Raw genomic sequence first — 124,985 nt, forward strand, 5'->3', positions numbered from 1 at the left:
ACGGTACCAGAAAGAACTAGTCGACATCTCACCATTTCAGGAGGGAGCATATGAGCAAGAACCAATGGTGCTGAGGGAAGTTCAAGCTGCACTGAAAGCATCAGTGAGAACTTGATGAATACCAATGGAAATGTTTCAACAGGCTGATGAAGCACTGAGTGCACTCACTCATCTATGCCAGGGCATTTGGAAGACAGCTTCTTAGCCAGCTGCCTGGAAGAGATCCATATTCTTACCCACTCCGAAGAAAGGTGACCAAACAGAATGCTCAATCAAAGTATATAACAATATCGATATCACATGCAGGTAATGTTTTGCTGAAGACTATCCAACAACGGTTGCAACAGTACATTGACAAGGAGCTGCCAGAGGTTCAGGCTGGATTCAGAAGAGGCCGTGCAACAAGTAATATTATTCCTGATGTCAGATGGGTTTTGGCTCAAAGCAGAGAATACCAGATAGATGCTTATTTGTGTTTTATCGGCTATGTCAAGACATTCAATTTTGTTGATCATAACAAACTATGGATAGACTTCAGACAAATGGGAATTCCAGAGCACTTAATTGTGCTCATCCGAAACTTGTAGGTGGATCAAAAGGCGGTTGTGTGAGCAGAACAAGGTTTGAAATCAGGGAAGACGGGCATCAAGGCTCTTGCTATACTTATTGAATTTGTATTCTGAGCAACAAATCCGAGAAGCTGGAGTAAATGGTGAAGAATATGACAAGGTTTGGAGGAAGGCTTGTTAACTACCTATGATATGCAGATGACACAACCTTGTGTGCTGAAAGTGAGGAGGCCTTGAAGCACTTGCTGATGAAGATCAAGGATTCAGGCTTCAGTATGAATTGCAACTCAATGCAAAGAAGACCAAAATCCTCACAATTGGACCAATGTGATGACATCATGATAAATGGAGAAAAGACTGAAGTTGTCAAGGATCCAAGGATGTTACTTTGAGGCCTAAGGTGTGTCTGACCCAAGTCATGACATTTTCAATCATCTCATATGCATGTGAAAGTTGGACATTACATAAGGAAGACTCAATGCTTTTGAATTCTGGTGCTGGCAAAGAATATTGAGAGTACTATGAACTGCCCAAAGAACCAACAAAGCTGTCTTGCAATAAGTATGGTCAGCATGCTCCTTACAAGCGAGGATGGTGAGACTTCGTTTCACATACTTTAGATATATTATCAGGAGAGACTAGTCCCTGGAGAAGGACATCGTGCTTGGTAAATTAGAAGGGCAGCGAAAGAAAGGTCTTCAAGAGATAGATGACACAGTAGCTGCAACTATGGGCTTATGCATAGGAACAATTGGGAGGATGGCACAGGACCAGTGTTTCATTCTGTTGTACATTGAGTCCCTATGGGTTGGTACTGACTCAATGGAAAACAACAACAATAACAACAACATTCCATTCGGAGCCCTGGTGTAGTGGCTCATTGGGCTACTAACTTTAAGGACAGCAGTTCAAAGCTAACAGCCGCTCCACAGGAGAAAGATGAGGCTTTCTACTCCTGTAAGGAGTTCTAATCTCAGAAACCCACAGAGTCAGTTCTATCCTGTCCAATAGGGTTGCTATGAGTTAGAATTAACTCCATGGCAGTAAGTTTGTCTTGGGTTATAGTTTCATTATGACCCAATAACATTGACAATGATAACTGGAACTCTATGAGGAATGTAGTAAGCCTAACATGCTTGATGGATTCCATTTATCCTTTTATTTATTCATTCATCCATCCAGCACTCAGACTAGGAATGAAGAGGGAGAAAGAGGATCTGGGAAAAGCAGAAAATCAAACTTGTAAGAAGGTAAAAATTAACCTAGACTTAAAATAAATTGCCATTCATTAGACTAAGAGCACCAACACAGATCAAACCATCTGCAGTTAATCGGAAACCTTCTGATTTCTCCCATGTACAGCTGCGGCATGTAAATGCCATCAGGGGTTTCTAATTTGAATGACGATTACTTTCTTATCACTGAGAATCTTCATTCTCTAAAACTCTAGACTGTCAGAATCTTTACTGTTTGAAATTTTATTTGTGAAAACGAAATACGGTAATCTACGCTTGTCTGGAGAATTTAAGTCACGCAGAAAAAGCAGCCCTGATTTCCAGCCCAGGTCCAGAGCGACTGGAGGGGAATTTGGACTACGACTATTCTATGTCTATCACAATGTTATTGATTTCAAGAAAACAGGATTTGGGCCTGTCTTACAGTTCAGATCTTATGTTTACACACAGACCTGCTCTGCTTTGAGCTTATCCAAACACTGCTTCATTTAAATGTCACCTGAGTGCTACCTTGGCTCTGAATCCTTAATAACTCCCATCTTGTTCAGTGAGGATCCCCTCCCCCTCTGATGTGTGGTTTCCCTCAATACAATGGGTCAATTAACCTAACTCTGTCAGACTACAAGTTAGTCCCTGGTGACTTCAGGCTTATTGGTCTAGGACAGTGGTTCTCAACCTTCCTCATGCGGCCACCCTTTAATAGTTCCTCATGTTGTGGTGACCTTCCCCACCATAAAATTATTTTCGTTGCTACTTCATAACTATAATTTTGCTACTGCTATGAATTGGGCGACCCACAGGTTGAGAACCACTGGTCTAGGCTATCTCTTGCATTCAAACCAACAAATAAACAAACAACCCCCAAACTCAAACTCAGTGCCGTCATCTGATGCTGACTCATAGTGACCCTGTAGGACAGAGTAGAACTCACCTTGCGAGTGTTCAAGACTGAAACTCCTTATGGGAGTAGGTAGCTCTTCCTCTTGTGGAGTGGCCAGTGGGTGGTTCTGAACTGTCTACCTTGCAGTTAGCAGTCCAATGTGTAACCACTACACTACCAGGACTCCTTCCTCTTGCACTAGAGATGGTTAAAAGAGATCCAGAGAGGATTTCACTGGACTGAGAGCTCAGAGTGAGTTCCCACTTGAGTCTGCCAGGTCCCCTCCAGTACTTCCCTCACCAGTGGAGCCAGAGAGGCACTGAGCTTTCTGCCTCTGCCAGCAGGGCTTCCTGGAGAAAGAGAACTGTACACATTTCCCTTTGAAGGATAAAAAAAAACCGTAAACCAAACTCACTGCGACTCACTGACTTTACAGGACAGGGTTGAACTGCCCACTGGGAGAATAACTGAAGCTGGGGTGAGAGATAATGGAGATTATGGAGGCAGTCAAATATCACAGCCCATCTCCTGACAGACAGCAGGTGGAATCTAACACTGACCTCTTTCCTTCCCCCACCCCCCCCCAGCGCAATTTTGATTCCCGCCATTACCCCCTCCCCACAATATGGTACGTTCCAGGAGAGACCTGTGACCACGCCTGACTGTCCTCTTTTCAGCCTGTGGTCCTCGCTTGGACAAGCGGCATCTAAGCTTCAGTAACATTACTTAGATTTGTGGAGACCAGACCCAAAGACTCCTGCAGACCCGCTCGGAGAAACGGGTCTATCCGGGCTCTCAGCCACCTGTGGGATCGCTCCATCCTTTGCTCCGTGAGTTTAAAGGCGTCCTTACTCAGTACGGAAGAGACCCTCCTTCAACATGGCGTGCCCCATAGAGAAGTGCTACTTGGGCGCGGCCATGTTCCCCGCCTTCCATTTAAACCCCCCAAAGCACCTACTCCATAACTGCTCCCTGAATACTCTTGGTTGACAGCAGTTTCGAAGAGGACTATGCACATGCGCACACCCTCCCATCTCCTGCCCCCATGCAAATTCCTCAAACCCGTGAAGGGGCGGTGCTAGAGGCGGCCACCGGAAGCGGCTGTGGCTCCCAGCAGCGGTTTAATAGTTATTGTCAGGAGAATTTCCAGGGCCCAGTGCCGGAGGGATGTTGAGGTGATGGGGGGCCGGGCTGGGTGAGTGTTGGGGTATTTTGTGTGGTCAGTGATAAAATCGTCTTTCTAAATTTAGTTGGGCAATTAGCTCATTAATTTTCAGGCTTTTTCTTTTAATATAAACGTTAAGGTCTTAAAGTTCGCTCTAAGACGTACAAGGTTTGCTGCATTATGTTCTAAGTGTTTTCTAAGAGTTAATACTTTTTCTTATTTATAAGTACGTTTACAATTTCCAGAAGTTAATAGTTTTAATGGATTGCTAATCTCAGTTTTCTCTGGTCAGAGGTGTCTACCTGCAGCTGTTTGATGAAATTGAAGACTTATGGCCTAGTTTGTGGTGATTTTTAAAATAAAGGTTCTAGATGTAAATTGAAAGTAATATTTAATTATTTAGTTGTTAATTGTGTTGTACAAAATGTGTACTTTTTCTTTTTGTCTGCCTCTTCTATTATTGCTACAGAATATGTGCATTCTTCACTGTGATTGCAATTTGTCAGTATTTCTTTGCTACTGACCATGGTCTATGTTGCTACTTTTTGTGGAATATTTAGATCGAGAATCATTTCTGTTGATGTCCAGTTGATGTTCATTTTCATTGTTCAATTGCTCACGAACCATTTGTTGAAAACACTATCTTTCCACTGAATTGTTCGCACCTTTATAAAAAATGAGTTGGCTGTATTCTGTGGGCTATTTCTGATTTTGTATTTTCTTTTGTTGTACCAATACTACACTATCTTAATTACTGTAGTTGTATAATCAGCCTTGAAATTAGAGTGAGTCTTCCTACTTTATTATCTTTCAAAATTTAGCTCTTCGTGGTCCTTTATTTTCTATATAAATTTTAGAATACTTTGATCTTTATCTATGAAACATATTGTTGGGGTTTTGCTTGAATTTACATTAAACCTATATATCAATTTAGTAAGATTGACTGTCTTTCTATGTTAAATTTCCCTTCCCATTAACACTGTACGGTTCTCCATATATTTATATCTTCTTTGGCTTTTGTATTTTTGGCATATAAGTTCTCTACATGTTTTGTTACGCATATACATGACTGTGCTTTTTTGGAAGTGGTTGTAAGTAATGCTCTTTAACATTTTGGTTTCTGCATGTTTGTTACATATATACGGGAATAGAACTGTTGTCAGTTGATCTTGTATCCGGTGATTTGGCTGAGCTACTTATTAGTTCTATAGCTTTTGAAAACAGATTCTTTGGGTTTTCTATGCCAGCAATCATGTCATTTCTATTTTTCCTTTCTTATCTCTATAACTTTTATTTTCCTTCCTTTTCTCTTATTATGGTGGGTCACAGTGTGATATTGAGCCAGCCTTGCATTACGGGAGTAAACCCCACCTTGTTGTGGTGTTTAATTCTTTATATTACTGGGTTTGGTTACCTAGTACTTTTTTGAGGATTTTTATAGCTAAACTCATGAGAGACAATGGTCTGTAGTTCTTCTTCTTCTTCTTTTTTTTTTTTTGGTACTGTCTTTCTCTGCTCTTAGTGTTAGTATAATGTTGGTATCATAGAATCAGTTGGGGATTGCATTCTTCTCTCTAATATTTTTCTGGAAAAATATTTTGTAGAATTAGTGCTAATTATTCTTTGATGTTGATAGAATTTTCCAGTCAAACTATCTGGCTCTGGAAATTTCCTTTTAGAATCTTTTAAATTATGGCTTCAATTTCCAATATCATTAATGGTTATAATGTACTACTGTTGAGTTGATTTCAATTCATAGTGATTTTGGTGGCATACTGGTTATAGATTGAGCTGCTAACCACTCCCTCTATGAGAAAGGCCAACACTCCTTCCATGAGAAAGATGAAACTGTCTTCTTTTACAAAGATTGAAAATCTTGGAAACCTGAAGGGCAGTTCTACTCTGTTCTATAATGTCACTATTAGTTAATAGTTATACCCCAAACCAAACCCACTGATATCAAGTTGTTGCTGACTCATAGCAACCCTATAGGACAGGGTAGAATGGTCACTGTGTGTTTCCAAAATTGTAACTGTTGACAAGAGTAGAAAACCCCATCTTTCTCCCATGGAGCAACTGATGGTTTTGAACTGCTGATCTTGTGGATTGCAACACAAGGCATAACTACTATGCCACCAGGATTCCTTTGGTTAATAGTTATAGGCCTGTTCGAATGACTCTCATAGAGTTGTGGTAGTCTGTGTGTGGAGGGGGTGGTAGCTGAGGAATTGGACTGTTTTATCTAAGTTGCATTTATGTGCATGAAGTTGTATTTAGTAATCACAATATTAAACCTATATATTAAATATCACAATATTTATATTATATTAAATATCATAATATATATTAAATATCACAATAATCACAATATTAAACCTATATGGTTGCAGAATCTGTAGTTTTATGTCATTTAATTCCCGATATTGGTATGTTTCCCTTTATTTTTTTTGTCAATCTTGCTAGAATTTTACCAATTTCTTTTCAAAGGACCAGTTTGAGGTTTCATTGATTGTTTTCAATTTCATTGAATTCTGCTATTAATCTGTTACTTCCTTCCTTCTGCTTAATTTGGGTTTCTTTTTGCCTCCCTAGTTTCTTAAAGTGGGAGCTTATTGATTAAAATATCTTCTTTTCTACTGTAGGCTTTTAAAAATCATTTTATTGGGGGCTCTTACAGCTCTTATCACAATCCATACATATACCCATTGTGTCACACACATCTGTACATTTGTTGCCATCATCATTCTCCAAACATTTTCTTTCTACTTGAGCCCTTGGTATCAGCTCCTCATTTTCCCCCCTCTCCCCCCACCCTCCCTCCCTCTTAAACCCTTGATAATTTATAAATTATTTTTTCATGTCTTACATCGACTGCTGTCACCCTTAACCCACTTTTCTGTTGTCTGTCCCCCTTACATTTCACTTTCAACATTACTTTAGCTATATCCCATAAGTTTTGATATTTGATATTTTCATTTAATTCAATGTATTTCTCCTCTTTCTTTCTTACTGTTTTTTTTAAAGAATTAAGACACAAGTTTATTAAAGCATAGAGTCACTTCAAAAGAGAAGAAGCGGATCCCCCCCCCCCACAAGGTGAGGTGAGGACGTTGTCTAGGGGATCACTTCTAGTTTCACTTGGCACCTTCAAAAGGGAGGGGGTTTCTGCCCTCCAGATAGATGGTCAAGCAATTCTCTGAGTAGTTCCTCGGTTCCTCCTTGGGTCGCACACATTATTGCTTTCGGTTTTATCTGGACTGCTGCTTTGAATCAACATGTTTCAGAATTCTCTTTGAGTATAATCCTGTGCCAGAATATTACTGCAGACTGCCTTTAAAGTTAGGGTGTTTACCAAGCCAGTTCACATAGAGTCTTTTGCTCATCCCTTTAGCAGACAGGGCAGAAGTCCCTGTTCTGTCTAATGATGGGGCTCATTAGGGAAGTCAATAGTCAAGTCAGGATCAGGAAGTAGTAAGTCATTGGTCTCCTCAGCCATCAATCATGTCTCTTTCCATATCCAGAAAGGTAGCCTAGAAGGTGGGGTGGAAGGGGGGAACCGATTACAAGGACCTACATATAACCTCCTCCCTGGGGGACGGACAACAGAAAAGTGGGTGAAGGGAGACATTGGACAGTGTAAGACATGACAAAATAATAATTTATAAATTATCAAAGGTTCATGAGGGAGGGGGGAGTGAGGCGGAAAAAATGAGGAGCTGATGCCAGGGGCTTAAGTGGAGAGCAAATGTTTTGAGAATGATGAGGGCAATGAATGTACAAATGTGCTTTACACAATTGATGTATGTCTGGATTGTGATAAGAGTTGTATGAGCCCCTAATAAAATGATTTGAAAAAGAAAAAGAAAGGTAGCCTGCTTGTTGCTCAGTTCCACAGTTCCGTGGTCTTTGACTAGATGAGGAGAAGGTACCCCATAATCTTGGTGCTGCACCTCTGAGTGTCTGGAACAAAGTCTCTGATGCATCTGGTCTTGGTAGCACTACTACTTCAGACAGAGATCTTGAACATGCTCTTCCGAGGTCCTAGGGGTTTCTCTCTCTACCACTGCTTCAAAGAATGACTCATCCTCAGAGCCCAGAGGTAGTGGGCTCCTCTTTCTTTGTTGTGGTGAAACATACATGCTGAAATACCCACCTACACAACAGATTCTATATTCCCAATTTAGTGATATGAACCACACTTCTCATGGTATACTACCATCTTTGCCATTTCTCTCCAGAATATTCCACTGCTATTCCATTCATCACCCCCTATTCCTACTTGTCTTTTTTAATAAAAAAATCATTGGTCTCTTTATAATTGTTTCTTTTAAAAAATAATTGTTATCTCTAAATAAAAAAAGGCTTAACGAAAACTAAAAAAAATAATTGTTATTTTAACAGTTTTACCAACATACAATTCACACATATGTTTTCTTAAATTTTTTTAAATTTTTTTTATTTTAACAATTTATTGGGGCTGATACAATTCTTTTCACAGTTCATACATATACATACATCAATTGTATAAAGCACATCTGTATAGTCTTTGCCCTAAACATTTTTTTCTCTTTCCTTCTTTTACATTTTATTAGGGACTCAAACAACTCTTACCACAATCCATACATATACATACATCAATTGTATAAAGCACATCCATACATTCCCTGCCCCAATCATTCTCAAGGCATTTGCTGTCCTCTTAAGCCCCTTGCATCAGGTCCTCTTTTTTCCCCCCTCCCTCCTCATTCCCCCCTCCCTCATATGCCCTTGATAATTTATACCTCGTTATTTTGTCATATCTTGCCCTATCCGGAGTCTCCCTTCCCCCCTTCTCTGCTGTCCCTCTCCCAGGGAAGAGGTCACATGTGGATCCTTGTAATCAGTTCCCCCTTTCCAACCCACTCACCCTCCACTCTCCCAGCATCGTCCCTCACACCCTTGGTCCTGAAGGTATCATCCACCCTGGATTCCCTGTACCTCCAACCCTCATATGTACCAGTGTACAGCCTCTGTCCTATCCAGCCCTGCAAGGTAGAATTCAGATCATGGTAATTGGGGGGAGGAAGCATCCAGGATCTGGGGGAAAGCTGTGTTCTTCATCGATACTACCTCACACCCTAATTAACCCATCTCCTCTCCTAAACCCCTCTATGAGGGGATCTCCATTGGCCGACACTTGGGCCTTGGGTCTCCACTCTGCACTTCCCCCTTCATTTAATATGATATATATATATATATACATATATACACATACATATATACATATACACATATATACACATACATACACACACTTATATCTTTTTTTTTTTTTGCATGATGCCTTATACCTGGTCCCTTGGGCACCTCGTGATCGCACTGGCCGGTGTGCTTCTTCCATGTGGGCTTATTTGCTTCTGAGCTAGATGGCCGCTTGTTCACCTTCAAGCCTTTAAGACCCCAGACACTATCTCTTTTGATAGCCGGGCACCATCAGCTTTCTTCACCACATTTGCTTATGCACCCATTTGTCTTCAGCGATCCTATCATGGAGGTGTGCAGTCAATGATATGATTTTTTGTTCTTTGATGCCTGGTAACTGATCCCTTTGGGACCACTCGATCACACAGGCTGGTGTGTTCTTCCATGTGGACTTTGTTGCTTCTGAGCTAGATGGCCGCTTGTTTAACTTCAAGCCTTTAAGACCCCAGTCACTATCTCTTTTGATAGCCGGGCACCATCAGCTTTCTTCACCTCATTTACTTGTTCACCCACTTTGGCTCCAGCCGTTCACACATATGTTTTAATAGTTCAGTTACACTCATAAAAGTTGTACAACCCCTCACAGAAGGGTCACAAGGAAGGGACAAGTCAGCTAGGGTGCAGAATAGCACTGACAAAACACACAACATTCCTCTAGTTCTTGAATCCTTCTTACCCCTACCCCCCACTGTCTTACAAATCTGGCTAGACCAGAACATGTACACCAGTCCAGATAAGAGCTCTCGACACACAGAATTCAGGACAGATAACCCCCTCAGGACCAATAATGAGAGTAGCAATACCATGATGGTATGCGGAAGGTGGGGGAAGAAGGGGGAGAATGGGGGAACTGATCACAATGATAGACATCACCACCCCAGGGGGATGAACAACAGAAATGTGTGTGAAGGGAGACAGACAGTGTATCATATGAAACTAAAATAATTTATAAATTATTAAGGGTTCACGAGGGTAGGAGGGTGGAGGAGGGAGGGGGAAAAGAGGAGCTGATACCAAGGGCTCAAGTAGAAAGAAAATGTTTTGAAAATGATGATGGCAACATATGTACAGATGTGCTCAACACAATGGATATATATATGAATTGTGATAAGAGCTGTAAGAGCCCCCAATTAAATGAGTTATTAAAAAAAGTTGTACATTGATGCAAAGGGCTTAAGTGGAGAGCAAATGCTTTGAAAATGATGAGGGCAATGAATGTACAGATGTGAGGTATACAATTGATGTATGTGTGAACTGTGATAAGAGTTGTATGAGCCCCTAATAAAATGTAAAAAAGAATGTTGTACAACCATTACCACACTCAATTCCAGGACATTTCTTCTTTCTTGTACTTGTTGTTGGCACCCCATTTCCTGCCAGCTTCCCCTGCCATTGTCCCTTTGCCTCTAACTATATAATTGCTTCTTTCATATAAGTAAGATCCTACATATTTATGCTTTTATGATTCATTTATTGCACTCTAAATAACATTTTCAAGGTTCATCAACATATGAATAAGCAAAATGTGGTACATGCATATAATAGAATATTACATCTGAGCTTCATTCCTTTTTGTGACTGTAATATTCTACCACATCTGTATACCACATTTTGCTTATTAATCTGTCTGCTGAAGAACAGTGAGTTTGGTTTTACATTTTGGTTCTTGTGAAAGGAGCTGCAATGAAGATTGGTATACAGGTTTCTGTTTCTGTTCTTGCCTTTACTCCTTTGGGGTCTGTACCTAGGATTGGGAACTGCTGGGTCATATGGTACTTCTATCTTCAACTTCCTGAGATGCTACCAAACCATTTTCCACAGTAACTGTGCAATTTTCTATTCCCATCAGCAATGGACTGAGGGTTAGTTTGCTATACTTTTTCTATTCCCCTTGAGACTTCTTTGACTCACAGATTATTTAGTAATGTGTTGTTTAATTTCCAAACTCTTGGTTTTTATTGATTCTATTATTGATTTTTTTAATTCGATCCCATTATAGCCAGAGAATAATTTCAACTTGCTAAGTTTTTATGACCCCAGTTATAGTTTATCTTGATGAGTGTTTTATAGATTCTTGAAAAAAACCGTATTCTATTAGTGTTTGGCTGGAATAGGGTGGGTCTTTTCAAAAGAGAATTTCTGTTCTGTTGTTATTACTCCAACTCATGGGGATACCCTGTGTGCAAAGTAAAACTGCTCCATAGAGTTGCTGAAGCGCCTCTGGGTGAACTTGGACACCGACCTTGTAGCTCTTCGTTGAGTGGTAACCGTCTGTACTGCCTTGGGACACTGTTCTGTTAGACTACACCTTTCCCAGGGGCAGTAGACAATCCTGTTTTTTTTTTAACTTTTTAAAAAGAGTGGCTTGGGTTAAATTTTACACAGAAAACTAGTTTTCCATTGAACGGAGTATGCACATTTCGTTTTGTGACACTGGTTCCAGTCCCTATAATATAACAGCACTTTCCCCATTTCTTCCCTATGTTCCCCATTTTCTTTTGTCCTTCTTTCCTGCCCTCTCCTGTCTTCTGAGCTTTGTTTTAAGGCAAAATCTGCCCGTTTCGTCTCATAAGGTTGACTGTTCTGAGGAGAACATCCTTCCCTGCTGTTACTGTTTATAGGTCTACTGTTGGGCTGAAAGTGTCTAAAGATCACAGTTTTAGGGTTCTCCCAGTCTTTATCAGACCGGAAAGTCTGGCATTTGAAAAAAATGAATTTTCTCTTTTGTTCTGCATTTCCCCCTCCCATTCTGCCCAGTACCTTCCATTGAGATAATTACAGCTGTGGTTCCTGTGGTCCATTAACCCGTTGAAGTAATCATTTCCTTGAATGTTTGATGATTCTTTTCACTCTTCTTTGCTCCAGGCTAGTAGAGACCAAGAGTTGTATCTTAGATAATTACTCACAACCTTTTAAGACCCCAGTCACTACTCACCAAAGTAGGATATAGAACACTATCTTCATGGACTCAGTTATACCAATTCATCTAGATGGACCCCTGAATGGTCTCCCTAAAGCCTAACGCACAATGACTCATTCCCACAAGGTGTTTGGTAATGGCTAAGAAGTTTTCAGAGCTTTGCCCCATATATTCTCTACTATATCCTTGGATATATATAAAGTACATACAGATACACATGTAGAAATATTGTTTGCCATATATAAGTTTATGGAAAATTGAATTAAAAGATACAGAAACATTTACATAAACTTTTGGAAGCCCTCCCCCTTTTTTTCTTTTCTTTTTTTACATTTTATTAGGGGCTCATACAACTCTTATCACAATCCACACAGCACATCCCTACATTCTTTGCCCTAATCACTCTCAAAGTATTTGCTCTCCACTTAAGCCCTCTGCATCAGGTCCTCTTTTTTTCCCCTCCCTCCCCGCTTCACCCTCCCTCGTGAGCCCTTGATAATGCACAGATTGTTATTTTGTCATATCTTGCCCTATTCGGAGTCTCCCTTCCCCCACTCTTCTCTGCTGTCCATCTCCCAGGAAGGAGGTCACATGTGGATCCTTGTAATCAGTTCCCCCTTTCCAACCCACTCACCCTCCACTCTCCCAGCATCGCCCCTCACACCCCTGGTCCTTAAGGTATCGTCCACCCTGGATTCCCTGTGCCTCCAGCTCCCGTATGCACCAGTGTACAACCTCTGCCCTATCCAGCCCTGCAAGGTAGAATTCGGATCATGGTAGTTGGGGGGAGGAAGCATCCAGGATCTGGGGGAAAGCTGTGTTCTTCATCAGTACTACCTCGCACCTTGACTGACCCATCTTCTCTCCTAAACCCTTCTATGAGGGAATCTCCAGTAGTTGACACTTGGGCCTCGGGTCTCCACTCTGCACTTCCCCCTTCATTCACTATGGTATATATATATATATATATACACAGTATATATTCTTTTTTTTTATGCATGATGCCTTATACCTGGTCCCTTTGGCACCTCGTGATCGCACCGGCTGGTGTGCTTCTTCCATGTGGGCTTTTTTGCTTCTGAGCTAGATGGCCGCTTGTTCGCCTTCAAGCCTTTGAGACCCCAGACACTATCTCTTTCGATAGCCGGGCACCATCAGCTTTCTTCGCCATATTTGCTTATGCACTCATTTGTCTTTGGCGATCGTATCATGGAGGTGTGCAGCCAATGATATGATTTTTTTTTCTTTGATGCCTGATAACTGATCCCTTTGGGACCACGTGATCACACAGGTTGGTGTGTTCTTCCATGTGGGCTTTGTTGCTTCTGAGCTAGATGGCCGCTTGTTTCTCTTCAAGCCTTTAAGACCCCAGTCACTATCTCTTTTGATAGCCAGGCACCATCAGCTTTCTTCACCACATTTACTTGTTCACTCACTTTGGCTTCAGCAGTTGTGTCGGGAGAGTAAGCATCATAGAGTGCAAATTTAATAAAAGAAATTATTCATGCATTGAGGGAGTGCTTGCTTAGAGGCCCAAGGTCCTTCCGCCACCTTAATACTAAACCTATAAATATACACACATAGATCTATTTCCCCATCCTCATTTATATATTTGCATGTACATGTCTTGTTCTAGACCTCCATAAATGCCCCTTGACTCCCAGGTCCTTCCTCCATCTCCCTTGACTTTCCTCCTGCCCCTCTACCATGCTCCATCCCCACCTGGGAAGCCCCCCTTTTATTCACATGACTAGACTCCTATTCACCTTGCCATATTTTGTATGTCTACCTATGTATCTACTCAGAGACTATTGTGTGTTATTACTGTTAGCACAGGGCTCTCTGTATGTAGTAGTATTAAGCTTTGTTGCCTTTTACTCCTGTGCAATTCCTAGTGTCTTTCTTTTCCTTGGTTCTGCTGTACCAAACTCCCCCTTACTGTCTGTCACCTTGCCCTTTACCTAAGTTAATATGTATCTATTTTCTATTTAGTGATTTTCCTTTCCTGCCTCTTCCAGCCCTATTAGTCATTGAAGACTCGTTCTTTCTGTGTATGAACCTTTCTTAATGTTTAATAATACTATTGGCTTTATATATTATTTGCTCTTTTGTGATTGACTTAATTCACTCTGGAGTATCTTTCAGATTCATCCGTGGTAAGAGACGTTTCTCGAATTTGTCATTTTCTTTAATGCTGAATGGCACTCCACTGTGTGTATATGCTATAGTCACTTTATTCGTCCATTTAATGATTTTTTTGGTGGTTGTGTAGGTGCTGTTGAGTTGGTTACAACTTAGAGTGATCCTACAGACAACAGAACGAAAACCTTCCCGGTCCTGTGCCATCCTCACAATGGTCCTTATGTTTGAACCCATTGTTCCAGCCACGGTGTCCATGTGTCCATCCTTCTTACTGAGGCCATTCTCCTTTTCGTCGCTCTCTACTTTGCCAAGCACCATGTCCTTCTCCAGGGACTGCTATCTCCTAAGACCATGTCCAAAGTACATGGGACAAAGTCTCGCCATCTTTGCCTCTGCTGATCAGCAAGGCTGCTTCATCTTTTTGCTATTGTGAATGCTGTGGCAATGAACATGGATTTGCATATAGCTGTACACGGCACAGGTCTTATTGCGGTACGGTACGCGAGGGCTTGTTTTTGGTAGGTACCATCCGCTTGGCTCCAGCTAGTAGTAACCCTATGAACAACACAGTGAAGCACGGCTGGACCCTGCATCAGGCTCACCATTGTATTGTTATGTGTGAGCCAATTGTTGCAGTCCCTGTCAAATGCCTCATTGAGGCTCTCTCCACTTTACCAAGCGTGATTCCCTTTTCCCGGAATTGGTCTCTCCTGTTAGCATGTTCAAAATGTGTAAGACGAGGTCTCGCTACCTTCCCTTCTAAGAAGCATTCTAACTGTGCACCTTCTAAAACAGGTATGTTTGTTCTTTTAGTAGTCTGTGGTATATTTGTTATCCTTTGCCAATACCATAATTCAAATGACTCAATTCTTCTCCAGGCTTCCTCATTCATCGTCCAGATTTCATACGCATCTGAGGGGATTGAAAGTACCATGGGTTGGGTCAGGAGCCTCTTAGTCCTCCAAGTAACAGCTTTGCTCTTTAACACTTTACAGAGACGTTGTACAGCAGATTTGCCCAATGCAATACACCGTGTGATTTCTTGACAGCTGCTTTGGTGGATGTTGATTGTGAATCCGTGCAAAAAGAAATCCTGGACAATGTCAATGTTGTCTCCATTTATCAAGATGTCTTTTGGTCCAGATATGAGGGGTTTTGTTTTCAGTGAGTTGAAATCTACACTGAAAGCTTTGATCTTCATCAGTAGATGCTTCAAGTCCTCTCTGCTTTCCATAAGGAAGATTATGTCATCTGTACGCCACAGATTGTTAAGGAGTCGTCCTCCAAGCCTGGTGCTGTGTTCTTGATACAGTCCGGCTTCTCAGATGGGTCACTCAGCATACCTATTGAATAAGTATGGTGAAAGGATGCACAGCCCCGACACACAGACCGTTTAACCGTGCACTATCCTCTTGTTCTATGCATAGGTTCCACGTGAGTTTAATGATATGTTCTGGGATTCTCCTTCTTGGTATAAATTGAATTTGTCTGTTGTTGCTGTGTGATGCTATTTTTTGGTAATTGTATCTTGGTTTGTTTGGCCTTTTTGGTTTGCTCTTGCTTTGATCTGATCTGTTTGGGTGGGCAGCCAGCTGGGTGGATGCACTACTCCGGTTCCTAGCTTGGAAGCACTGGGATGGTCATCACCTGGGTTCAGGTGGGAGTATGGGCACCGCTCTTTGGTTGTGTAAAGCAATTGACAGCTGACTGAGCCACGGTGGCCTGTCATCAACCCAGTGGAGGAGGAGTCTATACTGGGTGTGGCTGGGAAATGATGCAGTCCCTGCCTCGTGCTAGCTCTGCCAACAAAAGGAGAGAGAAAAAAGAAAAAAAATGGGAGAGGAAAATAGAACAAAAGGAAGAAAGAGAAAACTAGAAAAACAGTGTGGCAGCAGGTGCAAGTGTACCTGCTGGTCACAGAGGAGGCAGGAGCACTCGGCTGTGCATAGCGGCCCGCAGAGGCAGTGGCAGTAGGTTTATTTTGAGCTTTGGTGGTATAGTTAGTCGGTTGTTTGGCTGCTAACCTTTCTTATAGTTGAGGAGGCTAGAAGTTCAAATTCAGGGTGCCAGCTCTAGGGAAAATCTTTCTCTCTATGTTAGCTCTGGCGGGAAGATCCTTGTCTCCTTTCAGTATCTGAGGGCTGTCTCCCCATGGAGATCTTCATGTGTCATCTTGGCATCAATCTTTGCTGGGCATAGGATGGTCTCGGTGCAGGGACCCAGGTTCCAAAGGTTATGCTCCACTCTGGATACTTTTTTGGTGTTACTTTGGTCCCTTTCTATTTTCTGCTTGTATGTTTAATCTTTAATATCATCAAGGAGATTGACTCAAAATACAACCTGATCCTGTAGATTGTATCCTGCCTCATTAACATTAGAGAGGTTAGGATTTGCAACGCATAGGATAATTATATCAGATCATAATATTGAGGTTACTTATATAATGCTGACAATCATAGCCTAGACAAATTGAAACATACTGATTTTTTTTGGCAAGGGGTGCACAGTTCAGTCTGTAGCAGCAAGATTAATCTTATTTCGAGCTGTACAGCTTTACTTATTGTGGAAATTTCACCTAAATTGAATCGTACCATATGTGGTCTTTCATGATTTTTTCAAAGGTTTATTTATGCTATGACATATTAGTACATTTTTGTTGAATAATATTCTTTTATATGGATATGCCAAAATTGTTCACCCATTCAACAGTTGATAAACTTTTAGGTTGTGTTAGATTTGGGCTCTTATGAATAATGCTGCTGCGAGTGTGTAAAATTTTGCAGTTACTGGGTGCTTTGATTTCTCTTAGGTACGTACAGAGGAGCGGAATTGTTGGGTTGTATATGTTACCTCTCTTCTTAATATTTTGAGAAACTGCCAAACTTTTTCACAGTGTCTGCATCTCTTACAATTCCACTAACAATGCAGAAGAGCTCCAGTTTCTTCACATCTGACCAATACTTGCTATTGTTTTTATTATTTTAGCTATTATAATTGACATGAGGTGATCTCTTACTGTGGCTTTGGTATACACTTCCATAATGATCCATGGTATTGAGCATCTTTTTTTTTACTATTTGTGCATCATCTTTGGATAAATATTTATTCAAATCTTCTGGCCATTTTAAAGGTTGAGTTATTTATCTTTTTCTTGGGTTATAAGAATCTAGTTACAAATGACTTGTGAGACATATATTTTACAAATACGGTATATTCTTTGTGTCTTTTCACTTCCTTGCTGGTGTCCTTTGCAGCATAAACTTTTAAATTTTGTTGAATCTCAGTATATACTTTGTTCTTTTGTTGCTTCTGCCATTATTATCACGTCTAAGAGAGCCCTTACTAACTGAAACTCACCAAGACATATCCTGTTTCCTTCCAGCAGCTTGATCATTTTAGCTCTTCCATTTAACCTGTGATTCACTTTGAGTTTATTGTTGCGTATGGTGTGAAGTAGGGATCCAAATTCATTCTTTTACATGCTAATATCCAGAGTCCCTGGGTAGGGAAATGGTTAAGGCATTCATTTCCTAACCAAAAAGGTTAGTGCTCCCAGAAGCATCTTAGGAGAAAGCCTGCTGATCTATCCCTAGAAAAGCAACCAGAAAACCATGGTGTTCTACTTTGACATTCATGAAATCGCCATGAATTGGAATAAACTCACTGGCAACTGGTTTTATCAGGTTGTCCTAGCACTGCTAGCTGAAAAAAACCTTCTTTCCATTATTTAATTATCTTAGCAATTTTGTTTTATTTCATTTTTTGTTTGAGACGAACTTGCTTGTCACTAAAGATTCCAATCCATTTCAGTCTTATTTTTCTCATTTTATTTATTTATACATCATTTTATTGGGGCCTCATATAACTCATCACAATCCATATATCATCCATTATGTCAAGCACATTTGTACATTCATTGCCCTCATCATTCTCAAAACATTTGCTTTCTACTTGAGCCCTTGGCATCAGCTACTAATTTTTGCCCTTCCCTCCCCCACCCTCCCTCCCTCACAAACCTTTGATAATTTATAAATTATTATTATTTTTCTATGTCTTACACTGTCCAATGTCTCCCTTCACTTACTTTTCTGTTGTCCGTCCCCCAGGGAGAGACTTATATGTAAATCATTGTAATTGGCTTCCCCTTTCTCCCCCACCTTCCCATTGCCCTCCTGGTGTCAGTACTCTCATTGGTCCTGAGGGGGTTATCTGTCCTGGATTCCCTGCATTATTTTATTTATTTTTTAGACACTCAGACCAATGTTTACATTTGAGGGATAAGGAATCTGGAGGGATTTTTGTTTTGTTTATAAGAAACATACTATATATATTTACACAGTCCATCTCAAGAAATGAAATCAACAACATCCTCCATATATGATTTCCTTTCTCTCCCTGCCCATCCTCCCTCCGTAATAGCCTATCACTTCCCTCTCTCTATTCCCGCCCCCTGGCCTCCTTGTAATCAAAGACTAGTCTTTTCCTTTATAAACCACGTTTCTTTTTCTTTCTTTATAATAGTGGTGTTAAATGTTTATTTTTATAAGATTGACTAAGGTTGGTAAGCATAATGTTCTCTAGGCTTGCCCATTTCTTACAGCGTTTAAGAAAGTTATTTTTTTTTATCGATTCCTAATATTCCATAGTTTGAATGTACCAGAGCTTATCCATTTCTCTATCATTGGAGTTTTAGGTTGCTTCTATGCTTTTGTTATTATGGAAATTGCTGCAATAAACATGGGTATGCATATGTCTGTTCATGTTGTAGTCTATTTCTTTAGGGTATATACCTAGTAGAAAAAATACTGGATCATTGGATACTTGTATTTCCTTTTGTTTAAGGAAGCGCCATACTGAATTCCCTAGTGGGTGGATAATTCTACAGTCCCAACAGCAACGTACAAGCATTTCAATCTATCTGTCTGCATCTTCTCCAGCACTTATTATTTTGTTTGACTGAATTTTGCTAAAATTGTTGATGTAAGGTAATATTTCATTGTTGTTTTAATTTGGGTCTTTCTTGTTGCTAATGAACTCAAAATTTTCTTCATATGGTTGTGGCCTCTTGGATATTGTATTTGGTAAATTATCTATTCATATCTTGTGCCCTCTTTTGGATTGAGTTAATCATATTTTTCTTGTTAAGATGTAGTTTTCTATAGGTTTTAGAGATTAGCCTTTATCTAATATATTATTATAGACTCCCCCCCACCTATCTTGGTTCCTTTAATGAATATAAGTTGACCATAAATGCAAGGGTTTACTTGGGGAGTGTAATTTCTATTCCTTTGATCTATGTCTGTGATTATACCAGTGACATACCATTTTAATTATTGTAGCTTTGTAGTAAAGTTTGAAATTGGGTCATCTAAATTCTCCTTCTCTTTCTCCTTGTTCAAAATTCTTTTGGCTCTTTTGGGTCCATTGCATTTCCATATGAATTTTCAGATCAGCTTCCCAAGTTTTGAAAGAAAAGAAAGGCGTGGAATTTTGAGTGATATTGCACTGAATCTTTAGATAAACCTTGGGAAATATTGTCATCTTAACAGTGTTAATTCTTTTGGTGCATGAATATGGGATATCTTTCTATTCTTTCAGATCTTTAATTTGTTTTACAATATTTTGGAGTTTACATGATATATGTCTGGTGCTTTTGTGTTATATTTATTTTTAAGTATTTTATTCTAATTTACATATATATGAGATTACCCTGGCTATAAACTCCTATAAAATGTTGAATACATGTGGCGAGTATGGGCGTTTCCTCATTCCAGATTTGAGAGGGAAATCATTCTTTCTCTAAACAGTATGTTATTAGCTGTGGGTTTTTCATAGATGTCCTTTATTGAGTTAAAGAATTCCCATTCTCTTCCTAGTTTGTTAATGTTTTTAAACCTGAAAAGGCATTCCATTTTGAAAAATACTGTTTCTTAATCTATTGAAATAATTCCATTTTTTCCTTTTGTTCTATTAATAAGATGAATGACATTGACTTTTTTCACTTAAAAATCATTTTATTAGAAGCTCATGCAAACTCTTATCACAATCCATACATACATCAACTGTGTCAAGCACATTTGTACATTCATTGCCCTCATCCTTCTCAAAACATTTGCTCTCCACCTAAGCCCCCGGCATCAGCTCCTCATTTTCCCCCCTCCCTCCTCACTCCTCCCTCCCTCATCAACCCTTGATAATTTACAAATTATTATTTTGTCATCCACTTTCTGTTGTCCACCCCCCAGGGAGGAGGTTATATGTAGATCCTTGTAATTGGTTCCCCCTTTCCACCCCACCCTCCCAGTATTGCCACTCTCACCACTGGTCCTGAAGGGATCATCCGCCAACATTGATTTGCTTTTAAATGTTAAGTCAACTGTATGAGTTTCCTCGGGCTGTAGTGACAGTACTGCACATTGGCAAGGAGCCCTGGTGGCGTTGTGGTTACGCATTAGGCTGCCATCTGCAAGGTTATCAGTTTGAAATGACCAGCTGCTCCCCAAGAGGACAGGGCTTTCTACTGTAAACAGTGACAGTCTTGGAAACTCACTGGGACAGTTCTAGCCTATCCTATAGGGTCGTTATGAGTCGGCATCAACTCGACGACCGTGTTCGGTTGTGTTTGAAGCAGCCAATTTATTCTCTCATGGTTCTGGAGGCTGGAAGTCTGAAATAAAGGTGTTATGGCAGAATCTGCTGTTCTCCCTCTGAAAGCTGTTGGGGAGAATCATTCTGTGCCTCTGGAACTGGAAGAACTGGGTCTCTGCCTGCTGCCAAACTCCTTTGACACAGACTTGTAAAATGCATTTATTGATCTTCAATAGTTTTATTGATTTGAAATTCACTTGTCGTATCCATCCATAGTTAAGTTGCTTTTTAAAAGGAATCGTATATACATCATCACAATCCATTCTAGTGCACCCTCCCTCTCCCTGTATAAATCATTTGCTCAATTCTCCTCAACCTTCTCCTCCTTCCCCCATATCATATTACATCAGTCATTGTCGCTATACATCCATCCTTTCTATGCTCCATAAACTGGGAAACACAAGAGAAACAACAAAAACAAAACAGGGAATAAAAGAAGAAAGAAAAGACCACTAGCAATATTAATTAAAATAAGCCGGAGAGAAATGTTCTGTCTTGGAACAAGCAAGAAATAATTAAACAAAGTGCAAATCCAGGATGGGTCAAGGAGGAGGTCAGCGCATCAGGTATCCTATTAGACCATCGTTCCATCAGCCATAATTTCTGTCGGATGGCACTGTTGTTCGAGTCTGTCACCTGTGGCTAAAGAGGATCTGCAAGAGGCTTGAGCTGAATAGCTACTGTGTCCCATAGCCTTCTACAAACTGGGTGTTCGCATTTCCCTTCATACTGTTTGGATTTTGTTATTTGACAGAGGTGTTTAGCAAGGAGAAAGACAGTTTTATTGGGAGAATGATTATGCAAGGAGATAAGAGGAACTGTTTTCTCTAACTGCCTCTTCGAACAGAGAAGGGAATGGATTTTTCTATGACTGTAAAGGGAGGTTGTCTGGGAAAGGAACATTGAAACCCAACTCCAAGCTCACTGCCCTTGAGTTGATGCTGACTCACAGTGACACCCCATCAGGGCACTCAAAGGAACATTAAGAGTGTTGAACTTGGGGGTTTGGCCAGCAGATCTCCTGTCTTCTCCCCATGCTGCTTTCTGCTTTGGAGGTCCAGGTGGTGCTGCTATCAGTGACAGCACAATGAAATGACTTATCTTACTTCCCCTTGCAACTTAAAAGAGCGAGTTTTGGTCATTATTCTTTAACAAACATTCCATTTCTCTTACCTGAAATCACAAGCTAGTCACTCATGTCCATTTTTATTGCTAAAAATTCTAGGACAGCATACTAAAATTATGAAATCAAGTAAGTATAAATTTGTAAGAATTCTTACCCCTTAACTCACTCTTCACCAGTTCCATCTATTCCAGTTTCTGGTGGCCCCCATGTGTTTCTTTATACGGTCTTCATCCCATGTGTGTATCTTGTCCATGTCTCTGTATTAAAATTTATCACTCCCTTCCCTTATAAAGAGACACTAACCATTGGATTTAGGACACACCCTATTCTAGTATCTTAAGCAGTAGGCCCCCAAGTGTATAGTCACTATGCGTTTGAATATATGTGCAAAAAATGGGGCCACCTTTACAGGTACCAAGGGTTAGGACTTGTTTTGAGTGTAGAAATAGCATGGCGGCCACAATTGACCTCCTTTGGCTGCCAAGGCGGATTGCCACAGACAGAGGTCAGACAAGTATCCACCATCCATCCCTTTTTATCCTATTTTGACACTAGTTGTCCTTTCTACTGCCCACTACTGTGGCTAGCTTCAATATTTCACTGCAACGGCTACATAGAACTCACAAATGATACAATTATGTGGTTGATTAGGGAAAATAACAGATTATAGTTCAGGTGAAATATGCTCAGGATACAGTTGTTCAGTCAGGACAGTGTCTTCGTGTGTGGGTACCAGCCTCCACCATAGAACAGGTCCAAGGTGGGGTTTGATCAAGAAGAAGTACAGAGAGCCCAATGAAGGTTGAACATGATAGTGGGACAGGTGGAAAGTAAAAGGAAATAGAGGAAAGAACCAGGAGGCAAAAGGTATTTATAGAGGTATAAACATAGGCATGTACACATGTAAATATATTAACATATAATGATAGGGATATAGGTATATGTACATATATTTATAGGTTAAGTATTAAGGTAGCAGATGGACGTTGGGCTTCTACTCAAGTCCTTCCTCAAGGCAAGAACGCTTTGTTCTAATAACCAGGCATTCTGTGACACTCACCTTCCTGCCAGGATCGCTGAAGACAAAGTGGATGCATAAGCAAATGTGCTGAAGAAAGCTGATGGTGCCCAGCTATCAAAATATAGTGTCTGGGGTCTTAAATGACAAGTGGCCATCTAGCAGGAAAGCAACAAAGCCCACATGGAAGAAGCACACCAGCCTGTGTGATCATGAGGTATCCACGGATCAAGTACCAGGCACGAGAAGACCCAAACAAACAACCATTTCGATGAAAATGTGGGGAATCTGGAATGGAGACCCAAAGGCCATCTGTAGACAATTGGACATCCTTTCACAGAGGGTCACAAGGAAGGGAAAAGCCAGCCAGGGTGCAGTACAGCACTAACAAAACACACAACAGTCCTCTAGTTCTTTAATGGTTCCCCACCCCCCATCACCCTGCCCATCATGACTCCATTCTATCTTACAAATCTGGCTAGACTGGAGAATGTACACACTGGTACAGATAAGAGCTCTCAACACAAGGAATCCAGCTCAGATAAACCCCTCAGGAACAATAAAGGGAGTAGCAATACCATGAGGATAGGGGGAAGGTGGGGATGTGTGGAAGCTGAGAAAGCGGGAACCCATCGCAATGATAGATGTATCACACCTCCCCAAGTGGGATGAACCACAGAAACATGGGGGATCTAATGGACACTTTAAGATATGAAAAATAAGATAATTTATCAAGGGTTCATGAGAGTGGGGGAGGGAGGGAAAAAAGAGGAACTGATACCAAGGGCTCAAGTAGAAAGAAAATGTTTTGAAAATGATGATTGCAACATATGTACAAATGTGCTTGATACAATTGATGTATGGATTGTTATAAGAGCTGTAAGACCCCCCCAATAAAATGACTTAGGAAAACCTATAGGCCAATTTACTCTTTCTTATAGCATCTCAGTGAGTTGGAATTGACTTGATGGCAGTCTGCTTATTTAATATAAATGAGACCATAAAAGATTTTTTGGTATGACTGATTCAGTAGATTTTATGAACTATGTTTTCAGTATATATACTGCTCAGTATATTTTCAAGTTTCATCCATGTTGTCGCATGCATCAGGCCTTCTTTCCTTTTTGTGGCTGAGTAGTACTCCATTGTGTATATACACCACATGGTATCGATCCATTCATCTATGAATGAACATTTTGAACTGCTGGCCTTGGCTTTAGTAGCCAATGGCTTAACCCACTGCCCCACCAGGGCTCCTTCCCATGAATGAACATTTTAGTGTTTCCCACATTTTGGTTATCATGAAAGAGGTTGCAATGGTCATTGGTGTATAGGTTTCTGTTTGTGTCCTGCTTTCCCTTCTTCTGAGTAGACAAGTATACTTAGGATTGGGGCTGTGTTTTCAGATGGCAGTTCTGTAGTAAATATTTTGAGGAAACAATTTTCCACAGTGACTATACCGCTGTGTATTCTCACCAGGAATGGACAAGGATGTCAGTTTCCCCATAATTATCAACACTTCCTTTTTTTGAGTTCTTTGCTGTTTCTATATTTTTAAATCATTTTATTGAGGGCTCATACAACTCTTATCACAATCCATACATATATCCATTGTGTCAAGCATATTTGTACATTTGTTGTCATCATCATTCTCAAAACATTTTCTTTACACTTGAGCCCTTGGTATCAGCTCCTCATCACCCCCCTCTCGCTGCTGCCCCCTCCCTCATGAACCCTTGATAATTTATAAATTATTTTGTCATATCTTACACTGTCTGACATCTCCCTTCACCCACCCACTTTTCTGTTGTCCATCCCCCAGGGAGGGGGGTTATATGTAGATCCTTGTAATCAGTTCCCCTTTTCCACCCCACCCTCCCCGTAGTATTGCCAATCCCAGTATTGGCCCTAAAGGGGTCATCTGTCCTGGATTCCCTGTGGTTTCAGTTCCTATCTGTACATCCTCTGGTCTAGTCATATTTGTAAGGTAGAATGGGGACCATGATAGTGGGTGGGGGGTTGGAAGAAAGCATTTAGGAGCTACAGGAAAGTTGTATGTTTCATCATTGCTACAATGCACTCTGACTGGCTCATCTCTTCCCCGGGATCCTTCTGTAAAGGGATGTCCAGTTGCCTACAGATGGGCTTTGGGTCCCCAATCTGCACTCCCCCTCATTCATAATGATTTGGTTTTTTGTTCTTTTAATCCTGATACCTGATCCCTTCGACACCTCATGATCACACAGGCTGGTGTGCTTCTTACATGTGGGCTTTGTTGCTTCTGAGCTAGATGGCCGCTTGTTTACCTTCAAGGCTTTAAGACCCCAGACACTATGTCTTTTGATAGCTGGGCACCATCAGCTTTCTTCACCACATGTGCTTATGCACCCATTTGTCTTCAGTGATCATATTGGAGAGTTGAGCATACAATGATATGATTTTTTGTTCTTTGATGCCTGATAACTGATCCCTTTGGCACCTTGTGATCACACAGGCTTCACCAACACTTCCTTTCTGGGTTTTTTTTTGGGGCGGGGTTTGATTTTTAGTCATTGCTTTTCTAGAAGAGGTTTCTTTGCATTTCCTGAATAGCTAATCTTGAGGGTTTTTTTTTCAGGTACTTGTTGGCCTTTTATATATCATTTTAGTGAAATGTCTGTGTAAGTTCCTTGACCTTTTGTTTATTTTTTGTTGTCAATCTTTTAATAACTAGAGAAAGGCTTTCCTGAATTCTGTCTACTTTACTGTATCTAGTTCAGTGCACTGTACATTGGTGACCCCAGAAAATGTTTGTTTATAGAGCAAGTTTTGAATATCTCTGACATTGTCTTTCCAGGTTTTTTTGGCATCTTTGTGGTGGCCCTAGAAAAGATCCCCTTGTGAAGGCTACAACTCCAGTTGAGTCCACAGACCCCCACAGGCCTTTGGGCTTCTGAGAAGAGTGGCATTGCCAGCCAAAGAGGTCCCGCGTGAACATGCCAGTGAACAGACATTCGACCAGGAGCTCGCTGGCCCAGTCTGCAGGGGGACACGGCGACTCCTGTGAGGTGAGGAGCCCAGGTGCAGGGATTCATGCAGCACTTCAAAGCCTGGATGAAAGATAGCATCTCATTGTTTTAATTTGTACTAGTTGGTGTACCAGGCACGATCATTTTGCCCCCACATTTTTATTGATCTCTGTTGCTTGACTTATTTATCTGTTATTTCTTAGCTTATATTCTCGAGGAGTTTTTAAATCTTAAAGTTAATAACCCTTTATCATTCTTATGCGCTTATGAATTTTTTGCCACATTGTAATTTATAAATAGATTTGTTTTATCTATGAGTGATAAGAGGTGGCAAATAGATCTCCAGGTCTTGCTACCAAAACAACAACAAAGACATTTTTCTGCAATTTTCTCTACCCCTACCTACCTCCACCCTCATCCGGGAATTCAACTCCTCTTAGTGTTCTTCCCTTTAATGACTATGATTGTTAGTCCTGTATTCTCGGGATTTAAGCACATAAACTTGGTGCCACCTAGGGCCAAGATTTTCTGATGTTAGACCTACTTGAGTAAAACTTTGCGGTCTTGGAAGCCCACAGGGGCAGTTCTACCCTGTCCTATAGGGTCACTATGAGTCAGCATCCACTCAGTGGTGCTGAGTTTTGTTTTGAGAATCTCTTAATAACTTTTACTCTTTTAAACAATATTGCCCCATTTTGAGCATACCTACCTGACTCTGCTCTGGAAGATGGAAATCTAGCTGTTGTATATAACTTCCCAGGGAAGAGGGAGATCCTAGATTGTATTGTAGAGCATTGGGAATCCACTTTCACAGTTCCAGGGATTCTTTACTTGGCGAGCTGGCCCCCGAAATTTTCCAGGGCTTTCCAACCACCTCTGATGGCCTTTGAGAGAAGCAGTCTGACTTTAAAACCAAGAGGATATCATCTTTATAATGTGTATTTTTGACAGCTTAAGATAGAATCACGTATGCTGAAATGTGACACACTCATTGGTATTCAACAATAACATAGTCTCATTGTCCCAGGGGGAGTCTTGCAAGTGTATCTCGGAGGCCTTGTCACATGAGTGTGATTAATGTCAAGAACCGGGAAGGGTCTGAGGTTTTGACCCCACGCTTTTCATGTATGGTGAGAGGAGACATGAGACTCTTGGGTCCATAATGAAAGACTTTATTACATACAAGAAAAGCAGTAGCCAAAGTCAGTTTGATTGCATATTAGGAAATATTAAAAAATATCCCCCACCCCCGTTTTTTTTTCTGTAATCCAAGTGGGTTTTTATAAAGGACAGGGGAAGTTTCAGGTTTAACAGTCTTAAAAGGGGATATGCTATTTCAAGGGAGCATGTCAAGCCAAGCCATGCGGAAGCCGCGCTGGGTTCACAATTGACCACGGGCAGCCTCGTGGCAAACAGCGCACCACACTTGCGCAACTGAGGTCAGAGAGACCGCTGCCCAGCACGAGCTGGTCCTGGGACAGGGCAAAATGAGGGTAAGTGAGAAGAGACAGAGGCTGTGGGCCCCGAAGAAGCACATGTGCGTCCCAAGCAGGCCTGGAGGAGGCGCTGAGGGGGCCTGCCCAGGTGGCGCGCGTGTGCCTCCTACCTCCACCTGCCTCTGACCAGGTGCAGGGTAAAAGAGAACAACTTTCCTACAGCCAGGTTATTTAAAGCCTCTGGCTGGGGAGACATGGTTGATGGTACTGATTGACCTCCCATTGACTGAATCAAGCCCACCTGGGTGTAGTTTTGGACACCCGGGTGTACCAGCTACCTGGCGTGGGGCCTGAATTGGAGCATGCCCAGTTCGGGAATCTTCATGGGTGTTTAATGGTCGCCTGATTTTCTTCCCAACCTCCTCTTTGGGGCCTCTGCAGGTATGGAAGAGACAATCTCCATCCCTGTCTCTAGCTACCTAACATTTCTCCACTGACGAGTATGGTCCCAATCTTTGGTGGCTGCTTCCTCCTGGCAAAGGGGACACAATGTTTGGGGGTCTATCTCCATCCTACTCTGTTGGAAGGGGTGGTCCACTTAGGGGCCCACGGTGGGTGAGGTTGGAGAGGCAAGGACAGAGTGGACAGCACCAACTAAGAGGAAATGTCTTGGCCCACCTCCCAACATCCATAAACAATCAGGCTTCCAGACCAGGAACAGCAAGCCAGGTAGCAGGTATAGACGTGCCAGCAGATCACTCTTCTCTTGAGTGTCCCCCTAGGGTAGAGTGCTGCCAGTGGCCAGTTTGATTATGATGATAGCACGGCCCTCGGGGAGGCCCTAAAACCCCTTTGCAACTTGGAAAATCCTCTCTACAAATGTAAAATAGGAAGAAAACAGTTTCATTATGGAAAATGCATTAAACTGTAGTACAAAGCCCAGAAAATTTGCTAATAAGATTGCACAGACCAGAAGATATCTCACCTGAAGGTAAACAAGTGGCCATCTAGTTCAGAAGCAACAAAGCCCACATGGAAGAAGCCTGTGTGATCACGAGGTGTCAAAGGGATCAGGCATCAAAGAGCAAAAAATCAAATCATTGTGAATGAGGGGGAGTGCAGATTGGGGACCCAAAGCCCATCTGTAGGCAACTGGACATCTCCTTACAGAAGGGTCGCAGGGAGGTGATGAGCCAGTCAGGGTGCAGTGTAGCAACGATGAAACATACAACTTTCCTCCAGTTCCTAACTGCTTCCTTCCCCCCTGCCCCACCCACTATCATGATCCCAATTCTACCTTATAAATCTGACTAGATCAGAGGATGTACACTGGTACAGATAGGAACTGGAAACACAGGGAATCCAGGACAGATGATACTAGTGCTGAGAGTGGTGATACCAGGAGGGTGGAGGGGTGGGGTGGAAAGGGGGAACCAATTACAGAGATCTACATATGACCTCCCTGGGGGAATTATATGAAAGTGGGTGAAGGGAGATGTCGGACAGTGAAAGATGTGACAAAATAATAATTTATAAATTATCAAGGATTCAAGAGGGAGGGGGAACAAGGAAGGAGGGAATAAAAATGAGGAGCTGATGCCAAGGGCTTAACTGGAGAGCAAGTGTTTTGAGAATGATGAGGGCAATGAATGTACAAATGTGCTTTACACAATGGATGAATGTATGGATTGTGATAAGAGCTGTATGAGCCCCAATAAAATGATTTAAAAAAAGAGAAGAAGACAATATCTCACCCTTTGGGTATGGCCAAGCAGATGCAATCTATTACATACCTATTCTCAAGATAAATGACAACTTGACAGCACTGTTTGCTCTGCATTCCTACGTAGTCCATCTAAAAGTCACTTGTTTACTGCAGTGACCATCTGTGCCAGTCACCTTTGTATTGCTTTTGTTGTTAGCTGCCATGGAATTGGCCCAGACTCATGGTGAACTCAAGCACAATGGAAGGAAGCATTGGACCTTTGGGATCCAGTGGGCTTTCAATGGAAGAAGAAGAAAGGAAAAACAGTAGGCCTCTCTTCCTAGTTGTCATAGGGCTGGAAGCTCCGCTGAAAGCTGTCCAGCATCATAGCAGTGCAAAGGCCTCTGGTGACAAGGGGCTGGTGTTTACTCTGGAGGAGTAGTCCCTGGTGGGAAACCCAGCTGGGTTTCTCACAAGGAAGGTGAGGATGATGTCATTGAGCCATCATGGCCCCATTAATTATCCCATGGCAAAAGACAGCTTCTCACACCTCTGTGAGAAGCAGGTAGTTATAGCATGGAACTAGAGGCCTGGGTTAAACCCTTAGAGAGAGGTGCTATCTTCCTTAATGTTTACATTTTTGCAAGCCCCTCGAGCCTTAAAAAATGTCTCTGAGTTGTTCTCCTGGAAAAGGCTTTATTTAGCTTTTTAAAGTATTTTTATATTTATCAAGGGAAAGAGGAAGGTTTCACAAATAAGTTTCGCAAGAAACTGACCTAAGAAAAGTGAAGGGGAGACACTTCTCTTTCCCTTTCAGTAACAGTGAAATTTTTCCCCTCTCTTTTCATCCTTACAAGTTCCCCCTTTTTTAGAACGGCACTATAATTTTTCTAATGAACTCAGTTGCTATTTCTATCTTTCTCAGAACAGGTTCCAACTTTTTAAATATCTAGCAAGTCTCATAGCTAAGTACAAAGTTCAGTAATTCTCTGAATTCCAGTTGAGTGGGTTTAAAAATTCAGTACGCCATGACTCAACTGTTCGCCAAATGACAGTTCTGCCTCATTAGGACAATCAACCATGCGAGATCAAAAGGGTAGCATTTTCCCAGAAATAAAGTTCAAAGGCAGGAAGGAATAGGAAAGAAGGACAAAGGGGACTAGTAAACTCATGGAGGGAGTGGGAAGAGTGCTGTTACATTGTGGAGATTATAGTCAGGGTCATGAATCAAAATGTGTATGAATTGCTGAATGGGAAAGCCAATTTGCTTTCACCCAAATCGCAATTTAGAAAGAGAAGAGAAAAGGTCACTGAAAATGTCAACCCTCTCCAAAGCAATCTACAAACTTAATGCAATTCTGATTCAGATTCCAGCATCAATTTAAAGAGGTGGAAAAACTAATCACCAACTTTAAATGCAAAATAAAGAGATAAGCAAAGCACTACTAAAGAAGAACCAAGCAGGAGCCCTCTTATTTCCGCATCTCAAAACCTATGACACAGCCTGGTAGTGAGACAGCCTGCTACAGTGGCTGGCACAGAGACCAATGGGACAGAATTGAGAACCTAGTTGTGAATTCATCCACTTACAGACAGTTGATCTTTGGCAAAGAGCCAAAGCACGTCAAACAAGGAAGAGATGGTCTCTTTGACAAAGAATGCTGGCAAAATTGGTTATCCCTATGAAGAAAAAAAAAAAACCCAGTTCAATAGGAACTTTAAATGTGTCTTATCAATCAAAACACAAACAAACAAGCAGAACCACACTGCCCAGGCTCGTGATTCAGGCGCCCCAGCCATTGACCAGCAGCTCAGCTCCATCCCCGTGGGCTGAGACCATGTTTGACCGGACACGGCTGCCACATGTGACCCTCCATGTGCTCTGCGTGTAGCTGCATGACTCTCAGAGTGACCTTGTCTGTTTACTTTAACCTTTTGGTCGCCAATTCCTTTGTGGGAAAGATTTACATAGCCACTATGTACAAAGCCATTGGGACCTTTTTATTTGGGGCAGCTGTTAGTCCGTCCCTGAGTGGTATTGCCAAGTATTCGGTAGGCAGACTGCGGCCTCACTTTTTGGGTATTTGTGACCCAGATTGGTCAAAAATCAACTGCAGCGATGCTTACATTGAAAGCTACGTGTGTGGAGGGAAGCCAGTAAAAGTCAGAGAAGGCCGATTGTCTTTCTACTCAGGCCCCTCTTCACTCTCCATGTTCCACCTGAGTTCTTGGCACTGTATCTTCAAGCCAGGAAATCAGCAGTGAGCCCGGCCACTTGCTTTGACTAGCAGGTTGTAAGCAAGCCTCAACGTGGCTTTTCAAATGTAAACCTGAAAAATGCCCCAGTAAAAGAGTGATCAGGGGTTTCCTTCTGGTCACAACCAGCAAGATGTGTAGGGGCACAAGAAACCATGGAAGAGTATCTTCCAACACTTGAGTGCCCCAAACCCAAACCAAACCCACTGTCATGAAGTTGTTTCTGATTCACAGGCTTTCTAAGACTTTAGATCTTTACAAGAGCAAAAAGCTGCATCTTTCTCCCTTAGAGTGACTGGTGAGTGTGAACTACCGACCTAGTGGTTAGCAGTAAAATGCTCAACCCACAGTGCTACCTGGGTTCTTGAATGCCAGTGGGATAAAAAGAAGACATCATTCAATGTCTAATATAGCATCTGGAGTACCATATGTTTATGTGATGAACTGAGTTATAGTAAAAACTGTTTGGAATGGCAGCGACTGAAGTCCATTGGTAATATCACCCACTGTAAGCTTCCAGCTTCTGTTAGTCTTTCACTGGCCATTCAGAGTTATGATATTGAGATACTAAAATTCTTAATACATTTGCTTATGTTCGATGTCTCAGGAGGAGAGATATATGCTGGTCTGTGGCTACGCGCGAGAAAGAATTCACGCTGGAGCCTGGTTTGTGATCCAAGGGAGTTTTATGAGTGTTTGAAGTTTCAGGTTTACACAGGCACTCACAGGGCTCCTCCTGAACGGGCAGGCAGCCTGGAAACTGCTCATGAAGTCATGTGGTCAACTCCCGGCTCCTGCCTTTTCAATTATTCCACAGGGAGGCATGGTGGACGACCCTTGGTCGACCCCATTGGCTGAATTGAATTCACCTGGCCTAGGTGGGCCAATCCAGGTGCAGCACCCCTCATGCATACCTGGGGGGACACCTGCACCTCTGAGCTTGTGCAGTGTGCCACTCCTTTGTTTCTGTAGCTCGGCCCTCTGGGCATGCGTAATGGACGCTCCAGCACCTATGCTAGACTGCCTAACACGTTCTTTTAGCCTTTTATCTGGGCTGTGATTTCTTTTCGTCTTCCTGGGATTCTATGTTGTTTCTGGTGGACCACCTGGAAGAGGACAGGGAAGTAAGTTGAGAATGATTTGGATGCCCTTCAGCTTCTGTCTCTACATGTGGCAGTCCTTGGGAAGGGGAAATCCCTTGGGACTTTATGAGCATTGTATTAGAGCTTAAATTCTGAGCACTAAATTTGCAGGAGGCTGTGGATAGCAGAGCAGTCCTAGTGGTGGTGTGCCTACGAATTAGCTGCAATCTGCAAGGTTCGCAGTTTGAACGATCAGGCTCTCTGCAAGGAATAGATGGGGCTTTCTACTCCCTTACACAGTTACAGTCTTGGAAACTCACAGGGGCAAGTCCACTCTGTCCTCTAGGGTCGCTGTGAGTCGGCATGGGCTCTATAGCATTAGGCTTGAGTTTGGGTTTCTTCTAGGGTTCATAGTGAAAGCTCAGTCTCTGCAGAGTCAAACTCCACTGAATTCTTTCCAACTTTAACCAGGAATGGGAACAGTCTGCCCACAGGCAAAAATGTATTGAAAGTGGATTAGTACTACTCCCCTAAGTAGCCCAGAGATGGCTAGCCTCCCTTTGGGAGTTTGCCTGGGAGTGTCCTCCATGGGGCCTGGAGTCCTGGGGTTACTTAGGCGTGAGTCATACCCTGACTGCCTTGGTCAGAGGGTCCTGAGCCTGTCTTGTAAGCTCTTCTTTCTGGCATAATATCTGTCTCAATCATGGTCCCATTCCCGTGTTTTGTAGTCCCACCTGCACCTGTGATGGATTAATCTTTTGCTAATCATGGTCTGTGGCAGTTTCTGTTGTCGCCGCCCCCCCACCTCCTATTTAAGCCATGGATGCTCTGTAAACACTAGGATGCTATTATGACCTCAGGCTAATGGTCTACTTTGTGCAGCTGACCTTTGTCCAACTTAAGATTTAATAAATGTTCTTCTTAAATGATATTTGAGATTTCGGTTCTCTTTTGTTCCCTAAAGCAAGTATTGTAGTCTTTTGGTAGGAATCCAAAGTCCTTCCTGGGGAGACCTCTGGAAGGTCTAGGAACTGGCATCAGAGAAGGGAGCGTTTCACCCTACATTGCCATGGACACTTAGGAGACTCTATACAGTGAGTACTCCCGGATGTATGAACCCAGAAACTTTATTAAGTCTTTATTTATTTATTTATTTTTATGAAGTCTTAATAAGTCTTGCTGTGTGTCTTCTCGTCTGCGATGTGTTAAATGTTTGCTCATTTTCTCTCTGTCCTGTTTGGAAACACTTTTGACTGTTGCCATTGTCGTTTGCTTTAGTTTTCCAATTTTCCATTGCCCAGGTTGTTTGTGACTCAGAGAATCTGGAAAATAGTGTCCTGTCTCGGTGTTTAAGAGGGGTGATTCCTATTGATATAGATGAGACTTCTGGGTCATCTTGTCTTGTGCCCGTTGGTGAGGGGGATACTGCTAATGTACTGCTCCACGGCCCTTGTTGCCAGTTGAAGTTTTGTGCGTGTTTGCGGTGCAGTTACCCATAGCGGATCTCTTTTGAATACATGTTCCTGGGTAAGATGGAATGCCTCTGTGAAGATCAGGCCTAGAACTCTACTAATGTAGTAGAGTGGCATTCTATTATCAAAAATCCTTTTAAAAAAACCCCAAAAAACCCCATAGGCACCCTTAAAGAACATTCTCAGTAGTTTTCAATTGGCTTAACCTAACTAAAACAGTTTGGACTTATGTAGCTACTTTTGGGTATTTGTGTGGCTGAGTGTGCTGTTTTGAAATGTTGTGCAGTTGTTAATCTTAGTATTCATAAGGGGGAACACAGGCCGCGAGTGACATTATAGCCTGTTAATTTCTGAGGCTCGGTGGTGACCTTTACCCCAAATGGTTTTAAGAGCCTGCCTCTGAAAGCTGCATGTGGATCAGCTACAAGGATAAACAAAGGACCATTTTGAGAATCTCTCTTCTAATGTTAGGGCACATCCTATTCAAACGTTGTCTTTCCTCCTCCATTAATTATGTTCAGCACAATTTTAACTGCATGTGACGTTAATGGAATTGTTCAATAATTTCTGCATTCGGTGTGGTCGCCTCTCTTCAGAATGGGCACTAATATGGGTTTCTTCTTTCAATTATGCCAAATTTCTTGGCGTAAACAAGCATGTGCTTTCAGCACTTCCTCTACTTGTTGAAACATCTCAGTGGCTATAATGTCATTCCTGAAGCCTCCTTTTCCTCCAGTGCCTTCAGTGCAGCATGGATTTTTCCTTTAATAGCTTCCATTCTTGACCCTATCCTACCTTCTGGAATTCTTGAACACCGACCAATTATTTTGGATGCAGTGACTTTCTGTAGTCCTTCCACATTCTTTAGATGCTTCCTATACCATTCAATCTTTTACTAGTTGAATTTTTCAGTATTGCACCTCGGGACTTGAAATTGACATTGACCTTCAGGTTTTTCAGCTTGAACACTGCCAACTAAGCATGTCCTTCCTTTTTGGTTTGTTTTTTTCTAACTCCAGGTAATTGCACATTTCATGATAAGACTTTATTTTGTCTTTTGAATAGTCTATTCAGTTGTTTTATTCCATCATTTCTTCCATTCACTTAACTTTTTTGTGTTTGACAGCAAGCATATGAATGTCTTCTGGCATTCATTTTGGCCTTTTCTCTCCTGTCTATTTTGACCCTTTTCTTCCTTCGTGTATGATATCCTGGATAACATGCCACAGTTTATCGGATCTTTGGTCATTAGTGTCCAGTGTGTTAAATAGGTTCTTGAGATGGATTCTGAGATCAGTTGAGACCTATTCAAAGTTGCGCTTGAGCTCTCATTGACTTTTAAAAATTTTCCTCAGCTTCAACTTCAATTTGCATATACTCTGTCATCTGCCTTTGGACTCATTCTAATTGATGATATTGAACTTCTCCATAGTCTCTTTCCAGAGATGGAGTCAATTTGATTCCTATGTCTTCCATCTGTTGAGGTCCACATTTATCATTTCATTTATGTTCTTGAAAAAGGGGTATTTGCCGATCGCTGAAGACAAACGTGTGAATAAGCAAATGTGGTGAAGAAAGCTAATGGTGCCCAGCTATCTATCAAAAGGTATAGTGTCTGTGGTCTTAAAGGCTTGAAGATAAACAAGCGGCCATCTAGCTGAGAAGCATCAAAGCCCACATGGAAGAAGCACACCAGCTTGGCTGACCACGAGGTGTAGAAGGGACCAGTTATCAGACATCAGAGAACTAAAATATCATATCAGTGGGTGCCCACCTTCCTGATATAATCAATGAAGATAAACGTGTGCATAAGCAAAGGTGGTGAAGAAACCTGATGGTTCCTGGCTATCAAAAGATGTCTGGGGTCTTGGAGGCTTGAAGATAAGCAAGTGGCCATCGACTTCAGAAGCAAACAAAGCCCACATGGAAGAAACACACCAGCCTGTGTGACCACGAGCTGTCAAAGGGACCAGGTATCAAGTATCAAGGAACAAAAAAATCATATCATTGTAAATCTGTGAGTGCAGAGTGGAGACTCAAAGCCCATCGGCAGCCAACAGGACACCCCCTTACTGAAGGGTTGTGGAAGGAGATGAGCCAGTTAAGGTGCAGGGTAACAACAATGAAACACATAACTTTCCTCTAGTTCTTAAAGACTTCTCCCCACCCCCACTATCATGATCCCAATTCTACCTTACACATCTGACTAGACCAGAGGATATACATTGTACAGATAACAACAGGAAACACAGGGAATCCAGGGTAGATGACTCCTCCAGGACCAGTGGTGAGAGTGGCGATTCCTGGAGGTTGGAGGGAATGTGAGGTAGAAAGGGGGAACTGATTACAAGAATCTATGTATAGCCACCTCCCTGGGGGATAGACAGCAGAGGAGAGGGCTGGGGGAGAGGTCGACCCATATAACATATGACAAAATAATAATAATTTATGAATTATGAAGGGTTCATGAGGCAGGGGGAGTGGGGAGGGAGGGAAAAACGAGCAGCTGATATTAAGGGCTCAAGTGGATGGCAAATGTTTTGAGAATGATGATGGCAACAAATGTACATATGCGCTTGACACAATGGATGTACGTATGGATAGTGATAAGAATTGTATGAGCTCCCAATAAAATGATACGAAAAAGGGGTATTTGCAATAAGCAAGTCTTTAGTCTTGCAAAATTCTATCATGTCATCTCCAACATCATATCTACTACTAAGGCCATATTTTCCAACTACTGATCTTTCTTCTTTGTTTGCAATTTTCACATTCTGGTCACCAGTCATTATCAGTGCATTGTGATCGCATGTTTAAGCAATTTCAGATTGCAGAAGTTGGTAAAAATCTTCATTTTCTTCATCTTTGACATTAATAATTAGTGCATACATTTGAATCATATTCCTGTTAGCTGATCTTTCACTCATTCACTCATTTATGTCCTCACTGCCATCTAGTCAGTTCTGACCCATGAAAGTCCACAGGGCAGGGTAGACCTGCCCTGGGCATTTCAGGGACCGTAACTCTATGGGAGTAGAAAGTCTTCCCTTTCTCCTGCAGAGCACCTAGCTGGGGGCTTCAAATTGATGACCTTGCAGTCAGCAGCCCAACAAATAACCCACTATGTGTCTGGAGCTGCTTCTTACAGGTGTGTGGATATTACGGCATTGTAGATGCAATTCCTTTCATTGTTCTTTGTGTTACTTTTCTAATCCTGTTTTATCAAATTCCCACAACCATAGTAGGTAAAATGACACACACTTATTATCTCTATAGTTTTTTCTTTTAGAAGTTCTAAAAGGGTCTCATTAGGTTAAAATAAAGACATTGGCAGGGCTGAATTCCTTTCTAGGACTAGGGAAGAATTAATTTATTTGCCCTTTCTAGCTCCTGGGCCTACCCGTAGTCATTGGATCATAGTCTCGTTCTCTATCTTTAAAGCTAGCCACAGCAGGTGGAGTTCTCAGATTCCATCACTTCCTCTTCTGCCTAATTCTTATACGCTTAGAGACCCTTGTGATTACACTGGCTGCCATCCAAATTTCCCAGTATACTCTTCCTGTTTAAAATGAACCAATTAGGAACACCTGCAACATTAATTCCTCTTTGCCATGTAACAATAAATTTTGCAGGTTCTAGAGCTTAGGCTAGGAGCCCCGGTGGCATGGTGGTTACACATTGGGCTGCTAACCACAAGGTTAGCAGTTCAAAACAAACCAGCTGCTCCTCCAGAGAAAGATGAGGCTTTTTACTCCTGTAAAGAGTTACAATCTTGAAAATTGCCAGGGGCAGTTCTATCCTGTCCTATAGAGTGGCTAGGAGTCAGAATCCGCTCAGTGGCGGGGGGTTTGCTTTGCTTCTGGAGAGATTATAAGCCGTCATTTTGTCTTATCAGAGTCTGCGGGGTCCTTATCCTTACTTTTCTTTTTCTTTATAGGCCAATGCTTTGTTATTGCTGTTTTAAATCGTTTTCTTGGGGCTCTTATAACATTCCAGACGTCAATTGTGTCAAGCATATTTGTACATATGTTGCCATCATCATTTCCAAAACATTTAGTTTCCATTTGAGCCCTTGGTATCAGCTCCATTTTTTAATCCTTCCATCCCCCCTCCCATCCTTGTAACCCCTTGATAAATTATAAATTATTATTGTTTTCATATCTTACACCAATCACTGTCTCCCTTCGCCCACGTTTCTGTGGTAATTTTTTTTCATTTGAAAGTCATTTATTTTCCATTTTTATTTTTTAACCTTTCTTTTCCAGAAAACCTTATCTCTATGAACAACTCATCCTAGTTATCAAAACTTGCAAAAATTGTAAAGAGTCTGGGATTTTTACCCTTCTTGGAAACTAACAAGTTGGCTTCCGGCAGTTTTATGGATTCTGGCAGAAGACATAAGACTCCAGGGTCAGGGAGAAATAACTTTATATCTCATGGCAATAATAGTAGCCAGACTGTTGCCATTTGCACCAAATCTATAAGCCTTGGTTTCTACAGGGTGATTGATTTACTTTGAATAATATTTTATTCATTTAAAAAATCTCTTATAGCAATCCATACACCCATGTGTCAAGCACATTTGTACATTTGTTGCCATAATCCATTTCAAAACATTTTCTTTCTACTTGAGCCCTTGGTATCAGCTCCTCTTTTCCCCCTTCCTACCCTCATGAATGCTTGACAAATTATAAATTATTGTTATTTTCATATCTTGCACCATCCACTGTCTCCTTTCACTCATGTTTTTGTTGTTCATCACCCTGGGTGGGAGGGGTTATATGTTGATCATTGCGATCAGTTCCCCCTTTCTCCACCCACCTTCCCCCTACCCTCCTGGTATCACTACTCCCATTATTGTTCCTGAGGGATTTATCTGTCTTGGATTCTGTGTGTCAAGAGCTCTTATCTGTACCAGTGTACATGCTCTGGTCTAGCCGAGTTTGTAAGGTAGGATTGGGGGTCATGATAGTGGGGGAAGGAAGCATTAAAGATCTAGAGGAATGTAGTGTGTTTATCAGTGCTGTATTGAACCCTGGCTGGCTCGCCCCTTCCTTGTGACCCTTCTGTGAGGGGATGTTAATTGCCTACAGATGGGATTTGAGTCTCCACTCTGCCCCTCCCCCCCAGACCCCTCGCTTGCATCAATGTGATTGTTTGTTCTGGGTCTTCTGATGATACCTGATCCCGTTGACCCCTCATGATCTCACAGGATGGTGTGCTTCTTCCATGTGGGCTTTGTTGCTTCTGAGCTAGAGGCCAGATGATACTTGTACGTTCCATGGGTTCCATTGCCAAAGAAGACCTCAAGCTCATGAACCATTACTCTTCCATATTGGGAACTAGGCCTTTCCGACTATCCCCCTTTCCATTGTCAGCTCCCTTCTAGAATATGCGTGCTGTGGTCGCCCTTCAGTATTCTCAGATAGTTGTTTTTTGTAAGAGGCTTGGTATGGTAGAAACACTTTAGTCAAACTGGAACTCAAGGTAATTTATGTATATGGTATAAAATATGGGTCAAGGTTTGTTTTTTAACCCCCTTTACTGATATCCATTTGTTTCAGTACAATTTGTTGAAGACTTTCTTTCTACCATTGAATTGCATTGCCACTGTTGTGAAGAAAATCAGTTAACCAGGTATCTGTCCATTTATTTCTGGATTCTCTGTTCTGTTCCATTGATATAGCTGTCCGTTCTTACACTAGTACTACACAGTCCAAATTGCTGTACCTTTCTAGTAAGTATAGGCATTGTTGTTATTGTTGTTAAGTACTGTCGAGATAGTTCCAACTCATAGTGACTCCATGTACGACAAAATAAAACACTTGCCCCGTCCCTTGCCATCCTCACAATCATTGCTATCTTTAAGCCCATTGCTGCAGCCACTGGGTCAACCCATCTGGTTGAAGATCTTCCTTCCTCTTTTATTGACCTTCTGCTTTACCAAGTATGATGTCCTCCAGAGACTGGGTCCTCCGGATGTCCAAAGTATGTGAGATGAAGCTTCTATGGAACATTCTGGTCGTCTGTTTTCCAGGACAGATTTGCTCATCCTGGCAGTCCATTTTATATTCAATACTCTTCACCAATACCATAGTTCAAGGGCATCAGTTCTTCTTCCATTTCCCATATTCATTGTCTAGCTTTTGCATGCATATGAGACAATTGAAAAACCCATGGCTTAGATCAGGTAAAATTTAGTCTTCAAAGAGACATATTCTTTTACTTAAAAAAACATTTTTATAGGGTGAACAAACAATCTGGAGGAGAAAACAACAGGACCAATGGTTCCGGAGGAACATGGGAGAAGGGGAGGTGGGAGAAAGGAAGTGATGTTAACAAACCCAGGGACAAGGGAAAAACAAATGATCCAAAATCAGTGGCAAGGAGGGTGTAAGAGGCCTGGTAGGGCTTGATCAAGGGTAATGTAACCTACAGGAATTACTGAAACCCAAATGAAGGCTGAGCATGATAGTGGGACAAGAGGAAAGTCAAAGGAAATAGAGGAAAGAACTTAGAGGCAAAGGGCATTTATAGAAGTCTAAATGCAGGCATGTACATATGCAAATATATTTATGTATGATGATGGAAAAATAGATCCATGTGCATATATTATAGGTTTAGTATTAAGATAGCAAGTAGACATTGGGCCTCCACTCAAGTACTCCCACAATGCAAGAATACTTTGTTCCATTAAATTGGCATTCCATGATGCTCATCTTCTTGACCACAATCACTGAAGACAAATGGATGCATAAGCAAATGTGGTGAAGAAAGCTGATGGTACCCGGTCATCAAAAGATACAGCATCTGGAATCTTAAAGGCTTGAAGGTAAACAAACGACCATCTAGCTCAGAAGCAATGAAGCCCACATGGAGGAAGCACACTAGCTTGTGTGATCACATGGTGTCAAAGGGATCAGGTATCAGGCATCAAAGAGCAAAAGATCATATGATTGAGAATGAGGGGCAGTGTGAAGTGGGGACCCAAAGCCCATCTGTGGACAACTGGACACCCCCTTACAGAAGGGTCGTGGTTAGAAGAGCCAACCAGGGTACAGTGTAGCAACAATGAAACATACAACTTTCCTCTAGTACTTAAATGCTTCCTCCCCATCACTATCATGATCCCAATTCTACCTTACAAACCTGGCTAGACCAGAGGATGTACACTGGTACAGATAGGAACTGGAAACACAGGGAATCCAGGACAGATGATCCCTTCAGGACCAGTGGTGAGAGTGGCGATACCAGGAGGGTAGAGGGAAGGTTGGGTAGAAAGGGAGAACCGATTACAAGGATCTGCATATAACCCCCTCCCTGGGTGACAGACAACAGAAAAGTGGGTAAAGGAAGATGTTGGACAGTGTAAAACATGACAAAATAATAATAATTTATAAATTATCAAGCATTTATGAGGAAGTGGGGAATGGGGAGGGAGGGGAAAATGAGGAGCTGATACCAGGGGCTCAAGTAGAAAGCAAATGTTTTGAGAATGATGATGGCAACAAATGTACAAATGTGCTTGACACAATGGATGGATGTATGGCTTGTGCTAAGAGTTGTACAAGCCCCAATAAAATGATTTAAAAATATATTTTTTATTGTGAGTTGGGTGGAGGTTAACAGAGCGGATCGCCAGTTTCACATGAAAAGATTAGTACATATTCTGTTTCCTCTCACTCATTGCAATTCCCTCAATATAACATCACCCATCCCACATACGCCCTGTGGTTTCTGCTTTCATTCTCCCTTCTTTTCGAATTCATCTGAACTCCATCCTTGGGTACATGCTGCCTGTTTGATCCCAAATGGCCAACTATTCGAAGGATGTGCACCTCCCTCGTATTACTGTTCCTCTGATAGACCTATCTAATGTTTGGCTGAAAATCAAGCCATGGGAGTGAGTTGAGTTCCAGACCTGAAGGGTGACCAAGGGGGGAAAAATAAAGGGTGACCAAGGGTTGTAGTTTTGAGGGTTCCATTGTCTTCATCTGACCAGCAAGCCCGGTCTCTTTTATGATTTTGAGTTTTGTTCCACATCTTGATCCCACTTCATTAAGGACCCTCTAATAGGATGCCTTTCTGAGCAGTTGGTAGCCAAGTACTCTCTGGTCAAAAGTTGTGGAGACTGCTGTTCATGTGGTCCAGTAGTTCATTGGACTAATATATTTTTTAGCATTAATAAAAAGAATTTTGTTTGTCTCATAGGTCAGGGAGCTAGCAGTCTCCATTCAAGGTGCTGTCACTGAAGAAGTTCTCTTTCTTCCACTCTTATTCCTCAGGTCCTAGGTGACCATGTGCCTGACGTCCATCCTCCTATCTCTGAGATTACTGTCTTATGTGTTCCTTTTATTTCTCAAAAACTCTTGGCTTAAACCATACTCTTTCCCCAAATCTTGTTCATCTACTTTCAGTGATGACATCAGTGAAGGTGCCTTCGTCTGAGTCTAGTTTCAGAGTTTGTGTGGCTGCGCAGACCAATTTTTTTATCCATGTCTCCTTGATTTTCATCCCTTTTCTTTCCTCTGGACAGGGAGAGACCAAGAGTTTCACCTTAAAGGGCCATGTACAACTTTTCAAACACCCCTTAGAACTCACCAGAGTAGGATGCAGAACATTGTCTTTGTGGACTATGTTATGCCAGTTGGCCTTGGTGTTCCCTAAGTCAGTGGGCATCGTTGGGATTTAACACTTTGAAGAAGATCTTTTTGCAGTGTTATTTGCCCAGTGCAATAGATCATTATGTTTCTTGACTATAGCTTCTTTGGGCATTGATTGTCGATCCAAGAAAAATAAATTCCTGACAACTTCAATATTTTCTCCATTTATCAGGATGCTTCTTACTGATCCAGCTACTGAAAACCTGCATTGGCCTTTATCAGTAAGGGTTTCAAGTTGAACTCTTGTTACCTACTTATTGTAGATTGTTAATAATGAGTCTCCTTCTAATCCCAATGTCCCATTCTTCTTCATGTAGTTTAACTTTTTGGAATTATTTGATCAGCATACAGATTGCATAAAAATGATAAAAGGATACAACCCTGACAAACACCTTTCCTGATTTTAAACCATGCTATGTTCCCTAGGACTGGTCCAATAACTGCCTCTTGGCATATGTACTAGTTCCTCATAAGTACAATGAATTGTTCTGGATTTCCTATTCTTAACATAGGTTATTATGATCCACATAGTCAAATGCCTTTGCATCGTCAATGAAACACAACATATTGAGTGCGGAGTGGAGACCCAAAGCCCATCTGTAGGCAACTGGACATCCCCTTACCAAAGGGTTGCGGGGGTAGGAGACGAGCCAGTCAGGGTGCAGTATAGCACCTATGAAACATACAACTTTCCTCTAGTTCTTTAATGTTCCCCTCCCACACACCATTATCATGCTCTCAATTCTACTTTACAAATGTGGCTAGACCAGAGTATGTACAGGGGTACAGAGAAGAGCTGGAAACACAGAGTATCCAGGACAGATAAACCCCTCAGGACCAATAATGAGAGTAGCCATTCCAGGAGGGGAAGGGGAAGATGGAGGAGAAAGGGGGAACCAATCACAATGATCGACATATAACCCCCTCCCAGGGAGACAGACAACAGAAAAGTGGGTGAAAGGAGACATCAGACAGCGTGAGACATGAAAAAAAAAGATAAATTATCAAGGGTTCGTGAAGGAGGCAGGAGTAGGGAAGGGAGTGGAAAAAATGAGGATCTGATACCAAGGACTAAAGTAGAAAGAAAATGTTTTGAGAATGATGATGGCAGCAAATGTACAAATGTGCTCGACACGATGAATGGAATGGATGGATATATGGATCGTGATAAGAGTTGTACAAGCCCCCAATAAAATGATTAAAACACACACACACACACGCGCGCGCGCGCGCGTTTTTGGTATTCTCTGCCCTCGGCCAAGACCCGTCTGACGTCAGCAATGACATTCCTCATTCCATGTCCTCTTCTGAGTCCAGCTTGAATTTCTGGCAGCTCCCTAGTGATGTATTCCTGTAACCATTTAAAAGTGATTGTTCACATCAGAAATGTGGATAAAGGGAGACAGCAGTTGGTATAAGATATGAAAATAATCATTTCTAATTTATCAAGTGTTCACGAGGGTGGGAGGGTGGGGGAAGGAGGGAACAAAGGAGCTGATACCGAGGGTTCAAACAGAAAGAAAGTGTTTAGAAAAATGATGATGGCAACATATGTACAAATGTGCTTGATATAATTGATGTATGGACTGTTGATAAGAGTTGTAAGAGTCCCCAATACAATAATTTAAAAAATTAATAAAGAAATAAAAATTATCTTGTGCAAAAATAGTAGAGGAAGCCCCTTGTGGTTTTAAAATAGCCAATCCAGCAAATATATCTTAATTATCTAGTGCTGCTGTAACAGAAATACTGCAGGCAGGTGGCTTTAAAGAACAAACCTTTATTTTCTGAGACTCCTGAAGGCTGAACGTTCAAATCAGGCTCAGTTGCTTCGATTCCTTTTTTTCAGTGGCCTCGAGCATTCCTTAGTTACTTAATGATCCTTATGTGGCACCTGCTGTCCGCAGTTGATGGGCACACTGTGACGCATCTGTTCTTATTATAATCCAGAAGTGATTCAAGTTTAGGGCACACCCTGCAGTACTATGGCTTCGTCAGCACAGCAAAGAAAGCCCGATTTTCAACTGGGGTTGTAGCCACAGGGGTCCAGCTTATATTTTCGGGAAGCACAATTCAATATTTATCCATGTTTATTACTACATTTTCAAAACTTTAGAAAACCGATTACAAGGATCTACATGTGACCTCCTCCCTGGGGGACGGACAACAGAAAAGTGGGTGAAGGGAGACATCGGACAGGGCAAGATATGACAAAATAATAGTTTATAAATTATCAAGGGTTCATGATGGAAGGGGGAGCGGGGATGGAGGGGAAAAATGAGGAGCTGATGTCAGGGGTTTAAGTGGAGAGCAAATGTTTTGAGAATGATGAGGGCAATTAATGTACAAATGTGCTTGACACAATTGATGTATGTATGGGTTGTGTTAAGAGTTGCATGATCCCCTAATAAGATGATTAGATAAATAAAAAAAAGAAAAAATTAATTTTCTCATAGAAATGAACAGCAAAATAGGATCAAGGTCAAATCCTATTTAATTTTTAAAGGGTGATGGTTATAACAAATAGTAGAAATGTTCAATGAGGCATATGTTTCTAATACAATGTTATGTTGAACTTGGTATTTAATACACTTTATGGCTTATTATGGTGAAACATCGTTAAAAAAACAACTTCTTGTTTTTCTTCTAAAGGATCCCTGGTGGTGTAGTTGGTTATGCACTGGGCTGCTACCACAAGGTTAGTGATTTCAACCCACTAGCTGCCACCCAGGAAAAAGACGAGGCTGTCTATTCTTATACAGATTTATAGTCTCAGAAACCCAAAGGAGCAGCTGTACTCTGTTCTATAGGGTTGCCATAAGTCGGGATCAATGCGATGGTAGTGAGTGGTATTTATATTCTCCCTATTCTCAGTGCTGATCATGTTGCCCTGAGCAGGATGATATTGTTACAGGCACCGGTGTCATTTGAAGATGTGACCGTGGAATTCAGCAGGGAGGAGTGGCAGCACTTGGGCTCTGCTCAGAGATGCCTGTACCGAGATGTGATGCTAGAGAACTACAGCCACCTGCTGTCAGTGGGTAAGGACCGCCGTTTCATGACTGAGGCTTTCCCATTCTCAGCTGCTGAGTGCTGCAGGGAATTTGAAGTGTGTATGATGTTGGCTCCTTGATTTGTCTAAGATGCTTCAGTCCATTTTTAACTCTGTGATTGTTCTATTTCCAGTGAAATGTGGTTACTTTTCTGAAGAGCACATGGAAAATATTCAGCTGTACTGTAATAAATGGACATGGTGGAGGCCATATCTGACTGCCTCTGGCTTCCTTATTGCCATGATGCAAGGGTCAGACAAGCTTCACCTTCCATCCCTCTTTACCCTGTCCTGGTGCCAACCATTCCTCCCATGCCACTCCATTTATCTGTTGGGTTCAATAATTCATTGCAGTGGCCACACAGAACCCACAGACAATACTCACAATTGAGGGGGGGATATTAGAGAAGTTAACAGGCTACCGTAAGTCGGAAGCAGTGAACATCAAAGATAAGTCATTAGTCCACAACAACCCCTGTGTTAGTCTGGGTAGACTAGAGAAACAAAAGTCATAGACACGCAAATGTGTATAAGAAAGAGCTTTTTAAAAAAGAAGAAAGCCAAACCAAAAATTAAAAAGAAGAAGAAAGAGCTTTCTATTCAAGAGCAACGGAATATTGAGAAAACATACCAGCCCAGTCCATATCAAGTCCATAAGTGTGATATTAGCCCACTATGGCCTATACCAGCCTGCGACTTCCTCTTCAGACTCACACACCTGCAGTGATGCTGAGTGCAGGGAGATCACAGGCCAGTGAGTGGAAAGTCTTGTGGATCCAGTGGTGGTGAAAGCATCTTAGCGTTGGCATGGGTCTCCACGTGGCTTCTCCAGCTCCAAGGTTTTGGCTGCCATTAGCTTAGCTCCATGTGGCTTCTCAACAGGAATGTCTTTCAGGGAGTGAGTGTATCTGGCTTCTAGTGAGCTATTTATCTCTGTCGTGCCTCCAAATTAGGTCATCAAGCTGTGACCAGATTGACAGGCTAGACTCCATGCCTTCCCACGTTGACAGATTATGTGATTGCCACAACCCCTCTCACCTCAGCCAGCAACGGATGTTTCTCTCTGGCCCTTAGATTCTCAGCCACGTGGTACCTTGGCTTCTGCTTCTGTGGCCAGGAAGCAGCTCCCCGTTTGCTTTATCCCACAGTTCAGTTGTCTCAGGCCAGATGAGGAAAAGGTACCCCACAATGTCAGTACTGCTTCTCTGAGCTTCTGTGCCAGAGTCTCTAGGTTATCTGGTCACGATGGCCTCCACCACTTCAGACCGAGATATTGGATGTGCTCTTTCAATGGACCTGCAAGTTTTTCTTGGTGTTTGAGGTGGCTCTTATATACCGAACAATGGCTTTGATGGGAGTGTGGTTTTTAACCTTTAGCTGAGTCTACCCCCATGGAAAACAGTCACACCCTCTAGTTAAGTAGTCTTAAAGTTACCACAAAAGATAGTGACCCACCTTAATTCTGTCCATTGAGGGTCCCTGGTACCATAGTTATTTACACATTGCACTATTAACCTCAAAGTTAGCTGTTCGAAACTGCCAGCACCTCTGAGGAAAAAAGATGAGATTTTCTACACACGTGAACCTTTGCAGTCTCAGAAACCCAGAGGGGCAGTTCTACTCTGTCCTATAAGGTCATTGTGAGTTGGAATTGACCCTATGGCAGTGAGTTTGTGTTTTTTTGAAAGTTTAATGTTGCCCCATAGTATAGCAGAGAACTCCCTTCAAAATGGGGTTGTAGTCACAGACCTAGAGTCCAGAATTTTAATATGTCACATGAAGAATTATGGCTAGAAGGGCCATATTAATCGACTCTACCTCATGGACCCAATTCTTTGTCATGTCCTGTGAACAGGGTATCAAGTTCCCAAACCTGAGGTCATCTTCAAGTTGGAGAAAGGAGAAGAACCCTGGACATTGGAGGCTGAAACCATATATCGAAACTGTTCAGGTGGGTGCAGTGTAGCACTGTTGAAACATACAGCACTCCTGTGGTTCTTTAATTCTTCCTCCCCCCACCTGACGATCGTGACCCCAGCTCTACCTTACAATTTTAGCTAGACCAGAGCATGTACACTGGTACAGACAAGAGCTCTTGACACACGGACTCCAGGACAAATAAACCCCTCAGAGACAATAATGGGAGTAGCAATACCATGAGGGTAGAGGGAAGGAATGTGGGAGGAGAAAGGGGGAACCAATCGCAGCGATCGACGTATAACCCCTCCCACTCAGGGTTACGAACAACAGAAACATGGGGAAGGGAGACAGTGGATGGGGTAAGATACGAACATAATAATAATGTATAATTTATCCAGCGTTCCTGAGGGTGGGGGGAAGGGAGGAAAAATGAGGAGCTAATAGCAAGTGCTCAAGTAGAAAAGGTTTTGAAAAGGATGCTGGCAACATATGTACAGATGTGCTTGACACAATGGATGGATGGATGGATGGATGGATGGATGGATGGATGGATGGATGGATGGATGGATGGATGGATGGATTGTGATAAGAACTTTAAGAGCCCCCAATAAAATGATTGAAAACAAACAAACAAAAATTGTTCATGTGAGTCAGGCAGATTGGGGACATGGAAGTAATTTTTTTTTCTTCCTGACAGACCAATGCTATTATTATTACCCTTATTGACAATTCTTAACTTCAGAGTTTGCTTGAGGATAGATAAGGAGCCCTGGTGGTGCTGACTGCAAGGTCAGCAGTTTGAACCCACCAGCTGCACCAGGGGAGGAAGATGTAGAAACCCTTGGGGGCAGCACTACTCTATCCTGTAGGTTTGTTAAGGATAGGAATTCAACTTGACAGCAAAGGGTTTTTTGTTTTTTTCTCTTTAAGGACAGATAATATTGGTTTCTCCCTTCATTCCCCATACCATAGCCACTGTCCTTTTTCTGCTTTTCTCCAGGGGAGTTGGCCTAATAGGCATATCCCTGTTAGCTGGGTCACATGCCAGGCTTTCTGTGGATCTTGCTCTCTTTAATAGTCTCTATTATAATTTTATGCTTCATTCCATAAACCCTACTTCCACCACAGTGTTTTAGGTTTCTGTCATATACATTGAGGTTTTAATGAGTTTGCCTTCTTTGAAAATCACTCTTGGTGTTTCCCACTTGTTCTTCCTATTACTCTTCATTTTATTTTTCCTTTTATATTCATCTTCTCACTTTAACATGCCAAGAAGTTGTCATCTAAAGCCAGCCTCACCTCCTGTCCTCTTTGTCTGTCTTACCTTCCTTCCGATTTCTTATTCCTCTCCACCCTGCCTCTTTTTGCCACCTTCTGGTTTTATGGTCACGGTTACTTTGTATTTTTCCTTTAAAATCAAATTTATTAAGGAATACTTTACATACAATAAATGTTTTCATTATAGGTGTATAGTTTGATAAGTTTTGATAAAGTTATATGCCATTAAAGTCACTACCCTAATCATGACACATTACATTCCATGACACAAAAGTATTCCTTCCTGCCCCTATCAGTCAAGCTGTACCACACCTGGGCTCCAGACGACCACTGGCACACTTTTTATAATCATAGATTCGATTGGTCTTTACTGGATTCATACCATATGTACCATTTGGGGTCTCACTTCATTTGTTCAACATAATGATTTTGAGAGTCATCTATGTTATTGGGTAGATCACCAATTTGTTTCTTTTAAATGCTGAATGCTGCCCTATGATGTATCTTTTAATTTGCTTATCTAGCCCTGGTGGCATAGTGGTTATGGCTTGGGTTGCTAACTGCAAGGTAAGTAGTTCAAAACCCCCAGCTACTTCAAGTAAGAGAGACAGGGCTCTCTACTCCCATGAAAAATTACAGTCCTGGAAACTCACAGAGGCAGTTCTACCTTGTCCTGTAGAGTCACTATGAGTTGGCATCAACTCGATGGCAGTGAGTTGGGCTTGGTTTTGATATCTGTTAATAGGTAGTTATTATGAATACAACTTTACTGAGCATATTGACATTGTTTTTTGATAAATAGCTCGGAGTGGGATTGCTGTCTTATAATAAGTGCATGCTTCTCCATATAAGAAATCAGTCTTCTGAAGCATTATTTATAGTCCCATGAGAAGTTCTGTTGCTCTACTGTTGCTATCACCAGTCTCTGTATTTTACTCTTCTAGGGAATGTCTAGTGGTATCGCATTTTGATTTTAAGTTACATTTCTCTGGTGACTAGTGATAGTGAATATATTTCCATGTGCTTATCTACCATTTTACATCTTTTGTGATGTGAGTAGCCAAATGCCTTTCCTGTTTTTGTTTATTGAGTTAGTTACCATCTTATTATTGACTCCAAATGGTCATCTTCCTTTTTCCCAATCTTGAAAACCGGATCCCGGTTGAAGTGAGGTCTCCTCTGTCAAAGTGGTGCCCATGAACCGTACACCATCCTCTCTGTAAGGATATATATATATATATATATATATATATATATATATATATATATATATATATATATATATATATATATATATATATATTCTTCAATTAAAATTAGTTTTATTGGAGAATATTCCACATACCAGTCATATCAAGAAGAGTTGTACAATCATTGCCACAATCAATTTCAGAACATTTTCTTTTTTTTTTCTTCAGAACATTTTCTTTTTGTTATGAGCTCCCAGCATTCCTTGCCATACCCTAAAAAAACCACTGCTCTAGTTATGTCTCTATAGATTCACCCATCCTATATTTCATATACTGAAAAACATATACAAACAAAGAAACAAAAAAGGAAACAACAATAACAAAATAAAATAGAGAAACACGCAGTTGAAAAGAAAGCAGAAAGAATTAAAACTAGAGCAACTTAAAGCAGGACGAAAGGGCGATCAAATGATAAGGTGTTAAAGTGTAGCCTAGGCACACCTGCCATAATCCACTTTTAAACATGCGCGCTACATGATAGCACGACTGTTTACATCCCTGGTCTGTGCTCATAGGGGATCTACTGGTGGCTTGATCCATGTGTATTTCCCCTTCAGTTTTTTAACTGATAACAATTAAATGGGTTAAAAGGGGATCAAATACGATGTTAAATTTTAACTTAACTATATCTACTTTAGAAGACCTGGGCTGCGATCCATGTGGTTGGCAGTTCAAAACCACCAGCAGCTCCTCGGGAGAAAGCCTGGGATTTCTACTCCAGTAAAGAGTTACAGTCTCTGAAACCCACAGGGGATTGCTGTGAGTTAATACGTATTGACTTGATGGCAATGAGGTTTTTTGTTTAATGTACTTTATTCCTGGCAGCACCACCACACTTTACAGGGCAATGTACCTGATGTAGTGAAAAGAAAAAACAATCACAGATCAAAGATCTCAGGTTGACATTTAATTGACACTACAGTGCATTAATCACTAGCTGTGTTTTTTAGCTGTGCCTATGACCATCCTGAACAAGAAGGGTTTCTTACTTAACTTACAGTAACTTGTCTGAAATTTCTTCTAGGGTAGATTTTTATGGTTCTTCACAGTAACTTGCAGCTTCCCTGGCCACTCCTTGCTCTCTCTCCTGCTAAGAAATGTAGCCCTTTTCCGTGGAAGTTGTAAAAGTTTCTGCTACCATAGCCACCACTTCCACTACCAGATCCATAATCACCATCATAAGGACTGCCCAAGCTTCTTCCACCAAAACTACCCACATTCATGGGTCCATAATTTGATTGCTGCTGTCCACTGTAATTTCCAAAATCATTATAGTTTCCACCACCACCATAGATACCACCGCCACAATTTTCCCCTTCATTGTAACCATCATATCCTCCACCACCGCCGCCATATGCACCACCTTGGAATCCATATCCTGGTCCGCCACCACCGTAGTCCCCTCTACTGCTGTAACCAGAGCCACCACCACAGTCCCCTCTACTGCTGTAACCAGAGCCACCACCATAGTCCCCTCTACTGCTGTAACCAGAGCCACCACTGTAGTCCCCTCTACTGCTGTAACCAGAGCCACCACCGTAGTTGCCATCATCACCTCCAAGTCCATTGCATTCACCATCACCTCCTCGAGGCATAACTACCTCTGCTGCCACCATCTATACCACATAGCCTCTTCTTCCACCAAAGTTCCCCCTGGGGCCAAAGTCCCCTCCACTACCCTCAAAGTTTCCTCTATTACCCATAAAATTGCCAGATCTACCTCCACGACCTTTCTGTGATCCAGCAGACTATATTTCTTGTTTTGAGAGGGCCTTTTCGCTGTATAATTTTGCCTATTAGTAGTGTTGTATTTCTGAACAACAATTTTATCAATTGCATCATGATCATCAAAAGTTACAAAAGCAAATATTCTCCTTTGCCCACATCCTCCTGTCCTCCATGACTTCTGTGCTTTTAATCCTGCCACACTTTTCAAAGTAGGCTCTCAAATTAGATTCTTCTGTGTCTTTTTTTAATGTCACAAACAAAATTCTTCTTCACTGTTAAATGAACACCAGACGTTACAGAATCCTGTTTGGTTCCACTGCACACCCGTCAAACTTGCGTGGCCGGGTACACAATTGCTGTCTCCACCTCTTCAGCACAAGAGGAAGTCACTTTTTAAAACAAAACCCCTGGAATGCTTTGTTCGGGGTGGGGGTGGGGGGTCTCTCATCACCACACAATCTGAATGTGTCCCATTTCTCAAAATGTTCTTTTAAACTACAAATGTTCTCTTAAACTACCATCTATAGTTTCACAGCTCAGACCGTCACTGAACAGTTTCACAACTGCTCTGATTCCTTTGGAGCATGACCTACCTCCCCTTGGAGGCACTGGCGACCTCCAGAGTCAGGCGGCACTTTGACCTCTATTTTGAGACTGAACTCACCTCTTCCAACTTGAGTTCAGTATTTAAATTCTAACTCTTTATGGGACCAGAAAGCCTCCTCTTTCTCCCATGGAGAGGATGGTGGTTTTGAATGGCTGACCTTGGAGTTAGCAACCCAACGTGTTAGCCACCAGGGATTCTCCTCACTAGGGAGGTACGAGTCAAAGTCATATTAAATATCACCTAACTTTCACTAGATTGGCTATGATTTTTAAAATGTTTTAGAAAGTAAAACAGGTATTGTTGAGGATACGATGGAAATGGAGCCCTCATTCCTTGTTTATGGGAATGCAAATTGGGATAGCCCCTATGGAACAAAGTGTGATGATTCCTGAGGAAGTTGTACATAGAACTATCATCTAACCCAGCAATTCCAATCCTGGGTATCTGCCCCAAAGATTTGAAAGCAGAAATACCAACAGAAGAAATGCCAACTCTAATGTTCACTGTAGCACCAGTCATAATAGCCAAAAGGTGGAAACAACTGAAATGTCCACCAACAGATGACATACATGCAGTGGAAGATTGCTCAGCCACAAAGAGCAATGAAGGCCCGATGCTGCCACACATGGACGAGCCATGAAAACAATACTGAGGGAAAGAAATCACTCGCAAGAGGACAGATAGTGTATGATCTCAGTTATATGAAATAGGCAAATAATAGAGAAACTATCCCAGAATGAAGATCCTTATTCGGTCAAAATAAAATGTAAAGATTTATTGAAAGTTGAGAGGTGGTCCAGATAGGAAAAATGTCCAAATTCACAAAATGACAATGGATGCTCTGCCAGACAAGAAATAGGCCAGCATATTAACTCTGCACAATCACGACAGGCTGAAAAACAGGAGGGTTGAAGGTGCAGTCTGTGAGAGTAGGGACTTTGTGGAGACTGATGGGTAACATGTGGGATTTCATGAATGGCTAGAGGTACCTCATTATAAGTATACATGCTCTTCAGTTAATTATAGAGTAATCAAAGACCAACAGCAGGACAGGTTTTTCTCAGAATCCATTACTAACATAAATTTCCTGGGTAGAACATTGGTCAATAATGCTGTGACGCTTTGGGCATAGGCAATCACATCCTGCGGAGACTCTGGTGGTTTCGATCTGACTACTTTGCAGTTAGAAGTGTAACACATAACTACTACCCCACCTGGGCTCCTATTTACAGGAACAGATGGCTATGGCTGTAATATTTTTTCCTGTCAAATGAATAAAATGCGTTTTTTTTGGGGGGGGGGCGGATTCTCATTAATTTGGTACTGTTACTAACAAGGAAGATGAAGTGGGGCAATGAATGAGTATTTAGAATTGAAAGCTAATGAGGACTGAGACTGAGACTCCACTTCCAACCTTAGGTTCTCCATACTCATTTCCTCTCTTAAAATTCTGGTGTTTTAAAAATCTTCTGTCTTGCCCAATAGATATCTAAGCCTCCCACCAAAGCATAACTAGATGGCTTATGTCAAATCCCAATATATAAAATGAATAACCATGTTTCAGAGAAAGTGATAGGGGCCTGCAAAACATTAGTGGAAAGGTTCCATTACCTTTTACTTCCATGTTTTTCCATGAACTTTTCACAACCCAATTGCATAACCATTTTAAGCTTCGCTTTCCTTGTCTGCAAATCTTGATAATAATAGTAGACACCTTATCAGGCTTTCAAACAGACTAAATGACTTCATATATCTGTAGATATTTCTTAGAACAGTGTTTGGAATATTAGAAGTACTTGGCACATAATGCATGTACAAAGGAACTTTAAAACGTTCATGGGAAAATGGGGTTAAAAGATAATATAATTTTTCCACCATGTTTTTGAAGCCTCCTCTTCTTTTCGGTCATTTTATCATTGTCATCTCTGTCATCATCATCATTAGATTTATTGATTTACTTATGTTTAATCTGGACTTACGTACATATACTTTCTTAGGGGTTTTTTTTTGCTATCTAATTTTATGTCAATTTTAATTTTTCTTTCTCTTTTAGACGACAAATATGGGATTGAGACCTTACAATATAGAATTACTGGGAAAACGTCCTTTCATAGTGAAATGGAGGGTGAAGATACAAGAGAGTATTCATTGTATACTATGTTAGAAGAACTGTGGCAAGATGCTGAACAGATGGAGAGATATCAGGAAAAACAAAACAAACTTCTGAGTCATGCTGCTTTCATCCACAAGAAAATAGTGGCGACAGAGTGGGATTATGAAAATAAAAGTACTGGAAAATTTGTTTGTCCAAGCCCAGACCTGCTTCCTTCACAGAAAAGACCCCACAGACGTGACTCAATTGGAAAGAGTTTAAAACATAATTTAGACTTACACGTTCATAACAAAAACAATGCAACAAATAACTTTGATAAAATTATTGAACATAGTCAAGTTTTCACCCAGAGCTCTTCTTATACTAACCATGAAAATACTCATACAGGAGTGAAATTATGTGGACGTAATCAATGTGGAAAACTCCTCAATTTCAAACGAGCACTTGGTCAAAATCTGAAATTTCCTGTTGGGGAGAAAGCAAATACTTGTGCTGAGTTTGGGAAAATCTTTGCCCAGAAGTCAAACCTGTTTACACCTCAGGGAATTCAGACTGTGCAAAAACCTCATGGACTAAAAAAGTGTGTAAATGTTTTTACAAAGAAGCAGTTACTTAGTCTATATCTGAGGGTTCATAGAGATGAAAAACTACATATATGTAATGAATGTGGGAAGGCCTTCGTCCAGAATTCAGAATTAATTGTACATGAAAAAACCCATACTAGACAGAAACCCTATACATGCAGTGAATGTGGAAAATCATTTTTCCAAATGTCATCTCTATTTAGGCATCAGACGATTCATACTGGAGGAAAACTCTATGAATGTAGTGAATGTGGGAAAAGTTTCTCTCTGAACTCAGCCCTCAATATACACCAAAAAATTCATACTGGAGAGAGACACCACAAATGTAGTGAGTGTGGGAAGGCCTTTACCCAAAAGTCAACACTACGGATGCATCAGAGAATTCATACCGGAGAGAGATCCTACATATGTACTGAATGTGGACAGGCCTTCATCCAGAAGGCGCACTTGATTGCACATCAAAGAATTCATACTGGAGAGAAGCCTTATGCATGCAGTGACTGTGGAAAATCGTTTCCTTCTAAATCACAGCTCCAAATGCATAAGCGAATCCACACAGGAGAAAAACCCTATATATGTACTGAATGTGGGAAGGCCTTTACCAACAGGTCAAATCTCAACACTCACCAGAAATCCCATACTGGAGAGAAGTCTTATATATGTGCTGAATGTGGGAAGGCTTTCACTGACAGATCAAATTTCAATAAACATCAAACCATTCACACTGGAGAGAAACCCTTTGTTTGTACAGATTGTGGGAGGGCTTTCATCCAGAAGTCAGAATTGACCACACACCAGAGAATTCATACCACAGAGAAGCCTTTTAAATGCCCGGACTGTGAGAAATCTTTCTCCAAGAAACCACATCTCAAAGTACATCAGCGAATTCACACAGGAGAGAAACCATACATATGTGGCGAATGTGGGAAAGCCTTCACTGACAGGTCCAATTTCAATAAGCACCAGACAATTCATACTGGAGATAAACCCTATAAATGTAGTGACTGTGGAAAGGGCTTCACACAGAAATCAGTTCTTAGTATGCATCGCAATATTCATACGTGAAACCAACTCTGTTTCTTGAGATTTTAAGGCCTCATCGTGGAAATCAAGTTAAGTATGATTTAGAATTCCTCAGATAGTTCCTATGTGGGTTCTCGCCCCTTAAGTGAGAATTATTCAGAAGAAACGCTCCTAAGTGCGCACTGAATGAGAAGAATTGTCCACGATTGTGTAGTCTGGCAAAACAAAATGGAACTCATCCTGGGTGAGGGCGGGGAGGTTGTCAGTTTGCCGTATTAGGCTAAAGCTTTTAATAGAAAGCATTATAGGCAAATTGCTATCAAATTCTGCAAAATGAAAGTTAAGACAAAATAATATATGTCATGTGTAGTCTCACTTCTATATAGGGTATTTGTGGCAGAACGAATTGTAGAATATAGATGAATTTAATTGAAATTATTTTTTGAAAAAGGAGGAAAAGTAAACTGAAATGGACTTGGAGTCTTTAGTAGCACGTTCATTTCAAACATGAAAAACATTCTTTCTTGAATTTAGCATAATTATGTGGATAAAATATGTTGCCTATTGAATAGTTCTGTCGGATGAACTCACAATTTAAAAGTCACTATGTCTTTATGTATACAGATATCTACAGATAAAGTTTTACATAAATGCATATTAGAACCCTATACATACTGCTTTATAGGACACAGTAATTGATCATCTTTCATTGTGGTGGAATATAAAACAGCCACAGATCCCTACCATCAGTGTGCGCATGTCACTTTGTAACGTTCCTCTGCTGTTTCTCTTATTAAGAAGCAGAGTCTCTTTCTCTGTTCCTTAAAACTGAGCCTGGCCATTTGACTTGCTTTGGACAATGGGACTTTAGCAAAGCGATTCAAGAGGAGGCCTGCAAAGCATGAAAAACGTGCTTGGAGCTTTGGCCTTTTCTCGGTCCTCTTGGGAATCCTGAGACCACCATGCGAAGAAGCTCAGTTATGCTCCTGGGGCATGAGAACCCACAGGGAACAGAAGAGCTGAGGCTTCCTAGAAACAACTAACTTGCCAATTGCCACAAATGTGAATAAGGTCCTCCGAGACCTCCAGCAGCAACCAAGCTAGCTCACACCGGAAGAGCCATACCATTTCTCCCAGCCAACCTGCGAATTGTGAGCTAAGAATGATCTTTGTTTTAAACTACCAATTTTAGAGTCGTTTGCTACAGATCAAATGCTAAATAAGACCTTAAAAATCGGAGAGGATGTATTATACCAAACATAAAATGTCTATCATGGACATGGGGATAGGTGGAAGTTGAAAACCGGTTTAGAAAACCAACAACAGCTACTAATGAAGATGGCAACGTGCTAATTTCATAAAGAAACAAGTGGCAAAGTAGTCACTGTGCTCCTTGAGAAGATGGACAGTGTGAACTTGTGGAGCCAGCTAAGGAAACACCAGCATAATGCTGGAAGCATCTGTTCGCTTCCTTTCGTGGCATATGATAAGACAAAGCGAGACGGAATGAATAAATACCTGTTCCATTTATAAGCAGAATTTAGAAGAAATGTAGACAAAAGTTCTGGGTTGGGAAATGATTTTCACATTTCAAGTCTCTTCAGCTATTAAAATATTCCCAAGGTAAACAATGGCTTCAGAATGCAGATCAAATTTTAGGTAAGACTGTCAAAATGTATGAAATATGTAAGTTGGTACTTGGAAGACTCTCCTAGCTAAACAAAGGGGCTTCTAGAAACGTTGCAAAGCTTCCCACAGCAGCCTGACACATTGCACAAGGCAATGAAAGGCCTCTCTTTAAAAAACCTCTCCTTGGAGTGGCACTTGGGGCATGGGGGATATCTAAACCAAGTTCATAGGAAGCCCATATGTTTTTAAAAGAGTGTTTTATTAGTGAAAGTACCTCTAGGTCGAGGGGGCTAAAGTAGTTAAAATGAAAAATGGCCCCTGGATGGCTCACTGATTTCTAGGAAGGAGCTGCAAACTGAGAAAGCTACTCAGCTGCAAACATTGGCCATTTCGTGTGAAAAAAAGGAAGACATCTCTAATGGAAGACCCAAGGACAGTGTCATAAAGTGGACTGGGAGCCACTCCCAGAGAGAACGCACTGTGCCCTAATGAATAAACGTTATCTGCCCGGGAGTAGGAGGGGCTTGCAGCAGTCACTCTGTTGGATTTCATATCATTATGGATCAGTGACTATTATGTGCCTCTTGTTCCTCCCCGTTGTGAGTGGGGTTGACACTTTGTATATGGATGTGTGTGTGTGTGTGTGTGTGTACGTGTACGTATAATTGGATCATCTGTTATTTAGCTGACAGGTCTCAGATGAAGAAACTAGGAGACTTCACTCAAGGAACTTCAGCCACATCTAGACCTGATACAGAAGACTTGAGATCCTGGATTTGAGTCTGATGCGATAATTGGGATGAAACATTTGGAGGTTCATCTTGAATTTCCTGTCTGGTATTTCCAACAACCACTCAGCTAAGTCTGGATCAGTTGATTGCTTTAGCTCTTGACAGTGTGTTACTGCCCCTTTAACGTCTAGTGCTTTTTACCTGGATGCTATATATTGTATGTAGGACAGTATAAACAGAGGTAAATAGTGTTTACGCTTGGAAATAAACCGGGCTTTTCTTCTGATAGGCCATGAATGTGAGGGGATGGAGCCCATCTTGTTAGAATCTGGGGAGCTCTGGTGGTGTGGTTATATATTGGGCTGCTATCTGCAAGGTCCGCAGTTCAAAACCACCAGCCACTCTGGGAGCAAGACACAGCTTTCCACTCCCGTAAGGAGTTCCACTCACAGAACCCCACAGGGGCAGGACTGCCCTGTTCTACAGGGTCACTAGGAGTCGGCATCGGCTTGATGGGAGTGAGTGAGTACAGATTTGAACTGGGTCTGGGATTTGTTGTTGCTATTTTTAGTTTCAATGTACCATAGACTTCAAATTCCTCTAGTGTTTTCTTGTGCACTGCTAAGTTGTTTTTTACCCAATGTTCCTGCACCACCCTGGCCTTTAGGCCTTGTTTATATGCCTGCCTCTCAGAAAAGGTCTCTCTCCATACTCTTTTTTTTTTTGGTATTATGTTCTTTAATTTTTTAGGGTGTATGCCAAGTAGAGAGATTGAAGGAACATAAGGCATGCTCGTTTGTTTAAGGAAGCAGCGTCCTGTTCCCCGTAGGGGTTGTACAAGTCTGCAATCCCACTCCTCACACATGAGCGTTCAAATCACTCCGCATGCTGTGCAATACTTATTACTTTTGTATCTTTTTTTAAACTTTGTAAGAATATCAGTGTGAGGTATTATTTCATTGTTGTTTGCTTTTGTGTTTTCCTTTCTTTTAAAAAAATCATTTTACTGGGGCTCATATCACTCTTATCACAATCCATCCATCCCTCCATTGTGTCAAGCACATTTGTACATATGTTGCCATCGTCATTTTCAAACATTTTCTTTCTACTTGAGCCCTTTGTATCTGTTCATTTTTCCCCCTTCTTCCCTCATGAACCTTGAGAACTTATAGTTTTTTTCCATGTCTTAAATGACCAATGTCGCCCTTCACCCACTTTTCTGTTGTCTGTCCCCCTGGGAGGGGGTTATATGTAGATCATTGTGATCGGTTCCCCCTTTCTCCACCCCCTCCTCCATACTCTTGCCTCTCTTTCAGTAGTAGACCATTGTAATTACTCAGTTTTTACTGACTTAGTATTGAGGGATGGGAAAGGGGGAAGGACAAGGACTCTTTTCCAGAACCAACCTCAGGTAGGAGGCAGGTAGGAGGGTTGGTCTTTCTCAGTGGGCCTGTTCCTTATCCAGTGGTAGAAGGCCTTTAATAGGTTGGGCCCAGAATAGTTTCCTCCCCTTCCTTAACAGGTAAAGGATTATTTTTATTGATTTTTCCTTTCTATAGTCACCACAAGACTGTGGCGGTGCAGTGAGTAAATAAGCATTAGACATCCAACCGAGAGATCAGCAGTTCAAGCCCCCAAGTTGTCCACAGGCAAAAGATGAGGCTACCTGCTTCCTAAAGGGGATAGCCTCAGAGGCCTTTGGAGAAGCTCAGCTCTGGCCTGTAGGTTTGTTATGAGTCAAATCCATGGCAGCGGGCAGCCACAGTGGAGCTTCACTTAGGCCCTGGAGGCAACAGGATTTGTGGCTGAGGGCACTTGTTCTGTAGGGGAATATGGTTCCATTATTACCCACTACGGTACTATTTCTGTATCTGAGGTTATCCCCTTTCAATTCTATACCACAGAGAAAGACTCTCCCACCTCTTTCATCCTGCCCCAGGGTTTCTTGTTGGTGGCATCTCAGTCTCATCCAACTACCCAAAGAAAAGGTCTGGAGTAATACACCTAGGACTGAGGCATGTGCTACCAACATTTGAAGACTGAATTGAGAAGCATTCATTTATAGAGGAAAATGAGAAGGAACCACTAGAGGGGTAAAGGTCCAGCATGCAAACAAGGGGCTCACACAAAGCACAGTATGTCAATGCAGGAGTGGTCGAGACTGGAAATCAAATTACATGAGGATGGAGAATTGGATTTTATAACAAAAAGATCAATGTAGACTTTTGGTGAGTGCTGTTTGGGAAGTGAACTCAGGTATTCACCACAAAACCATGGTGTGTGACAGGAAAGTATTAGGTCATTGTGCTGCACTGCTTTGTTGTTGGTTTGGTTATATGGAGAAATACCTATTTAGGAATCCTTGTCCTTGTTTTCATACACATTAGAGTTATCCTGAAGTAGAAATTACACGGAACTTGGGACATTCAAGTGAAGTTACAACCAGTACTCTCATAGATTTTTTTTGAGAGTAGGTACAGTGAAGGGCAGGTTCAGAGATAGCTGGGAGATTCCAGTGTTCCATCACTGTCCTCTCCATCCCCTCAGTAGTCAGTCCTCTCCACTTCCCAGTCCCACTGACCAATAGCAGTCCGCGGCCTTCTCCATCAGCTAGGTCCCCCTCCCAGTCCCCAATTGGCAACTGGGTGTTCCTGGCCTCTCAGCTTGTCCTCCCTTGCCAATAATTCTGCCTTCCTTACTTTTATTTCACCCAGCTACTCCCACAGTTTTTCATGGTTTCGTTAATATCATAAGGCCCTTATTCTACAATACACCTGGTGATGACGCTTCCCTAGTTGAACCCTGGATGATGCAGTTGCACCTTTCCTGAGCACCTGGTAGGCGTTGCTCTTCTGAAAAGCAGTGATGCCAGGTGCCATGGAAACGCCGGAGACTAACCACGGATTTATTTTCTTGTATTCTGTTCTGTTTTCTTTTTAATGCTCGAGGCCAGGGATCTTTGGAAGGAGATGCCTTGGTGCTTATCTTTGTATATTCTATTTACCTGGACTATAGTGAGTCATGCCAATTTTGTGATTAAAGCCTTTTATGTCAGGGAAGTTTTCTTTTTCTTGCGCCGCCCCCGCCTGATTCCTCTCTTCTTTAATTCAGGGACATGAGTTATGCGCTTTGAGATGTCTTTGTTGTCTCCTTTATTAATTCTGTATTACTCTGCATTCATTCCACAGCGTTGTTCCTTTTCGTTTCATTGTGTGTGACTGACTCCAGCTTCCTATTGTAAGGATCCTCTCATGCTTCATTATGATGGGGAAAAAGGATGTGTGAGCAGGAGTCACCTCAGACCTCCTCCAGCTCCCATGGTTGATAAGCAAACAGAGGTCAGACAGACCTCCCTCTATCCCATTTCCTGCTATTCTGGGACCAATGCTTGTGTCTCTCCCCGCACTCTACTTCCAACTGGATTCTATAACTCATTGCAACGGCCACACACAACTCACAGATGTTGCTCAAGCTTATGGGGTTTATAAGGGACATTTGTTATTAGGTGGGTCGGTTCTGACTCATAGTGACCCCGATATACAACAGAGCGAAATATTGCCTGGTCCTGCCCCAACCTCACAATTGTAATGTTTGAGCACACTATTGCAACCACTGCCAGTCCATCTCCCTGAGGGCCTTCCTCTGTCTCGCTGCCCCTCTACTTTATCAAGCATGATGTCCTTCTCTGGGGACTGTTCTCTCCTGACAATGTGCCCAAAGTACTTGAGACAAAGGATTGGCATCTTTGCTCCTAAGGAACATTCTGGCTGTACTTCTTCCAAGATAGGTGTGCTATTTTGGCAGTCCGCAGGTGACAATTCAGGTGAGAAGTGATCAGGATACAGTTATTCAGTTGGGACAGTTTCTTCTCTATGTGCCCACAGCCAGGCCTCCTCTGGCCTTTACCATGTTGGCTTGGCACCTGCCCTGCTTGGGCAATGTTATATAGCTCTTTTAGAGCTGCCGATAAATGCCTTAAAGGCATGTCACTTCCCTGTAAGCTTCAACCTGAAGGCACTCAACTCCAGCTCCATGGTCAGCAAACCCAGCTCCCCTAATTAAGTGCCCAGGGGCACCTGACTCCACAAGCCAGCCTCCTGCCGCACTCTCCTGTCCATTATGCTCTGTCCACCACCATCTCATGCTCTGGCTCCTGGTTCTGCTGTTGCTACTCCTTTGCCACTCCTTCTAGTGCCAACGCTGTCTCCTTGATCAAGGAGGTTCAGTGCACAGGAATCTCGGGATCCAAAGTATGTACTCCACTCCTGACACCTCTCTTGCTAGGAGTGAGATCCTCCCCCTCTTGCTTTTTTCTGGGATGGCTAATTTCATACCCAACAAGGTGATGAGAGCAATCCTAACAATCACAGCTCATTCATATCCAGTCAGTATCTTCCCCACCTTACCCAGACGCATCACATTGTTTGGTGGGCGTAACAAAGGCTATAGCTAGAAGAGTCGTATTAAACAGTCCACTGCATTGCAATGTCTAGACACAGACAGCTGGTTTTCTGAGATCAATGCACATTGCAGGATAGAAACAAAAGAGAATGTCTCCCTCCCTTCCTTCACAATAATGCACATTAAGTCCTATTTCTATGTTTCAGAGAAGATTTACTTATATTCCGGGGTAATAAAGATAATTGCCCTCTCCAAATAGAAGGATGAGTGGGTTTACTGGTTGTCCTTTATAATGGCATTTCCTAAGCTCAAGGTTCCTCAGCTGTGACACAGACCCATTAGGTATAATGAGTCAGTGAGACTACCTGCACATCACCCCCAATAGACTTGCAAAACCAGAGGAAGTGATATGATCCTGAAGCTTAGGCTGTCTGCTGTGTAATAAACGGTCCAAATCAATTTAGGCTAAATATCCTTACCAGCCAAATTTATTGGAAGTGTGGCAGGACAGCAGCTGTTGCCACATTCGTACTAAAAACGTCTTGATCATTTGACATTTACCTACTAGATCCCTTTATTTTCATCTTCTACTTTCTAGGGGCTTTAGTTGTCTAGTAGCCTTTTTTGAAAATTCGTGTCTCGGAGCTCTCATTTTCTTTTTTTTTCTTTCTTTTTTTTCCCCGCCCCCGCCCCGCCCCGGAGCTCTCATTTTCATAGAGATTGTGTTTGTTTATTTTTGCTTGAAGTCTAATCAGCCTAGGCTCTATCTCTACTCTCTGTTTTCTTTGGAGTGCAACAAAAATACCACACGTTTAGTGGCTTACTACCTTTTTGTTATCTTGAGCTCTGTAGGCCCTCAGTACAGGGATTCAACTGGGTTCTCTAGCATCCCAAAAGGCTGAATCACTCCTAAAAGTGTTGGCTAGGCCGGACTTGTATCTAGAGACCGTGGGCCCGGAGTTTGCTTCCAAGATCATTCCGCTTTGGCCAGAGCCCAGTTCCTTGTGTTTGTGGGACTGAGATCCCCATTTACTTGGTGGTTGTCAATCTGCAGTTTCTTGTAGCTCGGAGGCTGCCCGCTGGCTCTATGGCTATGTCCCTCTCCATCTTCCAATCATTCATGATGAGCCACGTTCTCACTCTTTCAGTCCCCATGCTTTCTTCTGCAACCACCCAGAGAAAACTGCTCTTAAAGGGCCCAAGTTATTCCATTAGGCTTCCCTGGATAATTTCCATTTTGATTCACTCCTTCAACTGATTGTTGTTGTTGGGTGCCATTGAGTTGTTTCTGACCCATAGCAACCCTGTGCACAACAGAACGAAACACCGCACTGTCCTTATGACCCTTCCTAGGCTTGATCTTATTATTGCAGCCACTGTATCCGTCTTGTTGAGAACCTTCCTCTTATTCGCTGTCCCTCTACCAACGTGATGTCCTTCTGCAGCTAATGCATGCTCCTGACAACATAGCTAAAGTGTGTTAAACGAAATCTTATCCATCTCCTCCATCATGTCAGGAGTTGCGTTGTTCCTGATATATGGAACAAGTTACTTCTTGTAAGCACCATCATCCTCTTCCATTAGGGAACGCATGTAGTGTGCAATGTTCTGGCCCCTGATGTGTTTCCGATGTACTTCGGCATTGGATTCCTTGCTTTCTGAATCGTAACCAGGGAATCGCTTGGTACCATGAGACATAGACAAGCCTCCATCCACAGCCCCTTCAGAGCCCCAAACACTTTATTCCCAGTGGTTGTCCTGGCAAGGCTGGCATCCAGATAGCAGCTGAAGGCACCAGGATGGCTTTCCACATTGTATTCCTCTCCAGTTACCTCTACCTGTCCTTCCTAGGTCTTGTCCAGGCCAATCCTAGTAAGAAGCCTGCGGGCCGGCCGCATGCCAGTGCAATGTGCTGCTGCAGCATCGGTCAGGCAGCTGTCACGCTGAACTTGGGAAGTTGGTGAGCTAAGCCGCACACACCATCATATCCCTTCTGTGCAGCCATCCGCCATCTGGCCGATGATAGCCTGCTGGTTTTGCGGGCTGTCGTCCTGTATTTGGGTGTGCTGTGCTTACGTTCATCTGGGTGACCAAGCGTTTTCCAGCAGAATAATCAGCTTTGCCCTCTTGCCGTCTTCTAAGTTGCACTTGGTGTCTCTGGAAGGGGCCTTGTTCTTGACAAGCTCATTCTGCGGAACAGAGCATGGTATCTGGGGTTCGCCTCAGACCTGCAGGGCTGGCAGATCTACTGGGGGGTGGGGCAGGTGGGGAAGAAGTACAATTGTTGGGGGTTTTTTGAGCAATCTGGCCTCCCTGGAAATGTCGGGAGATGCAGATTCCATAAGTTTATTAGAGAATGTACTTAGGGTCTGCATCCTGTGCAAGGGAAGGAAGCGGGACTGAGTAGAAGAGGTTGGGCCGTGATGCAGTCCTAGCTGGGACAGACCTGCTGCATGGTCTCCCATTGAAGAAAGGGGGCGAGAATTTCTGTAGCCCCGCACTGGCCAGGCCTTGGATATGGGCCCTCCCAGGAAAAGGCTGGGATCTTGAGTGAGGCAACTCTGTTTAGTGAATGCACTAGACCTGGAAGGCTGATTGCTTGGAACTGTCAGCCAATAACCGGAGGAATACGTACATTGTAATGATGGAAAACGCTGCAGATGGTTTCTTTTATGTGTGTGCACTTGCTCCATCGTTCTAAATCAGGACAAAGTGTATTTGAAGTGAAAATCCAGGGACCTGCCCGGAGGTGCTTTCTGGTGCCATGTTTGTCAGCAGGGAAGCTGAGAAATACAAGCAAGACTGGAACATAAATGGCAGACACAGAGCCAGAACAAAGGAACTCCAGGAATTTAAGAGTTAAGCTGGTTATACACACGGTGACTGCTTCCTGTCTAAAAAGATAATCTGGTGTTGTGTGTTGTGGGCTAGGCTAAGATCCTGATCCTCCCGGACTACAGCATGCAATGTTAGCCTCAGGAGCAGCAGCATTTCCCCTGCTGCTCAGCATGAATGCTGAGAGCCCTGGAAACTTGGGGTCATCTTAATCTCACTGCATGCCATGCCCTACTTCCTTCCCAAGCTCCATTTCCCGAGCGAGCATACCAGCATCCGCAAAGACCGCTTTCAGCTTTCAGGAACACTTGGCAGCGTAGGCCTGCCTGAAACTTAAGCCTAGTGCGACATAGTTTCAAGATCAGGTGTTAGTGTTTGGTTTAGGTTCACATGTTATTATCTAGTTTTTGCATAAATGTAGCTTATTTTCCTCCAAAATAAAAAAAACCTGTCCTTTTTCTGTTACCTCATTTCCTCCATACACTTCATTCACAAGTATCTGTTTTTGACCCATTAAACTCAGATGGGACTATTCTAATTAAATTCCTTAATGACTGTTTATTAGGAAACCCAAAAGATTTATTTCAGCCCTGTGTTTAAACCCAAAACCGAACTCACTACCATAGAGTTCATTTGTCCCCGTGAGTTTCCGACACTGTAACTCTCTCTTTTAATTAAAAGATCATTTTATTGGGGGCTCTTACAATCTCTTATTACATCAATTGTACCAGGCATATTTGTACATATGCTGCCATCATTCTTTTCTAGACAATTACTTTCTATTGAGACCTTGGTATCAGCTCCTCTTCCCCTCCTACCCCGTGACCCTTTGATAAATTATAAATTGTTGTTTTCCTGCCTCACACTGACCGCTAGCGCTCTTCCCCCAGGGTTTCTGTTGTTTGTCCCCCTGGAGGGGTGTGTGGTTGTGTATCAATCATTAGATCAGTTCTTCCTTCTTCCCTTCCTCCCCCCCCCCCTTACCTTCTCCCTAACTTCTGGTATGGCTATTCCCATACCTGCTCCTGGATTGCAGGTGTCATGAGCTCTTATCTCTTATCTATATCTGTGTATATTCTCTGTGGGGTCATGATAGTGGGGGGTGAGGAAGCCTCAAGGAACCAGAGGATTATTGTGTGTTTCATCAGTGTTTTACTGCGCCCTGGTTGACTCATTCCTTCCCTGAGACCCCTCTGTGGGGGGATGTCCTTTTGTCTACAGATGGGTTTTGGATCTCTGCTCCAACCCCCCTCATTCTCAACAATATGTTTTTGTTTGTTTGCTTGTTTGTTAAGGCTTTTCTGGTGCCTGTTACCCGGTCCTGATGACACTTCATGATTGCACAGACTGGTGTGCTCCCTCATGTGGGCTTGTTGTTTCTCTGCTTGTTTCACTTCAAGCCTTTAAGACTCAAGACACTATATATTTTATTAGCTGAGCACTATCTGCTTTCTTCACCACATCTGCTTATGAACCTATTTTGCCGCGACTAAATCTATGCGGGATCAGAAAGCCTCTTTTCTAGCCCTTGAGCGGCCCAGGTTAGCGGCCCAATGCCACCTGAGTCCATTTGGTATTATAAACCATTCTCCCATCCTTCTGAACAGTTTTGTTATTTCCTCGCCCTTTGATTATGTAAATTTTCAACCATGTAAAAATACCTGAGAAAGCATAACAGTACAATGAATATCCATATAATTTTCATCTAAATTCAACAATATTTTTCTTGAAATATCACTGGTAGGTTTTAGACATTAGGACATTTCATTCATAAATATCAATGAGTGAGTATCAATCTCTCATAAATAATGACATTCTCCCACATAACTGGACTATCAGTATCCAATCAATTTTCAAAATTTCCCAATTGTCCACAAAACAATTTTACAGCTTTATTGAGATATAGTTAACATACAAAATTGGAACATATGTAAAGTGTACAATTTGATGAGTTTTGGCATCTGTGCACCTATTCCATCGTTACATAAGGTCACCTAATAAGAAATTAAACAATCACTACAATAAAAATAAATATCTTCATCCCTCTTGTCTTAGTTATCTAGTGCTGCTATAATATAAACTCCACAAGTTTATTCTCTCACAACTTCGGAGGCTAGAATTCCAAAGTCATGGAACCAGTTCCAGGGGAAGATTTGTCTGTCCGCTCTGGGAGAAGGACCTAGTTTCCTTTCACCATCCATGGGCTCAGCATGCCTGAGGGATCTGTGTCTTGGCATCCACCATCTCAGTTTCCGGATATTCACAGTCGAGAGACACTAGGTCCAAAAGACTTGCTCAGCTCGCAGTTCTTCTTTCTTGGTAGTACTGAAGTCCCTCTGATCTCTGCTCACTTGCTTAATCTCTTTTCTACAGCAAAAAGCATTGACTCAAGATATAACCTAATCCTGTAGATTGTACCCTGCCTCATTAATATCGCTGCCGCTCATCCTGCCTCATTAACATCCTAGAGGTTAGAAGTTAGAGCACAAAGAATAATTACATCACATACTAAATGAAAAATAATTACATAGTACTGAGATTCTTGTGCTAGCCAAATTGATACCTACTTTTGGGAAACAACTCAATTCATAATATTTTACCCTTTGGCCTCCTAAAATTCCTGCCTTTGCCACATGAAAAGCACATTCACCCCATCTTACCATATAGAAACTGTATATAGATTGAGAGGCAGTCATTCAAGCAGAACAACATACACTGCGTGGTTTGAACTCAGGAAAGGTATGTGTCAGAGTCGTATCCTTTCACCATACTTATTCAATCTGTGCGCTGAGTGAATAATGCAGAAGTTGGGACATATGAAGGAGAATTTGACATCAGGATTGGAGGAAGTGTTGTGAACAACTGTGGTGTGCAAATGTCGCACCCTTGCTTGCTGAAAGTGAAAAGATTTGAAATGCTTACTGCTGAAGTTCAAAGACTTCAGTGGGATTATACTTCAACATTAAGAAAACAAACATCCTCACAACTGGATCAAAAAGCAACATCATGATAAATGGAGAAAAGATTGCAGTTGTCAAGGATTTCATGTTACTTCGATCCAGTGCCTATGGAAGCAGCAGTTAGGGAATCAAACGCCATAGTGTATGGGGCACGTCTGCTGCACATGACCACAAGACTTCTTTAGTGTGCGATAAAGCCCAGATGTCATGCTGAAGACTACGATGCATCTCGGCCAAGCCCTGGTATTTTCAATCACCTCATATGTGTGTGAGAGTTGGACAATGAATAAGGAAGGCCAAAGAAGAATTGGTGCATTTGGGTTATGGCATTGGCAAATAATACTGAATACACCGTGGACTGCCAGAAGAGTGAGCAAATTTGTTCTTAAAGAAGAGTCCTTAGAAGGGAGGGTGCTTAGACTGTTTCCCATGTAGCGGCATGCCCTCAGGAGGGTTCCGTTCCTTAGAGAAGAGCATCATGCTTGATTAAGTAAAAGGTCAGTGGAAAAGCAGATGACCCCCCGCCCCCACCCATGAGCTGTACGAGCACAGTGACTACAGCAAAGGCACACAAGCAAAGCCACATTGGTGAGAATGGTACAGGGTTGGGCAGCTTTGTTCTTTTGTATAGAGTAACCGTGAATTAGAGCCGACTGGAGACTCACGACAACAGTGCATCAGAGACCACAAATTCAGAAGGTTCCCAAGACCACTTTGGGTTTAATGATTTCTTAGAAGAACTTAACAGAACTCAGAAAAATCATTATGTTCATGGTTTATTAAAGTGAAAAATATATGTAGATTAAACCAGCAAAGGATACATAGGACAGGGTCCAGGAGACACTGGCCTTAAAGCGTCCAGTTGTCTTCTAGTGTCTATTTCCCCCAACAGTGGGCCAACATTTATGGAGTATTGCCAACCAACACATAAGTCTTGGTGTTCCAGAGTTTTCATTGGGGGTTGTTCACCTACACCTGGCTGACCACCCATATGACTGACATTAGTCTAGCTCCTCCAGAGGTTAAGCTGATACTGTGCTGTACAAGACGCCTACCATATACAGATAAAGAGCTCACGACACACGGAATCCAGGCCAGATAAACCCCTCAGGAACAGAAATGAACATAGCGATACCAGGAAGGGAAGGGGAAGGGAGGAGGAGAGGAAGGGGGAACTAATCGCAATGATTGATGCATAACCCCCCCCCCCACCACCACCCCAGGGGAATGAACAACAGAAATGTGGGTGAAGGGAGACAACAGTCAGTGTAAGATATGAAAGCAATAATAATTTATAATTCATCAAGGGGTCATGAGGGGAAAGGGAGTGGGAGAGAAAAAAGACTAGCCGATACCAAGGGCTTAAATAGAAAGTAAATGATGGTGACATACGTACAAATATGCTTTCTACAATTGATGTATGGAATAAGAGCTGTCAGAGCCCCCAATAAAACGATCTTTAAAGAACAAAAACGACCAAGACACCCACAATGAATCACACTGTTAGCATAGACTGTCAGCAGCATGGCTCAAGGCCCCCGGGCAGCAGACCTTTGTCAGGCAGGATGTCAAGGGCTACCTCTAGGAGCTTAGGGCAAAGGGTGGGAACTTAGTTTGGGCAGGATAATCCTTTCCTCCACACTGGCCTTTTTCTGTTCCTGTATCCAATCCCGATACCACACTGTGTTCAGTCATCATTTTTCTTAGTCTCCTTCAATCGGTGACCATTTCTTAGTCTTTGTCTTTCATAACCTTACTACTTTTGAAGAGTAGTCATGCATCTGGCACTGTAGGAGGGCCCAGGCTCAACTTGTATTTCAAAGCAAAGAATTTAGTTTCTAACCAAATAGGAGTGTACAAAACTTCCCTTACCATATAAATTTTAGAATCAGCTTATTGGTATCTAAAGAGAAGTTTGCTGCGAATTTAATTGGGATAAAGTTAGATAGGAAGTATTACCTTTTTATTCTAGAAGAGGTTATAAAAAAATCGTGTTATTTCTACCATAAATGTTTGATAGGATCCACAGACCATCTGGGTATAGAGTTTTCTCTTTTGAAAAGTTTTTAACTTCAATTTCTGTAGTAGCTATAATGGCATTCTTCTTTTTTCAATAATTAAGTTGGGAAGAAGGTCCAGCTTTTCTTTACCAGAATAATTCTAATTAATAAGTGCAAAAGGAATGAAGAAAATAGAAAACCACTACAAGAATCCCACAGCCATATTTAAAATATCTCAAAAGATAATAAAAGAACTCACTGCCATTGAGTCAACTCTGACTCATGGCAACCCCATGGGACAGAGTAGAACTGTCCCTGGGGGGTTCCGAGGCAATAACTTTATGGAAGTAGAAGGCCTCGCCTTCGATCTCAGAGCTAGCTGGTGGCTTCGACCTTCCGTTTAGCAGTCCAGCGCATGTCCGCTACACAAGATTCACTCATGAATGCTAAAATTAGTGAGGGAAAGTTAAAGAAGAAACGAGGAGGCCGTCCTTCGGACACACCCGGTGACGGTGACGGTGCCTTCCTAGTTCCTCCTCCTGTTTGCATCTTGAGCTTTAGGAACAAATCACTCCCCAGAAGCCTAAGTATTTGTTGACTTGTCAGTGGGATTTCAGCCTTGGCATCCACATTTACTTTCCTCAGGCGGTCAGCCTGGGAGATCATATTGGACTTCATGTCAGAGGTCTAGTTGATCCAGGTCACATGGTCCGATCCACATGATAAAACGAGTCCAGTGAGACCTGATGGCCCTGCCATCTGTAGGCAGCATCCAAAAGAAATTTAGCCTCTAATGGAGCCTACCTCGTCTGGGGGACTGGCAGAAAGTAAGTTCCTTTTGTGCTCCATACCCATTATGTCACATGGAGGCAGCCCTGGAAGAATTCTCTTTACCTGTCTCCACCTGGACAGCTTCCAGTAACCATGAGAACCCCGTGTATTGTGCATAGCAAGGCACACAGGGTTTTCATCCCTTCCTAGTCATAGGACACTGCTCATCTGCTGTATGCTGCCTGCTGCGTTTTGTAAGTACTGAAAGCTACTTCCATGCGACACGGTGGCTGCAACAATGGGCTCAAATGTAAGACCATTTGTGGGGAGGCATGGGCCTGGGCTGTGGTTTTGGTCTGTTGTACTTGACGGCACCTAACAACATGTGTTGCGGCTCTGATTGGAAGGATATGATATGTATAGAGCAATCACACTTAGTGATTGGTGCCCTATTGATAATGGCCTCCTTACTATTTAGATATCTATGCCCACCTATGAGCACCCTGCAGTTTGGCATGCTATTTGACAAAAACCCGTGTATTTGCATAATTTCAAAGTATATGCCTCAACATAATCTGTTAATCACACAGGAAATAATAGAAATGTTACAGTTTTCAACACTTTAACCAAGATTAATGCTACCAGGAAAAAGACATAAATATGTGCTATTTATGGTATACCCACCATTTAAGTGAATTAATATAACTCAGTATAAATAGATAACAATAACTTTATTGCTTTAAGTTACTGTCAGTTTGTTAATGTGTGTTGTTACGATGTTGGAAGTTATTCTAAAAGGATTTCAAGTACCAGAAGAGTCTCCCATGGTAGATAGGCTTCAGCAGAGCTTCCAGGCTAAAATGGACTAGGAAGAAAGGCCTGGCAATCTACTCCCCAAATTTAGCCAAAGAAAACCGTGTGGGTCACAACAGAATATTATCTGATATAATGCTGATAGGCACCCAAAACACATTGACCTCTACAATGAACTCTAGCATACCCACAATTGTGAAAATAGTTCAAGACTGAACGATTTTGTTCTGTTATACATAAAGTTGCCATTAGCTGGAGATGACTCAAGAGCAACTGACAACAACATGGTGCACAGAGAAGGACGCATCACTCTGTCGTTGTCTTGTCAAACAATGCACATCACAATCTAATACATCATCAGACAAACTCCAATTGAGGGCTATTAAGTAAAATAACAGATTAGTAACTTTTAAAAGTGTTAATGTCAGGAAAGACTTAAGGATTGTCACAGATTGGAAAATAATTTTAAAAATGACAACTTCCCCTGCTCAGGGGGATGAACAACAGAAACATGGGTGGTGGGAGACAACAGTCAGTGTAAGATATGAAAGCAATAATAATTTATCATTTATCAAGCCGTCACGAGCGTGAGTGGGGAGAAGATATCAAGGGCTCAACAGAAATTAAATGTTTAGGAAATGATGATGCAAAATATGTGCAAATATGCTTGATACAATCGATATATGGAATGTTATAAGAGTTCTAAGAGCCCCCAATAAAATGATTTTTTAAAAGAAGGCATGACAACTAAATGTTATGTGGAATCTAGTATTGGATTTTGGAACTGAAGAAAGACATTAGAGGAAAAACTAGTGAAATACAAATAAAGTCTGTAGAGCCAGTGTAAGAGTATTGTACTAATGTTAATATTTAGTTGCCATAAATGTATCTTGGTTATATGAGATATTAACATGATGGGGAATCTGGGTGAAAAAAATAAAAACCTCTGTACTATTCTTTAAACTTTTTCTGTAAATATAAATTTATTTCAAAATAAAAGTTCATGAATGATCTGATCAAAATATCTTGGCATACCATTGTTGGTCACATGGTAAGTATATATTTAACTTTATGAGACACTATCAAACTTTCCTAAAGTGGTTATACTATTTTCACATTCCCACCATGAATTATTGGAGTTCAGTTGCTCCATATTCCCAGCTACATGTAGTACATCAATGCATACAGACATAGCTTATTTGATTTCACTTCACAGATAATGTGTCAATCCTGCATTAATCAAGTATATTGGCATCATTTTTCAATAGCCTGCATTCACTTTGTGTTCTCTTTTGCATTTTGGTAATCCTCACAAGATTTCAAACTTTAAAAAATGTGATTGAATATTTACAAGACTACAGTATAGTATAAACATAGCTTTTATAAGCAGTGGAAAACATCAATTTCATGTGACTTCTTTTATTGCAATAGTCGTTCTTCTGCTGTGGTCTGGAACGGAACCCCCACAGTGTCTCTTGTAGAAGGAAGCTTCTAAAATGTCCCCAATGATACCCACCTCCTGGTAGTCACTGTTTTGTGTATTCCAGCTCCTTGATTGTGGGCTGTATTTGACTGACTTAATGAACTGTACATGTGATGTCACAAGTTTGGGTTATACAAACAAACGTGGCTTATGTCTTGGATCACTTTTACTGGCAACAGAGGGATTGTACTTTTTGAGCAGCCCTATGGAAAGACACAGTATATGGCAAGGAGTGAGACCTTCAGTCCAGCAGCCATAAAAGCGAGCTTATAAATGGCTCCTTCAAGTCTAATCCAAGTTTTAGATGACTACATCTGCAGGTGATACCCTCGCGGCAATCACGTGAGACACCATAGTCACAGGCAACCAGCTAGGTCACTTTCAGATTTTTCACCACAGAAACGGAGATAATAACTGTTTATTGTTTTAAGCTACTAAGTTTGGGAATGATCTGTTACTCAGTGATTGATAACTAATATACATATTTAAACCACATCGAACTATACATATGACAAAGGCAAAATGCATGAATCAGTGGGTAAGGAGTGGGGACAAAAACAATATCATACAATGATGTTGAACGGGTCAGCTTTCGTGTTAGTCCAGATGGACTAGAGAAACAAATTCATAGACACGCATATGTATATATACAAGAGCAATTGAATATTGAGAAAATGTCCCATTCCAGTGCAGATCAAGCCCATATGTCCAAAATCAATCTATAAAGTCCTCTTCAGACTCACGAAATATATGCAATGATGCCAAATGCAGGAGAATCACAGGCCAGTAGGTTGGAAGTCTTGTGCATCCAGTGACATTGTAAGCATCTCAGCGCTGACAGGGGTCTCTACATGGCTTCACTGGCTCCAGAGGTCTGGTTGCATCACAGTAGGTCCATGTGGCTTCTCCAGCTCCCAGGGCGTTGAGCCATGTGTCTTGTCAGTAGAGCGTCTTGCAGGGAGTGAGCAGAGAGAAACTGTCTCTGGCCCCTAAGGAGGAAAACTACTGGAGTTCCCAGAATCCTCAGGGGAAGGCCATGCCCACACAGGCCTTATTGGCTATGATCCGATTGACAGACTCGACTCCACCCCTTCACTCTTAATCCTCTCAAGTCCCACATTGACACCAGATTATGTAACTACCACAACTTTGCACAGGTTAATTTATTATTTCACCGAATATTAGGAAAGCATTTACTTTTGAGTTATCCCAGTTTGGGATACATATCTTATAGATGCACAAGCTAAAATATCAAAGATGATCTTCATCACTCAAAATGCCACCTTTTGGAGTCAGAGCCACATCTCTATCTCCTCTCAGCCCCCACAATTGTTGAGGTGATCACAGATAACCAAGATTGTAATCTGAGCTGAATCTTGTAGCTCAGCTAGTTTTTGAAAGGAAATACGGATAATCTAAGAGAATCTGTGGCAATTTAGGACACAGGCTTTAACTAATCTCTTCCAGGAGTGCTTGTGAGTCCAGGGCTGGGGGTTTCAAATCGCTTCAAGCTTTTGACGGCCTTCGAGGCTAAATCCATAGAGAATGTAACAGAGCATTTCAGTCAAACCTAGAAGGACAAAGAAATCTGCGTGAAAAGAAGTTCCAAGACCCAAAAGCCTTCCAAGGGTTTATGTCTGCACCCTTCCAAAATTCTCAGGAACTTGACTTCTGAAAGTGCGGTCCCAGAAGCATCAGGGATGTTTATCACACGTGTCACTGCAAATCTTCTGGTATGCGTTGAATTATGATGCGCCCGCCACACACTCCTGCAAATTGCGTTGAAGTCCTGTGAATGCCTGTGATACCTTGTATGCAAATAAGAACTTTGACGATTTTTATCAGATTAACATGAGATCATACTGAAGTAGGCCGGGTCCTAATCCCATCTGAGTGGTTGGTTGTTGTTGTTGTTGTTGTTTAAGGAGAGGACAGATGGAGGGATACAGAGAAAGGAAGAATAGCTCTATGACCACGGGGTCAGACAGCTGTCAGGCAAGGAGCACGAAGAAGCGGAAAGCTTTTCCCTAGCGTGGACAGAGGGTACATGGCACTATGGCGACCTGGAGTTTGACCTCTTACATGACCTGGTAGACAACCGGTTTCTATGTTTAATAAAGCAAAACATGGACATAATTATATTGCAGCATTTTCTGTACTACTAAAAGACTGGTAGAAACTCAAGTGTCCTTCAGTAGAAAGAAAACATTGGCATACATACATCAGAATGCATTGAACCATGTTTACTTTAAAATGCAGCTCTCTAGAACAGATGGAGGAAAGAAAACCAGGCTAAGTATAGAGGAATGTCGTTAGATACTGCTGAGTTGGTTCTGACTCATAGGGACCCAGTAGACAACAGACCAAAACACCACCCGTCCTGCGCCATCCTCATGATTGTTCCTATGTTTCAGCCCATCGTTGCAGCCACTATGTCAAGCCGTCTTGTCAAAGGTCTTCTTCTTTGTCACTGCCCCGCCACTCCACCAAGCATGATGTCCTTTTCCAGGAACTGGTCTCACCGGATAATAGGGCCAAAGCACATGAGACCAAGGCTTGCCATCCTGGCCTCTAAGGAGCATTCGGGCTGTGCTTCGTTGAAGACTGCATTGTTGGGGCTTTGGCCACCCATGGGCCTCTCCATATTCTTCACCAGCACCAGCATTCAAATGCATGGCTTCGTCTTGGGGTTCCTTGGTGTCCAACTTTCACAACGCAGAGGAGGCAATTGAAAATACCAAGGCTCAGGTCAGGCCCACCTTAGTCCTCCAAATGACATTCTTGCTTTTCAGCGTTTTAAAGAGGTCTTGTTTTTCCAGAAAACAAACTCACCAAGCTCATTGCCACTGTGGTTGAGTTTGTTTCCCACCAACCTTCTATATGGTTTCCAAGGCTATAAATATCATTTTAAATAGTTTTCTTGGCATATAATTCACTTATCATACAATTTAATAAATTAGTCATACAGAGAAGGAGCTGTGCAATCCTCACCACAATCAATATCAGAGCATCCTCTTTTTTCTCACACTCATTGTTGCTAGCTCCCATTCCCCCCAAACCGCCCCTGCCATTGCCCCCCACCCTCACCTTCACTCACTGCCATCGAGTCAATGCCCACACATAGTGACCCTCTAGGGCAGGGGAGAACTGCTCATGTGAGTTTCCGAGACTGTAACTTTACAGGAGTAGAAACCCCATCTTTCACCTTCAAAGTGGCTGGTGGTTTTGAACTGCTGACCTTTCGGATTGTAGCGCAACGCTTTACCACTATGTCACCAGTACTCTAGGTAACTATTAATCTAGTTATTGTCTCTATAGCTTTGTCTATCCTAGATTTAATATACAGAAAAATCATACAAAACAAAAACACAAACTAAAGAACAAAGCCAACATCGACAAAACAGAAACAACCTCAATCAAAAAGAAAGCAGCAAAATTAAAAACTGAAAAATAACCTTGCATATGGGTCAAAAGGAGATCAAATGAGAAGGTGTTATATTTGAATGTAACTATATCTACCACAATCGACTTTAGAGTGCTGTCTAATAGCAAGGCTGCTCACATCCCTGAGCTGTAGCGAGAGGAAATGCACCGCAGACTTAATTCACGTGGGGCCTCTGCAGGTGGATCTGTCATCCATGCCTTCTGCACACCAGGTCTTCAGAATGTAAGCTCTGCCCTCCTGATTGGGACTTTAATATGTAAAGTCCTTGGATCACACAGGCTGATGTGTTTCTTCCATGTGGACTTATCTGACACCTCGCTTAGATGGCTACTTGTTTTAGTCATTGTATTGGGAACTCTTACAGATACAGAATTCCATGGTTCCGTCACATCCAGGAGTATTGTACAGTTGTTGCCACAATCAGTTTCAAAACATTTTCTTTCTCCTTGAACTCCTTGGTATCAGCTCCCCTTTATTCCTGCCCTCCCACCCCACCATACCCCCAGGAACCCTTATTATTTGTTTATTTTTGCTGCATCTTACCCCATCCAATATATCCATGTTGTTCCCTCCCCTCCAGTGGAGTTATATAGTCATCCATGCTGTCAGTTCCCTGCCCCCCCAAACCACCCCCACTTTCCCCCTACTCTCAGGGCTGTAATTCTGATGTTTGGGGTTGGAAGAGGACTCGAGGGCGGGCAGTTTGACCACCTTGCTGCCATCAGCTGAGGACATCCTCAGAAACGGCCTGAGCTGGGCGTCCACGGGCACAGAAGACAGGAGCTCTGCTCCGGCTCTCTGGCTTCTCTGACTGTACAGCTCGAAGCCACCTTCTCTTGATGTTCTGATTCATGCCTGCCTGTTTTAAGACAGCCCTGTAAAATACCATAGTGCTGTTCTTTCGGACAGATGGCCACCATCTGCTCTCTCACCACACGTTGCTATAGCACCCGCATCTTCAGTCAGGTCTTCATGGAGGCTAGTGTGGAGTAGGCCTGATAACACGGGCCTTGTCATAAGAATTAATTGTACCTTGATTTGGGCTATGATTAAGTGTGAACCCAGAATCCGTTCATATTCTATGGTTTATATATATCTCTGGTTTACTTTATAGACATCATTATCGTATTATACAGAGAACATTATAAATCATCCACATGGAGCATAAGACATTTTAATGATAATATGTTATTTATTGTATCATTGATTGAGCCAATGATGCAGAATTTAAAACACTCTTGAGAAAAGAACATTATATATGTATAGCTCGCTTTTCATACCGAAGTACATGAATTGTTGACTTGGACAGATTAAAAACGTAAGTGACACAATTTACATGAACAGTGAGATTTGGGATTAGAGCAAATCTTTCAAAAACATATAAACAAAGGGAGAACCATGGTTTGGGTTTTCTGGAAAAATAAAAAAGCAGCAACTAGGGCTGATTAAGCCTCCATTGAACTCTTTGAGAGTATTGAATAGCAATGTAAATAGTCTTGTCCTCAGACAGTGCATTGGAAAGGGAATTATTGCAGATATAGCTAGGCTAAATATTCTCATTTGTTTTCCCTTTGACCCATTTTAATTGGTTCTAGTTTCTATTATCTATGTTTTCTTTTGGATTGAGGTCTTTCTGTATTTTGTTATTGTTGTTGGGTGTTTTTTCCCCCATGTGATTGTGTGTGTGTGTGTGTGTGTGCGAGCGCGCATGCGCGCGCGCGCGAAGTCCAAAATGAGTGATCTATGGACACAATAGCTTGCGGTTGTGGCAGGGGAGGCTGGGGCTGATGGGTACATGAATGAAGAAAGTGTTCTAGGATTGATTTGGTGATTATTTAATTAATTTTAAAAAACAAGAAATAGAAATTTCTTTCAGAGTTTTTTCCCCCAGAACCATTTTATTAGGAGCTGATTCAGATATCATGACTTTCCATAGTTCATTCATATCATGCAGTGTTGTACAATTGTTACAAAAAATCAGGTTCAAAACATTTTCTTTCTTCTTTAACGCCTTAATATTAGCTCCCCCTTACACTACCACCCCCACCTCCCCCATTCTACCTCCCAGGAACCCTTGTTCTAGTTATTGTCTCTAAGATATACCTTTTCTGGGTTTCATATATGAAAAACATAGAAAAACACATAATAAAAAGTTAGTAAGGCTACCAATGATGACAAAATACAAGAGATAAACCCCAATATGAAAAAAACAACCACCAGAAAACACTAAAAACAAATCAAGCCCAAAGTATATAAGAAGAGAGATCAATTGACAAGGTTTTAACCTTTCCAGTCAGTTTTATCATTTTAATCTACCATGGCCATCTCTCCAACACAACCCTCATAATATCATTAAACACAAACAAATAAAAACTAAAGCAAACCACTAACATTGAGTCCATTCTGATTCATAGTGACCTTGTATGAGGTTACTGAAGCTGTAAATCTTTTGGGGAGTAGATAACCTCAACTTTCTCCTGCAAAGCAGCTGATGGGTTTGAACTGCAGATCTTGCAGTTAGCAGTTCAACTCTTACCTTGCAGTTAGCAGTTCAACACCATATATTTCTCCAGATGGTATAACACACATGCTAGTTTCCAATCACAATGATCTACATTTAACGCCCCCCTCCGGGGAATGGACAACAGAAAAGTGGGTCAAGAGAGACATCAGTCAGTGTAGGAGATGAAAAAAAATAATAAATTATCAAGGGTTCATGAGGGAGGGAGGGTGGGAGAAGGGGGAAAATAAGAAACTAATACCAAGGGCTCAAGTAGAAAGAAAATGTTTTGAGAATGATGATGGCAACATATGTACAAATGTGCTTGACACAATGGATGGATGGATTGTGATAAGAGTTGTAGGAGTTCCAGTAAAATGATTTTAAAAAGAAGAAAATTATAAAGGCAGCATGTGTACAAATGTGATGGATACAATGGATGTATGGATTGTTTGTTATCAGAGCTGTAAGAGCTCTCAATAAAATAGTTTTAAAAAAGAAGAAGAAGAAGATGGCCAGGTTTGTGTTGTCTGGGTAACACTCGTTGATCACCCATTGTAGAAGCAGTTTTCAGAAAACATGTAACTATTAAAGACTTTTTGGATAAGTAGGGGCTAGGCAGTGCAGCAATATCCACATGTGAAATAAGAAACTCTCCTGATTATTGAGAGCAAAATTGCATGAATAAGAATGGCATTCCTAGGAATTCCATTGTCTGGCAGCTTATCCTAGAAGATTGCCACATTTGATTACATACTATGTATGGATTAAGACAATTCGAAATATTTGAATAGAAAAGATAATCAAGTTTAAAACTGCAACTTATTAAGATCCCTCCAAAAAACCAAACTCACTGCCATTGAGTTGTTGCTCACTCATAGCGGCCCTATAGGACAGGGTAGAACTGCCCCTGTAAGTTTCTGAGACTATAACTTGTGTCAGGATGTGCTAGTTACACAATTTCATGTCAACTTGAGAATATATAAAAATATAGGGGTGGTATTCAACCTGTCAATCATGTCACAGCCTGATGGTGTCTCCCGCCGGGCCCTGGGAACCTCCTCTCTCTCTCTGCCTTCACCTTCCTGCTGGCAGGCCATTCTGAGACCTGATGCTCCCGCCACCATTGGATCCACACAACTTTGCACCCACTGGCCTGTGATATTCCTGCATTCTGCAATATTGCATGTGACTGTGAGTCTGAAGAAGAACATGGACTTGAGTTGAACTGGGCTGGGATGTTTTCTCCATATATAATTACTTCTTGATATAAAGCTCTCTCTTACACATATATGAGTGTCACTGGGTTTGTTTCTCTAGTCAACTCGGTCTAACACACAGGAGTAGAAAGCTCCATCTTTCTCCCGAGGAGCAGTTGGTGGTTTTGAACTACTAACCTTGAGGCTCACAGCCCAACATGTAACCACTCAGCCACCCTATTATGGGAATAATTGACTTTAAAACTGTGTACCAGCAGTACATTAAATGCTGCAAACCATTTTTGGAAAAGGCACACTAAAGCTGTAGACACTCATTGCTAAAGGCCAACTGTGATAAACACCTTCACAGTAGTGTGCTACATTTTTCGATCAGTAATAAATTTCCATATCTTAAGTCTTTGAGTTGAAACAAGGGGATTTAATGTCTATGTAAGGAGACCTGGTGGGACAAGGATTAAACATTTGACTGCTAACTGAGAGTTTAGTCACTGGAACCCACCCAGCTGCTCCGAAAGAGAAAGATCTGGTAATTTGCTTCTATAAAGATTACAGTCAAGAACATTCAATGGGGAAATTCTCCTTTGTCTCATGGGGTCACTATGAGACAAATGGATGCAACAAATCTATATAGGAGCTCCTCAATGGTGCAAATAATTGAGAAACTAGTGGTATAGATTGAATTGTGTCCTCCTAAAATATGTGTCGTTGACTAGGCCATGGATATCAGTATTATGTAATTATTCTCCATTTTGTGATCTAATGTAATTATCTAGTGTTGTAAATCCTAATGTCTGTGATGTTAATGAGATTAGGATTTAGAACTCTAAAAGAAGATGGGGGAAAATACAATCAAATGAAGATGGAAAGAATACATTCACTTTTACCAAAAGGAACTGTTAGCATTCAACCAATTCAAGAAGTAGCATATGAGCAAGAATCAAAAGTATTGAAGGAAGAAATCCAAGTTGTCCTGAAAGCATTAGCCAAAACAAGGCTCCAGGGAGTGATGGAAATGTTTCAACAAGCTTGATGAAGCACTGGAAGCACTTACTTTTCTTTACCAGAAAATTTAGAAGGCAGCAACTTAGCCAATTGCCTGGAAGAGATTAATATTCTTACCCATTTCAAAGAAAGGTGATCCAACACAATGCTCAAATTATATAACAATGTCATTGATATCACATGCAAGTAAAGTTTTGCTGAAGATCATCCAACAACGGTTGTAGCAGTACATTGACAGGGTGCTGCTAGAGGTTCAGGCTGGATTCAGAAGAGGCCATACTACAAGGTATGTCATTACCAATGTCAAATGGATCTTGGCTCAAAACAGACAATAGCAGAGAGAGGTTTACTTGTGTTTTATTGACTATGCCAAGGCATTCAACTGTGTGGATCATAACAAACTATGGATAGCCTTAAGAAGAATGGGAATTCCAGAACACTTCATTGTGCTCCTGCAGAGCTGGTACATGAATCAAGAGGCAGTTGTGCAACCAGAACAGGGGAATACTGCATGGTTTAAATTCAGGAAAGGTATGAATCAGGGTTGCATCCTCTCACCATACTTACTCCATCTGTATGCTGAGCAAATAATCAGAGAAACTGGATTATATGAAGGAGAATGTGGCATTAGAATCAGAGGGAGGTTTAGTAACACCTTACACAGGTAACACAAACTTGCTTGCTGAAAGTGAGGACTTGAAGCACTTGCTGGTGAAGGTCAAGGTTTGCAGCCTTCGGTATGGACTACAACTCAATGTCAAGAAAACCAAAAGTTTCACAACTGGACCAATGTGATGACATCATGGAGAAGAGGTTAAAGTTGTCAAGGAATTAATCTTGCTTGGATCCACAATGGAAGCAGTAGTCAAGAGATCAAATGACGCATTGCATTGAGTAAACCTGCTGCCCACGACTTTAGAATGTTGAAAAGCAAGCGTATTACTCTAAGGACTAAGGTGAGCCTAACCCAAGCCATAGTATTTTCAGTTACCTCATATGCATGCGAAAGTTGGACATTGAATAAGGAAGACTGAAGAAGAATAGATGTGCTTGAATTATAGTGTTGGTGAAGAATATTGGAAGTATCATGGATTGCCAAAAGAACCAACAAATCTGTCTTGGAAGAAGTACAGCCAGAATGCTCTTTAGAAGTAAGGACAGTAAGACTTTGTCTCATGAACTTTGGACATGTTATTAGGAGAGACCAGTCCCTGGAAAAAGACATTAAGCTTGGTGGAGTGGAGGGGCAACAAAAAAGAGGATGATTTTTGACAAGATGTATTGACATGGTGACTGCAACAATGGGCTCAAATATGAAAACAATTGTTAGTATGACCCAGGACGAGGCAGTGTTTAGTTCTGTTGTCCATTGAGTCAGTATGAGTCAGAACCAACTCGATTTCACATAACAACAACAACAGCAAGCACGGTAGAATAACAAAACTGGTCCACCACCTTGTTAGGGTCCATACTTGCCCTGCAAATGTTCCATGCACCTTATTTGCATTTTCAGCAGATGGTCCAATCCTTGATGGGTCAAAGCATTATATTTACATAATCCCACAAAGTGATTTGTGTGTGTGTGTGTGTGTGTGTGTGTATACGTCACAAGACCATGGTTAGATGGGCTGTGTAATAGTGATCTTTACACTACACCACCTTTCTGGTATATAATAAGCAGGCAGAATTCAGTTTCTTTCCAGCCTTATCTACCTTACTCCTTAGACAAAATGGTCACAGCTCCAGACATAGCTCAAGTTACGTGTGTGTGTGTGTGTGTGTGTCCTCTGCTATAGTTTACCTAACTCCTATAGCCTGAAGAGTCATCTCTGCCCTCAGCCTCTCAAGGAAATCATTCTCAAAACATTCCACAAGAACCGCCCCCCCCCCAACTTTGGGTTATATTTAACCCTATAGAGTCACTAGGCCTAGGGCCTCTCCTTCTGTCTACCAAGTAACATTTCAAAAGGTGAATTTACCATTTCTGCCTATCACTCTCTTCAAACCAATTAAGTGTGTGTGCACAGCAGAGCTATGTCAGGTCTGAAGGTGAAAATTGCCTCTGCAGTTAGATATTTCTTTAGGTTTATTTATTAAATAATTTTATTGGGGGCTCGTACAACTCTTATCACCATCCATCCATTGTGTCAAGCATATTTGTACATTTGTTGCCATCATCATTCTCAAAACATTTTCTTTCTACTTGAGCCCTTAGTATCAGCTCCTCATTTTTTCTGCTCCCTCCCCGGCCCCTCTCATGAACCCTTGATAATTTATTATTATTTTCTCAGGTCTTACACTGTCCGACACCTTTAGGTGTATTCTTTGAAACATTTCGCTCGTGTTTTAAAATCTTAAGATTGGTTTTTAATCTAAAAACTAAATGGATAAAAAAAGAAAAGAGGAGAAAAAAAAGAAAATGATTAGGGCAAAGAATGTACAGATGTGCTTTATACAATTGATGTATGTATATGTATGGATTGTGATAAGAGTTGTATGAGCCCCTAATGAAATGTTTTTAAAAAATGGATATTTCTTAGCTTTTAGGGTGAAGCCCTGGTGACATAGTGGTTATACATTGGGCAAGGTCGGAAGTTTGAAATCACCAGCCACCCTGCAGACGAAAGATGGGGCTTTCTACCCCCATAGAGTTTACCCTCTCAGAACTCACGTGAGCAGTTCTACCCTCACCTGTAGCGTTACTATGAATAGACATCGACCTGAAAACAGTGAGTTTGTTTTAGGGAGTATACTTAATGTGGGAGTTCCATGGCAATATAAAGAAATTCATTGCAGACTCTCTCAATGAAATTGTTGACCCACCACCATAAGTCAGATTATAAATCTTTGATCTCCTGCCACTGCAGACAGCTGAAAAACTGAAGACAAGTAGTAGTAATGGGAAATGCGTGTGAGGTTATGGACAGTGTGAGCATCCAGGTCCCTGTTGCTATGGCGTTATGGATGACGCCATCCAGGTAAGCCACCTGTGTATCTGGAGACAGTGGCTTGTTATCCTCGTGGGGGGGCAGGGAGTGACGACACCATGCTCTTCTCATGCATTTCAGTTAGGCCAAGCCACCCTTAAGTACTTGCATATGTGCTCCCGTGCCCAAATGATCCTTGTGTCTTCTGTCACCATAGGAAGTAAGAGGTCTTAGGGGCTGGGAGAGCTCTTGGGGTGTCAATAAGCCAAAGGAATATAAAGGAATGTTCCGTTTACATGGCCAAGCCTTGGTGGGCTAAGTAGAAAATCACAGGCACAGAAGAGAGAAAAAAATGAGAGTGAACGGCAAGCTTTAATCTGCACAAAGTACATGGCATCAGAGGAGCCGCAGTGGCTTTGGAGGACAAGGTCTTGTGAGCACTATTCTCGTGTCAGAGTTTAAACAAGAAAAGCAAAGCGATGCCAGCACTAACCTCAGGGAATGGTTTCAGTAAAGACCCTTCTCCCTGGCCTTGGGATTCAGTCCCTTCACATTGTCCTTGGCCCCCTTTCCCTTTCCATCCTGTTTCTTTGCCGTCTCCTCCTCTCACATACTTCTGAATGTTCCCTGCCTTTGTTCTCTTTCCCATTTTGATGTGAAGTAGAGCAAACCCTTCAGCCCTTACCCATGAGAGCACATCCTCTCCCCTTCTTTTCTCCACCAGTCTCCTTTCATCACTTAATGTTGGCTGCTTTTAAATTGTGGTTTCCGGAGCAACCAGCTGAATGGAATAGAAATACAGTAACTGTCAAGGCTATGACAGAGTTTGAATGCTCAGTAACTGTTGTCCACGCCTGCCCCACCCTCAGTCTCAGGGTCTGATTGAGGCAAAGGCATGGATCAGGTCTGCTGTTGTCGAGTCTTAGGCTCTCCCAGAGAAGTTACAGGGGTTCTACGAACATTTATTTTTTACTATGGATCTTTAAGTGTGTGCTTCAACTGTTTGAAAACTTTAATAATTATCAGTCCAGTAACTATGTTGCCCCTGCGCTCCCTAAAAATGTACCACCCTTTAATTCATTGTTAATTCGGTTAAACGAGGTTAACTTATTTTGTACAGATTTTGCAAGAACATTTCTCCTGTCTTGTCTATCAGCCGATGCGCATGGAAGCAGCAGTCCAGAGACCAGACCATGCATTGCATTGATGAAGTCTGCTGCACAAGACCTCTCCCAGGTGTGCAAAAGCAGGGAGGTTACTTGGAGGGCTAAAGTGCGCTTGGCCCAGGCCACAGTATTTTCAATCGCCTCAGATGCGTGTGAAAGTTGGGCCTTGAACAAATGTACATATGTTCTTGACACAAGGGATGTATGTATGGATTGTGATAAGAATTGTATGAGCCCCCAACAAAATGATTAAATGAAAAAATTAAAAAGTGAATAGTTTTTAGTGGCTGCTGAATCTCAGACAACATACCATGACATGTTTATGAGCTGCGATTTCCACAGTTATCATGCAAATTACTAATTTTTAATGCAAAGGATATGTTTTTGCATATTATGCAACCTCCTTGGGAGTTAGTCTTATATCCACCCTATATAGTATATGTTCATGCACAGATTATTCACCTATGAACATTATATGTGAAAAAAAACTTGAATTGTAAAGAATTGATGACATAGTATAAGCAATGCATTTAGCTTTGTTCAATAAAAGCAAAATTAATACAAAAAGAATGAAAGTTGGGCCTTGAATAAGGAAGACCGAAGAAGAATGGATGCATTGGAATTGTGGTCTGGCAAAGAATATTGAGAGTGCCAAAAGAACAAACAAATCCATCTTGAAAGAAGTACAGTCAGAATGCTCCTTAGAAAGCGAGACTTCATCTCGCACACTTTGGATATGTTGTGAAGAGACACCAGTCCCTGGAGAAGGACATCATGCTTGGTAAAGTAGCAGTATATTGAAAAAGAAGAAGACTTTCAACAAGATGGATGCACACCGCAGTGGCTGCATTGAGAGGCTCACACATAAGAACAGCGATCAGCATGGGCCAGGCCCAGGCAGTGGTTTGCTTTGTTGTGCACGGGGTCTCTATGAGTCGGAACCGACCTGACTGCACCTTAAAGCAACAACACATTTTACCTTATAGCTTTTCTATAGAGAACTTTGAAACTATAGTAAATAATGAGGAAGTATATAGGTCTGTTATAATATAGTTTTAATTCAGGCCTGTGCATGTCTGTTTACTTAATCATACCAGTAAGTACGTGTGGCTGTGTTCAAGTCATACTTTGGATGCAGGGTGATGACCACTGGTGCCATCATATGTTGGGGTTAGGTGCCATTGAGCAGGTTTCAACTCTCAGTGACCGAGACACTGCCTGGTCCTGCACCATCCTCACAATCGTTCTTATGCTTGAGCCCATTGGTGCAGCCATGGTGTCATCTCATTGACACCATGGTGTCATCTCATTGACAGCTTTTCTCTTTTTCGCTGCCCTTCTACATCACATATTATAAATGGCTGTGAGGTTAATTTTAAGTTTTGGTTATTTCCTGCCTGAATTTGACAGGCTGAGAAATTTTAGTAATTATTCAATAGTGTCAGTAGCTTAGCTTTGATATAAAAAAGCATGATTATAATCTCCTTTCAAAAAACAAAACAAACAAAAAACCTCTTATCAGACCAATAGCATTGGTAGATCATCTGGGAGATTGTTAGAACTGCGGGCTATCAGGCCTACCCTAGACCTGATTCACTTGCTTTCAGTCTGTTACAATTGCCTTGGGAAATCTTTTCATGATGGCTGCCTTAAGTTCCTTTCAGACAATTCCACCATCTGTGTCATCCCAATGTTGGTGCTTGTCCATTCCCTTTTCTTATTCAAGTTGAGCTCTTCCTGGTTCTTGGTGTAATGGACATTTTGGGATCTTGTGCTTTGAGAGTCTGGATTTATTTAAATCTTGTGTGTGGGCCTCAAATACTCCCTCAGTGTAAGAATAATTTCTTCTATTAAATTGGCGTTCTATGATGCTCACCTTCCTGACACAACCACTGAAGACAAAGCGGATGAATAAGCAAATGTGGCGAAGAAAGCTGATGGTGCCAGCTGAAGGGATCAGTTATCAGGCATCAAAGAACAAAAAAATCATATCATTGTGTGCTCACCTCCATGATACGATCACTGAAGACAAATGGGTGCATAAGCAAATGTGGCGAAGAAAGCTGATGGTGCCCAGCTATCAAAAAATATACCGTCTGGGGTCTTAAAGGCTTGAAGGTAAACAAGCAGCCGTCTAGTTCAGAAGCAACAAAGCCCACATGGAAGAAGCACACCAGCCTGTGCGATCACAAGGTGTCAAGGGATCAGGTATCGGGCATCAGAAGACTCAGAACAAACAATCACACAGTGAAGGGGAACTGCGGAGTGGAGATCCAAAGCCCATTTGTAGGGCACTGGACATCCCCTTGCGGAGGGGTCTTGGGGAGGAGATGAATCAGTCAGTGTGCGATGTAGCAACGATGAAAAATACAACATTCCTCTAGTTCCTAAATGCTCCCCACCCCCCGCCCCCCACTATCATGATCCGAATTCTACCTTCCAAATCTGGCTGGACCAGAGGATGTACACTGGTACAGATAAGAACTAGAAACACAGGGAATCCAGGGTGGATGATCCCTTTAGGACCAGTGGTGTGAGTGGCAATACTGGGACGGTGGAGGGAGGGTGGGTTGGAAAGGGGGAACCAATTACAAGGATCTGCATGTGACCTCTTCCCTGGGAGATAGACAACAGAAAAGTGGGTGAAGGGAGACCTCAGACAGGGCAAGATATGATAAAATAAATAATTTATAAATTACCAAGTGTTCATGAGGGAGGGGGGAGTGGGGAGGGAAGGGGAAAATGAGGAGCTGATGCCAAGGGCTTAAGTGGAGAACAAATGTTTTGAGAATGATGAGGGCAATGAATGTACAGGTGTGCTTGACACAATTGATGCATGGATGAGCCCCTAAAAAAAAATTCACAAAAAGAAAAGAAGGGGGAAAAAAAATCTTGTGTGTGGGCAGGCCTCCTCTGACACTGCTCCAGTCACCTCTGACACATGTGGGACAGAGCTGCTGTTGGATACCTGCAATTGATGGAAGAGTCGGTAGGAACTTTCGTTAAGCCCTCGGAAGAAGCTCCAGGGGCCAGTGCCCAGGCATGCCTCCCCTGCTTCTTCCAGTCCCAGCCTCCACTGCCGCACATGGTCCCCAGGGCTCTGAGAGCTATCGTCCTGTGATATGTCCTATGATTTGACAATGAAGGGAGGGTGATGCTTTTTGTACAGTAGATGGACTTGAATATCAGAAGAAGCCATTTTAGAGCAAGATCTCAAAGGAACCGTGTCCTTTCCCCTTGCTGCTTATAATAGAATGTAATATGAAAGCAATGGACTTAAAAATGAGCTGTGCAAACTAAAAACAGGAGCTAAAGATATAGAACATTCTGCTGTACAAACTAAGGACATCTGTCCTAGATGTTCACCAAGCACATGGCTCCACAGCCATTCGTGACAGAGATTAAGCCTGTGACTGATGGACCTAACCAACTTCCACAGCAGAAAATCCATCAGCTCGGATGAAGGGGGCCGAGAAAGAATGAGCAGAAAGAACACTGTCTGCCTCTGGGAATTCTATGGACAGGAAACAGGCCCAAGGAGCTATAAGTATTGTCTTCCAAGAAAAGGAAAGGACCCTTTCTGGAGCCGCTCAGAGATGAGAGGCTACACAAGAAATAGGGCCTTCTGGGTTTCAAAGGCCTTCTCCGATGCCACTGTCTCCTAGGTTGCAGACTTGAATCTTCCCCAACTTGATTCTGGAGTGTAAGGTTGCCATCAAGGGGTGCCCGGGGTATGAGAGGACGGGACTGCTATAACCAAGGGGAAGAAGGACACGGTCTGTGGGGCCAAGGGGTCAGGTTGACTCCAATGGACCATGAGCATGGCGTTGCTATCCCAGTGAGCCTGGAAGGCAGAAGTGTGCTCCCACCCAGAATCCAGAGGGCATGGCCAATCGCCAGAGTCAAGGGTGGGGCCATTACTCAGACGGTGTCAGAAAAGAGAGAATCCTTTTCAAGCCTCGAGGGCGACTGTTATGTATTGGGCTGAGTTTGAACTTGCTCGGTGCTCGCCATCCCTTGGTTCCCTCACACTTCTCTCGTTAGCACTGGAGGGGTGGCCCTGGTGCCTGCTCCACCATTGCACGTTGGAAACAGATCCTTTGTAGGCTAGGTTTCATAGGTTCTCAGAGGAAGAGGAATTTTGCCTCAAGATGGAATATGCCTGAAGTCTCACTCATATTTGATGAGATGATTCAGAAGATGAGGTTTCTGACCTAGAATTTATTGAATACTTTTGGAGTGGTGTGATAGGGTAAATGTGTTTTGCATGTGGGAAGGGCATGCATTTAGGGTAGGGGCAAAGGGTAGAATTTAATGGATTGAATTACTCGGATATCCCCAAAAATGTGTATTGTACATTTTAACTTGTATGCCTATGGTTAAGGTGAGGCTGTGGGTCAGACACTGGACTGCTAACCAAAAAGTCAGTGGTTCAAAGCCACCCGTCACTCCATGGGAGCAACATGAAGTAGTCTGCTCCCAGAGTGATATACAGACTTAGAAACCCTATGTAGGGTCACTATGAATTAGCATCAAGTTGATGGCAGTGGCTTTGAGTTTTAGATTTGTGTTTGTGGTTATAATCCAACTTGGGGGTGGCTTATCTTTCTTATGTTAATGAGGCAGGATTCCTATCTCCACTCAACATCTTTTGAGATAAAAATAGAGACTACACAAGTGAGTAGAGGGAGCAGTGAAATAAGACAGATGCCAAGACACAGGGGCATCTCTAAGGAGATGAGGTTCTGCTCCAGGGCCAAACGAAGAACACCGTCAGTCCAAGCCGGTGCTCAGAATTCAGACCGCTAACCTCCAGAACTGTGAGAAAACAAATTTCTGTGGAAGCTACCCACTCTTGGTATTTGTTACAGATAGTTATCTAGATAACTAAAAAAAAAAAAAACGTTGCAGGAGGAGCTGGAACCCAAACAACAGGTAACGTCCACAGGGCGTATTCACCGTGAAAGCCCACAGGGCGTATTCACCGTGAAAACAGAGTAAGGTGCAAGATCCATGGAGAGAGACAAGACTGTCGACTTGCGGAAAGAGTGCCAGTCTCAGAAACGCACACAGGCAGGTCCCTATAGGGACGCTGTGAGTCGGAATCGACTTGATGGCAGTGAGTGTGTTTTTTGGGGGGTATACGATATAAAGAAATTTGATCTCGGGATGAGGGTGAGTACCAATGCAAGAATAAACTCGAAAAGGTTCAAACATCATTGGAGAAATGATACTTCAACTACCACATAGTAGAGAAGTTCACTAGTTTACCTAGACCAGAAGTGGTCTGGGTTCATCTGAAAAGCAATAGGCCATCCTGTTGCAGGTGGGGAGCTACTAGTAATGTGAGTACTGCCTGCCGACGTGGGTGCCAGTGGGAGCAGGGGAGGGCTTGCAGTGGGAGAAGCTGCTCTTTGTGGGCTCCTATCGCACAGGTGGGCCGTTCAGGAGCCGCAGATCAGTATGAAGATGGCTGGAAAGTCATCGAGGGTTGGTGTCCTGAGCTGTGGCTGAAACAGGCTCCAAAAAATGTTCTAACACTCACACAGATGATCTCCTCCCTCTTCATTAATATTAGAAATTTCTATTAGTCTCTTCCTCCTCCATGGGGTTGGGTGACCCAGGTGATTTGTAATTAGTTGAGTCCAGCCAGAGGCACCACGGAAGAAAGACCTGGAAATCGGCTTTCATAAAGATAATAGCCAAGAAAACCCTATGCAGTGCAGTTCTAACTTGGAACACATATGGTAAACCTGGTTTCACAACTGAATTTGGTTTTTTCTTCCTCCAGCAATGTTCCTCTAGTGCCCTCTACTGAGAAATCTTAGAACTGTGCTCACTTTAAAGAAGAAATTCTCATTTATCAGAACATATATTGCAGAATGCATTTATAGCTGAGAAACAATCGTTGATGACTGACACATAGATGTAAAGTATATAACAACAATAACACAAGGGGAATTATTTCTATATTTCACGTGAAATTTTAAGATATTATGCCACTTTGAGGATTAAGATGTCCCTGACTCCAAGTCAACAAAGTCCCCTGATTTGCATGTGAAAGCTGGACAATGATTAAGGAAGACCAAAGGAAAATTGAAATTAGAGCTCGGGCAAACACAATGGAAAGCCCCACGTACTTCCAGAAGAGCAAACCAAGCCGTTTTGGAGGAAGTACAGCTAGAATGCTCCTGAGAAGCCAGGATGGTGAAACTTCCTCTTACTTTGATATGTTGTCAGGAGAGACCAGTCCCTGTGGAAGGACATCATTCTTGACAGAGGGTCAGCTAAAAAGAAGACGGCCCTTGACGAGACGGATTGACAGACTGGCTAAGCAATAGGCTCAAACGTACCAATGGTGAGGATGTTGCAGGACCACGCAGTATTTAGTTTTGTTGTACACAGGGTTGCTATGAGTCACAACTGACTGGATATCACTTAAAAACACCAACAACCATTCTAAATAGTGTATAACTCCTAGAACAACTACTAATATACCTATTAGTAGAGATAGAATGAAAAACCAATAACCAAATTAAACATTTAAATAAACGAAACAGGAAAGAAGAAACCCAATCAGAAAAGTAATAATGAAATGGAAACATTAAATAAAACAGTAATAATTACTGTACCTCAAAAAAAGTCATTTTATTGGGGGCTCTTACAGCTCTTATAACATTCTATACATCAAATGTATCAAGCATATTTGTACATATGTTGCCATCATCTTTTTTAACATTTACTTTCTTTTTGAGCCCTTGGTATCAGCTCCTCTTTTTGCCCTCCCTATCCCTCCCTCCCACCCTTGTGACCCCTTAATAAATTATTATTGTTTTCATATCTTACACCGACCGCTTCATGTTTCACCCTTCACCCTTCATGCTTCTCCCTTCACCCATGTTTCTGTTGTTCATCCCCTTGGGGGGGGATTATGCGTCAATCATTGTGATTGGTACCCCCTTCCTCCCTTCTTTCTCCCACTTTCCTCTTACCCTCCTGTCATTGCTACTCCCATTTCTGTTCCTGAGGGGTTTATCTGACCTGGATTCCGTAAGCTCTTATCTGCATCAGTGTGCATGCCCCAGTCTAGCCAGAGCTGAAAGGCAGCACTGGGGGTCATGCTGGTGGGGGATGAGGAAGCCTCAAAGAACCAGAGGAATATTGTGTGTTTCACTGGTACCCTGGTTGACTCATCCCTTCCTTGTGACCCTTCTGTGAGGGGATGTCCCATTGTCTACAGATGGGTTTTGGATCTCTGCTCTGACTCCCCCCCCCCTTGCTTTCAACAATATGTTTTTGTTGTTGTTTTGGGTCTTCTGGTGCCTGTTACCTGATTCTGTCGACACCTCATGATCTCACAGGCTGTGTGCTTCTTCCATGTGGGCTTGTTGCTTTTCTGCTAGATGGCCGCTTGTTTAACTCCAAACCTTTAAGACACCAGGGCTTTATCTTTTGGTAGCCAGGCATGATCAGTTTTCTTCACCACATTTGCTTATGCACCCACTTTGTCTTTAGTGATTGTGTGGGGAGAGTGAGCATTACAGAATACCAGGTTGTTAGAACAATGTATTCATGCACGGAGGGAGGGCTTGAGCAGAGGCCCAAAGTCTGTCCACTTCCTAATGTACTGCTATATAAATATGTGTACGTAGTCCAATACTGCTAATTGTATGAATTAATGTATTTACATATGTACACACTTTTGCTTTCATAATTTTGCTTTCCGAGATGATCTTCCCTCTGTTTCCTTTTACCTTCCTCCTGCCCCACCATCATGCTCGCCCTTCTATTGTACTTTTAAAATCATCTGATTCTATTTTCCCCCAAACCACTTTATTGGGAGCTAATACAGATATCATAGTGTTCTATAATTCAATTGCATCAAGCAGTGTTGCACAATTGCAACCATAATTAGTGTAAAAACATTCTCTTCCTTCTTGAACTCCTTGACATCAGCTCCCTTTTACCACTCCCCCCACTGTGTCCCCAGAAGCCCTGCTTTTATTTGCTGTCCCTAGAGGCACATCAATCCTGGGTTTCATATACAGGAAAATAGAAAAATATGTAACAAAAATTAAAGAGGGTCACCCCAGTGACAAAATACATCTGAGATTAAACCCAATCTGAACAAACAAAAACCAAAAAAGATACAGAAAATGTTGAAAACCAGATCAGGCCCAATGTACTTTGGGGGGGGGGGTGTCAGTTGACAAGGTTCTAACCATTCAAGTATATACTTTTGATTTCCTATAGTCATCTCTCCAATGTACTTTGTTTGGGACCAGTTTCTTCCCATCCCTCCATTATGGATAGAGGGAAATCACTGGAGGCTTATTTCCTGTGCAGGTCTCACAAACATATCATGGGCTCCCACTGTCACTCAAAACCTTCTGCAAACCAGAATTCCCTCCTTTGTCTTCAAATTACATGATTTACGACTCCTCAGTCACTGATGTTGGCGTGCTTCTTCCCTGTGGACTTAATTGATATCTCATTTAGATGGCTGCTTGTTTGGAAACAAGCCTTAAGACCCAGAGACTGTTTTATGTGACAGCCAGGCACCATCTAATTTCTTCACCACATTTTGTTATAGCACCCATATCTTCTGTGCTCCCTTTCTGAGGGCGAGTAAATAACTACTGTATTTTAACTCCGGTGTTATTCCTTTTTTTTGGTCAACCACACAGATATTGAAAGCACACACTATGATAATTTTTATAATAACATTAAATAAAATGGTCTACGCATACCAGTTTAAAGACATTGTTAAATAGAAAACAAACAAATAATCCAACTAAATGCTGTCCAAATGTTTGAAGATTTACTTCAAACACGATAAGTACTAATAAAAGGAAGATTTAATGGTTAAAAAAAGGAAGACAACTGGTATTGATAAGGTTATGAAGAAACTGGAGCCTTCTGTTGTTGTGTTTTTGGGACTGTAAAATGATAGAACCTAGTAGAAAACAATTGGGAGGTGAGGTAGTTAGTTTATTGTGCCAACCTGGCCGATAAACACATGTGGGATTAATTGAAGGGCGGAGGGATAAATGGCTCAGTGAGTCTCGCTGTTCTAGTTCTTGGGTCTCATGCTTTCTGATGGTTGGACTAGGGTGCAGCTGCCTTAGCCAGTTCTCTGATTCAGCTGGCAAGGCTCACTCCCTGCAAGACATCCTGAGGAGATGCCTCATGGACCTACCCCAATGCAGCCCTGGGTGCTGGAGCACCCGTGTGGAGACCCCTTGCAGCGCTGAGATGCTTACATGTTCACTGATTTGGCTTTCCCCCTGCAGCTGGCATCATTGCGCCTGTTTTGTGAGATGGAGGAGGACATTGTGGATTGGTGTTGGACATATGGGCTAATGTTGGACTTGTGGGCTTGGGCAGCACTTGGTTGGGATGTTTTCTTGATGCGCACTTAACCTTTATAAAAAAAACTCTCTCTGATACATGAGTTTCTGTGGATTTGTTTCTTTAAAGTACCCAGACTAACACAGGAGGTTCCTCAAAAATGTGAACAATTCTATGTGACCCAGTAATTTCACTCCTAGGTATATACCAAGAAGACTTGCAAGCAGACACTTGTACACAAATGTTCATTGCAGTACTATTCACAATAGCTGCAAGGTAGAAACATCCTAAATGCCATCAATAGATTAATGGATAAACAAAGTGTGGTACACACATAACTGCTTAGCCGGCCGGGGAAACGAATGTTTGATCCATGTAACAAATTGGATGAAGCTTAAAGATATTGCTCTGAGTGAATGAAATCAGTTACAAAGGAACAAGTATTGTATGATCACACTTACATGAAATATCTGGATTGGGCAAGTGCACACAGACCAAAGATGATTTGTGGTTACCAGGTGTGAGGCAGGCATTGTTGAGGGGGCACCGGGCTTCTCTGAAAGGCGATGGGCAGGACTGCAGATGGGGAGTGGGGATGGCTGCACTACCTGGGGATCGCAATGGCTAGCAACCAATTGTGCATATGAGCAATGCTGAGTGCAGAATAACCACGAGAGAGCCAGGGTGGCAATCTTAATATATGACAAAGTAGATTTTAAGACAAACTCTATTAGAAGAGATAAAGATGGACATTACAAAGTGATAAAAATGTCAATCAATCAAGAATATTTAACAATCATAAATCTGTGTACTCCCATTATCGGGGCACTTATTATATATAAGAAAAACACTGATAGAAATGGAAGAATAACTATATAGCCCTACCATAATAGTTGGAGATTTCAATACACCACTTTCAACATGGGACTGAACATCTAAAAAGAAGATCAGTAAGGAAACAGAGGCCCTGAATGACACTATAAGCCAACTAGACTTGTTAGCTGCTATCAAGTCAGTTCTGACTCACAGTGACCCTTGGAGTGACAGAGAATGAAACACTGAGTAGTCCTGGGCCATCTGCACAATTGTTCTTATGTTTGAGCCCATCGATGCAGCCACTGTGTCAATCCGTCTCGTTGAAGGCCTTCTTTTTTTTGCTGCCCCGCTACTTTATCAAGCATGATGTCCTACTCCACGGGCTGGTCTCTTCGGACATCATGCCCAGAGTATGTGAGCTGAAATCTCCCCATTCTTGTCTCTAAGGAGCATTCGACTGTACTTCTTCCAAGAGAGACTTTGTTTGTTTGTTTGTTTGGTAGGCCATGGTACTTTCAACATTCCTCTCCAGCACCAACAATGATGGCAGCAGTGCATGGCAAGGAAGCTGCCAGAAGTCTGGGCTGGATTCAGAGGAGGATGTGGAACAAAGGAGATCACTGCTGTTGTCAGATGGATCTGGGCTGAAAGCAGAGAACACCAGAAAGAGGTTTACTTCTGTTTTATTAACTATGTATGTCAAGGCATCTGACTGTGTGGATCATAACAAACTATAGATACCCTTGAGAAGAATGGAAATTCCAGAACACTTTATTGTGCTCCTGCAAAACTTGTACTTTGATCAGGAGGCAGTTGTGTGAATAGATAAAGGGAATTCTGCATGGTTTAAAATCAGGAAGGCTGTGTGTCAGGGTTGCATCCTCTCGCCATATTTATTCAATTTACATGCTGAGTCAATAATCAAAGAAGTTGGATTATAGGAAGACCAATGCAGCATCAGGATTGGCTTATTAACAATCTGCAATATGCCAGTGAAACAACCTTACTTACTGAACGTGAGGAGGATTTGAGGCACTTGCTGATGAAGTTCAAGGATTGCAGCCTTAAATATGGCTTGCAAATCCTCACAAATGGACCAATGGGCAGCACAATGAGAAAAGATTGAAATAGAGAAAAGATTGAATAGAGTAAATAGAGAAAACATTGACTTTGTTGAGGATTTTATCTTGCTTTGATCCACAATCAATGCTCAAAAGACACGTTGCATTGGGTAATTCTGCACAAGACCTCTCTAGAGGATGTTAGATGTTACTAAATGCAAGGATGTTACTTTGAGGATTAAGATGCGCCTTAACTCAAGCCATAGAATGCCTCGTGTACATGTGAAAGTTGGACATTGAATAAGGAAAACCTATGAAGAGCTAATGCATTTGAATTGTGGTGCTGGAAAAAAAAACATTGAAAGTACCATGGTCTGTTGGAAAGACAGACATATCTGTCTTAGAAGTAGGGCCAGGGTGCTCCTTAGAGGCAAGGATGGCGAGGCTTCATCTCACAGATCATCTTTGGTAAAGTGGAGGGGCAACAAAAAAGAGCAAGTCCCTCAAGGAGATGGATTGACACAGAGGCTGCAACATGGGGCTCGAGCAAAGGAACAATTGTAAGGATGGAGCAGGACCAGGCAGTCCAGGCAGTGCTGCATTCTGCTGTGCCTCAAGACGCTAGGGGTTAGAACCAACTCGATTGGGCCTAACACCACCACCACCACACGTTGTATCTGTTGCTAAGGCCGCAGCCACCTTACCCATTCCTTTAAGCTCTACACATGGAATAGCCACAAGAACAGAGCCACCGCTCCCCTTTCTTGGAAGGATCAGTCCTCTGGCAGGAATTGTGGGCACCACCAGTGGAACCATTGGAATGGTCCCTGCAGGAAATATGCTAACCTTTCTTCCAAATGAATGTAACTCAACACCAAGATCACCAAGTTATTCCTTGTGATGTAAGCTCAGATGAGTTCCCTGGGGCAATTGTTCTTCAGAATTGGGGAGGCCTAGAGGTACTGGTTGTGGACCAAGGCAGAATTGCGTGACGCTTAAGGAAGAATGCTGTTTGGGGGGAAAACCACATGTTCCAGAAGACATCTGCCAGTTCCTGAACTGAGCAAGAGAACTGGAGGCACAAAGTGCTGGAACTCCGATCCTGATGTCTGGTCTCTGCGCTCCTTGTTACTACACTTCCTTGGCTGCCTCCCCTCTGTTCGTTTCCTGTTTCTTTATGGACTTTGTGTTGTTAATGCCCTTGTCTGTTTTTTTCTTGTCCAGACAAGCTACCAGACAACATGCTATCAGATTCTATGCAAGTGCTTCCCCTTTCCCCCATCCAGTCGAGCAGGAAACAGTTGCAGAAAGATGATCTTTGCCCCTCAACTTCCAAAATAATTTGGATGGTATCAATTTGGAGTGGGGGGACCAGATGAAAGAGGAAAAGAGAGGGCGATGGAAAGAATCCTAATGCAAAAGGGAGGTGGCAGCACACTGTCCCCAGGTCTCCCCAGCACAAAGGAAGGGCAAGGACAAAGCAAGGGCACAGGAGGCACCTGTCCTCTTCAATGGAGGAGACAAGGCACAGTGAAAAGGTGTGGGCAGGGAAAGGCAGGATGAACTCTGGGGTGCAATGGTGCATTTACCTGGAAAGGGGGAGGCATGCTAGAGAAAGCCAGCTAATAGCAGAAGACCCATCAGAAAGCTAGTTGGAGATGGAAGCCCCCCCCCATCATTAAAAGAATAAAAACCCTAACTCCTGATCCTGCTACACTCTTCGATTACCTGGGGGCTCTTTTAAGCTCCACGCCAAAGCTGTCAGGGTCAACTAGAGGACTGGATGACCTAGCTCAAATTGCTCCACATGATCAATTCCATCAGTCATGCTCGGATGGTTCCTCACAACACCACCTCACCTGATCCATTCCACAGCTCATGTCATGGTCAGTTAGAGGTATAGATGACCCACCACAAAATTCCTAATACAATTCATTCCACTGGTCATATTCAGATGCATCATCCCAGCACCGTCCCACATGATAATGAAGTACATTATGAGACCAATCCTTGTGCTGGAATAAGGACCAATCAGGATGCAAGAATAAGGGCCAATAGAAATGCAGGTAGGAGCTGAGGTGAGCCAACAAGGACCAATCAGGATGCAAGAATAAGGGCCAGTGGGGAAGCAGGTAGGAGCTGAGGTGAGTCAATAGGGTCCCATTACCCAATCCCCATAAGACCTGATGTAATGCCCCAGACGGGTGCCTTTCTTAAATCTCGAGGTTACCTACTTTGTGATTGAAGCAAATTATATTTATTAAATCTTTTCTCCACTTACTGTCTGCGTGGCATGTCTTTTCATTCTTTAACCAATGTAACTTGTCACTAGCTCCAAGGGAGACATCAACTTATCAACATATAACAGTGAAAGAGAGACTCAAGACCTTGAGTCTCCTCTAGTAACAGCGCCTGAGCTACAACTACCAAAACATTAATAAGATCCCTCTTTACTCTCAAGATTTTCCTGGGACCCTCAGACTTCCTACAGCACTGCTGGATTTCCAACACTTTTTACCATTTTTCTCACATTCTTATCTTATTCCTTTGACTAAAATTCTGGAAAGCAATTCTAATTTTGATTCCTTATGGTCCTTTCAGGCCACCCCCTAAGTAAATCCTAAAATATTCTCTGGCAAACCAATTTTGAAAGATGGATGCGTATCAAAAATGCACAGCCGGAGTCGACTCCAACTCACAGGTGCCCTATAGGACAGGGTAGTACTGCTTCTGTGGCTTGCCCGAGACTGTACATCTGATCGGGAGTAGAAAGCCTCATCTTGCTTCTTCATGGCAGGCTGGTGCTTTCAAACTGCTGACCGTGCAGTTAGCAGCCCAATGAGCAACCACTCCACCACTCCATGCCCTGGTGGCATAGTGGGTTACATATTGGGCTGCTAACTGCAAAGTCAGAAGTTCAAAACCACCAGCAGCTCTGAGGGAGAAAGCTGAGGAGGCTTTCTACTCCCTAAAAAGTTCCCATCTTGGAAGCCTGCAGGGGCAGTTCTACCCTGTCTTATAGGGTTTCTCTGAGTCAGAATCCACTTGGTGGCAGAGAGTTTGGGGCTTGGCAATGGCAGGGTGTGACTTGAGGAGTCAATCGCCTATTATTTTATGGTGGAAATGCAGTGCAGTTGGGAGAATTACATTCTTTGTTGAGGTGTGACTTGGCTAGTCACTCCATAGCTGCGACCCTGAGCTGACCTCCCCGACCTTGTCTCACACAGGATCCTGTGATGGGGTCCAGGCACAGAGTCTCAGGTCACTGATAGTGTAAATCCTACACTATCCTCTGGCAAACCAATCAGCCAATGGCTTGATTCTGATCTGAGTGTTCTAAATCTCCCAGGCTTCCTTCTCCCCCTCATAAAAGGCCAGAGCCTGCATAAGTACACTGTTTCCTCGAGATTTACGGTCCCTAAGTAATGGAAGCTCTGTAACACAACATCTTTATTAAAGCAAACTTGGTTGACCTAGTTTGTGCCTGCCATTCCAAAATCTGTGTCCGAGAAAACGGTTTTCCTCAGCCTGTGTATGTATCTATACTGTGAGAACACAGAGATAGGGAGTGTGGTAGTTAAATAATCGTTTATCAGTTTGAGAATTAAGAGTGTAGGGGTGCAGTCTAGCCTGTCAATCAGATCATAGCCAATCAGGCCTCTGTGTGGGCATGGCCTTCTCCTGAGAATTCTGGGAACTCCTGTATTTCTTCCTTGGAGGCAAGAGACACTTTTCTCTCTTGGCCCACTCCCTGTGAAACACTACTGAGAAGGCTGACTCCCTGTAAACATCCCCAAGGAGAAGCCACAGGGACCTACCCTGATGCAGCCCTGGGAATTGGAAGAGGCACTAGGAGACCCCTGCCAGCGTGAGATGCTTACAGTACCACTGGTTCCGAAGACTTTCTATCCATGGACCTGTGATCATCCTGCATTCAGCATCATTGCATGTGTTTCATCAGTCTGAAGAGGACTTTATAGACTGATATTGGACATATGGGCTAATATTAGACTTATGGGCACTGAGTTGGGATGCTTTCTCAATGTTCAATTGCTCTTGTATATAAATCTCTTCCTTATATACATATGAGTATGCCTATGAATTTTTTTTCTCTAGTCTACCCGGACTAACACAAGGACACAGACATTTGGAGGATGGATTACTGCCTCCCCGCCACCCCCCACCCCCCACTCCCGCCAATTGGCCTTTCCCATTCATGTGAAAATAAAACTTAGAATCTTTCAACTCCACCTGGTTTCTGTAATCTGTCAAAGAGGGCAATGCAGGCCCTCTTTATGTCCACCTTACAGCGGGGGGGGGCACCTTACAGCAGGGGGGGAGCCACATGTGCCTCTTTCTGTACATACATGTGGCTATGTGGCTCTGAAGTACACTTGAGATAATGATGGGTTCATTTGTTTATAAAAATAGTTATGGAAGCATACTCTGAGAGCTCTTTCAAACAAGGCGGGTTTGGTGTCCAGGTAGCCGAGTGGTAGGTGTCTGGTGAGTGAAATATCGCCCCCCCTCACAATACCCCACCCCCACCCCACGCATTTGTCCTGAGCCGGGGCCTCGGTGATCCAGGACCTGATTCGTGGGACATCTTAAGTCAGTAGGCTGCCGCCACTGCAGCCGCGCCTAGCTATAGCCCCACTCCATCCCCAGACTGGGACCCCATGCCCAGAGTCGCTTGCCTACTCTGCTGAGACACGCGCAGAGGTGGCGGGACCCCTACAGCAGCTGCCCACTCGCGGGACCCCACTAGGAGAGAAGCTTCCCTTTCCCGTGGTTTCCCCTCTCCCCACTTGGCAGCGATCTGCCCTTGGGCCCGCGTCCCTCCTTCAATTCATCCAAGACCCAGGTAACTGACCTGCAATCTACCGGGGGCTGCCTGGGCGACCCCCACGGGGGACCATCCACCCCCATTGCTGCCTGGAACTTCTCCACCAGCACCCTGCTTGCCTGGCTGCCTGCCCCCCTCAACTTAGCTCCTGCTAAGAAGACAAGATGGAAACTCTCCACTCAAACACAGCACACTGATATGAAGTGAGACAGGTAAAGACCCAAAACAGGGTATGACAACTATGAATCCACAGATAGTGATAATAACTCTGATTTCCAATGAACTCAATTCGTACATTAAAAGAAAAAGGCTTGAGGACTGGCTGAGAAAACATAATCCATCAATCTGTTGACTGCAAGAGACACATCTTAAGTGCACAGACATGAATATGCTAAGAATAAAGGGTTGGCAGAGAGTTTACCAATCAAATTGTAACTCAGAAAAGGCAGGGGTGGCTATCTTAATTTCTGACAAAATGGACCTCAAAATCCAAACCATAAAAAGAGACAAAGAAGGACAGTAGATAATGCTCAAAGGTTCAGTAAACCAAGAAGGACTTAGCATATTGAATATTTACGCTCCTCATAATGGTACAGAGAATTTCGTCAAACTACTAAAAAGATGAAAAAAGAAATCATGTACTCAACAATCACAGTAGGTGACTTTAACACTCTGCTATCAGAGAAAGACAGATCACTGGGAAAGAAGCTCAGCAAAGAGGCCATAGAGCTAAACAATGTAATTAGGCAACAGGGCCTGATAGACATTTATAGAGCTTTCCATCCAAATGCAAAGGATTTCACATTCTTCTCAAATCCACATGGATCTTTTTCAAGAATCGACCACATGCTGGGACACAAGTGCAGCCTGAGTAAATTCAAACAAATAGATATTATCCACATATCTTTCTCAGACCACCATGACATAAAGCTGGAGATTAATAAGAGGATGTCCAGAAAAGCAAGGGCAACCAATTGGGGGATGAACAATGATCTCCTGCGACATGAATGTGTACAGGCCCAGATTAGAAAGGATATTGGGAAGTTTCTAGAAATGAACGATAACAAGAATACAACGTATCAAAACGTATGGGACACTGCGAAGGCACTTATCAGAGGTAGGTAGCTTGATATCGTTAAACGCATATATGAAAAAAAGAGGCATATGACAGATATGTTAACACAAAACCTCCAACAACTAGAGCAGAGTCAGCAGAACAACCTCTCCAATAGCAAGAGAAAAGAAATAATCAAAATCAGGACAGAGTTAAACCAGTGGGAAGACAAGAGAACAATGCAAAAGATAAATGCAGCTAAAAGCTGTTTCTATGAAAGAATTAACAAAATTGACAGTCCTCTGGAAAAGTTTACCAAGGATAGAACAGAGCAAATATCAATAGCCAGGATGAGGGATGAAACACGGGCAATAACAACAGACTCCAATGAGAATAAAAGGATAACCACACAGTACTATGAAGGTCTGTATTCTAATGAAATCAGAAACATGGAAGACATGGATAAATATTTGGAAAAATAGTCTCTCCCTAGTTGATCTCAGACAGAGATCAAGAACTTAAAAAAAACCATAGCGAAAGAAGAAATAGAGAGGGTCATCAAGAACCTACCAACAAAAAAAGCCCCCTGGCTTCACAGCAGAATTCTACCAAGCATTCAGGGAAGAGTTCACACTGATCCTCCACAAAGTATTCCATAGCATAGAAGAGGATGGCAAACTCCCAAACTCCTTTTACGAAGCCAACATTACTTTGCTACCCAAACAGGGCAAAGACCCCACAGGTATAGAGAATTACAGACCAATATCTCTAATGAACATAGATGCAAAAATCCTTAACAAAATATTGGCAAATAGAATACAAAGGTATATAAAACCTATCATCCACCACGACCAGGTAGGATTCATCCCAGGGATGCAGGGATGGTTTACCATCCAAAATTCCATCAATATTATACACCACATCAAGAAGAAAAAGGATAAAAACCATATGATAATATCCATACATGCAGAAAAAGCATTTGCCAATATCCAACACCCATTCCTAATCAAGACACTCATGAAGATAGGATTAGAAGGTAAATTCCTCAAGCTGATACAAGCTGTCTATGAAAGAACAATGGCAAAGATCATAGTCAATGGAGAAAAGATAAAAACAATCCCACTGAAAAAAGGTACAAGACAAGGATGTCCCCTGTCCCCACTTCTATTCAATATCGTTTTGGAGGTTCTTGCTAACAACATAAGACAGCAGAAGGACATCAAAGGGATTCAAATGGGAGAGGAGGAGGTGAAACTATCGCTATTTGCAGACGACATGATTCTGTACGTTGAAGACACCCAAAATTCCACAGCTGGAGTACTTACAGTGATAGAGGAATATGGAAGAGTGGCAGGATACAAGATCAATAAACAAGTCGGTAGGTTTTCTATACACATCGGACAGGACCATGGAAGAGGGGATTAAGAAGGAAGTACCCTTCACAGTAGCTAAGAACAAATGGAAATACCTAGGAATATATTTAATAAAAAATGCTAAAGACCTATACAAGGAAAACTATAAGCCTCTACTACAGGAAACCAAAAATGACCTCCACAAATGGAAGAACATCCCCTGCTCTTGGATTGGAAGGCTTAACATAGTAAAGATGACAATCCTACCTAAAGCACTTTACAAGTTCAATGCTATACCAATTCAAATACCATCAACCTTATTCAAAGAATTGGAGAAACTGACCACCAATTTCATATGGAGAGGCAAGAAACCCAGAATTAGCAGAGAACTCCTCAAGAAGAAGGAAACAGTTAGAGGACTCACCTTATCCGATTTTAATGTCTATTTGACAGTGGTCAAAAGAGTGTTGTACTGGCACAACGGCAGACACTCAGACCAGTGGAAAAGAATAGAAAGCCCAAGAATAAAACCATCAGCATATAGACAACTGATCTTCAATAAGGGTCCCAAAACCATCAAGTGGGAAGTGGATGCCCTTTTTAACAAGTGGTGTTGGAAACAATGGATATCCACATGTAGAAAGATTAAACAAGACGTTTACCTCACCCCATGCACAAGAATGTGGATCACATGCAACCCAAGGTGGATCACAGACCTAGAAGTTAAACCCCAAACCATCAGGACCATCAAGGATGAATTGGGACTAACCTCAGAGCACTGGCCCAGGGAACTCATAGGCTCACTGCAATAGGGAAGGGCACACACACAGGTGAACTGGAAATCGACAAATGGGTTTTAATAAGAATAAAGCACCTCTGCAATGCGAAAGACTTCACCAAGTGGGTGACAAGACAACCCACAGACTGGGAAAGGATTTTTATTAATGATACATTAGACAAAGGGCTCATTACTAAAATCTATAATGTTCATTCTGGCAGAGTTCACATCAAAATCATGAAGACTTGGAAAGAGCCTAAGTTTCCATCGATAGATGAGTGGATTAGTAAACTTTGGCACATTCACACAATGGAGGACTATGCAGCACTGAAAATCACGGCGATCACATGAAACACATCGTTTTGTGGGAAGAGCTGGAAGGAATCATGTTATGCGAGATAAGCAAAACTCAAAAGGACAGGTATAACATGAGTCCCCTGAGGTAAGTACAATCAGCACTCCAGAAATAGAAGAATAAACACCTATCTCGCAATAAACGGGTGGAAGCATAGATAGTTGGAGGGAGGGCAAGCCACACCTAGGGAGGTACATAAGAGTCCAAAATAAAGAAGGGGAAGGGGGCAGGTGAAGGGAGAAGTGGGGCTGGGAGAAACGGAGCTAATGGCACGGGGGGAACAGGGCACTAACCCACCCAGGGGGAGAGTATTGGTTGTGTCCCCACAGAACTGGAATGTGCATACAGACCCCACCATGACACGCCAAACCAGGAGGGTAACATAACGCATGGAGGAATCCACAAAGAGACTGGACCAGACACCAGCCCTAACCAGAATTAGCCCGACCCCCATCATGGAAGGGAGTACCACAGAAAATGAAAATAGATCGTCTGGTGTGGGAAACTAACTGACCTACCACACCACACACAGAAGGAAGCTGAAGCAAAGGAAGGAGGAAGAACGGAGCAGAGCACACCTGGGCCCACCAAGCTCAGAGGATGATAGCCCAGCTCAGAGGGCCCAATGTACAGAGAGGACCATATAGCCGGCCCCACGGCAAGATGCGACATCCTCCACTGACCCACGGCCCTACACGGGACAGCACCGGAGACACAGTGTGGGATGTGCGACTGAGCTAACCCCACCACACTGAGGCAAAACACTGGAGGAGTGCAATGGAGTAGAGGAGTAGAGTGTGTGTGTGTGGGGGGGCGGGGAAGCAGAGCAATGAAGTCCTAAGGGAGTATAAAGGATGGACTCTGGGTCCAGGATGTGGCAACCCATCAGACTCATCCAGAAAACACTTCTAAAGGTCAACAAACAGACCTTGAAGTACTAACAGGCTCCCCCCCCTTTTTTTTCTGTCTTTTTGGTTTTTTCTCTTCTTTTAAATTTTGTATGTCAGTGACTTTTTTGTTTGTTAGCTTATTGGTGTTGCTGCCATTATCACCATGTTCTTTTGTGCCACTTTGGTGCTGTCAAAGCCATCCCCAATTTTATGCACATATTAATATATCTGCAGGTCCACCTAGATAAGATAGGCTGGACAAACAACGTGAGAAGAAAATAACAGGACCAATGGTCCCAGAGGGACATGAGAAGGTGGGAGGTAGGGAAGAGAGGAGGTGTTGGCCAACCCAGGAACAAGGGAACAGCAAGTGGTTCAAAACCAGTGGAGGGAGGGGATGGGAGGACTGGTAGGGAGTGACCAAGGGCAAGGTAACTGAGAGGAATTACTGAAACCAGAATGAAGGCTGTATATGGTAGTGGGATAAGAGGAAAGCATAAGGAAATAGAGGAAAGGAGCAGGAGGCAAAGGGCATACAGAGAAGCCTAAATACAGACATGTACATATGTAAATATATTTATAATTAGGGGGCAATAGACCTATGTGCATATAAGTTTAGTAGTAGGTTAGCAGGTGGACGTTGGGCCTCCTCTTGCGCATTCCCTTAATACAAGAACACCTTGCTCAGCTAAACGGTCATTTCATGATACCCACCTTCCCAACATGATTGCTGAAGACAGACGTGTGCAAAAGCAAGTGTGGTGAAGAAAGCAGATGATGCTCGGCTATCAAAAGATATCGCGTCTGGGATCTTAAAGGTTCGAAGACAAACAAGTGGCTATCTAGCTCAGAAGCAACAAAGCCCACAGAGAAGAAGCACAGAAGCCTGTGTGAACATGAGGTGTTGAAGGGATCAGGTAGCAGACACCAAAGGACAAATCCATCATTTTTTTTTACATTTTATTAGGGGCTCATACAACTCTTATCACAATCCATACATCTACTGTATAAAGCACATCGTACATTCTTTTCCCTAATCATTTTCAAAGCATTTGCTCTCCAATTGAGCCCTTTGCATCAGGTCCTCTTTTATTCCCTTCCCTCCCAGCTCCCCGCTCCCTCATGAGCCCTTGATAATTTATAGATTGTTATTTTGTCATATCTTGCCCTATCCGGAGTCTCCCTTCAACCCCTTCTCTGCCGTCCCTCTCCCAGGGAGGAGGTCACATGTGGATCCTTGTAATTGGTTCCCCCTTTCCAACCCACTCACCCTCCACTCTCCCAGTATCGCCCCTCACACCCCTGGTCCTGAAGGTATCGTCCACCCTGGATTCCCTGTGCCTCCAGCTCCCATATGCACCAGTGTACAACCTCTGCCCTATCCAGTCCTGCAAGGTAGAATTCGGATCATGGTAGTTGGGGGGAGGAAGCATCCAGGGTCTGGGGAAAAGCTGTGTTCTTCATCAGTACTACATCGCACCCTGACTGACCCATCTCCTCTCCTAAACCTCTCTGTGAGGGGATCTCCAGTGGCCGACAAATGGGTCTTGGGTCTCCACTCTGCACTTCCCCCTTCATTCTCTATGGTATATATATATATATATATATGGATGATGCCTTATACCTGGCCCCTTTGGCACCTCACGATCGCACAGGCTAGTGTGCTTCTTCCATGTGGGCTTTGTTGTTTCTAAGCTAGATGGCCGCTTGTTCACCTTCAAGCCTTTAAGACCCAAGACACTATCTCTTTCGATAGACGGGCACCATCAGCTTTCTTCACCACAGGACAAATCCATCATTGTGTGATCACTTTCCCCACATAAACGCTGAAGACGAATGTGTGCATAAGTAAGTGTGGTGAAGAAGGCTGATGGTGCCCAGCTATCGAGAGATATAGCGTCTGGAGTCTTAAAGACTTGAAAGTAAACAAGTGACCATCTAACCCAGAAGCAACAAAGCCCACATGGAAGCAGCACACCAACATGTGTGAACATGAAGGGCCGAGGGGACCAGGTTTCAAGCAAAAAAGGCCGGGGGGGGGGGGGGTGGACATATCATCATGAACGAGGGGAGCGTGTGATGGGGACCCAATGCCCATCTGTAGACAAGTGGACATCCCTTGCAGAGGGTAGTGGGGAGGAGATGAGTCACTCAGGGTTCAGTGTAGCAATAATGAAACTCACAACCTTCCTCTAGTTCTTAAACACTTCCTCCCCCCAACTGTCATGGTCCCAATTGTACCTTGCAAACCTCGTTAAACCAGAGGATGCACAGCGGTACAGATGGGCACTGGAAACAGGGAATCCAGGACAGATGAACTCCTCAGCACCAGCGGTGAGAATGGCGATACCAGGAGGGAAAGGGGTGGGGTAGAAAGGGGGAACCAATCACAAGGATTTAAATATAACCTCCTCCTGGGGGATGGGCAACAGAAAAGTGGTGAAGGGAGACCACGGGCAGTGTAAGATAAGATAAAATAATAATTTATAAATTATTAAGGGTACATGAGAGAGGGGGGAGCGGGGAGGTGGGGGGAGGAAAATGAGGAGCTGATTCCAGGAACCCAAGCAGAAAGCGAATTCTGAGAATGATGAGGGCAACAAATGTATAAGTGTACTTTTCACAATGGATTGTGATAAGAGTTGTATGAGCCCCAATAAAATGATTTTAAAATACAGTGATGGCTCTCAAATCATTGTAGATTATTGTGAGGGACAGGATTGGCTCTTCTGACTCAAAACTTTGCCTAAGCAAGAGGTAGAGTGGGAGGTAAGGAGTGGGGTGGGGGAGGGGACACTGGAGGTAAGCACTGAGTTCAGAGTGGGGAGAACTGATTCAAGAAGGTCTGCCAACAAAGCAGTGACCTCTTCAGGAGAGTGACCCCAGTCTGACCATCCTAATGGCAGGGAAGGCTGGTCAACTCCTGTAGCTGAGAAGAGGGATAATAGCCATCCAGTAAGAGGAGGGACCAGGTGCTAAAGAGAGTGATTATAGAAGCCCTGTAGGAAGAAGGGGCTGGGAGGGGAAGGAGGGAGTGTGGGTAAATATAGGGAAGAGTGTGGCTTGCTTACTTCCTGTGAAAGGAAGGGGAGGAAGTAAGACATTTTGAGAATCATAAACCACTAACCATAAACCATTGTAACATAAGCCAGCTCTCTCCCGACTAAGGTCTGCCAAATTTGGCTAAAGCCAAAGAGCAGAATTTAGAAATGCTAAGAAGGGTATTCACATAAATAATTAACCTCTGACCCTCTGAGTTTTTTTGAGGTATAAACAGTAGGAGGCAGCCTTTTTGATGTGCGGAGAGAGAAAAATAGCATTTTGACTCAGGGAAGAGAAACTAGGCAGTTTCCCCCATCCAGTTTCCTTATTATTTCAGTATGTTGTGCACAGCTAACATTTGTAAGAGAGAAAAAAAACAAGTATAAAAATGTGACTCTTGTAATCCTCACAGCACTCAGAGTTCTCTGATTACTGTGAGAGTTCTGGTGATCAGTCTTCCATGAACTCAGTTTATCGGTTCCTGTTTGGCTCAGGGTAGTTACTGATCAGGCTCAATCTATCAAGGCAGAGAGTCCACATTGGGAGAACCCTAGGAGAGGAGCAAGTGAGAAAAGGAGGCTGGATGAGTGGGAGGAAGTCTGGTCAAAGCAGGTATAAATGGAACGTGGTGGAGGAGGAACACAGAAGTCTTGTATAAAGTGTGGGTGGGAGGAGAGGCATGTAAGTTCTTTAAGAATCCTATATAAGTTCTGCAATAGGATTGGGGGAAGAGGAACAGAACTAAGCATAAGCATAAAGAAATTTAGTTTCTTCATGCTTCTGTAATAGAAATACATGTGGGTGCGTTCATTTTCTCACCGTTCCAATTGAGGATACCAGCTCTTAGGAAAGGTTTTGGCCCTCAGGGGGAGGTCTTTGCCTGGTTGTTCTTCATTTGGTTTGGCATCTCTCTTTTCTCTCTTCCTGCCTCCTCCTGTGCCCACTCTGCTCATTCCATACAGGCTTTCTCCACTATTTGAAAGTAAGGCATTCCTAGGAAGTCTGTCATAAGTCCAAATGGTATAAAGAAGCAATTTCCATTAATTTGTATGGAAGTTTTTGTAGCATTCTCAGACTCAAAAGACAATTTAGCAAATTATACCAAACAACACATAAAATCTAAAATACTACCTGCAGATAGTGCTGATGCTGAGTGTTGTTCACTCAGAGGAAGGAGCTTGGCTCTACAACATTCTTTTTATTTTTAATCATTTTATTGGGGGCTTGTACGGTTTTTATCACAATTCATAAATACATCCATTGTGTCAAACACATTTATACATATATTGCCATCATCATTTTCTTTTTTGCTCTATCTTTTTAAAAAACGATTTTATTGGGGGCTCGGACAACTCTTATCATAATCCATGCATACATATATCTACTGTGTCAAGCACATCTGTACATTTGTTGCCATCATCATTCTCAAAACATTTTCTTTCTACTTGAGCCCTTGGTATCAGCTTCTTATTTTGTCCCCTCCCTCTCTGCCACGCTCCCTCACAAACCCTTGATAATTTATAAATTATTTTTATTTTGTCATGTCTTACTGAGGTAGTTAGTTTATTGTACCAACCTGGCCAATAAATACATGTGGGGTTAATTGAAGGGTAGAGGGATAAATGGCTCAGTGAGCCTCGCCTTTCTAGTTCTCGGGCTCTTGCATTCGGATGGTCGGACCAGGGTGCAGCTGCCTTAGCAGGTCCCTGCTTTAGCTGACAAGGCTCACTTCCTGTAAGACATCCCTGAGGAGAAGCCACTTGGACCTACCCTGATGCAGCCCTGGGTGCTGGAGCAGCCATGAGGAGATCTCTGCCAGCACTATGTTTACACATTCACTGACTCAGCTTTCTTCCTGTAGTCGGCATCATTGCATGTGTTTTGTGAGATGGAGGAGGATTTTGTGGATTGGTGTTGGACATGTGGGTTAATGGGCTAATGTTGGACTTGTGGGCCTGGGCAGCACTGGGTTGGGATGTTTTCTTGATGCACAGTTAACCTTTATATAAAACTCTCTCTTATACATGAGTTTCTGTGGATTTGTCCGACGTCTCCCTTCACCACTTTTCTGTTGTCCATCCCCCAGGGAGGGGGGTTATATGTAGGGCCTTGTGATCAGTTCTCCCTTTATACCCCACCTTCCCTCCACCCTCCCGGTGTTGCCACTCTCACCACTGGTCCTGAGGGGTTCACCTGTTCTGGATTCTCTGTGTTTCCAGTTCCTGTCTGTATGAGTATACATGCTCTGGTCCAGTTAGCTTTGTAAGGTAGAATATGGGTCGTGAGAGTGGGGTGGGGAGGAAGGAAGCATTAAAGAACTAGAGGAAAGTTGCATGTTTCATCGTTGCTACACTGCACCCTGACTGGATTATCAGATTTTGACAATGGTCACAGGATACAACTGATACTCTAAGAAAACGGGTTTGCAATGATTATTAGGACATTATCTATACCTACATTCTCCAGGGGCCATGGACCATCTCCTGAAGCTTCATGTATCTTTGTTTATTTAAATTGGGGATGTTCCATGCCTGGCCTCACCAGACCACCACCTCTGAGATATTCAAGTGGGAGAATTGCTGACCTTGCAGCCTCATGTGTAGTCCCCTACCTCACCAGCCACTCTGAAGGAGAGAGATGAGATGGTCTGCTCCCATAAAGATTTGTAGCCCTGGAAATCCTAAGGATCAGGTCTACTCTGTGCTACATAGACTAGCTGAGTCAGAATCAATTTGGTAGCAATGGGTTTGGTTGAGTTTGGGTTTTGGATTTTCCTACCTTCCAGGGAACACTACCCATCGGCAGTCACTATTGTATCATCTGTCACTGTAAATTTGTTTTGCTGGATTTTGAACTTGCTCCACACTTACCAGCACTCTAGGGGAAGGATTTGGGTTTAAGTTACTTGGTTACCATCTTTAAATCAGTTCTACACCTTATCCCTGCCCTGCTAGTGACCCAGTGCCTTCTTGTCCTGAACTTATCTGGAGCTTCTGATGGACCAAGGGTCTGGTTTCTACCTCAGCTAAGCCTGCTGACCACAGGAGCTACTTCCTAGATATTTGTAGCCCTGGTTGTGATAGGTGGGTTTACTGTGCCAACCTGATCAATAAACACATGTTGGGTTAATAAGATTGTAGTTTAATTGAAGGGAAAAGAGATAAATGGCTTGGTGATCCTTGCCTTTCTGTCTCTTGCTCTCTGGTGATCAGACCAGTGTGCAGATACCTTAGCTAGTTCTCTGCCTCAACTTGTGAGCTACACTACCTGTGTGACACCCAATCCATGGACTGTGTCACTACAGTTTGAGGTTCCTTCAAGAACGACTCCACCACACTGCTGGTGTATCACTTGAACTGGGGACGGTGGGACTCTGTCATCTGGCTGACTGTTGGTGACCTGCTCTGCTGTTTGCTGTGTGTGGCCGGACTGCCTGTATTGCTCTGCAGAAGACTCATCTGTCTGCTTCCTTCCCTTGCATCCAGCAGCACCTCGTGAGTTGAAGGACTGCCAGTGTATGATCTGTCTCACAGAAATTAGTTGAACTGAGCCATTTGTACTGCTCTGTGGACTAATTAGCTGCTTATTTCTTATGATCTATCTATCTATCTATCTATCTATCTATCTAATCTTATGTGTCCTGGTTTTGTTTCTGTAGAGAACCCTGTATAACACAAATGGTACTGGCATGGAGTCTAGGGAAGCAAAATCATAAATATGGGCTTCTTAAATTGGCTCTCCAGCCTGATTAGGCTTAACAGCACTGATAATGCTATCTCTGCCACTAAAGGCATGGCTAAGTCTGCCATTCTGACTAAGCCATGGTGTGAAGGAGCAAAGTTAATATCCACAGTATCACCACCAGTAGATGAAGTGCTGATGAGAGGAGAGGCTCTGGGTGATCATGTGTTTGATATTTTCCAGCAGTTTTGTCAAGGTGACAAGTATAGGGGAGCTGGTTGGCTGGTCCTTCTTACAAAAGAAAATGGGAATAAGGAGAGGAATAATCTCAGAACCTCAGGAGCACATTTCAAGTGCCGAATAACAGACCTAAAAGCTTCTGTCTGTGCTACAAAGGAGAGTCTTCTCTCCTCTAGCAATAGAGCTGACATTGCCGAAAACCAAATCCAGAGTCTCATCAGATGGGGAGCTGAATTGCAGGTCTAGAACAGGGTCTGATATTAAAGTAAGGGCATTAATCAGGAATAATTGGGACCCTGAAACATGAGATGGGAACATATGAGCTGATGATCTAGAAAAGGAGGATATTGAGTCCCTAGAAATGATTGAGCCACCCCAGTCAATAGACTCACCCTTCCCAGCTGAGGGGATTAATCCACTATCAGTAAAACAAGCCACACCTGAGCAAATTCACCAACCTGTTCAAGCTGAAATGCCAGGTGGTGCTGCATCTGGAGCATTGCCTGGTGGAGATGCCTTATTGCTGAGAGAACCCAGGAAACATCCTCACCACCCATTATTTCCTCTAGACCTGTAACTAAAATTAAGGTTCAGAAAGTTCCTAACGGTGAAGTTCAGATGATGACTCAAGAAGAAGTGTACTATACTCAAAAAATCTGCTTGAGTTTTCTAATAGGTATAAGCAGATGTCTGGGGAATATCCCTGGGAATGGTTACTAAGGGTGTAAGGAATGTAACAGACACATCTGAGTTTCTTGATATGGGCCCCTAATCACAGATTCTTCCTTCAATGTCTCAGCAAGAGAGGATCTAATTGCTTATTTGGTTGATTCACTGAAGCATGGGCTGCCAGATGGCCTAGATTAGACCAACTTGATGTAACTGACCTACCTCAGTGCACTGTAGAAGAAGGCATCCAAAAGCTTAGGGAAATTGGTATGTTGGACTGGATCTGTCAGGATGTTCCCATAGACCCAAAAAGGGGGTGTCATGAGGACATTTCCTTCACGACAACCATAGAAAAAAGCTTCTGCAGTGGGTTCCAGCACCTCTGAAGACTCCTGTGATTGCTATTTTATGTGCACCAGGATTAACAGTGGGCACTGCCCTAAGAGAACTCTGACATTTGCTAACAATGGGGCTGATGGGGCCCCGTGGTGATAGAGGGCAGGTGTCAGTACTGAATCAACAGAGATGGGGTGGACGTGGTTATCATAATAGACAGCAAGGTTCTGTAGTAATCAAAGCAACCTGCCTGGCGTGGACTTACAGCATTGGCTACTTAGCCACGGTGTCCCTAGGAGTGAAACACATGGGAAACCTACTAAATATTTATGTGATCTATACAGGCAGAAGAATGCTAGATCAGGTGAACAGCAGAATAGAGAGTCATGAACACTCAATCAATTTCCAAACCTGAGCTAATTTATAGACCTACAACCCCTTGACTGAGAGGAAGGCCAGGTCCCTTTGACGGAGGACCCTGCTACATCACTGAAGGTCTATACTGTTAGTCTTTCTTCTAACCTTCCCCAAAGGGACCTGCGGCCTTTCACAAGAGTGACTGTTCATTGCGGGGAAGGAAACAATCAGGCTTTTCGGGGATTACTGGACACCAGCTCAGAACTGACACTAATTCCAGGAGACACAAAATGTTTTGAAGACCCACCAGTCAGAGTGGGGGCTTATGGAGGTCAAGTTATCAATGGAGTTTTAGCTCAGGTAAGCCTCAATGTGGGTCTAGTAGGCCCCTTAACTCATCCTGTGGTTATTTCCCCAGTTCCAGAATGCATCATTGGAATAGACATACTTAGTAACTGACAGAACCCCTATATTGGATCCCTGTAATGTGGAATAAGGGCTATTATGGTTGGACAGGCCAAGTGGACACCATTAGAACTTCCACTGTCCAGGAAAATAGTAAACCCAAAGTAATACCGCATTTTTGGAGGGACTGCTAAGATCAGTGCCACCATCACAGACTTGAAGGATGGCAGGGATGGTGATTCCTACCACATCCCCATTTAACTCACCTATTTGGCCTGTAAAGAAGACAGATGGATCCTGGAGAATGACAGTGGATTATTGTAAACTTAACCAGGTGGTGACTTAATTGCAGCTGCTGTTCCAGATTTGATTGCATTGCTTGAGCAAAATAATACTTCTCTTGGGATTGATATGCAGCTATTGATCTGGCTAATGCCTTATTCTCAATACCAGTCTTGAAGGACCACCAGAATTGGTTTGCCTTCAGCTAGCAAGGGCAAAAATACACTTTCACAACTCTCCCCCAGGGGTACATCAACTCTTCTGCCCTGTGCCATAATTTAGTCCAAAGGGAACTTGATCGCCTATCTCTTCCGCAAAATGTCACACTGGTCCATTATATTGATGACATGATACTGATTGGCCCCACTAAGGAGGATGTATCAAAGACTCTAGATTGACACATCTGTGTGCAAGAGGTTGGGAAATTAAGCCAGTGAGGATTCAGGCACTCTCCATCTCAATAAAATTGCTAGGAGTCGAGTGGTGTGGGGCATGTCGAGACATTCCAACTAAAGCGAAGAATAAGCTATTGCATCTGCCCGCGCCCCTCCCCCCCAACAACTAAAAAGGAGGCACAACACCTAGTGGGCCTCTTCACATTTTGGAGGCAACATATCCCTCGGGTGTTGTACTTCAACCTACTTATCAAGTGACATGAAAAGCCTCCAATTTTGAGTGGGTCCCAGAATAAGAAAAGGCTCTTCAACAGGTTCAGGCTGCCGTGCAAGCTGCTTTACCACTGGGGCCATATGATCCAGCTGACCTGATGGTGCTAGAGGTGTCAGTTGTAGATGGAGATGCAGTGTGGAGTCTTTAGCAGACCCCTATTGGTGAATCACAATGTACACCATTGGGATTTTGGAGTAAAGTCCTGCTATCCTCTGCAGACTACTACTCCCCATTTGAAAAATAACTGTTGGCCTGCTACTGGGCCTTGGTGGAGACTGAACGCCTCGCATGGGCCACCAAGTCACCATGAGGCCTGAGGGACCCATCATGAACTGGGTATTGTCAGACCCACAAAGTCATAAAGTTGGACATGCACGGCAATATTCCATTGTTAAAGCAGGACCTGAAGGGAAAAGTACGCAGCATGAAGAAGTGGCCCAAATGCCCACAGTCTCTACTCCTGTCACAGTACCTTAATTCTTCCAGTCTGCACCTCTGGCCTCCTGGGGAATTCCTTACCATACTTCAACTGAAGAACAAAAAAGTCATGCTTGGTTTACGGATGGCTCTGCACAATATGCAGGTGTCACTCATAAGTGGACAGCAGCTGCACTACAGCCCCTTTCTGGGATCTCCCTAAAGGACAGTGATGAAGGGAACATCAGAATGTCAAACAGTGCACCTGAGCACCGGGAAGAATATCAAACAGTGCACCTGGCCGTTAAGTTTGACAGCAAGGAGAAATGGCCAGATGTGAGACTGCATACTGATTCATGGACTGTGGCTAATGGCTTGGCTGAATGGTCAGGGAATTGGAAGGAACATGACTGGAAAATTGGTGACAAGGAGGTGTGGGGAAGAGGTATGTGGATAGACCTCTCTGGACGGGCCAAGAAAATAAAGATAATTGTCTCTCATGTGACTACTCACCAAAGGGTTACCTCTGAAATGAGGACTTTAACAATCAAGTGGATAAGATGACACGTACTATGGAGACTGGTCTTCTTTCCTCTGCCACTTCTGTCATCGCCCAATGGGCACATGAACAAAGTGGACATGGTGGCAGGGATGGAGGTTATGCATGGGCACAACATGGACTACCGCTCACCAAGGCTGACTTGGCCACTGCCACTGCTGAGTGCCCCATCTGCCAGCAGCAGAAACCAACATTAAGTCCAAGATATGGGACCATTCCTCTGGGAGATCAATCAGCAACTTGGTGGCAGGTTGATAACATAAGACTAGTTCCATCATAGAGGGGGCAGCATTTTGTTTTTATTGGAAAAGACACCTACTCTGGATATGGATTGGCTTCCGTGCACGTGATGCTTCTGTCAAAACTACCATTCGTGGACTCACAGAATGCCTCATCCACCGGCATGGCATCCCACACAGCATTGCTTCAAATCAGGAACTCATTTCAAAGTAAATGCAGTGCAGCAACGGCCCATGCCCATGGAATCCACTGGTCGTATCATGTTCCTCATCATCCTGAAGCAGCTGACTTGATAGAACGATGGAATGGCCCCCAAAAGACACAATATGGTGCTATCTAGGTGGCAACAACTTGAGAGGCTGGGGAAACATTCTCCAGGAAGCTGCATACGCTCTAAAGCAGTGGCCAATATATGGTACTGTGTCTCCAATAACCGGAACTCATGGGTCCAGGAACCAAGAGGTGGAAGCTGGAATGGCACCACTCACTGTTACTCCTAGTGATCCACTTGCAGCATTTTTGCTTCCTGTCCCAGCAACTCTATGCGAGCGCTTCAGGCCTGGAGGTCCTGTTACTGAAGGAAAGAATTCTCCCACCTGGAAACACAGCACGGATTCCACTGAACTGGCAGCTGAAAATGCCCCCTGGCCACTTTGGGCTTCTCATGCCTTTGGATCAACAGCTCAGAAAGGGTGTCACTGTACTGAGTGGTGTGATTGATCCTGGTTACCAAGGAGAAGCTGGACTGGTGCTACATAATGGAGGTACAGAATATGTCTGGAATCCAGGAGATCCCATAGGCTGTCTCTTAGTCCTACCATGCCCTGTGATTAAGGTAAATGGTAAACTACAGAAAGCCAATCCTGACAGGATGTCTAATGACACAGATTCCTCAGGAATGAAGGTCTGGGTCACCCCACCAGGCAAAAAACCACAGCCAGCTGAGGTGCTTGCTGAGGGTAAAGGTAATACAGAATAGGTAGTAGAAGAAGGTAGTTCTACCTACCAGTTACGACCATGAGATCAATTCCAAAAACCAGGTTTGTAATTGTCACTTTTTTTCTTTAGATGTGCTTATTGAATATCTCTCCTTTGTTTGTCTATGATGTATCAGAGACAGTTGACCTCAGTGTGTTTTCATTTCTATGTATGATAGATGTTTGACGTTAAGTATGAGTGTGATTTAATTAATGTCTGAAAATTCTACATATGGCTAAAGAATTGTGTGCAGGTGTCAAGTTGACAAGAGGTGGATTGTGATAGGTTTATTGTGCCAATCTGGCCAATGAACACATGTGGGATTAATAAGGTTGCAGTTTAATTGAAGAGCAAAGAGATAAATGACTCAGCGAGCCTCGCCTTTCTGTCTCTTGCTCTGATGATTGGACCAGTATGGACCTTAGCTGGTTCTTTGCCTCAACATGCAAGGTACACTACCTTTGGGGCACCCAACCCATGGACTGTGTCTCTATAGTTTGAGGTTCCTTCAAGCCCCGCTTCGCCACAATGCTGGTGTATACATCACTGGAGCTGGGGACGGTGGGACCCTGTCATCTGGCTGACTGGTGATGACCTGCTCTGCTGTTTGCTGCATGTGGCCAGACTGCCTGTATTGCTCCACAGAAGACTCAACTATCTGCTTCCTTCCCTTGCATCCAGTAGTCCCTGTGAGTTGAAGGACTGCCAGTATATGAACTGTTTTATGGGAGTGAGTGGAACTGAGCCATTTTTACTGCTCTGTGGACTAATGAGCTGCTTATTTCTTATGTTGTATATATCTTCTGCCATATATACTGTAGTCTAAGCTGAGCGAAATATCAGGCATGTAATTTCACCACAAAACTGCATATAATGTGCTGAAAAACTCAGTTTATACATGAGTATACACAATATATCTATATATGCAAAATCATAAGTGCCCTGCATTTGTTTCTGTAGAGAACCCCATCTAAATAACTATGATCCTGGGTTATCTGGCCAGTGTCTTAGGATAAGTGCTATAAATCCGATACATAAAGATTCAAAATGAGAAAATAAAACCATATTCGTGTATTACTTCATTATGTATGTATACACTCCAACAGGTTGTGGCGACAATTACAATAATCAAGTCTAACAAGGTTGCCAGACAGAAAAATCAGTGCATAAAAACAAATATCACTTCGATGTGCCAAATCTTAATAGAATATAATTCTTTAAAAATTTTATACCATTCACATTCATAACAAATTCCTAGGAATAGATCTAACAGAGGAGGTACATGAGTACTTTAAACATGTAGTGCTTTATTGAACTTAAGGCGTCAAATTTGCATGCCTTCTGCCTGTGTTCTTTTGTTCTTATTTTTTTCCTTCCGCTGTAAGGTAAGCAGAAGAGTTGGTTACTGAGGTAGTTAGTTGATTGGGCCAACCTGGCTGATAAACACATGCGGGGTTAATTAAAGGGCGGAGGGATAAATGGCTCAGTGAGCCTTGCCTTTCTAGTTCTCGGGTCTCTTTCTTTGTGCTGGTCAGACCAGAGTGCAGCTGCCTTAGCGGTTCCCTGCTTCAACTGGAAAGGCTCATTTTCTGTAAGACATCCCTGAGGAGAAGCCACATGGACCTACCCTGATGCAGCCCTGGGTGCTGGAACAATTGTGTGGAGACCCCTGCTAGTGCTGAGAGATGCTTACATGTTCACTCATTTAGGAGGACCTGCAGTCGGCATCATAGTGTGTATTTTGTGAGGAGGAGGACTTTGTGGAATGGTGTTGGACATATAGGTTAATGAGTTAATGTTGGACGTGTGGGCTTGGATAGCACTGGGTTGGGATGTTTTCTTCATGTGCACTTACCCTTATATAAAAATCTCTTATACATAAGTTTCTGTGGTTTTCTCTAATGTACCCAGACTAACACGACTACATAAATTAATTCACAAAGGTTTACGTAAACAATTAGAAAGTTACTCAAAGGGCCCTACGAACTTGGTTCTGTACAGAAGCTAAATGAGAATTCCTAACCCTTGCACAGACTACTAAGCTAAGGTCCATTTTTAGGCCTATGGCCATATATTTAAAGACACGCTCCTTTACTTGGGTTATGAAGAAATAAGGTGACAAGCACAGAAGTTAAATCCTTTGAGATGATTTAAAAAAAATTTGAGGAAGCATGTAAAAATAGGCCATGATTTTAATTAAAAAATAAAACCAAAGGAACAAATTGCAATGAAGAATTATTGACATGAAATAGTCTTCTAATTATGTCTTAACTAACATACCAAGGTCACACATAGAAATATTTAAGTAAATAGAAAAAGAGTGAACACATTAGCTATGGTTTGTCTTCATTGTGCAAACGTGCAAAACTATTTTATTGACATAGTTTAAGCTTCATGAAGCCTAGGTTAAATCAGGTTAGCATCAGCTCTATTTGCATCTTTTGTCCTGGTGTATATAAGTCTTCCTATCAATCCATTTTACGCTGAAGAAAGTTTCAGTTAGAACAATAAAAATATCATGGGTGCACCAGTATGAAGCCAGTATGACCATAAAAATCCCTTGCCATTAAGCCAATATTCCCTTCGTGGTGATCCCATCTATCATAAGTACCAATGCTCCCTATGGTTGTCTGGGCTGCAATCTCTATGAAAGCAGACTGCCGGGCCTTTCTGAGGCAGTACTGTTGGGAGGGTTCAAAGTGCCCAGCTGTAAGTTGCTAGTTAGATTCAAGCCATTGGCACGACGTCATCCTCTTACCTCCTGCTCATGGACAGAATGACAACGAGCAGGGAAATGCTAGCATTTCTCACAGACTGCCTCAACATTAAACACCAGCCTGGAGAAGCTTTATTTTGTGACGTCTATAAGAGAACATGAGTTTTCACAAACGGTTTGGGTAAAAGAAACCCAATACTCATGTGCTGTTCAGATACTCTGTTAAATGATAACCTATGTATTTCCTTTGACTTAAAAACACCCAGATCTCAAAGTAATTCATGTTTTAGAATTCAACAACACGGTTTCGGGCCTAATTTACCTTTATCCGTGACTTTGTATTTAAGTAAAATAGTTGGCACCTGAAGTACCTTTAAAATAATACCCGTCTGTGAAATGTGATGCTGAAATGCAGTATTGTAGAAAACAGCAGCACAGAAACTTGCATTCTTAATGGAGGACCCGCCTGCCTCGGGAATGACAGAGAATGATAACATACTTGCTTCGCGGTTACCGAGCAGTGGCATTCTGGTCCTTCCCGGGAGGACCTTGTGCTTCAGCACCTTCGGGCTCCTCCCTAATCACTGCCAGCCGGCCGTAATCCCGTGTAGCCCAGGCTATAAATAAACAGTTAGTACCGTAAGCAATCAGGCATAAATTGGTCGTGTTCAATGAAGCTGTGTAGGTTCACTCACTGAAAGCTATTGAGCTTGGCTTTATACCAAGAAAAGATGTATATTAAAGTTATTTTTGGGGCACCAAAAGTTCTCTGACCATCTAAGACTTTGGTATAACTTTCTCGATATGCTCAACCTTGATACAATGAGTGGTTTCAGGAGACCAGTTTCCACGAGGGAAAGAGAGTCTGAGTTCACACATGAATTTCATGTAGTTTCTTTGGTTACTGAGGAGCCTAGGCAAGGGCAGTATTTTCCAAAGAAGCCGTACACGATAAGATTGGTCAAATGTTAAACATGGAAAAACGCCTCATACTGTCCAACTGTATGTACGCAGACACCAATGCTACCCTCTTGCCTTACCGAGTGAATTTCAGTGAATTTTCAGAAAATGCTTTATTTATTCCCTGCTACTCCTTAGAACCTAATAGCTGAGATCTCAAATGTTCCTTGCTCCCCCTCCCCCTTCTTCACCTTCACCTGAACATGAGCGGGAAATCCCTCGGTCTGGCACAGGATAAGGCTCTTCATGTGGGCGTGGGTCCCCGCTGGGTTGCTGGGTCTTGGGAGTACAAAGAAGGAGTGTAGCCATTAATCATGACGGGAACAGATGATACATCTATACATACTGGTTGAAGATCACAAAGAAATAAAAGGTTTTTCTCCCATATTCTTCTCTGTAAATGCTCTTCCTAATTCACAAAGAATCATGATGGTGACGTCACAGAGGCTATTTCCAGGGACATGACATCCATGTCCAGGCCACATCTGAACACCATTCTCCTTAAAGTACAGCGTCCTCACTAAGCTTTAGTCTGCATTCATGTTTGGCACGAAGGTTCTTTACACAGCAGACATGAATGGCAGATCAGATTTGGGCTCCTAGCCCTGCCCCCCATCCCCATACAAACGTTTACCAATGTAGATATGATGATAGAGTCACTCACACGCCCAGCTTCAGGGTGAGCGCCTCTCTGACCCTTTCTGGGTCTGCCTCGGCCTCGGCCTCGGCCTCTCTTGTCAGGCATACTTCTCGCTAAAAGTAGAAAATGGCACACCAAGAGAAGAAACAGTAAGTGCTCTGAAACGCTTTCTAGGGACAATGAGTGATTCTACCCTTTTTGTATCGGCGACTATTTCGAAAAGGAATCCTAAGGAATCACTGTGCTGTTCAATCGCATGCAAAAAGGCTGTCTGCACATCCCTTTATTTCTTTCACAGCCGATTTAGTCTGAGACTGACCCTCACCTACTTCACCAGAGACCAGAGTCTTTCCTATGGGAACCTAGTTTCACAATTGGGGGCTCCATGATGAAGAGATTGTGCTGAGAACCAGCCTGCTCCCCTGCCCAGGCCGCCCCCCCCCCACGACTCTGGAACTGGGGCTCTGTGGGCGGTGCCAGGTGCCTTGGGTCTCAGAAACTTCCCCTAGAGCTCCCAAGATCGGTCCCACCTTCCAATGCACCCTTCTCCTCCACAGCCCCACCGCCGTGCCTCCCTGGGGGCCGCCATTCCCCAGGGGCCCTGGAAGTGCTCCTGCCTGGGACACGAACACGGACCACGTGGGAAGACTTGCCTACTTGGAAGGCACAAACCTCCTGCACCTTCAACTCTCTAGCGCTGACACGCCCTCTCTTAGGAGCTCTGAGCCCTGCAGTCTACAGGGACCAGCTGAATCTGAGACCCTGAGAGCTGAGAGTTTGTAGGCCCCCCTCTGAGGCGGGCACAGCATCACAATGGCACAACCCGTGGTCAGCACAGAGGGCGCACACGTGGGCAAGCACAGTGATGCTCAAGCCAAGTGCTGGGACGTGCCCCACCCACACGCCCCACCCTCTCCCACTGAGCTCCCCCAGGCTTTCAAGGCTGGGCTCTGTCTGCAGTTCCAGCTGCCCCCAGGGCTCAGACACCCCCAAACATATCCTCAGTTCAGTGCCATCTTCACTTAATGAACGGCCGCCCCTCCACAGCGCCAATCTTCCCTGGTCCTGGCCCCTCCACAGACACTAGAACTATGGCGCCCAGATGCTCATGACCTTCCTCCTGGAAATTGCTGGCGGCAAACCTTCCTGAACCCCGCAGGCTCCCAGGTCACATCTCCTCACACTGAAACTCAATACCTGCCAAAGATGAATCAAACTCTTATTTAAAATATTCCATGCTGCTTCTTAATGGAAGTCCTCGTGGACAATGCTGTATGGTTTTCCCAGAGCATCCTGGGCTGTGTGGTTCCTCCATAACCATTTATCAGAGAAGGAGTCCATCCCTTCAGAGATAGACCAACTGAACAATAGTCGTCGTGTGGGATATATTAGGAACAGACTCCTCTGGCCAGAACATATTCTGCTCACCCTTGAAGGACCCCTTTCTGCTGCTGTTGAACTTACAGCAATGGTAGTGACAATGCTCCCAGCTCTTTGAACACTCCCAGGAGTGGCATAATGCACCCTATCCCGGGGGAATTTGGAGCATAACTCAGCCCAGAAAGGCATGCCAGTGTGTCACCCTCGGGTAGTTTGACACTTTTTCACATGTTGTGTTTGTTCACTGTAATCCACACTGAAGGCTAAAGCCGTGATGTTGCTCAGCCAGTGCTCCCAGTCCTCCTCACTTGAAGCAAGGAAGGTTGTGTCATCCGCATCTCGAAAGGTTGTTGATAAGCCTTGTCCAATCCTGAAGCCCCATTCCTGTCCTGTAACCCAGCCTCTCTGCCTGCCTTGGTTCCTTCTGTCTGGCCATAGACCTTGCTAATTCCCACTCAGTGCTGCCCTTGAGTGGGCTAGCCTTCACTGTAGGAACACTTTCAGACTCAGCAGTGATAGAGCCATTGTAAGCATGACAGAAGCTCAGCACAGAAATGTAAAAGAAAGAAAATTTCGATTACATAACCCTTCAACATTGCACAAGGTCTGTCTCCCAGAATTTCTACTTCAGGCATCTCATGTTCAGGACCCTGTCACGAGTATAAACAATGATTTAGAGACCTGAGCCTTCCAAACCAAGTCCATGCCGACTCCCAGTGACTCTGTAGTACAGGTAGGTATACTCCTGTGAGTTTCTGAGACTGTAGCTCGTTATGGGAATAGCAAGTCCCCTCTTGCTCCAGAGTCTTCCTAGAGAGCTGAATTTATAATAGTAAGGCCATGAATTTACTGGCACACGTGAGAGTGAAATATGGCTCTCTCTCCAAACCTGTACTGAATGATGTTT

The 124,985-nt window shown here is 42.7% G+C and overlaps 1 protein-coding gene and 1 pseudogene across 2 annotated transcripts; one reads left to right on the forward strand and one right to left on the reverse strand.

Annotated features, from left to right (window-relative positions):
* Positions 1–3,811: 3,811 nt before the first annotated feature.
* ZNF81 (zinc finger protein 81) lies at positions 3,812–73,196 on the forward strand. 2 transcript variants are annotated; one of them, XM_075539540.1, is made up of 5 exons: positions 3,812–3,879; positions 25,781–25,991; positions 45,481–45,607; positions 47,474–47,569; positions 54,455–73,196. In XM_075539540.1, the coding sequence occupies exons 2-5, from the start codon at positions 25,920–25,922 to the stop codon at positions 56,161–56,163; spliced, it is 2,004 nt and encodes a 667-aa protein (XP_075395655.1). In that variant the 5' UTR covers positions 3,812–3,879; positions 25,781–25,919; the 3' UTR covers positions 56,164–73,196. The 2 variants fall into 2 exon arrangements, with proteins under 2 accessions (XP_075395655.1, XP_075395656.1); XM_075539541.1 differs by lacking the exons at positions 3,812–3,879; positions 25,781–25,991 and adding an exon at positions 45,223–45,264.
* LOC142434674 (heterogeneous nuclear ribonucleoprotein A3-like) lies at positions 51,110–54,025 on the reverse strand (annotated as a pseudogene).
* Positions 73,197–124,985: the final 51,789 nt, after the last annotated feature.

Source organism: Tenrec ecaudatus, chromosome X, assembly GCF_050624435.1.
Source record: "Tenrec ecaudatus isolate mTenEca1 chromosome X, mTenEca1.hap1, whole genome shotgun sequence".
Taxonomy (NCBI): Eukaryota; Metazoa; Chordata; class Mammalia; order Afrosoricida; family Tenrecidae; genus Tenrec; species Tenrec ecaudatus.

Excerpts from the sequence above, each read along its gene's own strand:
- ZNF81 (XM_075539540.1), top strand. The coding sequence starts at position 25,920 with ATGCCAGTGAACAGACATTCGACCAGGAGCTCGCTGGCCCAGTCTGCA. Across the intron at positions 25,992-45,480 it reads GACACGGCGACTCCTGTGAG|GCACCGGTGTCATTTGAAGA; the intron begins GTGAGGAGCCCA and ends ATATTGTTACAG. Across the intron at positions 45,608-47,473 it reads CAGCCACCTGCTGTCAGTGG|GGTATCAAGTTCCCAAACCT; the intron begins GTAAGGACCGCC and ends TCCTGTGAACAG.